A 144,179-nucleotide genomic window follows, 5' to 3' on the forward strand; every position below is an offset into this window, starting at 1 on the left:
TCGTGTAAGCACCAATATTCTTCAGTTTGTTTTTCTCGTTGTGAGGCAGTAGTAATGCCTATAATGCACAGGGGTATTTACATCACTGGCATTTAATTGATGATACTGGCAGAAATGGGTTTCTGGAAACAAATGTATAATAAGTGATTATTATACATTTCCTGACCACTATTTTCTATAGCAGAGGTACAGGGATACATCCTTGTTAACAAAAATCAGAAGGCTGGTCACAAAAAGTACACTGGGACTGATTTCTAAGGATATTGTAAGCACATAAGATAAACAGAAAATTAGCACCTGCACAATACCAATATGTATTGCAGAATTAACCTTTTTTACACTACAGAACCGGCAATTTTTGTGTTTTTGTAATGTCTTTGTTCACCCATATTTCTCCTCTTTCTCAGTTAACGTACCCACACAAATTTATTTTTTTAGCACACGTAGGGCTTTCTTTTGCAACCATATTCATAAATGTAAGATATTTTATATGAATAAAATCTTTAAAAATAATGGTACACAGCTAGAGCCAATGGGGAAAAATACAATATATTAATTTGCCTTGATTTTGAAATCACCCTATATGAGTAGGATTTTTATCTACTTTGACCCTTATAGGGCAAATACTGGTATTAGACGTTAGGCACAACTTTTTCCAAACTATTTTTTTTACGTTCAAATTTAGCATGGTGGACTTTAGGAGTACTCACAGATATCAAACCGTCACTGAAGATAAGACACCCAAGAGTATGTTACAAGGGCCGTTTTGACACTTTTCAGGCAGCCGTTTTATCTCCAGTCTCTTCCTGTCACGGGAATGGGAGCTTCCTTTTAGCAGGAGTGGAACCCGATGGCAGAGAACCAGAAAAATAAATACAATAGTCCAGAACGTGGTAATAGATGAGGATCTAAGAGATATTGTGCTCAGTCCAATCTGTGGTCAAGGCAGAGACAGCAGAGATGGAGGGTCAAAAGCCAGGGAAACCATGTACAAAGCAGCAGAATAACTCGGCTTAAAGGCAACGAACTTTAAAGCCCACAGGAGCAAGGAACATTATATTTCCAAGCTTTGTGATTTACTACTGTGTTTGTTGTGTTTTTCACGTGAACATAGCATATTGCTTTTTCTCCCTTGCTCAGAAAATAAGCGACTGTAGAAAACTCCCCCATAATTTTTGTATTAAGTAGTAAGTTAGTTTAGCTCCCCCCAATTCAAATTGTCTCTTGTTTTTCTTCCCTTAAAACTAGTCAACCAATCGTATTCTTTTTTTATATTTCTATATATATTTTTTAAGGTAACTGGGGAGTCTTGTAGGAGGGTGCAAATTAGGTTTTTTACTATTGCTTATATAGATGGATACGATTTTTTTTTTCTCTACTCCTCTGCCCCAACTGTCACAGGGCAAATCATGTCTTTGTTTCCTATATTTCCCAATAGCATCCCGAGTCTCTCCATTTTGTGTGTGTGTGCCAAAGGACCAGAATAATTGTCATGAGTTTATGTGAAGTACACCCTTAAATGCTCCCAAATTCTTAGGGGACAATATTCACTTTTTACACCAACCCTCAACGATCAACAGATGCTCACCATTATGTTTTTTAGACTGTCGGGATGCATATTCCTGATTTTTTCTTTTCTTTTCCAGGAGGGGAAAAACAATGACAAGTTTTACACTCATCCTCGTGATGCCAAAGCTCTATCTGCTTATCTGTTTGCACACAACCACTTGTTCTATTTATTGGAACTTGGCACAGGTCTTATGCTGCTACTACTGTCACTATGTGAGGCTCCTGCAGTCCCATTTCTGCGCCTGGACATTTACGTATGTATTTATTGTTTCACAATGATGTACTGCAAATCGGTAATCAACTGTAGCCAGCAATATTATATATTAATAAGTGATTAAGGTGTAATGTTTTAAAAGTGCTCTAACAACCAATTAAATGACCCAAAAGACTATTTTGCTTGCTGTGATCTTATCATCGCAGTACATGTGAATCAGACTTCTTCTCTTGTAAAAAGAACAAAGCTTGGTGGCACATAAGAACCATTCGGCCCACCTACTTTTCCTGTCTTTGGTCCTTGGCCTTGTCTTAAGCCTATCTCACACATGTTTAAATCCAATTACTTTATTAACCTCTACCACTGTTGGAGGCTGTTCCACTTATCTACCATCCTTGCTCATTTAGGAGGTCATGATGACCTAGAATGTAGTGTCTCTAAGTAAGAATATCAATTAAATACTACATTAAAAATTCTCTAAATCCTTATAGTTTTATCATATTTTCTGTGTTTGTTTATGAATGCTTGATATTTATCTTTTTCTAGTGCTATTAACAAGGCACTGATCCACATTGTATGAAATCCTAATAAAACAATCTTCTGTCCCTTTCCAATCTGACATTGTATTTGCAGGTCCATGCTACACTGGAGCTGCTAGCACTGGCACTGGTGGCGTTTGAGCTGAGCATGAAAATGAGATGGCTGGGCTGTCGGACTTTTCTGAAGCATCGAAGAACCGTGCTAAAGGTCAGGCCTTGTTTGGTGCAAGACTGGAGCAGATGGTTTGATGATAATGATAGATTCAATCTGTATATGTTTGCAGGAGTATATACCACTATGCGTGAATCTGCATTTACACTTTACTGTGTTACTTTAAAAAAAACACACAGGATATCGATGCATACGTTTTTGTGTCATACATCTATACACATGCATTTATTTATACATCAGGAACTATGATTGTATTGTGAAGTCTGCCTAATGTGTGATGAGCAACATTTATAACTGTGATCCCGCAGAGCTGTGTGCTACTGGTGCAGTTTATAGAAGCCATCGTGGTGCTCGTGAGACAGACTTCTCATATGCGTGTGACTCGAACCCTGCGTCCCATTTTCCTGGTGGACTGCAGATACTGTGGAGCTGTCCGGAGGTAAGGATATTACTGACCTGTAATCTGATTTATTGGTGCGCGGTAGTTGGTAGTTATACCATATCTCTATGTTGTGAACGTTTAATTTACATTGAAAATAAATTTTTGATATGCAAGGTTACATCCCACGTCGTCTGATCTTTCTGAAAGACTCAGAGGGTACCTCAGTAACTGCCTTAAGTGACCCTTTCGCCTAAAAATACTTGACGTTAACCAAAAACAGAATTGGTTATATATTTAGACAGGGATAACACCTAAATCAACTGCCTTTCTCAGCACATATTTCTATCTTCTGCTTGTGGTAACAGTATTCTAAATTACTCTAAATGTTTTACCCCCAGGAATCTACGTCAGATCTTTCAGTCTCTTCCGCCTTTCATAGACATTCTTCTTCTCCTCCTGTTCTTTATGGTCATATTTGCCATATTGGGTAAGTACTGGAGAAGTGCTTTGGTACACCAGTTTGGGTTATAAACTGTTTTTTTTATTTGTGGAGACTGTTTTTGCAGTGGCGGTAAATAACTTAATTTTCCCTAGTTGCTAGTAAAATATAGACTGAAGTTGCTTTCTGTTTTGTTGCTTTTAGTCTAGTTAGTTGACAAATATCGTGCTATGTCCCATTCTGGACTGAGCAGTTATGAACAAATACTATTCATCTCTCGAAGTACATAGTGTATGACGAGTAGAAACAAGCTGAGGCAGTGACATTATGTGAATGTTAAAATACATGATGGATTCTAAACTAACAGATGTGTTCCTGTTTTATATCAGAATATCTTAATTACATTTTTAGGAAAGCAGTGTTAGTATCTTCTGCTACATAATGTTGGAATGTTATATAAAAAAAAAAAAGTGGCTATATGGCTATATTATGTCATTTATTTGTTGCTTATTAGACCGCTTTGTGATCTTTTCTAGGTTTCTACTTATTTTCTCCTAATGTTTCTGATCCGGTAGGTTCTGCAAGTTTTTTTTTTTCTTCTTCTTCTTCATCACGGTGCTCACACTTGTAACTGTTTTTATACTACAATAAGCTGCATGAAGGGTTTATAGCCTGGGGTACAAAATATTTTTGGATGGTTAAATGCCTGCTGTGTGTACCTACACGTAGCATATGATCCATCTCTGTATGTGCTTTTTTGGTTGCCCCAGCTTTTTATTTGTGGTGTTTGTGCATGTCTAACCTACCCTATTTCGCTTTTCAGTATTTTAGCACTCTGGAGAATAGCCTTGTCAACCTGTTTGTGCTTCTAACAACTGCAAAGTAAGTGGCACCCCTTGCTACTGTCAATTGCCTATAAACACTGGTAATCCCTCAACGTAACACCTTTTTGTATCGCAGTTTTCCAGATGTCATGATGCCAGCATACTCTCGCAATCCATGGTCTTGCATCTTCTTCATAGTCTACCTGTCTATTGAGTTGTACTTCATCATGAACCTGGTGAGCTTTCCACAGTGCAGCTCAACCTTCGTTCATTACACATCAACAGGACACATTCCACTAATTACAATTACATGTGATGTTGGTGTGACAAACGACTGGCCAAACCTTCCGGGTCCTTCTGAAGCTTTGTACACGTGTACCAATAGTGACGGTTTAGCAGGTAGTATGGGCCAAGGACTGGTTGGGGAGATCCTCCTTTCTCCTAGGGAGCTTAAAATCAGTGAAGGTATGTTGTGGCAAAGTGACCTCCATTGTAGCTCCCACATGGCCACATCGAATGAACTGTCTGGTTGCGGGAAAAAAGGGATTCGATAGGGTAAGCCAAAAACCTGTTACTGAATTCCTTGGTCCTGTAGTAGTAGATTTAACATTGGGGGTGCTGTGCCAGCCACTACTACCTAGTTTAGGAGATGTGAAATTTGGATGGTAGTGTGGGTTGCGTAGAACTGATCTATTCATGTAGTAGTTGTATAGGAGGCTATAGGTTTAGTTGTGTGCTGTAGCCTGAAGCTTGCTGAAAGAGTAGGGTTATGCAGGACACTTTGACACTTCTGATTGGCTGCTGTCCAAAATAGTTTTAAGCTTGGAGATTCCCAGCAAACGCATCCATGTTCTGAACGCTTTTTTTTTTTTTTTCTTTTCTCCAGCTATTGGCAGTCGTCTTTGACACTTTCAACGACATTGAGAAGAAGAAGTTCAAGTCCTTGCTATTGCACAAGCGCATGGCCAGTCAGTTCAGCTACCAGCTGCTTCTCAACTCCCAGGTATCCAGAGGAAGCAGTAAGTGGTGTGGGGTATCTACCAGAGGCCTGGGGCACCTCACAGCTTGGCGCTGTTATGAGGTTATAGCATCTGGTTACCCATCTTGTGTGCGGGAGTTCCTTAAGTAGACACTTCTTGGTAAATGCCTATTTAGGGACCATCTTCCCTGAATCTGTGCATCGCTTATTTGTTTGTTTTTTTTTAAAATTGGCATAATATTGTTTACGTGTTTATTTCCTCTAGTCATTTTGTTTGTGAATGGAACATAAGTTCATATCTTGCTCTTTTACACTGGACCTTCTTTGAGTTGCCGAATTTATAAAATGTACTATGCATCATGTTAGAGAAAAAGAAGGCTTATGTAAATGAAATGAAAAAGCTAGATGGGCAGCTACAATACTTCATATTGGGTAAGCAGTAGGAAGAGCCCCTTTTAAGCCAGGAAAAGATTTGTTATACAGTGACCTCTGTAGCCAGGCATGTAAATGGATACACCTAATACCATGTGTCTGTGTTGCTGTGCCTGTGCTTTCATATATAAGTATGATGTACAAAAATTGATTTAGCAGTGTGTATTGATTTGTCCATACCTAAATATCTTCATTTGCAGGGACCCCCTGGAATCTCCTATCGTCACTTTGATGGGATGATGAGGTTCTACAAGCCTCTCATGTCCGCTCGGGACAGATATCTTACGTTCAGGGCCATGAAGCAGAATGGAGCAGATAACCTCCGGTAAATAAAGAAAGGGTCCTGGTGTCACATGGGGGGATTCAGATGACTCTAGTTGCCAGCCAGCTGTGTCATTTTATGGCAACCAGAGGCATGTTCATTAGCAGCCTATGTGTTAAAGTCACAAATGTTAATGCTTGTGAAAATAAATACAAAAAGTAAAATTCCTGTCACCCTCATTAGGTTTGTTATAAGGAATATTTAGGCATCTGAACTCACACATATACTGTAGTTGCTGGAGTCTTTTGCTTTTCATACAGTTTGTATCTTGCAGGTTAAAAGATTTCTACCAATTTTATGAAGTTGTGGACTTGAAGTGGAAGGTGAGTAGCTCTGTGTGATTGGATTAAATCCCTCCGCCAATAATCAATGTTTACTAGCTCTCTGCATTTTCAGGATCACATTGTCCATCCCATCATGGTGTATATATATAAAAAAAAAAAAAAGCCTTAGTCAGCTCTTGTTCCTCTATATGAAGTTAAATATATGATGCCAAAACCTAGACACAAAGGCTTCAGAAAACGACCACTAAAAGTAAAAAAAAACTAAGTTTATTGGATCTTAAATCTCCCATTATATTTCTCTTTCACTGAAGTAATACATACATTTAGCACACTGTAACGTGCCATGCGCCTTTGCTCTGCTGCTTTGTTACTCGTCCCTCGTCAGTGTTTTATTTACCAGGCTGGCGTGAGCCTCATGTCAAGGTTGACTGATTATTTAATTTCTGCAGGTACAGCGAATTCGGGAGCACTGGTTTGATGACCTCTCTCCTACAGCACTAATTATTTTTAAAGGTACAGGAACAAGGGGTGATTTGCTGGGCTAGAGATCTTTATCAGCATAATGACATGGATAGATCTTCCACTGCTGCTGTCTTATATCTTATTCTGTTCGTATTTGTCTTCATTGGCCCTTATGTTTTGATTTGGCTTCTCTTTCAGGTATTAATGTGTTGGCAAAATCTAAAGCCTTCCAGTATGGAGTGTGTAAGTTATCTATTTCGTCTGCATGCATGCTTCTCTGTGCAAATCTGAATATGGATGGCTTGATATTTAGTTTATCCTGCTCTTAGCACACTTTTTCTTTTTTCAGTCGGTATAATATGTTCTGTATATATTCATTTAGTGATGTTGAGTTCCCAGCGGTATATTGCCTATAGAAATCGAATGTGTTAACTAGTAATTCAGTCATGTATCTCGTACTATCTTTGCCACTCTTCAAGTTTCATGTTTTTCCGTTGCTGATCACATGTGTTTGTTCTTCTACTCTACAGATATAGTCGTTGCAATCAATGGCTTCTGGATTCTGACAGAGACGTTTATGCTGCAGGGTGAGTGTGATTATAGATTTCACATATGGTATGAAGACTCACTAATCCCTTATATCAATAATCAACACGAAACAGCAAATGCGTGTCCTCACACTTGCTTCACGTGTAATTGCCTGTTTACTGTCCTATGGCTTCACAAGGTGTGACCTCCCAGACATTTCCCTCTTTTTCAGGTGGTAATTTTTTTCCACAAGGTGTCCCTTGGAGCTATATTGTTTTTCTCACATGTAAGTCTGCAAGCCTGGTATACTTGACATTATTTTCATTGAGTCACCTCTCATTTCGATTTCAGCGCTCATTTATTTACTTGTGTTCTAGTGTATGGGGCCGAGCTCCTTCTGAAGATTACAGGCCTGGGGCCTATGGAGTACTTTACATCAGGATGGAACCTGTAAGTGTGCGATATTGTTAAAGGGGAACTTCCAGCATCTTTCTATTACTAGTTCTTACATAATATAATGTTTTCAGACAGCTTCATGTTAGCCATTTGTATGTGCCCAGGCTCTGTTATCTTGGCCCAATCTGCTAGACAAACACCCTGACCCCTTTATCATACGGCAAGTAGTAAATAAAAAGAATGCCTCTGGTCTTAATCACACAGCTGGGCACACTGACTAATAAAAGTGGTGGGTACAGACTTTTTTAGCGTTGCCATAAAGAATGAGCGCCATGTGAAGATCACATAATATATTGCATGTCTGACAACAGCCTCCGGGTGTATTGGATCAAAACAAGATTTCTCTTGAATGCAAACCTTCATTACTGTATAAAGCTTGGTATGTGTGGTCATAAGTTCCCTGGAGGTTTGGCCTGTTTAAACCATGTTTGTCATCATGCAATGCTTTGCCACCAGCATTTATTTTGTCCTGATTGTGATACATTTTACAGGGATTTGTTTCTAAATGTACAAAGTGTAAATGATCTGGGTTTATAGTCAAACGCTCTGTTTAGTTTTATCTTCTCCCCTTCACAGGTTTGACTTTTCAGTGACTTTGCTGGCTCTGCTGGGACTGCTGGCTCTTGCCTTTGATATGAAGCCTTTTTATTTTATTGTGGTGCTGCGACCTTTGCAGCTGCTCAGGTGAGTTCGCAGGATACCTGTATTGAGGATGCAGGGAGTTTAATACATTTGTGGAAGTTTCAGGTGATGGTTTTATACGCACACATTACTTACCTTAATTTTATGCATACCAGTTTGCACCTCATCTCAGTTTGTGTTGTTTATGATCCCTTCCAGGCTTTTTAAACTGAAGAAGCGTTACAGAACCGTATTAGACACCATGTTCGAGTTACTTCCTAGAATGGCCAGGTAATTTTCTGACCTTTTATTATTTGTCATCTATGTGTTTGTTTCCCCATCTGCTTTAATCAGCCTGTCTGTGATTTTGCATGAGAGTTTGAACTCAGACCTCATTATGCATTATGAATTTTCCCAAGCAAAAGTGTCATGATGACCCTACATAATGCCCAGTAAATGCAGTAAGCTTTAAAGGTTATCTCACCTACAATGCGGTATCAGCCCAGCTCTTTTTGCAGCAGGAGCTCGCTGGGGTTAGTCCTTCATAATTCATACTAACATTACTTTATTGAAACTACAATGTTAATAATTTCTTTCTCCCTTCCTCCACCTCTATGTATTTATTGATAACAAACCATACACAGAATGAGTAGAATACAGGTAAACATACATATATCTTAACTTTTTTTTTTTTAATCTCCCGCAGTCTGGGTCTGACTCTCCTCATCTTCTATTATTCTTTCTCTATTGTGGGCATGGAGTTCTTCTCTGGAGTGCTGTACCCCAATTGCTGCAAGTGAGTATTTACCATCTGTATTTTATAACCAACTGGGGCTTGTGTATCATTACCCCGAATAGAGAATACTGAGAAAAGCATGGTTGAGCATGGCAGAGATAGAGAGAGCACCGTGTAGCTTGCTGATATAGATCGAGGGAAGTTACATATGAAAGATTAACATGTAAATGGAAAATATTAAGCACAAAGAATGAAACAAATGTAAAAGCAGGTGTGGAGGCATGCTTCAGTGACAAAGTATTGGTGGAAATGTAGGTAGTGACTGACACTGATCTGTGCTTTTTTCGTTCAGTACCAGCACAGTAGCGGACTCCTATCGTTTCCTGAACCGCACTGTGGGAAATCAGACTCTGCCTGAGGAAGGATATTATTACCTGAACAACTTTGACAACATCCTTAACAGTTTTGGTAAGAGTGGACAGCGGAATCTCAAATTCTAGTTAAGTCAGTAAAATGTAAAGCAACAGTTTAATCTCCTGATGGAGTCCACGGTACTACTTCAAAGCTAGAGAAAATCAAACAAATTTACAGTATACTCTGCGTACCAACTGCTATTAAGATGCACTAGTGTAGCCAAATTTGATTTACATATACAACATATCTGTAAACATTTGTGGGCAGGGTGTGCGGGCTATGTATTCATTTGATTTTCTCTTAATTGTTAATTGAACATTGGCTTGGCTGTGGTGGTCCTTTATACTTACGGCACACAAGTTATGATTTATAAAGAATGTGAGCATCGCGTGACGCGTTTTGTATTTAGGACTCATCAGAAACTGAATATGACTGCTTTGATGAGGGTAAAGAGTGACCTGTACATCTTAGTTTTTGTCTTTTTTTTTTTTTGCAGTTACCCTGTTTGAGCTAATGGTAGTTAACAACTGGTACATCATCATGGTGAGTGCCCCTCAGCCCATGGCATAATTTAACAGTCGGAATCTCTGCGATTAATTGGTGATGGGCATTTTTCAGACAGGAATCCTGTTGCAATGAATGTATATATTTTTTTTTATATATTCAGCATGTAGTTGTTATGACATTAGTGTAGAATCTGTTTTAATCACTTAAAATAGGTGTCTGTGTTAAACCTTTTATTAGAGTGGGAATGTAAGGGAATTGTCTTCATCGCCTTCTCAAATATATATGTATATTACCGGTACTTTCCTTGAGTAATTTCTGGAACAAAAATGCATGTTACGGCACGGTATTACATTTTCACTTAACTATGTATCATCTCCCACAGCAGTAAGATGCTTGCTTACATTTTATATTTTGACGTTTCAAAATAATCCCATTGCACTGTAGTCTTTAAACGTTCTGTTTCTATTGCAGGAAGGTGTCACATCCCAAACCTCCCACTGGGCGCGATTGTTCTTTATGGTTTTTTACATTGTCACCATGGTGAGTCGTCAGTTTGATGGCCAATCCTTTAGACTCCACAAGCCCCATGTACAACCCCCCATGTCTTATTATTTCTCTCTAGGTTGTGATCACCATAATTGTGGCCTGCATCCTGGATGCATTTGTGTTCCGCATGAATTATAGCAGGAAGAACAAGGATGCAGAAGGTAGGTCCAATGTAACAAATAAGTGCTTTTTAAGCAAATCCTTAATAACCCTGAGTGTGACACAGAGAATGCAGGGCAAATCACTATTAGCATCAGGCTTAGATTGTGGGTCTTTTATTGAAGAAAGACAATGTTTTAAAATATTGGACAGATGGTGAAACACACACAATGTTTCTGCAGGGATGGCTGTGGTGGTAAATCCCATGGCATTGTCTGAACATTGTATTAGCTAGTTTCAAACTTCGTTAAAGATTGGCAGTGAATGAGCTTAGTTGACACTGAGTGGTTGCTGTGGGCAGCAGTGCATGCGCAGGAGTACACTAAGGTGTTGGCTTGTGTAAATGTGCACAGTGAGAATACATTTTTTTTTTTTTGTTGAATAAGGTCCATTCCTTGCATTTGGTGAACTGGGAATTTACGGTCTTAAGCTACTTTTTCTCCACCTCCCTTATTTTTCGCCTGGATAGATGAAAAGGGAATTACTATGGAGATAGAAGTGGGGAAAGAAGAGCTGACTTTGATTCTGAAACACGCTCAGAGCAACGATGAGCAAGCTCAACTCCGCAAACTGCTTTTACACCTGCAGTCTAATGAGGTGAGAACCATGGAGGTATCCCTTGGTCTTGTTAACTGTTTCATATGCGTCTTACATTTTCATTTTACCGGTGCTTTGCAGCATAATGTACACAGCTTCTCAGTATGGTTTGTTTTCACTTGTCTGGTCTAACATACCCTCAGTACGTTACCTTGTCTTACCTACTCTTTCCTCAGGCTTCATCTGTGCTGTTCTTGGGCCGAAGATCTAGAACCAAGAGTGACCTGAGCATGAAGATGTATGAGGAAGAGATCCAGGTGAGATGGATGTTATCTTGTATCAGATTATGAAATGTATTTGCCTCTTCTGCTGAAACTTAATATGGTCAGCATTATGATTTGCTGGTCGTTCTGTAACAAGTTTTGTAAAAAGTGCAGAAAAGAGTTTATTTAGAATGGATTTAAGGGATTTAAAAATGGCATATCCATATCCTGTTGTGAAGCAAATACCGTATTTGCTTGATTATGAGATTAGTTTTTTTCACAATAAATCATCTCATAAAACAGCATCTTCTTATTATCTAGGCTGTCTTTTAGTCAAAAGGGTGGAGCCTCAGCACACACACCCTCTCCCCCGGATTGGAGGAACAGGAGAGAGGCTGTTCCAGGGATGCGTGCAGTGGCTCCGCCTTTTTGCGGCTTTATGCAGACGGATTGGGGGAGAGGGTGTGCGCTGATGCTCCAACCTTTTGCGGAAGTACCTAGGCAATGGAGCTGATACAGGTGAAGAAGCGAAGCCGCAGAAAAGTTGACACGGACACAAGCAGTCGGCGGAAAACTTAGGGAGACGTTGACAGAGTGTGAATGAGAGTGGAAACGCTGAAAGGAAAAACGGTGGTCTTGATTTTGTTTTTCTGTAGGCATTTTATTTTTTTTGTATTAAGATCCAAAGTTTGGCATTGTCTTATAATTGAGCAAATATGGCAGTTTACAAAAAAAAGAGCATTGCTAAAAAGTGGTAACCATAGATCAGAGTTGTTAATCACAGTCCCTATTTCATGGGGTAGAGTTTGGGTATTGTAGCCTAACATAACTAGACAGAGTTCATGAAGGTTTCTTACACTCCAGCAATCCTATGTGCCTTACCTGGTGCTGAATATATTTCATCAGCCCGTGTTATTAAATAACCTCACCGAACCTGCGAATGCAAAAAGGTTTACATTTGTTTTATAAAGAACACAATAATTGCTCAGAAGAAGTTTTTTTTTTTTTTTTTCTTCTAGGATTTATTAAAAAATCACTAGATGATCTCCTTCTGATCGTTGTATAGCATGCGTAAGACGCCCTCTTGGATATGAGGCCTCCTGCTGAAATGTGCTTTTTCATGTATAAAAGCTAGTCCGCTTTTTTAATCTTCCTAAAAATAGCCTTTTTTGTATGAGAACCCAGTGTATTTCCCTCGTACAAGTGTGTAACTGTTTTAGTGCTGGGAATATTGGAAATATATATATCGTGAGGTGTACGCGACGAGGTGACAACAGCAGGAAGGAAAAATAACCAAGAGACTGGAGCTGCCGCTTATTAATAATCAGATTGTAAAACAATGGGCCGATTAGATTCCGTGCAATACATTTAGCACTGGTTGTGTGTCCCTGCAGGTTACAATGCAAGATTGTGATATAAGACCAGCAGCAGGCTTTTCAAAGCTAATGGATTCCAGTCCAGTTTGTTAATTTGTAATGTTACCAGGGGAATTCTCAAAGCCAGATGTATATATAAAGACGTAATGATGTGTGAGGTATGGATACAGAGGGGGGGCATGCATAGAAGGAAATTCTTCTTGTTCCGTTTTGTAATGTATTGTACAGAGCGGGGACCACGCATATGTTTTGTATGGTTGTGCATAGGATCTCCCTGCTTCTGAACAATGTACTTTGGGCTGTGGGGCACTTAGTGGATAAAATGTGGATGCTGCTATGGTCAATATGGAAATCCCTGCAGTAGGCATGATTGTATGGAAGGTACTTCTTGCCCCCTTGAATGCCATTAGCAAGTACATGTCCTGGCGCAGCAGGCTTAGCGCATGCATTACAGCAAATACTAAATAAAGTCATGTGGTAGCCAGCCATACATCGTGACTTATTGGGTGTAGTCCTCCATTGTGGACACAGCTTAAGGTTGTAGAAAAAAACCTAGTAGGAATGGGATCTCTGTTCTGTGTGTATATAAAAAAAATTGTTGGGAGGGAGGATCTGAGTCGTATATAGTTAATGCTTTAATAGCTTATTTTTCCCAGACTTTGATTCTGTAAAACTTTGTAAGAAAAGGCCTTGTTAGTAATAATGCCAAAGCACAAGCCTTGGCCCTAAATTGCATTATCAGTGCAAGGCTGTCACAGTCTTGAAAACAAGAGAAAATGTTGGCTTCTTAGGGGTTTAAATGGTTCCAGATGTTGGAAAGTCTGTATGCTTTATGGTTGAGTCACCTCCACCCATCTTCATGAACAGCCGTAAACCATCAGGTCCGAGATCATGTTTCATTAAATGGGGGGGGGGGGGGAAGCATTATCTGAGAGTAGAAATTTATTGGAAGACAGGAACTCCAAAAACGCATTCTGTTTACATGTAATGTCTAGAAAAATGGGTGCTGGTACTCCTATTTATTTTTAAACAATTTTATTCGGTCATATAGGATCAAGTATTACATGTCACATCGTGGTAGAAGAATGACACAAGTGCTATACCATTCATTACATTTTATCAGCTGCATTAAAGAAGCTGTACGGAAGAGGAACACATTTCTTACACCCTAATAATACTGTTTGAAGTACAAAGTAGAAACCAATACGTGGAGTGGCATCAAACACCCACATTTCTCCTGCTATTGGTTAAGTCTAGACACTTGACACCTGTGCCATAAAATAAGGGTGCTCAAAATAAGCGAAGTATGGTGACTTGCTAGGCAATATGTGGCTTCTGGATGAGACATTAGACCGTCTGCAGCCTTTGTACTTATGTGATGTTTATGTGAAGGGTTCCAGAGGGTCATAGGTAGGTGAGTATTTCTGGCAGGGTGGTTATCCCTATAAATTCAAATGGTAACAAAAGTTTTTGGCTTTTATTGTAGAAGACTCCAAAATTCCACTATAGGCATTGGGTGTAAACACAATGGTTAATGAATTAAGTAAATAAACTGAACACGCATATCTGATGGGATTAACAACATTCCTGTTAATGATAAGAAAGAGACTTGCATGTCGTTCTTTAAAAGAAGACACCGTACATCCATGCATGGAGGATCCAGCTTATTGTGTAGTTCATTATCAGACTTTTCAGGCGTCTGTTAAAAGAATTGAGCATGTGTTTTAGTCTTTTGCCAGGGTTACTAATAAAGCGCTTGCACGCAAGCATGAGCACTGTCCTATCCTTCTATGTTGCTGGTACTACATACACTATACGGGCAGTATACGAATCAACTAGAGTTACTATGGGTACTTGTATGCATCCGTTAGAAAATGAGTTGTACAATATTTATATATATATATATATATATATATATATATATATATATATATATATATATATATATGTTTGCACTACAATAGCTATTTTAAATGCATGTACCTTTTTATGCAGAGAACATCCTAACAAGTCATGTAATAAAATGGAGGGAACCAGGTTAATATAAAACATAAAATGATTTAAAACAAGCCATTTCACTCTGTAGGATTGTCTTTGCATGGAAGGTGTATTTGTTTTATTTATCTTTATTTATAGTGTTGGGCTTGGTGGTTATGGATAAATACTGTTTGAGACCTCTGATAACATAATGAACGTTTTGTGTATATCATGCAATAAATAGACCAAAGGGTTGGATATTTCAATTTGCGGGTTAATGTTCCGAGATTGGTGCAAGATAATAAAATGAAATGTTCTTGCATTTAATTTACCTTTTTTTAAAACAACGTTTTTCTTTCTGTTCCATATTTAATGTGCTGCTCTCTTTCTGCTTTCCCCAGGAATGGTACAAGGAGCACGCACAAGCACGTCGGAAGAAGTCCATAGAGCTACAGCATCCTCCAGGAAGCCTGCGTCCCCGCTCTCGCACCGTTAACTGAGCTATCACACGCTACCGCTCATCTCGCTATGCAGTTATCAGTATTAATATTTATACTTCTCAAGGGCCAGCATAGGCCTGGCAGGGATTATGGTGTTCATGTATGCGGCTATGGTGAGTTCTAAGTCAAACACAACACTCCAGCCCGCTTGTTCCAGCGTCCTGAAAGACTCTTTAGGCTACCAGTCCCAAAATAACACACATGCTAATCAAAAGAGACTGTAGAGCTTTATTAAAATTTATTGGGGTCAAATGACTATTTTCATACTGGTTTTGAAGAGGATGGCAGGGTATTGCTGTTCTTTAGTACAGAATTGTATAATATTTGCTTATAGGAGGCCAAGGCCCGAGTTTTCCTACTGTTTCCTACTACATACAATGTTTCCCAACGTTCTCTGCCCCAGTTTAATATATATCCTTAATGCAGACAATCAATGCTGGTTTTCCTAATCTCTTCTTCTGCTGGACTGGAAATGTGTTTACCCTTTCATTGTACTATCGCACTTGGCATCATAAAAGAGGATAATATGCGTGTATAATACATACATACATACACATACAGACACACACACACACACACATATATATGAAGCTATATTTGTAACATTAATAAACTTTACTTTTATAACAGTATTTCAACGTTGTGTTTTAGTTTTTCAATCTCAACATATAATTATGAATTACTTTAATATACCAGGCCTATAAACTGGAACATGTAAGTATGCTCAGAATGCTGGTATTACCCTTTTTAACCCTTGCTGGAATTTATACACCTCCTATTGAACCTATCCAGGGCAGTTGTAAGAGTCACAACTGTATGTCTCTGTGCCCATCTGAATATATATTTACCCATACCAGGGCAGCTACTATATGAAATAAGTGTAGAGTGGATATATCTGCTTTTAACCTTTGAGTTAAAGGCTAATAAATATATAATTTGAAGGGCACACATGAGTGGATGCAAAACAGGAATCGGGTGGGGGGGGGAAAAAAAAAATCTAATTGCCTTTCCGAGAAAGTGATACAATAAACGATAGCTTTTGATCATTTATTAGTGATGACAAGTGACATTATCATATTTCTCCAGCAGGTTGTGCAATGGTTATACGTGTTCCAGGTAGAATACAACATACTGGCAGTCACCTCCTGAAGCATGCTCATGTGTTCTCCATGGGCAAAATGAGCATCTGAAAATTAGTCCAAAAAAACCAAAAAACACAATACTTTATTTCAGGCTAATTTTTAAATGTATCGTTTCAAAAATTTCACATATTCTGATGCTTCCTTATGTTACGCTTCAAAAAAAATTTGGTTACAAGCAATGGATGTGCCTACCCAAGGTACACAATATTTTACCGGTCCTGATGAGACTGGCAGTGGTGTAACAATGCTGATTTCTGTGCAAGCCAGCACCTTACATAATGTGCTATGGAATCATTTCCCATCTTAGTCATTGCTGGCAAACACTGCAACATGCGTGTTTTTTTCCCCCTAACAAAAGGGATGCAACAAAGAATACAAGGGGAAGAATATTTTAGAGGAGAATTATTAGAGAGGCAGAGTCTTAAATATAATGAGAGGGTGGTAGGTAAGTGGAACAGCCTTCCGGCAGAAGTTGTAGAGCTTAATACACTGAATAGGCATAAGGCTATACCGAATAAAATAAAGGACCTTACGTTAAGAGAAATGGACAGAATAAATGGTCCTTACCTGCCATCGGATGTTTTATGTCGGATGCACTCAATCTTGGTCGCCGCTGAGGTGTGTGTGTGACCCTATAGATGTCCTACAACTGCAACCGATGCCAGATTGTCCTATGATCCAGGGTGCTATAGATAAGCACTTACCATAAGGTGATCCTATTAGCAGCAATATGAGATCACTCAATATAACTACTTTCTAGGGTTCAACATATACATCATAAATTACCTGCAGATAAATAGGGTTTATTGTAGGTCTGATTGCATGAAGTTAGGCGCTTCTGGATTACAGTGAACATTCTGTAAAATCTATATGCTTACGCAGCAGCAGGAACTGCTATCAAATGCAGTAGTTTACAGTTATTGATCAGTCTCACAAAACTGGAAGAAGTTTAGCCCGTTCCTCTGCAGAACATGCAACATCTGCGGTAATCTGAGAATGAACTGCTCATTCAGGTCCTGCTACAGTAGGTTTACAATTTGACTGTTCTTTTCCAAAACGTTAAATTCCTTGCACTTCAACCATTCCCAAACCAAGACACCGCCTCCTTCATGCTTGATTATTGGTATGAGATTCTTAAAGCAATGCAGTGCTTGCTCACAAAAACCCTCAGTGTACTGTATGGCAAACTCTAGACAAACTCTATTGTTCTTTTTTTCTGCTTTGCAACTCTGCCATGAATTCCACTTTTTACCTTCGTGAGGACAAGAGACCTGCATATCCCTAGATCTTGTTCTATAGTCATTTGTGACCTCTGAAATTATTCTATGGCTTGGTCATTGATAGAATTTCTACCTCGGATTCTTCTGTGGAACTTCTTGAGGAACATCAATGTGCTGTATGACAACCATTAATTTTCTTACAGAACAGCGGTTTCTGTTTAGCTATTCTCTTTTGGGCCATTGGGCATTGACTTTTTTTTCTGAAGATAGAGAGAGTCCTACAGAACCTTGGATGTTGTTCTAGGGTCATTTGTGACTTCTTAGATGAATTTATGACTTGATCATTGAGCCATTCTTTTGGAAACCTCCTTCATTTAGTACATATTGCTCTGCCAGTGGTTCTGTGGCACCCAGAGCCTTAGAAATAAAAATAAATTAACCCTTTAGGGAATGATAGTATCTAGGAGGTGGCCCACAGAATGTTGTACTCTTTATGAGTCATCTGTACAGTTAAAAAAAAAAAACCATACACACTGCTTACACAACAAAGGGAACAAAGTGCCATCGTGTTTCAAAGGCTGACATTCAACAAGGGAAACAATATGCAAGCAACACACCAAAATAGAATATTGCCAACATGTTGCAACCAGATGACAACCTAATACAAAAATAGATTGACATAAATCTTTATATATACTGGTATATATACATACATACACATATATATACACACACACACACAAGGGTATATATATTATATATATGGTATGATATAGATATTTATCACACAATATAAATTTAGTTTATATCAGTAAAAGACTGCACTACACAGACACATGTAACGTGTAATTCCTAGAAACAGAAAATGTACTGACTTTTTTTTATTTCACCTCCAGAAAAAAATGATAGTGCAAGGTGTCACGTCACAAGTGAAAGAAAGCACTAATATCCAAAATGAAATAAAAATCCCACGTCTGAGGGCATTGCAAATTTAGACATGAGAACCAATCTCTAAAATGACCCATGTTTAACCAGTCCTAATAAATCCACCTAAAAATGAAACCTCCATTATATAGCATTGAACTAGAAAAGGAGCCATGATTGGAATGTGCTGATCATCTCCAACGTTACAGATACAATAATGAAGGAGCAGACCTCAGCTGCCATGTCTGACTGTCTAGTAATATAAACCTTGTGGAAAAAAATGTAATTGAATATAGCAAGCATACATTAAAAATTAATGTAAAATGCAGTCTAAAGTAGGCAATATTCAGCCACACTGCAAACCAACACAGAATTGGAAAGCAGTTGTAAAAATAGCTGTCTTTCTGGCTACAGCAGCAAGAAAATCAATTGTTTAAATGCGGATAACATGAAAGGATAATTAGTAATTGTACAATGGAAATGAGCTATTGCTTTTGCTGAAAACTCCACTGCTTCTAATACAAACAAATAGATTAAATTAATTTATAGTGGAATAAAATGCTATGCTTGGATCCTAGAAAAAGAAATAAAAGGCATATTTTCAAGGTGTAAATTCCACGCATGTAATTCCACGACTTTTTTTTTTATTTCACCTCCAAAAAAATCATAGCGCAAGGTGTCATGTCACAAGTGAAAGAAAGCACTAATATCCAAAATTAAATAAAAATCCCACGTCAAAGGGCATTGCAAATTTAGACATGAGAACCAATCTCTAAAATGACCCATGTCTAGCCAGTCCTAATAAATCCACCTAAAAATGAAACCTCCATTATATAGCATTGAACTAGAAAAGGAGCCATGATTGGAATTTAGCAGTCTTTTTTTCCAACAATGCACTTTGACCTCTAACAGTACCTATATTATTGGAGTGAACCAAAAATGCCTTTCTTGAAAGAAAAAAAAAAAGGGTATTGGCATGTTAACTTCCTAAACAAATTCCCCCTTTTTTAGATCAGTATGGCTTTTATACAAATTCCATTAACACTTAAGCATGGCAGTCTCTGCTAGGCTGGCTATCATCTGTCATCAGCTGTCTCTACTTCACAGTTTATTTAAATTCCACTTCACAGTCAACACTCTGTTCTAGATGGCGTATCCAAAATCCCTTTACGGTAGGTCTCTTTAACCAAATCCCCTACAGCTTTGTCTATCCAAGACTTCTTTGGACTGTGTATCTACTTTCCATCCCAAGTCCATTTGGACTGTGTACGCAAACCCCAAGGTAGACGGTTCTGGTGCAACTCATCTAATTCACTAATAGCTAAACCAAAACCAAAACAAGAAAAGCTGTGCCTTCCTACTCTGCCAGGGTAGCACTAGAACTAAAAATGATCCCATGCTGACCCTGGCATTTTGACCACCAAAGGGCTGTGGGTGCATGTGTGCCATGATGGCCCACCAGGCCAGTGGTCTCCAGTCACATGCTCTGCTTGGATTTAAGTCATCTGCGGCCCGCTTTTCTCTCTGAAAATGTTGACCGAAACTAACAAAAATGCAACATGTCAGCGAGTGCACAGTGGGTTTTTGGAGCTGCAATAGATAATTATGTACTAAAGCAGTTCACAATCATAAGGAAACCGTAGCCAAGTGTTAATACAGAAAAAAAAACCACAAAAAGGCTAGCTCGACAGAATGGTCCTCATCAGCTGTCAAATTCTGTTGTAAGTAAAAAAAAAAATAAAAAATTATGTATTGTGCTGTGATTATTATTGTGGTTCTGTCTATGGTATATGTGTGTATGTATGTATGTATGTGTGTGTATATATATATATATATATAATATAATATGGTTAATAACAGTCTATGTAGATTCTGTACAGCAGGGATAGTTGACTTGCATAGTAACATTAATATGTGGCTCTGTGAGTGAGCGGCAAGGAGCTTTATTCTCAGGCCTCCGCTGGAGGAGACAGAGGGGTGTCAGCCTCGCAGGGCGGAACGTGGAAAGTAGGTCGGTGGATGGGAGGGGGATGAATCCTGCTGCTTTTAGTAATGAGAGTTGCAAAAGGGGTCACAAGTTCAGAAGCAGCTTGGGAACAGCGGGCTGTCAAAGCAAGCAGAGCATAGCTCGCTTACAGCCTCCGCACACACAGACACATATGCAGAGTGTAATACACACAGAGAATGCATTGCATAATAAGACATTATTATTATTACATTTCTGTTTTTAGAGTGCCAGCAGATCTGTACAAACACACACATTAAGGTGTAGATTGTAAACTCATTTGAGCAGGGCCCATCCTCACCTGTTGTTTCTGCAAGTCAGATTGTTATGTTATATACTACCTGTTACGTCCTGTCTAGCCTTTGTACAGCGCTGTGGAATCTGATGGCGCTATATAAAACTATAAATAATAATATGTAGAAGGCACTGATCACCATAGTGCAAATGGTACAGGGGAGCTTTCGGATCTCCTCAACTGGCCCACTGAGTAAGAGGTGCACTGGGGGGTCTGATTGCCCTATGGGGCACTTTGTTCCAAGTTATGGGGCAGAGGGGATTCAACTCTCAGTCCTGTTTCCCTAGGAAAGTCAATGGGGAAAAGAGAGGATAAAAGACAGAGATGGGCATTCGGGGAAGGATAGTAAAGTAAAAAGATGATAACAATATGAAAATAATTGCAATCACATTACGTTTTTTTTCAATACACAGTGTGTTTCAAACACAGGTACATTAAGTATATGAATACATAGAAAAAAACACATAAAAATCACAAACTACAACCCATATAAGGGATTAACAAACCTGAATTTACAGATTATATCATATGATCCACTCTGGAATATCCCCTTAATGACAAAGCCCATACATGTGCGGGCTCAAAATGCATTGTTTTCAATGGGTTTAGGGACCGCCATTGTCCTTAAGGGGGTTAAACACACTGTCACATGCTGGATGTAAGCAGTCATCCAAATATTCAGAACTCAGCATTTAAAACAATAAAGTTGCACTTAAACCATAATAAAATGATTGTGAAAACCCTGATGGATGTGGAATGTACCAGTCTATTGGATTACTCAACATTGCACAACATTCCTTCACTGCAAAAAGATCTCTTTTGCACTGTGTTTTGTCCTGTTTTCCCATTGTACGGCGCAATGCTCCAGATGATGGTTCAATATAAATCAATAAATAACAATAATACTAACTACAAAGCATTTCAGAGGAAAGCACCACTGATTGATGGCAAATAACACAAACAGATTACAATGAGAGGAAGTCATTTGTTGTGGTTTGTGGGTATTTTTGGGTTATAATCCACATCTGCAAAGTTGCAATATTCTTCAGTGTACAGTGCACTTTTATACAGGCTTCTCTAAATCCAAACTACTAAATCACACCTAGGAACTTTCTGAGTTAACCTGGAGTCTCTGGGTGAAAAGCTGTTTCCCTGGGTCTTTGGGTCCTTCTCCTGACTCCTGAATCCCCTCCCACTCCCAGTCCTTTTAATTTTGGGGGTAGCCCTGCCCCAATCAAGCTAACCACACCTTCATGTGGCTACCCCCTCCCATGTGCATGGATAACCCTGCCCCCCCATGGAGCCACTCCTTCAGAAGAAGGAGACCTCTGGGAAGCTCCCACCTAGTCTTAGTTCTATACTCAACGACATTAGAGGTGGTGCAACCATAAAATCAAATTAAGCAGCTCCTTAAGGACCCTATTGATCTTCAGGGCAAATCCTAGGACCAGGACATAGATTTTTTTACACTGTAACGTCTGCTTAAACATATTATAAATATCGTATTCCTTTGCTTATGCGTAATCATCCTTTTCATTACTTGTAAGACCAGACTAAATCCTCTCGCTTAGTGCTGCCCCTGAAGATTTTATAGTATCTCAACACTTTGTTCCACAACCATAAAAGCTCTCCATCAGCTCAAATCCATGGACAGCCTTGTAATAAATAATAAAATACATAGATAAATGTCATTTTGGAGAGGTATAGCAGAGATCCTTGAAACAAAAGACATGTGCAAGAAGTAAGAAACTATCTTTCCTTGCCAAATTAATATTCTACCCTCTGGACATAATACTCTTCTCTTCCACTTTAACAATATTAAAATTTACAATATACAGAACTGACAAAGATTAACACACATTAATTAAGACATACTGGCACACAAGGAGAAGAAATTGTAATATATTTATGTAAAAGTAGATGAGGGAGGAAATCACCGCTATCAAAATATGATGGCGCTATATAAAACCATAAATAATAATAATTGCATACCACAAACTAAGGCTATTCTCATACTAAGCTATTCCACTACATCTTGGGTCCAATTTGATCTCCTCCCTTTAAATATTTTCCCCAGTATGTGTAGAATCACTCGATTTAAAACATACAGTAGAAAGGTTGCTCTCTTTCCGCTATCGTCTTAGTGGTTGCTGCTGCTATAATGTCCATTGTCATCTGCCTTTGGATGCTTGCTTGGGTTGTCTCACCCTGCTTGGTCCTGTTTATCCGCTGGTGGATCATCTAAAGCCCTGGTGGGTATATGAACAATGGGTCTCAACCTCCCAAGAAATATATACGTTTATATTGAAAAGGGCCATCTGATAGACATTCCATACCTGCTGGAAGACTGGATTTTAAAGTACTTAACCATTTATTGTCACCTTCTTTCTCATCTCAACCTTTTAATGTACTGTAAGCTTGCAAGGGCAAGCTCCTTTTCCCCCTCTAACAATATGTCTTAATGTGTGTTAATGCTATTGCCCATTTCACTTCCCTTTTGCTTCAGCTCTATTAAATCAGCTGATGCCCTATAAATAAAGTGTAATGCAATTTAAGAAAGAACCATGGATAATACCAAAGATCCCCTTCTGTATCCAGAGGAACTAATTGCCAACAACTTTCTGCTGCCCATGGCAACAGTTTGTAAGAAGTCGGCATTACATGCACCATACTGTAATTAATAACGGCAAAATGAAATCCGTGTTAATATTATACCAACCATCCCCAATAAAATAAACATATATAAAAATGCTCATGGAAAACATCTACTAAATTTCAAATGCCATAAAAAAAAGACAAGACCAAGGACTGATTAAGGTCTGGGTCTCTGCATCAGGAAAAATGGGAAGATAGCATGTGCTGAATGGTTCTTATCTGCCATCAAATTCTTTGTAACTTCAATAAAAGCAGTTATAACATATGGCGTTATTATACCTACAACATACCTACACAGAATATCAAGAGGGAACAGTATTATTAGCAATCCTATGTTACGTTATTATAGCAGTGGTATAAATAATATTAAAATTCTAAAACTGACCCCAGATTTCTGATGAATATAATTTATATACATACTTGGCAGAATTTGTAAAAACTGGGAATGTGGAAGATTTGGACTTAAAGGGAGGTGTTGTAGACAAAAATCCTAGGTGATATTTGAGCAGAGATCTGTAAAGTGGCACTTCCAGGGTAGGACTAGGGATAACGAGGCTGTCCTGACACTTTAAGGCCAGCGGCCACCTAATGACATCAGCGCGGCCGACGGCTGGATATGACAGGCCACATATTACGCTTTTATGCTCACGTACTATGTGACTGGGCATATCTAGCCAGTGGCTGCACACTGCAGCAGCTGATCTTCTACTGAAACAGCCGATAGAAGTGTGTATGGAGCGGTCAGGCAGCAGCCCACCGGGCATTTGCCCGCTATGACAGATGGCCAGTCCAGGTCTGGTTACTTCCCTATAATGTTATTAATATAAAAAATGTCTAATTAGCTGTGGCATTAATGACGCTGATAACATATGTAGTAACTATTATAATCCTCCTGAAATAAATATTATCGGTATTAGTAATAATACAGGTAGAATTAGCTTGTCGGTAGAGACTCAGCTTCAGCTTAGCACTTAAGAACGTCGAGTAGGTGCACAGGAGGAAAATGATCACAGGCAAGTAAGTAAAGAGGCTCGTCCACTTAATCACTAAACAGAACAAATCTTACTTTTACTATAGGTAAGGATTGCTTACTTTTTTCTTAAACAAGTTTAATATGCCCAGCAATATTAATATGAAAAATGTCGCTAATACAGTAATTATACAGATACCAGCACTAGTGATAGTAATAACAGAAACATTACAGCTACTCATTGTACTAATTGTACTAATGATATTGATAACAGCGATAATATGTAGCAAATTGTGTTAATATTTCGAGTATCAGTGCAATGAAAAAGTACTAGTACTACATTTAGTAATTATATTGATTGATTCTGCAGAATCCCATCATATGCATTTGCCACCTTTCCCCCATGAGTTTGGGGAAGGCCCCTTTCTATTCTGCCATGACTGTACCCCAATACACAAAGCAAGGTCCATAAGGATGTGGTTGGATGAGTTTGGGGTGGAAGAACTTGACTGACCCACACAGAGCCCTGACCTCAACCCCATGAAACGCCTTTGGAGATTGCGAACCAGGGCTTCTTCTCCAACATCCGTGTCTGACCTCAAAAATGCTCGACTGGATGAACTGGCAAAACTTCTCACAGAAACACTCCAAAATCTTGTGGAAATCCTTCCCAGAAGAGTGGAAGCTGTTATAGCTGCAAAGGGGGTCCAACTACATATTAATGTCTATGTATTTAGAATGTGATGTCATAACACCATGATGTTGGTCTAATGGTCAGGTGTCCCAATACTTTTGTCCATATATTGTAGATATAGTGTACTGTATATATACTGTACTGTGCAGGTGTGAAGAAATGCTGTGAAGTAAGAATGCTTTAAAAAGCACACCAAATATTGATTAGATTTTTCTTCTGTTCACACATTTCACATTTTATTAAATGATAAAAATAAACTATTACCATGTCTATTAGAGTATTTTTTTTCACACCTGCCTAAAACTTTTGCACGGTTCTGTATAATATGCAGCTAGCCTGATTTGTAGATATCTCACCTAACGTGTTTATCCCATTATACAGCGCTGTGGAATATGATGGTGCCATGTAAAGCAATCATTAATTATATTATAATTCCCATTTATTATTATAACGCTGGTTCTAGGTTTCTCAAGAGATCATTTGTATTATTCTGTTTTAGCATAAAGATCATAAAGTGTATAAGGGGTTCATATAATGCATTTTACGCATATTAATTTCCCTGAATATTAAATGAATTTTAATTTTAGATTGTAAGCTTGTGCGCCGGGCCTTTTTTTTAATTTTTACCTAATGCATCGGTCTGTCAGTCTGTGAATGTTTGTATCGCCATATCCTTTGACTATATGTATTGTAAGTCCTGTGAAAATTGGTGCTATATAAATAAAATCTATTATTATTAGTATTAATACTATTAGCTGTAATTGTCCTGCGTTCATTGCTACTGCTTGATTTTTGCTTTTGAAGCAACGCGCCTCTCCTATGTATAACACAGCATTGGTTTACACGCCATGGCCTCTAAAAATGTGTCCTGCCTTTCCTTGCAAAATGCTGTTTGCTTTGTTAATGTAAAGAGCTAATAGATAAATTGATGCATGTGGGAATAACAATGTGTGACGTTTGGCCACTGATAATGCCATTCTCACTAGAACACGGCAGATGTGATGAGTATATAGAACAATGATAAGATTAATAATAATCATAGTGTAACAATAGCCATGCAGATAATAGCGATATTAATACCCGAGCGCTGGAGATTCCCATGCACACAGCGACCTCTGGCGGCGCTTTACGGTACACAGACGCGATAGGGCTTATGTGAGGTACAGCGAGGGCCCCCCACGCTTTCCTCCTCCCTTACACCGTCACGTGAGCACTGAAGCCCAATCACACTCCGTGTTGTCGCGACTGGACGCCATTGCTGCTGTCACAGAGGCGAAGCTCCGGTCAGTGTGTGAGGCAGAGGACGGCTGCGGTAGAGTCTCGTACCCCCCAAGCCAACAACGGAGCCACTAAGGAGACGGGACGCTCTTTGCTCCAACTCGTAGGCCTCGGTGCCATTTGCAAGGAGCGCACAGTCACCCGGCAGGCAAAGCCCTCATCCCGAGCAGGCCAGGATCCTGCGGCCTCCTCCTGTGGCACGGGGCGGTACGCTTTTCCCACATCCCCGGGAAGCTTGGAGTTCGGAAGTACTCTGCAGCTAGGACTGGATATCTGAGAAAGGACCCGGAGGCCCAGGGGCTGGCGCCGCCAGGAGCCCTCCTGTCATTTGCGGGATCTATGTGACTGGCATGCACTTGGGTGCTATTGAGTCTTGCAGCTTCGGGTGCACACACAGCCGTATACATTCAAGCTGTGGTATCAGGGCGACTGGGCAGACAGGAGGCCCCGGCACGCTAGGGGGCGAAGCCCTGCACCTGGGCTGCTGCCGACACAGCCCGTCCATCGTGATACTGTCAGCGTGATTTTTTCCTCCTGTAAAGCCACTTGTACTTGCATTGCATTCCCTGACAAGCAGGGGGAGGCCGCAGCGTTTCCTTTCCCACCTCTTCCTTTCACATCCCACGGCGTCGGTCCGCCCCTCCCCCACTCGGGTGACTCACTTCTCCGCGCCGGATTATCAGGAAAACCAGGTTTCATCCGTGGATCTTTGTTTTGGCAATTCCGTGGGTGCCCCCGCTCTGGGAGAATGGTCACGGCTGTACCCCACCTGTGATCTGCAGGACTCCTGAACAAGGACCCTGTGATCCCGATATCGCCGCCCACACCGAGCCCGCTTCCAGAGGATCAGCTTGGGCCTGCTTTACAGCCTGTCTGCCAAGCTTTCGGATCGGATAAAGGATTTTAGGTCTCAGACATGCCCAGCTCTGGTAGCCAGGCTCCCGGTGGATCATGACTGCGGCGGCGAACTGGGCAGCCAACGGGGCGAGCCTGGAGGACTGTCATTCTAACCTCTTCTCATTGGTAATAATCATCTGTGTGTCTGTCATGTGCATGAGAGACTCTTCCTGTGCCCGGTGACTCTATTACCCTGAGCAGCGTGTGCCGGCTGCATCGCTTTACTAGATGGCCTGTATGTCATGGCAAGTGCCACTCGGAGGCCATTGACATTAAGGCATCACTAGCCTCTCCTGTGCTTATCATTCGTTATTATTGAAAGGGGGAGCGATAATAGGTAGTGATGAATAACAAGTGTGCATTGATGATGCTGACAATGTTGTATACAGTTTGATGATGGGCTTTATATAGGTTTGGTTAAACGCCACATTCAGCTTGTTTGTATAACTCCATCATTTGCTAGATGTTGGTTAAGAGCTTCCCATTACACCCTGTAAGTCATTGTTGTTGTGTAAAGAAGCCATGACTGTACCGCATGTTCAGGTCCTGTAAGTAATTATTGTCTATTAAGTAGACTTCCATAGGTGGGTATATGTGAACATTGCGTAGAGGCAGCCTTTACGTTATTGTTGGGTACAGCTATGGATACATTTCTTTAGGCATACTGACTTTCATGTCATAGCTGTTAGTTTCCCATTACTTGGTACACACAACTATCTCATTGTCTGCGACATTCCTAGAGTGCTGTCAGCTAGGCTTTCCCAGACAGGGCATCACCCCTCTCATTAGTCTGTGACTGTCACTTGGTCGCCATTTCATGTTTTATCTGTGGCTCTCCACGTAGTTGGCTGTCTATGCTAGGTGCCCCGTGTAGACCAACGGCGCTGTCAGTGTACTCTCCCGCCATTGGCTGCGTCTGTTCTCCAGAAGCATGCCGTTCATCAGGCCTTGTAGTTATGACATCTACATATACCTCTGTTGATTCTTAGACAGGCACAGAAAAGACTACTCCAAAGGTGAACACATCACAACTGTGTATAGCAAGATCGCTATTTTTGCTTCCTATTATGTATGAATTAGTGGTAACATAATTCAGTCACCCTGCCCTTAGTCTTTATTACAGATGTATTCCTCTTTCTCCCATGATTGCCTCTGCTCACTTCATTGCTGTATTCTTGTGTGCACAGGGGCAAACCATTGCTGTGAACAGTGTTTGAACGACTTCACTGTCGTTATTTATTATTATTGATTCTGTTAGCTTCATATTCATTCATTTACCTATATTAAGCATCATTTATTTTCATTATTTATACCATTTCTTTTCTAACTTTTTTTAATGGGAATTGCTGCAATTTAGTTTGCACTGTAGCTCTCAAGTGATTGGTAAAAGTGTGCGGATTGTATTTGTTTTAGTCCAGTTGATTCGTGAATATTATGTCTGTCTCCTAAACACTTTTCCTGACGATATTATCAGTGGTAGGGGATGTGGAACAAACAGGGATATTCCACTGGTTTCCACGGCGATTGCGCCACATCTAGAAAGTTTCATCCCTGTAGCTAAACTCTTACGAGGTCTTTCCACGGCTCATGGCAAGGTTTGCTCAGCGCTTAAGCCCAAGTGATTGTAATGTTTTGTCCTAGAGTGAGGTTAGACGCAGTTGCATGTACACAAACCCGTCTTCTGTCATAGCCAGTAAAACATTTTCTTGGCGTGGCCAAAATGCCATCTAGTTTTGGATACAGCGTTATTTCCCCTCAATCTCAAGGTCATCTGCTTTTTATTACTTGCCTGAATTGGGAAAGTATTTTAAAAAGCTGAAATCTTGCGTAACGTTATGCATGTCAGTACATCTGCGGTGTTGGAACTAGTGTTTCCATGTGGATATGTTGTTTTTACCTTTGTAGCTTCCAATAATGCCAAGAAGAGTTGCGACTACTAATTAATAGTGTCGACAGTTCTTTTTCTGTTTAATCTGTTCTAGAATCATTCATTTTGAATAAGGAAATTTACTGGCACGTCTTTAGGCAACACGTAAAGTGACGCTCGTGCGAACCGTCGGTGGCATGTGTCATGGAGACAAAATGAGTCCATGCATTCCAGGTCCATGAAACACGTTCTAAGCCGGAGTCTGACGTTTAGAATTGCTGTGTCGCTGAATTGCAGGGTTATTGTAGCACTTCAGTCATGTTTTCACGTTAGATTCCCACTACAGGTACATTGTGTCTCCCCCTGCTTCACTATGTATTACTTTAATGCGTCCACCGAACTGTCTTTGCTACAACTATCTTCAGGACTCTCTCACGTGGACATCGATTGCTCTCTCAGGACAATTGGACGTGGGTTTCCACGTCTGTGCCGTTTATTAGAGATTGTGCGCGGAAGGCATTTAGACAGAATGCATGTGTGAGAATCTTTTGTGAAGCCGGGGCACTGATTGACGGTTGGAGCCCGGCAGATGTGTCTAGAACCTGATTTCATGATGAACATGTCTCATCCCGAGATCAGAGGCAGGGTCGCACAGATTTACGTAACTTTAGGCACCAGTTTTGCTTTTTGTGTTTTCAGTAACTATGGAAAGATAAATCTACAGTCTTACCTCGGGTCAGTCCGGCTCTGTATAACGCTTACATTAACAGCCCAAACGTACTGAGATTTCTCGGTAGAGAGACCCATTTGACTTTCTATGCTCATTAATTCCAGTTACATAAAAAAAAGAAAAAAAGAGTACTATAGAAATAAGAGCGATTTGTGTCATCAGTGAGTGATGAGAGGACGATGCTGTGGTAATGGCAGTGCTGTCTGTCACGCCGGCGGGTCTCACATGTCTGTGTTCGGTGATGATGAAGCCCTGATCGTTCTCGTCTGACACCCTCCTGTTTGTGTACCTCCTCTGCGGGTGCATCTGAGCCAAAGCACCGCGGCTGTGTAGAACCATCTAATAAAGCGTGCGCTCCCCTTAGTAGAAATGTGCCGACCTTTCCCTAGCAGTGGCGGCGGCAGCGTATTTTCCCTGCTCTTCTCTCTTTCAGGGTTTTTTTTTTTTTTGGCTTTCTTCCTGATAAATAGGATCTGCCCCTGTGTGTGTTCGGTTACCTTTTATGCCTGATCCCTGTGCATTTCCACCCTGCAGTGCTATAAATAAGAAGCACTCAGACCTTACCTCACACACCGCTACACTCGCTAGTAACCCTACGCGTGCCAGAGCCGCACAAAAGCGTCATATCGTCTTTCTCGGTGACCATCTGACCCGATCTGTGTAATGGATTCCATTAGTGCCTTACCTTTCAAGACTAAAAGATAATTGCTTGTCGTTAATATTTAAATGTCTGTTCTAACACCTTTTGAGTCTGGTACGTCGGGGTGTCTGAAAGATGCTCGGTGACGAATAGCTGGTGACAGAATTTCTATGTATTGTCCTCTGCTTTGGGATTTGCTGTTGCGAGCGGCACGGAGTGAAGGAATGAATAGCGCTTATAGAGACGGCTTATGTCCCCGACATCCCCTGTGAAGGAGAATGCATAGTAACATACTTTGTGAGTACTTTAAATATAAAGCACTTAACTGAGCTGTCCTCCTCCTCCATGGTCTGATGGTCCAATGATTGGCTGCTTGGAGTCAACCAATCGGTAGCAGAAGAGCACTCCACATTGAAATCAGCGGAAGTGTTTGCCATGCATGCGCATTCCCCAAGCCGGCACTGGAGCTAATTTAAGATTAAAAGTACAACAAGAGGCCACCGTCTAAAACTGGGGGCTCACACATCTAGATGTAATGTAAGGAAGCTTCACTTTACTGAGATGGTAGTAGATAAATGGAAGAGCCTCCCATCTGAAGTGGTAGATGTTAATTTAGTCCCCCAATGGCTTTGAGGGATGGAGACTAATTGTGCCTGAATCTCATCACATATGGATGTATAAGTTTAGACTTTTAAGTGCGTATTTTGGTATTTTAAGGTTTAAATACAGTTGTGTATCTCGCCGTTTTAACGTTTTTAGTGCCACCAACGATGAACAGACCGATTCAAGATCCTATAATGGTTTCTCGTGACAATTTCTCTAGGTGTGGAAGCTTTCTTATCACAGCGATCCCTTTAACAGTGTAGGGCAGCAGTACGGTTGCTCGGATGTCTCCTGTGGCACATTTGTAAATAAATTACTGCGCTCTCTTTAACATTTGGCTGTTTCTGTAGGTTTAGAGTAATGCCAGGAAATCCTGCTTTTTGATGGGAAAAAAAAATCAGTCCCTTACATTGGTATATGTTTAGTTAGCCGGGAAACATTTCTATATATATTGTGCCTTCTCATGATGTCACAATGTGGACGGTTTTGACATCTGCACTGGTAGGTTCATGGCATTGACTGTTGGCTTCGCTTTTTTTCATATCACACTAATGAATTTGGTTGCTTGTTCATCAATGTGCTGCTGGCCCTCGTGGTCACTAAAAGGTTAACATTACAGCGCAGACTGCAGTTATGAGAGCACCACGTCTGTCCCATGTTTTGTACTTTGTTCCTACCAGAATTCCAGGTCATTTATGAAGCTGCTGCTGGACTCCCGGCGGTGTTGTTAGACGGCAGCGTCAGAAGCTGGCTGTGTGTCCGTGATGTGCTGGCACATGATGGCATGTTACAGTGCCCGTAAAATTCACCACTTTGTAGTTTGATTGTGTTTATATGATCCTTCATTAGAGCTTTGAGTATTTTCAAGGTGGTTAATTGTTTGTGAGAGCTCTTGCATGAAAATCTTTATAGGATTTTATTTTTCTTTTAAGACTATACTGTCCTAGCTATCCAAGCCACCCTCCAAGGTAGGGCTGTCAGGAGTGTATGCAGCATCACCGCTGAGTACAAAGTCAGCCTGGAAAAAAAATACCTTTGTCTTTGACTTATTGGGACTTCTCTTCTTGTTAGACGCCATACCTTTGCTAGAATTAGGGCAAGTGTACGTGGTTCTGGTTCTCTGGCTATTATTCAACTAAAGTTCCATTACTGGTCTGCTAGCTTCAAAGATGGAAAATTAGCTGTGATGTTAAGTGAGAGTACGGGTCCACCTATTGTCCACTATCTCCTCGTTAGACCTGCTATCGAGGTAACAAGCAGGCTTTAGGCCCGACTTTACCCTTTCACTTGTTATCTTTGAAAACATAGTTCCCCTATTGTACTTTATCAGCGTGCTAAAAAGGGTCTTGCAGCCCGCAATACATTGGCGTGTGTGGTCTCCGGTTTTAGGTTTGTACGGATTAGTGATGAGTCTTTATCTGTATTGATTTGATCCTGCTCAGCTCGGCAGAAACCTATCTCCTTATCACAAGCAACACGGTGTAGACCTTTTCACTAAAACTGACCGGTCTTACTTTTCACTTCTATAGTGTTCATTGATGACTGGTGGATTTTGCTATTTTACATCTTGTGGTTTAGCACTTTTTTGTTTTTAAAGATTATATTTAAGGCTGAAACAACTAATCGATATAATCGATAATGAAAATCGTTGTCAACGATTTTCATTATCGATTAATCGAATCGATTTTTATCGATTCTAAAAATTATAATCCGACCTCAAACAGAGATCGGATTATAACACTAGAATCCTGATCCCCCGCAACGCTGCAGGGGACCTGGATTCCCCTCACTGTCGGCCGGTCTCTCACTTCCGTCTCTCTCCCCCCTCCCATACACCCCTCTGACTCCTCCCCCCTCCCATACATCACTCTGCCTCTCTACCCGGAGGCTGGCTGTGCGCATCATGCAGACCCCCACCGGCTGACAGAGAATCATCCTCTCTGTCAGCCGGTGGGGGTCTGCATCGCACAGACAGCCTCCATTACTCACCTTCACTTACGCTGAGGCTTCTATGAAGCTGCAGTGAAAGTTCCTGTCAGTAACGGAGCCGGGTAGAGAGGCAGAGCGGTGTATGGGAACCACCCTCCCATACACCACTCTGGCTCCTCCCCCTCCCATACGGCATTCTGCCTCTCTACCCGGCTCCCTGGTGTCTTGTGAACCTCCGTGGCTGACAGGAGGCAGGGTGGAGTATGGGAGGGGGGAGGAGTCAGAGGGGTGTATGGGAGCCACCCTCCCATACACCACTCTGGCTCCTCCCCCTCCCATACGGCATTCTGCCTCTCTACCCGGCTCCCTGGTGTCTTGTGAACCTCCGTGGCTGACAGGAGGCAGAGTGGAGTATGGGAGGGGGGAGGAGGCAGAGTGGAGTATGGGAGGGGGGAGGAGGCAGAGTGGAAAATGGGAGGGGGGAGGAGGCAGAGTGGAGTATGGGAGGGGGGAGGAGGCAGAGTGGAGTATGGGAGGGGGGAGGAGGCAGAGTGGAGTATGGGAGGGGGGAGGAGGCAGAGTGGAGTATGGGAGGGGGGAGGAGGCAAAGTGGTGTATGGGTGAGTTATAGTGGTGTATGGGGGGGTATTATGAATTTCAGGGCATATAGGAGGTATAAGGCATATCGATATTAGGCATATCGGGGGCATAAAACATATCTGGGGTAAAAGGTATATCAGGGGGCTCAGTGGCATATCACTGGCATATGAGGTATAAGGCATATATGGGGGCAGAGTGGCAAGCTGGGGGTCAGATGTGCATAACCGGGGGCAGTTTGGTAAATAAAAAAAAATTTAAACAAGGCTTTTTTCTCATAGTTTTTATTAAATATGAAAAATAGTTAACATATGAATTAATATTTACTAATAACTTTGTATTAAAACCTAGTTTGAGAAACAGTGTTTGGGTTCTTGTAGCTTTTATTATGTCAGTAAAATAAGAAGGTGAATAGAGAGAGAGAGGCCATTGCAATAAAGAGATGAAAGTGTAAATTGTACTTTTTTTATTACATTATTTTAAATTGAAAAAAAATTGCATTTTTTTATCCGATCGATTAATCGAAAAAATAATCGGCCAACTAATCGATTGTTAAAATAATCGTTAGTTGCAGCCCTAATTATATTCCAAATGGTTGTAGTAGCTCGTATATATGTGTGTGTGTGTGTGTGTGTGTGTATATATATATAATATATATATATATATATATATAAAAATTTTACCTTGCAACAAAATTCTTTGTTGCTAAATCTTCAGTGTCTCTCCAGTGCTAGCAGGTTTTTTGGTGCTTTACAAATTACAGTATAATTAAAGGGGAGGTGCAAGAAATGTAGTTATACAATGCGTACAGCAATCTAGGAGCTGGCTAAAAAATGTAGGAGATGTTTTTTGTTCCCAATGATAATTAACACATATATTAACATGCTAACACACACAGAGCAACATAATTTCACATCTACATCTTTAAGCACGCATACTAACACACGCTCTTTTTGGTGGTGGTGGGGGCTTTGTAGCTCGCAGTCATCACACACTGCTGAGTATCTGAGTGCCAGGAAACAATTTCAACTGAGGGGACGCGGCGACCCATGGGAAGGGTACGTGGTCAGCGGTGGTGCTAGCGAAGAACACTTTCTTGTCACCCAGGTGACTTGGCGTCTAGGGTTTGTTAAGCACTGGCCTTACAGACATTCCGGTTGGGATACAAAAGCTATGAATAGATTAGGAAAGTAGGTCCCTGTACGGTAGAGCTTATATTGTAGTAGTAAGCAGTGGACAGACATCTGCATTCAATCATAGTCAGGAGGTAAGTGCAGTTTACAGCGATTAAGAGTTCTGAATGCCGTACGAGGTCTGTAAACTACTTTAGTGCTACAATTGAAAGGCGTTCCTTTAGTTTGCTAGCTACTTAGAAGTTAAAACTTTACGAATGTCTGGTGGTAGGGATTTCCAGGTGCATGGAGCAACGAGGGAGAAGACCTGTAGATGGGATGGAGCAGCGAGGGAGGAAGACCTGTAGATGGGATGGAGCAGCGAGGGAGAAGACCTGTAGATGTGATGGAGCAGCGAGGGAGAAGACCTGTAGATGGAATGGAGCAGCGAGGGAGAAGACCTGTAGATGGGATGGGGCAGCGAAGGAGAAGACCTGTAGATGGGATGGAGCAGCGAGGGAGAAGACCTGTAGATGGGATGGGGCAGCGAAGGAGAAGACCTGTAGATGGGATGGAGCAGCGAGGGAGAAGACCTGTAGATGGGATGGAGCAGCGAGGGAGAAGACCTGTAGATGGGATGGAGCAGTGAGGGAGAAGACCTGTAGATGGAATGGAGCAGCGAGGGAGAAGACCTGTAGATCCAAGATGGACCATAGAATGATAAGTGCTGAAGAGTCTTGAAGGTTTTGCTCGACTTTAGAGGAAGAAGAGATGGTGGGGACACCGACTTTTTTCTTTTGGTTTTTGGCTTGCTGTTTTGTTATGTTACTATTTTACAGGGCCTCTTCAATTTTGTATACACTTTCACAATACTTCTTAGTAAAATTGTATAAATTGTGGTGGCCTTGGTCTACTTATTTGACAAGCCTGTGGTTTTGAGAATGAAGGCAGGTAGTACATATCCCTTCAGAACAGACAATGATGGAAACCCCAATATGCTTTACCTTTTTTTTTTTTTTTTTTTTTTTTTAAACGTGATTCTTTACGGCACATTTAAAGTCATTCACTTATCCTATATATTTATCCATTTGTGATTCTAGAATGTTCATGCCTTCTAGAAAATGTTAGAGTAGAGAACTTACAAGGTTTGTGATGCTTGAAGGGCTCCATGAGCTAGAGAGTAGAAATCAAGACACAGACACAGTTTTCTTTTACTTTTTTATAATGGCTGCAAGCAAAGCGCAGAATCAGAATACACTCTTCAGGACTAAGAGAAACCCATCAGATCCCAGAGAGCAACAATTACTTTATGGCAATTGAAGAGCATCGGAGCTTCAAGCAAAGAATTTGTTATGTATTCGAGCGTCTACTTTTAAACTTCAATGTACCATGTTTCAGACACTAAATTGTGTAATTGTAACCTGAGGCCTAAGCTTGGTTTTTTGTTTATAATTTAAAGGGACACCCCAGTGTCCCGGTGAGCCCCCTAAACAAAATGCATATGAAGGTACGTTTGTAAGCACCCTTATATGCCTTGGTCAGATTGAAAAGAGAGAGGGTACTTAAGGGATATACTGCAGCTGCCTTGCTCCTCAGTGGTCCAACCATTCTTGCCACTCAAGCAGCCAATGAACTGAATGAACCCTCTCCCAGGCACTGCTGGCGCTGACATGTTGTATGTGCATGTGTTTGGCTGGACACTCCCCCTGCGTGTAAAATATCAGTGGCAGAAGGGGCAAATGCATGTGAGAAATACTGCAGACCCCCCCTATGCGTTTACAAAATGGGCAACACTGATATTTAATGGGACCTCTCAACCATAATATGCGTTAAAGTGCGTATGATGACTGAAGTGCCCCTTGTAAACCTCTTTTCCAAATCCCTTATGCTAGGCATGTTTTGCTCATATTGATTTAGCATGTAGCATATAAATATATTTATGCTGAACATTATGACTAACATCAGGGATTGAAGTGTGAGCTTTTTAGCCTCAGGCAAGCTGGGGAGCTGCATTCTTGCAAACATCCTCTTTCCATCTTTTCTTCCCTTGGGCATTCTCAGCTTCTGCTGCTATTCTATCCCATTTCACAATGTCGGTAGTGTTTTATATATATATATAGAAAAAAAGAATATCTTGCTTTCATTTACGTCCCGCCATAAGTGATTATGTTTACTTGTGTTTTCGTTGTTGCAGAAAAGGTGGCTTAAGCTGTCATTTCAGCTACACGCCTTGACCCCTGATATTCTACCAAAAAGTATTTTATAGTCTTTCGGTATACCCTTCTTTTTATATTGATATATACATGCGCGCACACACTTATATATATTGCATTTATATATGTTGCATATATAAATATCTCCTTTCAAAGACTACTGAACCATTTTTCTGTCTATCCGCATAGGAAGTAAGTTCTCATTTTAAGGGAATTTCATCTCTTAATGATTAACCCTTAGATAATTAGCTATATATGTAGTATACAGTTGGAAACATGCTAAGACATAGCACATGAATAGTGGCGCTTTAGCATACCCCTAGTAGTATAGTGTGGCTGTTTGGCCCTGCCGTCTCTGGAGGAAGACTTGCGTATTTATGGGTACTTCCATTAAGTTGCACGCGGTTCCTCTACAGAGCAGAGAATGTTGCGGCTTGACTTTTTTTTTTTTTTTTTTTTTTGGTCTGGTTTCCGTCTGCAAACACCGAGACAACCCTCGCCAAATTACTAACTGTCTCCTCATTCCTGAAGAAAAAAAAAAAGTTTAGTTGGCCGTGCTTAGTCTCTTGGACCTCTTTCCAGCTTTCTTCTGGCTTAAGTCCTACCTCTGTGACCGTACCTTTTAACATCACCTTCTCTGGCTCTTGTGTCTCCCTCCTGCTGTCTGCTGGTGTGCCTCGGGGCTGAGTTTTGGGCATGTATCCCCTTTATTCAGTGGACATGCTAATTTACCTATTCTTGCCTTAGTTCCCCTCCTTTCTTCTATAGTTCTTCTTCTTTATTAGTTCTTTTCTTTAGTTAGTCTTCTATTAGACTGTTCCTTTAAGGCATTGTATTATATGCTGTACACTAGCTTTTAATAGCCAACACCTGTGTTTTATTCTTTGTTTCGGCCATTAGTAATAGTGAGCAGTAATGCCTGCTGCTAGAAGACTTGTTGTTTTTTAAGAGGATGTGACCGGATTCACACACACTCTAGTAGTGAATTTGCAGCATTATTTGTGTTGACGGTGTCTTCAGCTTAGTGAATCAATAAGCTATCTTTGTGTGCCAGAGATATTTAAGGACCGCGTGCAGACTTTCATGCATTCCAAATTTGAGTAATTGCTAATATTGAGTTAAGTCCTCAGATTCAGCAGCATACAGCGTACACGCGTGACAGTCTGCTCCGTTATTCTTCAACGGAAAGTCTGCATGGGCTAGTGATCTATAGTTGGGTAGGGGTCTTCTTACTTTTAATACGTTTGCACCTATTTTATTATGTCTTAGGAGCATCACATGCCTTCACTGAGCCAAGAGCATCTGATCAATCCGTGCTGACACTCGCAGTACGCTAAAAAGAATAGCTAACCATAAGATAGTTTGAATTATGGGCTTATTCACTTTAGTGACTTGCCATGTTGTCTTCAGCAAAAGCACGATCAAAGTAAAAACCACACTCTGATGTCAGAGATCGTAGCTGTTAAAATACGACGGCGTTCTCTGCGCTCATAACATGAGGTTTTTCTCTTTATATTTACATGCAGTCACATCTGATCATGTAGAACTTGTATGATTTATAGGCTAAGGGCAAGGCTGTTATTTTTTTGTGGCATTTTGTTCTTATTTATATTGATATCTATATCTCTTGCTCTCGCGTTTTTATTCGTTTGACTCTTAAACATTACTGAAACCCCAATTTGAATTCACTTAGGACCATGGAAAAGCTGGTACGGAGCACATATGGCCAGCAGGCCTCCACTTATCAGTAGTACAGCAGGGGTTCATGCTGTGCTCTCTTGTGAACATACATGGAAGTATTACAATGCACACATTAAAACAATAACTTTAAATGAAAAATAGTTAACCTCAGTAATCAAATACATCTGAGGATATTGGGTCTCCGGCTTCTACCGTAAAATGACTCCCTCCTGCGCAACCTCAAAACCTTCTGCAAACCAAGGCTGCAGGTAAAACGTAAATGCCGTTCTTATGCTCTTGGATAGAGTGCGAAAGGCTCCCGATACCTGTATTTCAGGTCCATACATGCAATAAAATATTTAATTGTATTCTATAATGTGAAGAAACACTGGCAGGCATAATTAGAGCTGCTATGACATCACTCATTCCGCAGCCAGAGACATGGAAAAATGAACAAGTCATATCGATATGAGATTTAAAAATTTTTTATTACGATAAAAAAACCAAAAAAACAATGAATCCTCTGAGAAGTCAAACAAGTGGCGTTATAGTATGCTCGCTCGCGCACACACTCGCGCACACACTCGCGCACACACTCGCGCACACACTCGCACACACGCAAGCACTGGAAAGAAACATCTGGTGGTAATCGAAAGTCAAAGTCCCCACTGTGTAAAAAGCAGGAATGCAGCTTTCCTCTGAAACCGAGGCGTTCGGATCCCTCTCCTTGGCATGCTTGTTTGCACTTATTGTTGTCTTGGTGTGGAAAACTGCTTCTCTAACTAGGCTGTCCAGCTGCCCTGTACTGCGTTCAAAGGGTAGCGAGCTTGCTTTTCTAATTCCATCACTGTGAACACGTACATCTGGATGCCTATCGGCGGTATTGTTGTTGCCTTAGTCAGCTCTGCGCTCGCTTAACCTCTTGGGAAGCTGTAAATTCCTGGGATTTTGTGTTGTATAGTGTTACAAATTGGCATCATATGCAGATGATCTGCTATTAGCGCTGAGAGATTCGATCGCCTCTCCTAACGGTGTAGTGCTGGACTTGATGAGTTACGCTGTTTAAGGAGCTTGCCTAGAACTTTATGAACATACCACGTTTTATAGCTTCTGGGAAGATGAAGTGGACTCCTCGCTGACTTTCTGCCTCTCCTAGGCTGTATATGTGTTTCAGCTACACAACATGTACTGGTCCCAAACAGTTAAAGGGCTTGTTCCACTCAGACAAATCCTCGGACCTTTTTAACAGTGGACATGTCTGGCTTTCCCCGTTGAGATGGTAGGGGGATAGTACGGATATTGGCCTTATAAAAATGCTTAATATCCATGTTGTTACTTGATTACTAGTGCCTAATCGAGCTTTCTATAATTACAGTTGTGCCATTAACAATTACAATTAATTAAATTAATACAACAATAACTACATTTAGTGACCGTATTACCAGCTATGTTTGCATAAAGAATACTTCTGCCGTCGCGACCGTTTGATCTTTTAAGGCTGCGTCATGGTATTGCTAGTTTTACTATCATTGGATACGCAGACAGTGATGTCTCCAACATTGCGTCTTTTTTTAACATTTCTCAAATGCAGCTTTTTAATTATTTAAATGGATAATATTGCAGCCCTGGTATTAGTGTTGGTCTTTTTTTATGAATTTACACGTGCTAACAGCTTAAGCAAAGGAAAAATGACAAGATATTGTCGTTTACCTCTGAAGGAACACAGAAACTCTTAAGAAACGTTTTCAGTTTCTATGGCTTTAAGCAGTCAGTACCTGCTTTTGTGTCACGTGATAAGTATTTCCGGCAAACTTTTTGCATGATTGAAAACTGTTTCTGGGAATTGTTTGGGCGCGTTTATATTGTTACACTTTAGCACAGTATAGGGATCAAAATCTTAAATCTTTCAAGGAATGTGTAGGTTCACACAGCTCAAATAATCCGTATGTCTTCTAAAAGGTCAGCTTTTCTCCAGTAAGCACCCCTGTCATCACTGGTTTGTTTCTGTAGGTGAAAGTGTTATGTACTACTTTTAGGGATGCACCGGATGATTAACAGCAATCACAATCCTATCATGTCCAGGTTCTAGCATGTACTGGTTGGCTGGGCATGATAGGTGTGTGATTACTGTTAACAATCATATATGTATTAATATTATTAAATTTTTCTGTCCAATTTTGGTGTTACTTACTTTTAATAAAAGTGTGGTTAACACACCAAACTTGGACCAAAAACCCCCCAACAATAATAAAATAAATAAATATATATATATATATATAATTGCCAACAACAATCACAATCCTATCATGCCAAGACAGCCAGTACATGCTAGAACCTGGACATGATAGGAGTGTGATTATAGGCTCCCTATCACACACTCATTCAAAAACATTAATTCACTCATTCATATACTCATTCATTCCCTTAATCACACATACTTGCTCATACACCCTCCCCCGCCCCCTTACCTGAACTGCAGGGCCCTGCTGCTTCCCTCTGCGTTGCTGTGCTAGCAACCTCTCTTGTCCCACCCCCATGTCTAATGCATTCACATGACTGGGTTCCTGCTTTTCCTGACCGGTACAAGAGACGCTGCACGCACACTGTGTTACCAACGCACAGGTAAGCAGCCTGGCCCCTGCGGACGATTATTTATTTATTTCAGCATTTTGCCGATAACGCCCTTTTTGGCCGATATATTTCGGCCACGATATATATTGGTGCATCCCTACTTTTTATGTCCTGTCTACCTGTTGTACAGACCCGCTGTAAACCTGGGCTTATCAAGTTCGAATGTATGTAGTGCCATTTTCTGTTTGAACAGCAGGTTTTTGCAAAATACAATCTTGGTAGAATGAATAACTGGTCTCGGTCTATTATATTTGCAGAAGGTGCTAGACAGGTGCACATGGATCTTTTCCTACTGCCCCATGGGAAGCTGTTTACTGTGACGTATGGAGAAAAAGTCGCCGATAAACAGGACTTCATTAGCATTGCCATAAAGCAGGGGCGTCCAACCTGCGGCCCTTCAGCTGCTGCAGGACTACATCTCCCATCCTCCTCAGCCAGCCTAAAGCCTTAGCTTAAAGAGCATTATGGGAGATGTAGTCCTGCAGCAGCTGGAGGGCTGCAGGTTGGACGCCCTTGCCATAAAGAATCGACTCGTGGTGAATTTGGAGATTAATGTCTTAGTATGGATGCATGCGTGAGTCAAAGCGATTTGAAGGAAGAGTGATTGTGGAAGGATGGTATTGCTCTGTTACAATTCTCCATTTGTTAGAGCTTTATGGGAGGGTAGGAACAAAAGCCTAGAGCTTTGCGTCCTTTCACTCGCTGTATGTCCTTGTCTTTTTGTTATTGCAGCATTATGAGATTCGTGTTTTTTCCCCCTTTAGTGTGAGTCTAATATCAAACGGGATACTAGTTGAAAGTCAAATTACACTAGTTGTGAAGTAGTAGTGTTTGTATCAGGTTAAGCTTTTGTGCGTACATTATACTAGCGATAATTGCCAACACAACTGTATGCAAGAAAAAAAAAAAAATACTTACCGGAAATTTCCAGGGATTATACTTTTTTTTTTTTTTTTGTTCCAGTGAACTTCCTGTATCCGCGGACCTGGCCGTGTGATGTTTGGGTGACTTTCCCAGCAGACTTCATAGACCTTCATTATTGGGTGGTTAAGACTAAGCCTTTCTATGGTTTACCGCAAGCAGTATGATAAGGAGTCAGGTTGTTTGCCTAGTAGATTGGGCTAAGATAACAGAGCTCATATGCAGCTACGTTTCAGCAAGCCAATGTGCCAAGTTGCAAGCTAGTTTTCCGTGTCCTTACTGAGGGCCGTGATGATGTTGGTGACTTTTTGCGGGGTTCCCCTTTAATGAGGGGCAGCTATGTATGTGGTACAGAGTGGAAAAATGGACTTTAATGGCAACAGCGTTCCATGAAAAAGGTTTCTGTAAGGTAATAGAGACCTAAAATGAAAGCCTTTAGGGAGTTGTAGTCCTCAAAAGCGCGTGCAAAAATGTTGGCATACCTGTGGGCATATGTAACTTGTAGAGTCTAACGTCTTTTGGACACCGAACCCCATGCTATATACGGGTCCTTCTTTATGCTAAAACTGTGCATTGTGCCCCTCATGAGCTACATACAGTACTTCTTTTTTTGCTTATTTGTCACATTTAACTGTTTCAGATCACTAAACTAATTTTTAATATTAGACAACCATGTAATAAAGCACAAAATGCAGCTTTTAAATGACCATTTCATTTATTGAAGGTAAAGGGTTAATCAAAACCTATATCACCCACGTGAAATTGCAATTGCCCCCCTAAACCCAATAACTGCAATCAAATGTTTTCTGCCAGCAGGATTGGTTAATGACGTGATCCAATCATATAAAGGATATCTCACTTGGCTATGTCTGCTAACATGTACCCATCTTGTCTCCCTTTTCTTAGGCTGAACTGACCGGCATTAAATGGCGTCGATACAACTTTCAGGGCCATGGCGATTGCAGCCCGATCATCTCTGCTCCAGCCCAGGACGACCCCATCCTGCTGAGCTTTATCCGCTGCCTGCAGGCCAACCTGCTCTGTGTGTGGAGACGCGAGGTCAAGCCTGACCGCAAAGAGCTCTGGGTCTTCTGGTGGGGAGAAGAGCCGAACCTCGGCGATGTCATACACCACGAGCTGTTCAGTAAGTGTCTTGTTGGCAAAGCCTTTGTAGTGATTTAGGATGTCTGGTACATAGAACGGGACGGATCAGATGGCCCCCGTGATTTCACAGCTGACAAAGTACAAGTGCAAGCCTACGTGTTCTTGCAGTGTTTCTGACAATATTTAATCTGTGCTGTGGATAGCTAGCAAGCAAAGTTTGAGCTGTTTTTTATTATTATTATTTATATGGAGATCTCTGTTCCTCTATGCTATTTTCAATCAATGAGGTGTTTTTTTCTTGTGCATTTTTGTAGCAGTTGCATTATGTACACTGCAACCGTTATGCAGGTCGATATATATATATATATATATATATATATATATATATATATATATATATATATATATATATTATAATCTATTGTAGATTTCTGCTATGCTTGAATGTATTACTGGCTGAGTGTCTACGATATCTTTATAGTTTTTTGTTTTTTAAACAGATTGTGGAGTCTAAAAGAAATCATTTTGTTTTCTGTTTAACTGCTTGCCTTCATGCGTGTGTGTTATACATTTTACTGGTATGCTGTATTAATGACTGTAGTTCTTGGTCCTTGATAGTATTGATGATTTATTGATGATTGTTTGGCAATAACGCCTGTGGCTCAAAGTGTCGGGATACAGCATCCGACCGTAATGCTTTGCACCCCCACCACCCCCTTGTAGCCGTTGTTAACTGGATTTTGTCTGTCCCTCTATAATCGGCTGAGGTTTTCAGCTATCCCGTTTGGTAATAAGCCTCATTACTTCTGTGACTGGTTCACATCTGTCCGCAGATGACAGCGGTGTATAGAGAATCATCTCTCTCTCTCTGTCTCTCTCTCTCTCTGTCTCTCTCTCTCTGTCTGTCTCTCTCTCTCTGTCTGTCTCTCTCTCTGTCTGTCTCTCTCTGTCTGTCTCTCTGTCTGTCTCTCTCTCTGTCTGTCTCTCTCTCTGTCTGTCTCTCTCTCTGTCTGTCTCTCTCTCTGTCTCTCTCTCTCTGTCTGTCTGTCTCTGTATGTCTCTCTCTCTGTCTCTCTCCGTCTCTGTCTGTCTCTCTCTCTGTGTCTCTCGCTCTCGTCTGCCAGGGGACTCCTGTCTCTTGGCACTATGCATGATGTGGAATGTCCTTGCCTTAGACTGAAGTCTTATTTCCTACAATGACAGGCCTGGCGAGGACTCTTCTCTGGAAACTCCCGGTGCAGAGCCGCGGCCCTGCCCTTACTATTGATAGGTGTTGGGAAGTCCTGTTGGCTACCTTCACTACGTCACTGAGATTTTATAAATGTGTGGTGATTGTCCGTGGTCACTGCTGCTTTTTTTGTGCAGAGAAAGAGAGGTTATGTAAAGCTATTGTGCAGCAGTCCCTCTGATTTCTTGTTCATGGATAATTGCTTAGTTTTCGAGCTTATGTTCAGGATTTTACAGAAAAAAAAAGATTTCTTTATTAAAACATGTGTAAATGATAAGTCTTTGTTAACCTGAATGCTGCTCTGCACCACCTACTGTGTTTCTAATGTAATGCTCTGAGAAATCGGAGCATTTATAAAATGTAAGCTTCAACGTACCGGAACGCCATAACCGCGACGCCTGTAGCTCTAGCCCCTGTCCTGGTTCCGGTTAAAGTCGCTATAGTTTTTCTTATGTTTCCGACAAATGGATCCCTTAAGACAGAAGGAAGGAGATAGCGAAGACCGGAGCGCAGGAACGCGTGAGTTATACTACGTGCGAGCCGGGCTTTAGCGAACAGCAGATGATGCGTCCGTATTTAGCAGAGCTGTGCGAGCGCGTGAGAGGCGGCTGTGTCTGTGTCACTGCTATGCAGCCCGTCATACATAATGGAAAAGCCCATCAAGCCATTACAGCGGCGTGAATCTTTTATAAGGCACCTGTTCTTAGTGGAGGCATTCGTGACATTCTTACTTCCCCAGCCAGCTTTTAATAATATATAGGCGTTTCCCTTTTTTTTTTTCCTTTCCTTCTTTCTTACCATTTTCTCTTATTGTGTTTATAAAATATTAATGCTGTTGGTGTCTTTGCTGTCAGGCCAGTTCGTAGACTGAGAGGATAATTGGGATTGACGTTGAGGCGTTCTGATTTATTGCTTTCAAATGTGAAATATTCTGAGGGATTCTTCGTTCCGGTTGTGCCCATGTGTATGTTACAAAGCAATGTATACATTGTAATGTGTTCTCTATATCCGGGTTGCACTCAATCAAGGTATGCTGCATTGAGCCTTTTCTTAGGAGCTAGAGAGGCAGTTTACACGATTTGTTATTTTTTTGTCATCGTTCTGTAATGCGTATATAAAAAACACTTGTGATTTGCGCATACCTCGCTTATGAGAAGCGAGAAAAAAACCCCCCACACGTTTGCGTCCCAGTTGGCTCAGAAATATTCCTTACGCAGCAGCTGGGAGGAAAACAAACAAAATAAAATAATAATATATATTAGTTTGTGTGTACATGTGTTCCTTCTGTGTCCAGACGATATTCATTTTTGATCTGATGGGAGTAAAAGATATAAAAGTAAAAGCTTGGAGGAGCTACATGAAACCTTACTGCCTTAATATAGCTAAATGTGCAAGAGAAATCCATGTCTGCGTGGCTCTAGATCACGTAGTGTTCTGTATGATGACAATCCGCGTCGAGAGCCCATTCATAGTAAGGCATAGTCTTATTCTGAGAGGGGGTTTCACCGCGGGGGATACTGCGAGCCGAATGCCAAAGCAGCTATTATGGGTATGTTGAAGAGACTTTTAGTATGCGGCACATTAGCATATTTGACTACGTGGTTTTTAAATCGTGTGCTGTATCATTTTTAAGGTGCTGTTCGACCTGATGGTAAGCGCTTTCCATCCTTTGTATGTATTCTTAGTCTGTAAATGACTCCCTGACGATCTTATCTGTGCTTTAAAGCAGATCTGCGTGCGCATTGGGCAAACTTTCTGGTTATTGATTGGTTCGAGGAGCCTTTGGAAGGGTGGGACGGCTGGCAGGAGAGGGCTTTAGCACGGGAAATCCATTCGAGATACTAGTCTGGTCTCCTTTCCTATTATAACTTGGGGGTCACTTGAATCACAGTGACGTAAAATCTAATTCAGTTTGCAGATTACACTCTGACTGCTGTTGGGGAATATGAACATAGCGTTATGATGTTATATTACTTGAAAGAAATTGTGTTACTGTGATTTATTATTTGTGAGGGTTCAGCCATACATTTCCCATAATGCTCAGCTAGTCAAGGGCATCATGGGAGTTGTAGTTTAACCCCCAGCTTAAGTGCGAATACAATTGCTGTGAATATGAACCTAAATGATCTTCTGCTCACCTGTGCTTTGGCTGGTGGGTTGTGCTGTCTAGGTGACATCATGGCTTTATTGGTGTTTAAAACACCTGTTCCACGATGTTGGACTGTAGTCTGACATGTAATGGGCATTTCATAAATGAAACTGTAATGAGTGACATGCTCATAAACCCTTACACTCCAAATAACTATTTTGATATACCACATATTGTGGTTTCACATCTACATTGGCCATCACTCTGCTAGACTGTAGCCCTTATAAACCCCAGAGCAGATTAATCAGCCATCAGTCATATGTTTTTACATTTGTGTGGTAAAAAAACCCAAACAAAACAAAAACAGAGACGTGACGTGAACGTCAACACAGTAGGCACACAATATGTATATAGGTTGAACTTGATGGACTTTGGTCTTTTTTCAACCTTATGAACTATGTTACTATGTTACTATGTGATAGAACAGGGGCCGACAAATTTGGTAAAAAATTATCGGTAACAAAATAAATAAAAGCAGCTTTTTCAAAGGTGCTAAACTCCATTACTATATACAGCACTGTATTTAATGCTCAAATAATATTATTCACCCCCTTGTATCGAGTTTTTGTTGGTGTCATAATATGCACTTGATCGTCACCTCGTATAAGTTATGCCTTGGAAAGTATTAGTTGACATATGACCTAGAATGATGCGTTATAAAGGAGACCCCTTAAAGGGTATGTTGCACAAACAAAAGGGGGGGGGTTATATCGCAGCAGCTGGGAAAACTGCATTTGGTATCTTGACAGATGCAGCTGTAAATACACAGACTTCTCTTCTCTGAGATAGTAGCCGAGACGCTCTCTGTCTAGAGTGTGAGGGAGGTAAGGAGAGAACGGCACTGAGTGACACGTACAAATGCAGTCGGCGCATTCTACTCTCCATGCCAGCCTTCCTCTTTACAAATGTGATGTCATCAAAAACAGCAGTGATGAGGTAAGATTTCTTGAGAGGTTATGCATAAACCTCTAGATTGTAAGCTTGTTTGAGCAGGGCCCTCGTCGCCTGTTGTCTCTGTAAGTCAATTTGTTATATTACATACTACTTGTTATGTCCTGTCTACCCATTGTACAGCGCTACGGAATTTGGCACTATATAAAACAATAAAAAAAAAAAATAATAAAAATACTGGTGCAAAGTGGTAAAAGTGTAGCAATCGCTGTGGCAACCAATGGAAAATTCCTGCTTTTACCAATTTCCACCAAAATTGTTCCATTTACGTAACCCCCACGTTGCCCTGTGACCTGAGATAAAGCTCACCATACTCTTTCGACTTTTGTTAATTTTAATAGAATTTAATTTTTTAAAAAGCCTCCAGTGTAGCATTAGAGCATCTGTATCTCCTATCTCAGCTTCTAATCCCGGGTCTAATAACTTATCACACCCCAAAGCATTGTGTACCTGTGATTTGAAAACAAAATAACAAGTAAACACAAAGATGATTGCAAAATATTTTATTGTGATGTCATCTTTTTTTTTTTAATTGAGCAGAAATGCATCAATACCCACAGCACAATATCTTAAATGTACATTTCACATTATGTGATCTTACTAATTAGCACTTTACAATAGAGTTCTTTATAAGGTTTAACATAGCAGCAAGTTTTTTGTGGTTGGCATCATATATTTGAGCATGTTTTAGGGTAAAACATTACTACATTATTATATACTACGTTATTACTACACATGACGAGGATTACAATATACATAGACACTGCATAATATGTTCTAGTGTGTCTAAATGTTAGTGAATAACCATTACAATACGGTCTGGAAGCTACTGGTGTTTGTTTGAGATGTTGTTGATGCCAACCATATTTTGTTTCCCTTAATTTACTCTTAATGTATACAATAAAATGTGGGCATGGCAAACTGGTTTTCCAGCCATTGCCAAAACTACAATTCCCATCCAGCCCCTGTATTTTGTTGGGCAGGATGGGGATTGTAAACATCTAGAAGAATTCCATGGTTTTACGCCCCGGTTTTATATGTTCAATGTAACAGCTGAACCCCATTTAGTACATAAGAGAACTGTTGCAAGTTGCACACCCCTCTAGCACCAAGGAGAATTTAGTGTCCTTATAGCCCTGCCTGAACATAGCAGATCCTTCAGATATATTTAACATATAAAGATATTTCAAACCTTTTACATTTGTTGTGATCCCTTTCCGTCTGTACCCCTCCTGAGTGAGAGACTGAAAACGGAGGAGTGAGAAAAAAGAAGAAGAAAAAAAAGTCCTCAACAGTGACCTTGTCATCGTGATTTTAAAGAGGTCTGTTGTTTATACCTTGGTGATGTTATAAGCCAGTTCTTTTTATGCATAATTTCTCTGTGCGTAAAGACAGACACACACAGAGGAGCCTGCAAAACGTAATCTGATGTTTAGAAGCATTTGCGGTGGACAATTGAAGGTCCAGCCTCGTCGTATTCTTGCTTGCTGATCCACATCTGCTGGAAGGTAGAAAGAGAAGCCAGGATGGAGCCGCCGATCCAGACTGAGTACTTGCGCTCAGGTGGGGCGATGATCTTGATTTTCATGGTGCTAGGTGCCAGGGCTGTGATTTCCTTCTGCATACGGTCAGCAATACCTGGGTACATGGTGGTACCGCCAGAGAGAACGTTGTTGGCGTAGAGGTCTTTGCGGATGTCAATGTCGCACTTCATGATGCTGTTATAGGTGGTCTCATGAATGCCAGCAGACTCCATGCCAATGAAGGATGGTTGGAACAGGGTCTCAGGGCAGCGGAAACGTTCGTTACCAATGGTGATGACTTGGCCGTCGGGCAGCTCGTAGCTCTTTTCCAGGGAGGAGGAAGAAGCAGCTGTGGCCATTTCATTCTCAAAGTCCAAGGCAACGTAGCACAACTTTTCCTTAATATCACGCACAATTTCTCTCTCAGCTGTTGTGACAAAGGAGTAGCCACGCTCTGTCAAGATCTTCATGAGGTAGTCAGTCAGGTCTCTGCCTGCCAGGTCGAGACGCATGATGGCATGGGGCAAAGCATAACCTTCATAAATTGGGACATTGTGAGTGACACCATCTCCTGAATCAAGTACGATACCAGTTGTACGGCCAGAGGCATAGAGAGAGAGCACAGCCTGGATGGCAACGTACATTGCAGGCACATTAAAGGTTTCAAACATGATCTGTGTCATCTTCTCCCTGTTGGCTTTTGGGTTTAGTGGAGCTTCTGTGAGCAGGGTGGGGTGCTCTTCAGGGGCAACACGCAGCTCATTGTAGAAGGTGTGGTGCCAAATCTTCTCCATGTCGTCCCAGTTGGTGATGATGCCATGCTCAATTGGATACTTGAGGGTAAGGATACCTCTCTTGCTCTGGGCTTCATCTCCTACGTATGAATCCTTCTGTCCCATACCAACCATAACACCCTGATGGCGTGGACGGCCCACGATGGAGGGGAACACAGCTCTGGGAGCATCATCACCTGCAAACCCAGCCTTCACCAGGCCAGAACCGTTGTCACAGACCAAAGCGGTAGTTTCCTCGTCATCGCACATGGTTGATTGCTGGAGGCGAGTTAGGACTTGTGGCGTGGAAGGGCAGGTGCTGTATGCTGTTGCTACAACTCTTGAGTGTGCACCGAGTCTTTTATATTCATTGTAAACCCCTCTCCTCCTTCTCTCCCCTCCTTACTCGTACTTCCTTTACCTAGTTTAGGAATGCTTTGCAATGCAAGAGGTGTTTCCCATGTGCCTATCCATATTTGGCCCTTTCAAAGCCAGCCCATGTCACCCACCCTTGGATTCTTGTCATTCATGGTTGGGGGGAGGGGGAAAGGGAGTGTCTTGTCTCTGTGCCCTGTCTGTCCTTAAAAGGCTACTTGCCAGCCCGGGTCCCCGGCAGCACACCGTCCTTAGAGCCTGGGAGGTAGTGAGTGACAGTGACATATTCCTGGAGGACAGCTGGAGGCGTATAGTCTGCAGCAAATGGGACATATGTACATTCATACGCTCTTTTTGGAAACCTGTTTGAAATGCTATGCCCATGCATGGGCAATATTTTTTTCTGTGAGATAAGGAATGGAAGCTGCCTGATCATTTTAATACATTACTAAAGCAACAGCAATTTATTTGGTGACCATCTAAGCAATGTGCCTTTCTAATGGAATGTACGGGATGTAACATTAGTGTATGTATATTTAATGTGTGGGTGTGTGTGTATATGTATTATTTATTATATTATAATACACACGCGTACCTTTAGAGATTATGGGAATGTAATCTCCTTTAGCAACAATATCATAGCAGTTTGCTGGCAGAATACATTGCATCTCAGTTTTAATCCATTTACGCTTTAATGATTGTACTCTTCTAATATTACTGTATGTAATACGGATGTTATTGGAATAAAAAGAAAGTTTGATTGTTATGCTAGGACATACGTGACATAAAGGGTTAGTTATTTTATTTATCTGATTTGACCTGGCTTGCCTGAGAGGTTACTTTACACAGGTACACAATGCTAAGCCAAAAAGCTACAGTATCTAACACTAGGCATCGGGTATTTACCTTTTTCATCACAGGAAGCTGTTTATATGGCATTAACTCATTTTGCATCATATATCGTAGCAAAAGGTTGAACAGTTTTACTGCCTAATAACAAGCCATGGGTTCGTGTAACTATTTAAATTCTTTTTTTTTTTTTTTTTTTATTCTGTTAATTAGTTACAATTTGTGGATATTGCCTTATGTATTTCCATTAGGCGTTATCAAACGTTTGTAGGTTTTAAATGCTTGATTTTTCTTCAGAGCCGAAGAAATCTATAAAAACTTCCTTTATAAAGTATACAAAAGTAAGGAGTTTGGCAATGTGCGTTTCTTACTTTGAGTGGTTTTTACCACTTAAACGCATGTCCAGATGTCATTAACTAAAATAGCAAAATTCTGTCTTGTTTTTCTTGAGTGCACAAAAAGAGACAGTATGTTACTACTATACATTGCAACCTGCCATGCCACAGTGTTTTGCAGGGATATCTGGGGTTAAGAGCGCTCCATACTCCCTATCAGGGAAGTGACAGAAATAGGATGGAATTCATGAGGAGTAGGCGGGCGCCTGGCCATCAAGCCAAGGAGGAATTCCTAAAAAAGACAATATAGGGCTTTGCTATCAGGCCGGCTGTCCGTCCGGACGCCTGTCCCAGCCCACATCCGTGAATTAATCCCATCATCTCTTTACATCCAGTAAACAGATTTTCATCATAGTGCCGAAGAACGCAATACCTGTCTGTTATTTCTAATTAGTGTGTCTTTATACTGATTTGCAGCCTTGCATTCATATACAGATGGATCAAGCTTCTGATGCACAAAGGTGGCTGGCTTGTCCGTGGTTGTATTGTCCGTATATGAGACCTTGGTATTTGTAGGTTTTCTGCAACGTTTGTGACGTTAAAAAAGCCCCATTCAACCCAATACTTATCTGATTGGGATAACTTGGCGAAAAAGAGGTATTTTGGAGTTAGTTCAAAGAGCAATTCTGTTACAAAGCGTTAAATTTGGCCTTATCACCATAGCAACCGATTAAAAAAAAAATAATCAGCATCACATCTTCCATCCAAAGTGCTCATTATAAATAACATCGCCATGTTTTACATCCAAGTAGTTGCTGTGTGTGATTTTCTTTGTTTTGCTTAGGATTTTTTTGTACCCTTCTTTAATAGTTTTATTTGCTTGATCATTCACTATGATTTAAAATGATCACCACTATTTGAGCTCGGTATTCCATGATCCCTTTCTGTTTGCTTTTGCATTCATTAGCGGCATTGTTGGATGTTTTTCTTTCCTTAAAAACGAAAGGAAAAAAATTCACTGGGCCACTCACGACTGCATTGTTTATTTCTTTCCTCATCTATTGCATTCCAGAGCGTTATAATTTGGAAGATACATCAGCGTGTGGGGACCTTTGTCGTGTAAGGGTCTGCACGATAATTACTAATGGAGATTTGATGATATCGTGAGCCTTTTACATCATATGGGAACCGCAGAATACAGTGTGCTTAATGGTACATGTGCATAATTCTCATCTACATCACTACATACTTTTATTCTTTTTATTGCAAATAAATTAGGTCTTCTATTTTCTTTAATAAGGAAGTATTTTGATAAGCAAAAACATTCAGTGATTAAAACATTCTTGCACACAATTACAGATGTGATGTAACCATGTATGATGTAATGTAACCCTTTATGATGTACAGTGGAACAAATATGTTTTGCATCATTGATCCCTCAGTCATTAGTGTCCATATTTGTCAGGCATAAAATGAATATAAATGACACGTCCCAGCTGTTTCAGTGAAAATGTGTGTGTGTGTGTATATATATATATATATATATATATTTTTTTTTTTTTTTTCCTCAAACAGCGTTGACATGAAAAAATATGTTTGCCAGGCATACATTGTTTGTAAAACTGTTTAACGGTACAACTTAGATAACTGTGTTATACTGCATATGTTTTATGCAATAAAGTTGATTAAACATTGAACATTTAGTCATTTATATGGGAATAGTGTTTCTGTCTGTGAGAAATAAGACGCACATTGCATGATTTGTCACAGTGGAAATCCACTTTTAATTATTTCCTAGTTTTCCATAGCCACCGTGCTTCTTCTCTTTTGCACAGTAGCTTCACGTGCCTCGTCCCGAAGTAAGTTTCGTTATGTTGTATTGAGCGTTGCACACAGTTCTTCGTGGAGCTGTCCTGCGGTTACGGGACGCTCAGATCTTGGTAGCCTCTCTTTACCCTATGGCCAAATTTAGTAAAAGGCAGGCGGCTATATTTGAAGGGCTATATTTGACAGCTAGCCAGGCTTCAGATTACTTGCCATTCCTGATTTTCTGCTTGATTTTCAGCTGTTTTATTGTCTCCAGCTCATGTTAGACCTTTTTGTACTTAGGGGTTTACAACACGGAATATATTTTCTTGTTACAATGCGGAAAAAAATATTTTGAAAAATATTTAACGTGCTGGAATGAAGAAGACAATGTCGATGGTCACACAGATTAAGTAAAATACAAATATATCTTCTTTCATTACCTATAGTTAACCTAGAGGCAAAAAGGTAAAACCATATTATCAGGAAATATTTGAATTAAAACAACCCCACTACCAGCTTTTATTCATTGTCACCATGATTAATCGTTCAGAGAGTATGTCCTGATGTTTGTGTGGTTTAAACATACCAGATTGGGGTAAACTGATCCCGTTAGATATATATAGATATAGATATAGATATATAGCATAACAGGGCCCAGCTATTTGGGGAATACATTTAATGAACTCGATTAGTCCATTGGTTCCAAATAAAATGTTTTGGGTTTTTTTATTGGTTCCAGTTTAGAATGCTTGCCTTCTGCTGCTACAGGGAAATGTAATTATTTTGACTCAATGAAAATCCATTTCTGAAAGACTTCCTAAATTAGTGAAAATATAAATGTAATAAGCTGGTAAACTAATAAATGATTGGTAAATAATTGAATAGTATTACATCGCTAAATTACGGTAATACATTAAATAATTGGACAACAATCAGTTCAGTGTTTTTTAAATAAAGTTGATACATTAATTAGTATATTATTAATCATAAATGAAGCAAAACACATCTAGCCAGAATGGAGCTCACTGTGCCTGCCGCTTCTGTTCTGGGTATCCTTGGTGCTAGAACGTGATGTTGGTTGACCCCGTCTGGAGCGCACCAGTCGATCGGCCACCCTCTCCATCTCCCAGGTGCCACTAACCCGAGGCCTTGCTGACCTTGTGCCCACGGTTTGTTGAGCCCTCGTGTAAACAAACCTTGTTCAACTTTTTAATCAAACGCCAAATTGATTTCTAGGTGTACAGAACATTTCCTTCCGTGTTTGCCGGACCAGCCTCGCTGACTTTGGGACCTTTACGCTAAACTCCTACGCATGACCTCCCCCTAGACCCATGGACGTGTTTGCATTTCCAGCCTTACCTATGGCACTTCTAAATTCAGTAGATTTTGGCAGCCAAAACTGAGCTTTGGCAGAACTGTGGCTCCAGCCATCTCTACCCTGTCTGTGGTTAATGAATGATGCTGGCGCTGTGGACAAAATGATGTCCCTGGTCCGTGGCTCCGATGCTGTAATTAAAGGATCTTATGTAAAATAATATATGCAACTGACAGTAGCAGTTTTCTGCGGGTTAGATGTTGGGGTAAGATATGCGTGGTGTGTCGCTCCGTGTCTGTAATCTGGTCTATTGCCAGAGACACGTTGCCGTCTGCAAAGCGATCCTGTGCTAAGCCTGGCCTGACGAATAGTCTCCGTTTAAAAGCCCTAACAATAGCATCTGTTGAAATTACACGCAGGCAGCCGAACGCTAAAACAGTAAATAGTGGAGTGAGTGTAATTTGTTTAAATACTCTGATCCATGAGCAAATGTGTGGTAGAAGAAGATCCCAACACTGTGTGGGGTGAAAAAACCTGTCCGTAGCATTTGCTTTCTGCACAAATAGAGCTATCAAGGACTTATGCTGATCTAGCTTAAAATTGCTATTTGCATTTTAGAAACAATATAGATATATATAATATATTATAGTGTGTATGTGTGTGTGCTCGAAAAACGTTTGTAGTGTTTTACTTTCATTGATCACAAAGGCTAAACCAAGTGAGTCTACCTCTGGTTTGTTCCAAGTGAAGTCCACGGTTACTGGTTTTCTCATCTGAAATGCCCTCCCTGGTAAAACATTTGTTTAGTTTGCACATAACTCATCTACCAGAGAAAACATTGCACCGATCCTTCAGATGTTTATGTAGATCCTTCAGATGTTTATGTAGCACGGTGGAACCTAGTTTTTTTTTTTAGGAAGCAAGAACTCTTGGAGACCAAGAGCTGACAGCCGTTCCCGGGCGGTTACTGTCCAAGTGAAGGCCCATAGGTCTGATTCTGGATTTTTAGTATGACCACAACCTTAGTTTAAAACCACATAGTTTCTGCCAAATAGACCTCTGACGAAATCGGCATTGTGCTGACATTTCATACATCTAATATATTTATTAGCACGATGATATGCAGCGTATTGCAATGTTTTGCTATTTTGAAGCATAAGTGCCACTGCCGTAAAAAAAACCAACCCACCAAGTACAGCAATAACCCACGTGGGTATTTAATTTCAAAGGTCCATATGTAACATGCTTTGCTTTTATTTTATCTTTCATAGGTTTATGGGGCAGTGACAAAAAAAAAAAAAAAAGCAGGGTTTTACAAACTTTTTTTAAACTTAAAAGTATTTCCATACGGTGCCATTTCAGTCGTTGCAATTTGTTGTGGAGAACTGTGTAAACTTGAAACGTAGCGGATCTGTTTGTTTTCCAGAATCCCGTTTCAGTAAATATGCTGAATAAATCCACGTGACTTTGTTTACACATAAAACAATATAACAAATCCACCTTATGTTTCTATCACGAGGAAACGCATGTCAATTTCTTTTTCTGATGCGATGCGTTATTATATCTGCCCTGTTATTAAGCTGCTGGTTGTTGATGAATAGTCCAGGCAGCCCTTGTAAGGGTGGATAAGGACACAAGAGAACTTTAGGACAGGGAATTGATTAGATAACGCCGGCCTACGTCACATATCTCGGCAGAGCTACGCTTTTAAGCTAAATATCTCCAAATAAAAAGCACCCACTGCAGTTTGTAATACATTTATTTATGCTAAAATCTTTGTCGCTTTCCCTTTAAGGACTTTTTGTCTATGAAAGGTCTTTACAGATGTCTTCTTATTACCCCTTTCCTTATGCTTGAGATCCATAGAGATCCAATATAGCACTACAAATATGTACTCATTTCTATACATATAAAAGGCTCATCTCCATGGGAAAAGTTAGTCACGCTGTGTGGCACTTTAGGCTAAGGTCTGATTAAAGAAAAGGAAGAAAGAGGGAAAAGAGTGCACATGAGTTACAGGCACATAAGTCGTTTCATGACTAATGAAATGAAGCACGTGGGACCTGGTCTGAATGGAGTAGTCTGATACAGAATAATATGATACTTTTCCCTTCTGGGAAGCTGAAATTTACACGACTTCACATAGTGTTGCAGGGTTAATCGCTTTGCTGTAGTTATACTTCAGATGTGGAGGTAACTGTACTATAAAGTGGCAGCGTCGGTAGGTAATGTCATAGCACAGAAGCTTGATTGTAGGTGGAAGCAAAGAGAAGTATGATGGGATTAGAGGTGACAGTACAGGGACATCTAATGCATTATAGGCGGCAGCGCTGTCATACACTTGGGTTATAGGCGGCAGCACAGTGCCATACACTTGGGTTATAGGCGGCAGCACAGTGCCATACACTTGGGTTATAGGCGGCAGCACAGTGGCATACACTTGGGTTATAGGCGGCAGCACAGTGGCATACACTTGGGTTATAGGCGGCAGCACAGTGGCATACACTTGGGTTATAGGCGGCAGCACAGTGGCATACACTTGGGTTATAGGCGGCAGCACAGTGGCATACACTTGGGTTATAGGCGGCAGCACAGTGCCATACACTTGGGTTATAGGCGGCAGCACAGTGGCATACACTTGGGTTATAGGCGGCAGCACAGTGCCATACACTTGGGTTATAGGCGGCAGCACAGTGCCATACACTTGGGTTATAGGCGGCAGCACAGTGGCATACACTTGGGTTATAGGCGGCAGCACAGTGCCATACACTTGGGTTATAGGCGGCAGCACAGTGGCATACACTTGGGTTATAGGCGGCAGCACAGTGGCATACACTTGGGTTATAGGCGGCAGCACAGTGCCATACACTTGGGTTATAGGCGGCAGCACAGTGGCATACACTTGGGTTATAGGCGGCAGCACAGTGCCATACACTTGGGTTATAGGCGGCAGCACAGTGGCATACACTTGGGTTATAGGCGGCAGCACAGTGCCATACACTTGGGTTATAGGCGGCAGCACAGTGCCGTACACTTGGGTTATAGGCGGCAGCACAGTGCCGTACACTTGGGTTATAGGCGGCAGCACAGTGCCGTACACTTGGGTTATAGGCGGCAGCACAGTGCCGTATGCTGGCATTGTAGGAGGGACAATGAGAATGTTGCACACTGCCAAGAAAGGCCAAGCAAAGTAATAATTTATGGATTTTATTATCGTGTTGAGACTGCCCTAGTCTCCTTTTGCACTTTTCTGTTATCTCGCGTCTCAACAGATAGTGTGCAGAATGTTCTCTTGTGTATCACAGAAGTTACACTTTAAAGTTGGGTTTTAGTTTATGAAGAAAATGCTAGCATTCTGTAGCCCTTTTTCCTTTAAGGAAGGCTAGACCTATTTACACTATGATGCAGTAGACTGTAAGCTGTCCCTGCAAGCAGTTTTATGTGTTATGTCTTCTTTGCCCCAAGGAACACATGATTATTTCAGTCTTTTGCATAGACTCGTAATTTATGTGTTTTGAAAAGAAAACCATTCTTACAATGGAAAATAAATCTTAAATTCCTTATAATTTTTCAACAATAAAACCAATAAGTTGCTGTGAATTGTGAAATAGCTTTTGGTTCCCCCCTTTGGTACAGTGTGGTATTGACAGGGACAGACTAGGCTATTTCAGTCTTGAAGGGCTGAAGAGACAAATACTTTTAACCCATTCAGTGTGAGTACTGGGAGCTCTGCATTAGGACTAGTCAGAGAGCATCCCATTTGTTTCAGGCATAGCTGAAGTTGCATTACCTAGCTTCCCGCGTTATAAACCATATACAGTAAATTATTGAGACCCCTTACCCATTACCTCGTATTTTACCTAAATTGAAAGTTTTTTTTGTGTGCGCTTTTATTTTATAACATTGAAATTCAGAATCAGTTGTTGTAACATAACAACTGTTTTAATTTGGAAACATTTATTTTGAACACCCCCCCCCCCCCCCTGCATTTGCCTCTTTCCCTGCCCCTCAGATCCTTGGTTTGAAAGAAACATATTCAGCCATAACTTGTATTCTTCCTTTGTGGTGCTTTATGGTTTGAAGGAATTTTGGGCCGTTCTTCTTGGCAGGTTGTTGAGTTTGGTTGGACGTCACTTGTGTACGGCAGGTTTCATATAGTGCCATGGATTCTGGATGAGAGTGAGGTTAGGACTTTCACTGGGCCACTTTAGGTCATTCACCTTTGTTCTCTAGCCGCTTGCTTCGATGTTGCTCGAGGCTTATGCGCAGGGGTAATTGTCCTGCTGGAAGGTGAATCACATGCTTTAGTTTTGTTTTGTGCACTGAAGCAAGTTCTTTTCCTTGTCTTCTGCTCCATATAGTTGTTGTTCAATGTAAACAAGATGCGCAGACCCTGCTGATGAGAGCCATCCCTACAGCAGGGCGCTGTCACCATTATACGTCACTGGGGCAGTGTCTATGCCGTACATAATAAGTCTCATCTGATCACAAAAACTCCGGGCTTGCTGGCAGATGGTACGTTTCGAGTGATGGCTTCTTTCTTGCCGCCGTCCCATACAGGCCAGTGTCGTTTAGAGCTTTTGATATGCTTGACTGGTGACCCAGAGTTTCGAGGGACAGCCTTTTGTTATGGCAGTGCCTGAGTTTTGTGATGCTGTTTCCGCTTCCTGATTGGATATCCCAGAAAGTACATCTGGGCTCCATAAACACTTGGCAAATATTTAGTATCATTTTCCCAATCTCTGGATTTGTATAAGTTTATCCGTAACTTCTATGGGTTGGTCTTAATTTCACTTCGGATTCAGATCCAAAATGGGGAAACATGACATTGACTTTAATTTTTAACAGGTGGAAGTCTGAAATAAGGTAACTGAGTGCTTGCTGGGTGAACTAGGAGCTTCCAGAGCATAGGCGTTATTACATGGTTGAGCATGCAACATTTTTTAATTTTATTACCAAATTGTAATTTGACTTTTCAGTATTATTTAAAAAAAAAAATGAAAAAATCATAGTAATGAATGAAATAATAACTACTGAAATTCCAGCACAGCGTTTAAGTAATATGAGAAAATTGTAAAGGGGTCTGACACCGTATGTGTGTGTTTCATAGAAGTATATCTTATTTTTGTGCTGCAAACAGTTTAATTCAGATGCCATTTTCTCCACTAATTTAAACGCTCATGTATGTAACTAATAGACTCCAGGAGGTTCTAGTTGTATATTATATAAAAATGTAACACAGTCTCATTCACCAGCAAGGGGATCCTCATTGGCCATGTTTTTCCGGACACATACAATTTTCGCACGTTCGGGGCCAATACATGTAAAATGCAGCCCTGTAGTTTGTGGGCTTTGTTTATTCGGCAATATATGTCAATATAGTCATAGAAAAGATGGCTGACGTGGGTACCCTGTTGACTACTAAGATTCAGTTTAGTTTTTAGCAAAATAAAAAGTAAAGTAAAACGGTACACTTAGAAACCAAGCTTTACTTTCTTAGTCTGGCATGGTGTCCGGTTTGACACCGCTTGGATCATCACAGAATACCCATCTGTTTTACAAAATCTTTTGTCTCTTTACAGTTTTACTACGTTTGTTTTTTGTATTGAAGCTTTTTACAATATGTGTATTTGCTGGTTACAATACTGGTTTATTTAGGGTGTACAGTTATTAGCATTTTTTTTTTTTTGAGTACTCAAATCAGATATTTGGTCCCATGTCAGAAAAGAAATAATAATAATAATAATAAAAAACCTACCAACATGTAACAGATTTTCAATTTGTGCCACACAAACTTGATATTTTTGTTTCCTTGTTCAGTTTCCTTTAGAATTAAGATATATGTGAATGTCGGCATTTGTATTATTATTATTATTATTAATTCTCTTTTCTTTATATATTTATATATTTGTATCTGCCATAACGTGAGTATTAATGCTGTGTAATTACATTTTGTTTGTGAGCAAGTTGAGTAAATCTTATGTATTCATTCAATCTATAAAATTAAAAAGGGGGATGGGAAGTATGTTTCCCTACAGCAGATGAAAGGGTGGTGTGAGCAGTCCTACTTAACATTAGAAAGAAAAGAAGGCAGGGATAGGGAAAGATCAAAGAAATATAAAGAAAAAGTGAGGGGGCGGGTGAGACCGAAAGAAATGCAGATGTCTCAGGGGAGCGGAGGGCAGGACACAGTTATAAATTATATGCAGAGTCTGCTAAATTACATCCAGACCGTTCCCAGTGAGCTGGCTCAGTACTTCCTGTGTCTGAAAGCGGGACCTGCGAGTCTGTGCCTGGGCCAGAGACCTGTCTGCGGGGGAGATTAATATACAGAGGCACATCTTTAGCCAAACCACTTGGAACATGCAGCACGTTACAGACGTGTGTTACATGCATATGAATGTGTATGCATGCGTGATATATATATATATATATATATGTGTGTGTGTGTATATATATATATATGTATATGTATAATAGAATGATATGAAATATCTGGTCGCACTCTCCATGCAGTGTGGGGGTTAAACATTCCTTACCGTGCTGTGTGCTAGATGGCAGTACATGCCGCCGGCATCTGCTCACAAGTGTAGGGCTCATGTATGTGTAGCAGTGTCCTCGCCAGCACCTGCTCAGCCTTCATCTCCATGACAACATGCCATTGTTTATATTGGGCAAGAAAAGTCTCCTTCCATCAGCCCGTGTAGTCTGCCCATTATTCCTGCTGTAGCGACTCAAACCTTAGTCAGTCTTTAGTCTTCTTGGCTTATATTCAGGATGCATAAATGACTATTAAATGCATGTTTAAATTCCCCTGGTGTATTGTCCTCTACCACTTCTTCTGAAAGGCTGTTCCATTTACCTACCGCTTTTTCACGAAAGTAAATGATCTCTGCTTTCCTGTTTAGTTGTCATTGGTTAGCTCTCGGGGGATTTTCTTGAAGGATCAATGACACAAGGAAAGAAAGATAGGCCATAGGCTGGTGGAGGGCATTCCAGAGGATGGGACAGTCCTTAAGAAATCTTACAAGCCCACATGAGAACTAGAAATCGGAGCACAGGACTGACAGAGATTATCGGATGAGCGGAGACTGGGTAGGGAGTGTATTTATTGAGTAAGGAGATCTAATAGGGGACAGGCATCCAGTTGGAGACAGAGGAAAAGCAGTTAGTCAGAGACAGAGAGAGATCAGGAGAGGATAGGTAGATCTGGATATCATCAGCATACAGGTGGCATTGGAAGTCAAAGGCTTGCAAAGTGAGAACACGAGGGGTCCTAGAAATGAGCCTTGGGGTATATTAACTAAGAGAGGAAGGGGAGGGAAAGCGTTACTGGAGAGGGAAACACTGGAGGAACGATCAGAACCGGAGAGCAGGTGTCACAGAGACCATGATTGACTTTGAAGCAGAAGAGGGTGGTCCACAGTGTGTAAAACAGCAGAAATGTCCAGTAGGATTAGTAGAGTGTTCACCCTTGGATTTCACAGCCAGTAGGTAATTAGTAACTTTAATAGGGTGATTTCAGTAGAATGTCTAAAGCAGAATCTAGATTGAAGAGGGTCATGTAAAGAGTCAAGGAACGTAGTTATTTGATTATATACAATGTGTTCCTGGAAGCTTGTAGGCAAGAGGAAGTAGAGAGATGGGACAGTGGTTGAAGAGATCAGATGGATCCAGGAAGGCCTTTTTCAAGATTGCCGTTATGGTAGCATGCTTGAAGGAGGGTGGGACAGATCTAATAGAGAGGGAGAGGTTGAAGATATGAAGGGATAGGGTCAATGGGACATGTGGTTGAACAAGAGGAATGAAGAAGAGCATGAACCTCTTCTTCAGACGAGAGACTATGTTTAATGTAGAAGAGGAAGAAGAGTTCAGTGTATGGGAGGGTGAAGAGTCTCAAGTGAGGACAAGGGCAACAGGATTATGCAGATAACTGTGATTATGGACATTTTAACTCATGTAGGTACTTGTCCCCTTGATTATCTGATCTCGGGCCTGCATACATTATAAATTGTATTTAAGTATTGTTTAAAACATTTTTTTATATTGGAACCCAAAGTTTGACTTCCCAGAAGATATTGTCATGATCAGCATTTGTGACGAGGTACAAAAAATGTTATCCACTAGAAGACCTATTGCTTACTGTATTAGCCTTGTGCAGAAGAAGTCTTTTTCCAAGTAAAACTTGCAGGTGTGAATTAGTCACTCTTGTTAATAAAGGGAATGTTATTCAGGTAGCTTGTGTTTAGCACACTGGCGAAGAAGTGCAAAACCACATGAGTGATAAGCTTTGGTTCCTTGTATATATTACCCCGTCCTTCCTGCTATTCCTACTTTTTCCCCATGTAAATCTCTGGGCTAGACTTACAGTGTGCATGATAGGTGTTGTCCACATCTGCAGCAGGGGTTAGGCTTTTACATTTTAAAAGTGATTCTGGTGGAAAGCTGCAATAGTTGTCTTATAGCATTGCTGATTGAGCCACTCTAAGGCCACTTCTCCAACCATGCAGCACTCACAAGTTTCTTCAATGAGCCGGTCTGTGGAAACTCCTTAAGTCCAGATGGTTTCTTATGATGTTCCAGTCAGAGTAAATTGTGGAGTTCTTCTTTGAGGTTCCTGTATTGCCCTTAAATCAGACTCTTCTGGAAAGAAAACACCCCTCTGGCCACATGGCCAATTATATGACACCTTGTGGGGTAAAGGTGATGGAAAACCCCTCCATTTAAGATAGGAATGAGATTCCTATAAATCAGGATCCTTATCAGTTGGGTCATGAATCACCACAGGGGTCCATTGGGAAGATGACACCTCTAGCCAGAACAGATACAGAGGACTTCCACAAGAAACTGATTTAAATCAACATCAGATTAACCCATTTAATACTTACACAAAGAAACAAACCACCTCTGCTGGATTAACCTCCCATGCATTCACTATATTATGAGTTAATCATGACACCCTCCAGTAGTTAGGTGTCCTGCTGGCAAAATGTATTTTCTTTTCTAATTGTTAAAGGGACACTCCAATGTCAGAAGCAGCCCTTTAAAAGGAACATTTTACTGCCTCACTAAAAATAATGCATAGTAAAGTACTTAATGACAGCCACACCGTCTCCTATGTGGTCTGACAGTTCTTGCAGCTCATTGGCTGCTTAAGTCAGCCAGTCAGTGGCAGGAAAGAGCTCCCATTAAAAACCAATGGGTGGGCCTTCGGCGCATAGGGATCTTAATAAAATCACCTTGGATGTGAATGAATGGTTTATGCCTTACTGAGAACAACCACTATAACTACACCCTTTAATTTCAGATCAGGCTAGCTAATTTAAATGTCATACTATAATCTACATAGTCTATTATATAATCCCTGGCGGACTATTATCACATTTGTAGTGAGTTTAGTTAAGCCTTTTTTATTTTGTTTTGTATGTTTGAATCTGAAATGCACTAATGTTCTATCTGTTTACACGTTCTTTGATAACTTAGTAGCTAACTTTTTGGAGAAGCAAGTGCCACAACCTCTGTGCTTATTCTCTCCCTTTCACTAACGTGTTTTTCTTGTAATTAAAAACGTCAGTTAAATCCCCTTGATTGGTACCATAAGAAGGTCGGAGTTTTGTACATTATGTGAATTATGTCCCTGAAGTGGACGTCTTTTTAAGAGCAGCGGTGGCTGTTTTGTCTCCATGGGTGGGTTCTTTCTCCACTATCCTCTGACAAAAACAGAGCGTTCCTGAGCACTTAGGCGTTTGCGTTCTAGCTGACATGTCGTGTGAACCGACCATCGTACTTTCTTTATTCTAGCGTTTTGGAATACATTGTCGCCATGCGTGTACTTTGTGTCTTTATCAGTGTCCTGTATGCACGTAATGCCTTACTCCTTTTGTTTTAGTTTGCTCTTCGGTTTACTTATGTGGTATGGCATAAAAGGTGGCCATTCCTAGAAAACTATTTGTGGTTTCAAGCAGTGTATTCTGCAATTCTCCGTAATTACACGTGCTTAGACACAAAAGTGCAAGCCGTTAATAGGCGATGGACAGCACACTTCGCCATGGGTATACAACATTTACAAGAGCACACTCGCTGTCATTACATGGGTGTAATATTGTGCTGCGGTGATATAGTGGCCAGAATTGGGAGATCTTGATATTTTCATTGCATAGTAGTGTCATAAACAAAGGATAAAGGAGGTGTCTCATGAGAAAGTATACCTTCTTGTGTCACTAAAAGGACCAGTAGGTGTTAAATAATTAGTAAGTGTTAAGTCTTAAACCTTTAAGTATTAAGATCTCCTGACGTAGCTTTATGCGTAACAGTGTTGGTGCTACCTGCCATCTCTTAACATTGTGCTGTCCCGTGTATTCCTTGGTCAATTTCTTGTTTAGGTTCTCATGGCACAGCTAGAGATGAACCTCTTAAATGTTTGGCTTATGAGAATCCTATAAAATCTTATTTTTAACTACATTAAAATGTCTCATTAAATGTTTAGGCTTGGCGGTAAAAAAAAAAAAAATCTCTTTAGCTTCATCCCAAAATGAGCCAGAATAGTGTGATTCTGATACCTCTATGATTCTCCAGGGGGGAAAAAAAAACTAGCTTTCATGTTTTTGACTGAAGGGCTTTTATTCACCTTTGGTGGAGTGAATGAATAATGGTTTAACTTCTAAACCCTAGAAAACATTGGTCTAATATTTTTCATTCACTCTTGCGCCCTCTGCTGGCAACTCCTGCGCTGGAATGTCTTGTTTCAGTGTTTTACACCGTGATGCGTTGCAATTATGGTTTTGCAAAATATCTTTTTACTTGGCAAAATTAATATATTAGCGGCACACATTAACAGGAGCGTCATTTTTTGCGCTTCTCGTATACCGCAGCATTGTGCAATGGGTAAACGGGGCATAGAAGTATATCACATAACAGCAAAAAGCGATACCATGCTGTTTCAGTTTTTAAAACGTTCTGTCTGTCACACCGGCGTACAAATACATGTTGTAGTGAGCATAAGGTCATTTCCATGCAAACTTAAACCTAAGGATATTTTCACAAAGTCTAATGAAACATTGTGGTAGAGAGGCAGGAGACATTAAACATTGGATTTTATCAGATAAAATGATCGTTTATTTACAGCAGAATAAGCATCTATACGGTCGCTGAAGAGAGAAAGCATGTGGCCTGTGCACTTGTTCAAATTGGCATGGAGTTGGGAAGCTGCAGATCCCAGCTCTGTGCCTTACCTCGATTTTTTTTTTTTTCCTTTTCCTTTTTTCCTCTAATCCCTTTCCCCTTGACCGCATCACCTATTTTCCTCCACTTCAATCTGTATGGCAGAGCCCTCTGTTTTATTTCCTCGCTCTTGCCTTCTCCTTCACCTCCCCTTCTCCCTGAAATTTGCAAGTGATAAGACTAGGCACGGATCCAAATCCCCCATTAGCAGCTCCCCTCTCTGTTGTACATGTAAAATGCGCTGCTGCAGCTTCTTGCCAATTGGTTGGAAAGCCACCGAGAGCATAGCAATGCCCAGGAATGGAGCACTGCCGCTTAACCCCTGCTTTTCCAAGAAGAGATCAAATTGGTGATACTCTAGCAGACGGGATATATATATATATATATATATATATATATATATATATATATATATAATTATATCATTATATTATTTAATATTTTTATTTTATTATTATTTTATTTAAAAAAAGAGAAATGTCTCTTACATTATGTTTTCTGTGATTTTATTTTCCAAATATCAATATAATGAGCTATAAGATATTTAGTATATATGGGCCTTGCATCAGACCACCTGTCTTATTCCAGCTCAAGCTGCTAGTGGAGTGTCGGCTCACATGAACAAGGCCCGCTCTCCTCTGTCTATTCACCCAGACAATGATGCTCTGACCAGTGGAAGAACTATTAATTGATCAAGCATGGCTTCATTTGCATTGCCATAAACTGTTATCACAATGTGGTAAATGAGAAAGGGAAGGCCACTCAAAATATCCCATTACTGCTTATAATGACAGCCTCCAGATCTGAAGTTTATTCAAACGAAACTATTAAATGCTAAACTGTTACTGTGTCCAGAACAGTTTTTTAACGCTCACTGGTATCATTATACATTGAATTTCATGTGTTCAAACCAATAGTAAAAAAGTTTTACAATAAACTAAAAAGCTCACTAAAAATTAATTTTCATAAAACCCCCTGCAAGGTGTCCCTACAGCAGCAAACACCATCCTGTTAACACAAATTCTTTGTGTTTAATGCAGTCAGTTAGATACTTTGAAAGAGAAAGTGTTGAATATGTCTCTGTCTTTCCTCAATAAACCACAATATAATTTTTATGTACATTTACCTCTTTCTGGCTTTTCTTTTTCCAAAATTTGCCACATGAGTAAGCCGTGCATCACAAGGAGCTTTGGAGGTCTTGGTGCCTCTGCTTTGGTGAGCCAACACCGGGCAGAAGACATCAGATGTCATAGCGTTGTGTAATGTGTGTTACCTTGTCAGTACATCTCTACAGTTCCTCTGTGGTGCTGTCTGTGTAACAAAAGGTTAGGAAGACCTCCGGCAGCAGGGCTGTGTGTAAAGAGCACTTCTGGTACAAAGTGATAGACGTGGCCCAATCGACAAGGCAACCCATACAGTTTTACTGCTATTGCCCCGCTTTTGCCAATCTCTCTTAGAATTATTTACATGTAGTTTCCAATGTCGTCTGTGTGATGTAAGAACATTAGACAGAAAAGTGGAGGGTATAAAGAGTAGCCAGTAGACGCCACACAAAATAATTTTTTCATGATTTTTTTTTTTATTTAACACCTTCGTATACTGGTCCAGAAAATTGCTTTGACATAGAAATAGTACCTTGCAGAATACGAGCTTCAAATGAAGTCTTACCAGTAGATATGTTGCCTGCTTTGCTTGGGTGTTATGCTTCGAGGAGAGGTCAGATCGAAACACTCTGGTTCATTCATTTGAAAAGGAAAAATACTGATGCCATAAATAGCTGTTCGATGCCTGCCTGGTGTGCGGAGGCAGAGCCTTGCCAAGGAGAGGAGACGTGCTGCATAACCCGGCCTTGGGGATACGTACTTCCAAGACTGCTCCCTCTCCTGCTGCCAGCATGGACATTAAGTACCCTGGTCACCGCATTGTTGATTTATCTGCGTTTTTCAGTTTGTTGTTGTTCAGCGCCAGGATATTTTTGGTACCAGGCTGGTTGTAACAAACCTCAGGAGCCAGTGCTTTGTCTTCTTCTTAAAGTATCACTTCACGGGCCAACTTCTTGAGAAGCTGAGTTAGATGAAGTAGACTATGTGTCTTCGACTGGTTGGTGAATATCTTCGCCTGCTTCTAAATCCTACAACAGTCCCCAAAATCGTCTGTGTTCCCTGCAGATTTCTTTCTATCAAGACGTGTTATATTTGACCCGTTACATTTTTTTTTTATCCAGTGGCTGAAGAGGGGCTGTGGGAGAATGGACTGTCATACGAGTGCCGAACATTGCTCTTCAAGGCCATCCACAATCTGCTTGAAAGGTAACCTAATAATTGCAATGCTACTTTGGTCAGCGTTCTTAAACAGAGCTGGCATTGATACAGAACTTTTTTCCCCCAACTAATCAAAACTTCAAAGTCAAATGCATTTTTTCCAATATGTTGAGCTTTGTGCATTAAAAAGTCCTAATAATAATAAAAAAATGCCGTTCACAAGCATTCCAAGTGGCTGTTGAGGGCCCCACCATGTTCCTAGATATTAGATTCATTTTAAAGTAGTTGCACCTATCTTGTGGAAAAAATATGAAACATAATTACAAAAACAACCCAACATTTAAAAAAAAATAAAAAAAAATGCCCCCCCCCCCCTTATATACGGTATGTTATTCCTGATAAATATGGTGTTATACATAAAAGTATGAGCTACAAAAAGTCCTGTTTGCCCTGACAAAAATCCATGAATTACCGTATTTTTCGCTCTATAAGACGCACCTGCTGATAAGACGCACCTAGATTTTAGAGGAGAAAAAAAAGGAAAAAATATTTTGAGCTAAAAAATGGGCTAAAATATTTATTACAATAACTGAATAAGCTATGAACACAGTAAGACACACACAGACACAGTGAGACACACACAGACACAGTGAGACACACACAGACACAGTGAGACACACACACACACAGTAAGACACACACACACACACAGTAAGACACACACACAAACACAGTAAGACACACACAGTAAGACCTAACTCCCTAACCCCCCTTCTCAGTATCTCCCCTCTAACTCCCTAACCCCCCCTTCTCAGGATCTCCCCTCTAACTCCCTAACCCCCCCTTCTCAGGATCTCCCCCCCCCGCCCCGGTCACTTACCTTAAACTCCTGTGTTGGAAGCGTGAGGCGTTTGTCTCGGGTGCCGGCGCTTCACTGCTGAGCGCCGGCGTCTGACGTCATATGCCGGCGCCCAGCGTAAAGCGCCGGCACCCGAGACAAACGCTTCCAACACAGGAGTTGAAGCGCTGAGGCAGGTGGCGGCGGTCAGCAAAGGATTCCTGTATATCTGTCAGGCAGGGGGGCCCGAGAGTTGCCGAGCGGTTGTCTTCAGCAACCGCTCGGCACCCCTTGGGCCCCCCCTAACTGGCAGAAATCCAGGACTCCTCTGCTGGCGGCCGCCGCCGCCGCCTGCCTCAGTTGCGACCCCGGATTTATCGGCGTATAACACGCAGGTAGGGTTTAAGCTCCGGATTTTAGTTAAAAAAGTGCGTGTTATACGCCGATAAATACGGTATATCGTTGCCCCCCCCCCCTCCCTGCCTGCATCTTCGCTCCATAAGACGCGGCTGATTTTTTCATCCTACTTTGGGAGGAAAAAAACTGCGTCTTATGGAGCGAAAAATACGGTACTGCTCTGGTTGTAAGACATGATCGTGTAGATTCTGGTTCTCACCCGTATAAAATCATGTGGCAGTGACTCTTTTTTGTTTCTGAACCTGATTTAGGTGTCTGCTGGATAAGAGTTTTGTACGAATTGGGAAGTGGTTCGTGAAGCCCTGTGAAAAGGAAGAGAAGTCCGTAGCCAAGAGGTAAAAAAGAAAAAGAAATGTCGCCAGACTGTCATTGCTTTTATATGATCTCATCATCTTATGCGCGCATCGCCTGCTTCGTATATATAATTTACCTACAAGCAGTAGTATTTATAGCATCCTTATCTTCAGCACGGTTCACATCGGTTATGTTGTCCTCTATTTCCCCTCCTTATTGATCGGAGTTACAATCTTATACTCTCTCATTGATGAGCAAAGAACGTTTGCTTGTAATCAGCAGTTCTGCGATGTGTTTTGCTGGCATGGTAGAAAGCAGCACGGGCGAGTCTAGCTGCCTGAGCAAAACGTCTTTGCAACTCCCATCTTTTACACATATAATAAAAGAATAATTCTGAATCACAGATTTGTTTTAAAGAAAAGTATGGTATAACAGGGCATGTGCCTTTTTATCCCCACAATGCCCCATGTTACGGTGGCCAGATGGCTCCTTTTACTGAGATCACTAATAGAAAATGTGTAGTGCGCTCCTGCTTTAAAATTGGTGCTACTTAAATGCTAGAGCCACCCCTGTGAAGCAGTGATCTTTGGCTCGGGGGCCCATATGCATACTGTTGGGATAACTTACAACAGAAGCCCTTGAGCCAAAGATCACTGCTTCTTATATAGGGCTATCGCATGCGCCATATCAGACTTGCTGGGCTTTGTGTTATAACCCCCCTAGCCAGAACGTATGTAGCTGTGCACAGGCGGTGGGTGCTGGGATTCAAGGTGTGGTCGGTCTGCCAGCCTGTGCTCTGGAATGTATGCCTATCGCACACCTATTATGTCTGATTTAATATCGGGGATGTCCGCTGGTGTCGCGTTAGACGCCGTAGTTACAGTGAGTGACCTGTGTATAATGAAGCACGCTTTGTCCCTAACGCTGCCTCCGATTATCAGTCTTGAAATAGAATCATGTTCTCGTTTTGCAGACTGCTACTTTTGTATTGTTTTTTGCTCCTCCCCGTTACCCAAGCCCCCCCTACTCCCCCGATCAGCCTGGTAATTATGCACAGGCTGACATGAAGACATTAGCAGTGTTGCCATAGCAACATGGTTTAAGTAGACAAGTTCCTGGCATGATGTCACTAGGACAGAATTACCCCTCCCGTCTTATATCCCCGCATGCAGAGAGAGAGAGTCTGATTAATCCAGTCAGTCACCGCTCCTCCTTGGAAGCCCACATCATGTTCTTCTGCATGTCCTTGCTGAAAGAAAAAACAACGCTTGTTCGCGCGAGCTGTACTACATGCTGATGAGCAGGGGCTATCGCAAAACAAACCTGCATTTCCTTTTGTACACAAGAAAGACCTGCTAAATACATTTCAGATAACTCTGCTTATTATCGTTTCAATCTTTGTTAATTCCACGGCAGCCGTAGACGCCATTAGTCTTGATTCTGTTTTAATGTAGACATGCCAAATTCAAACAGACGTAACAAACAGTGTTATGTGTTTGGGGATTACACGAGAAATTCTACCGAAAAAAAATCTTCAGAAGCTCAGTTGGGTTTATTCACTTGAGGGAAAGTTGTGGTTTGAACTCCTTCACTATATGTTATGAAGACCAGCCCGATGAGCTTCTGCTGCAGAAAAAACTTGGCTGGCCTTGTTTAATCATAGTTCAGTTATTGAGATTTTTTCAAAGTTACCCGTTGAATTAAGTGTTACACAGAGCCACTTAGGCCTTCTTCCTGGAGAAACTTGCCATTGTTGGCCCTTCATAATATATAGTGAATTGAAGAAGTTAGAGTTCGCAGAGTTGTGATTCCATCAACATTTCTCTGTTAGTGAATAAAAAAAAAGGTCGGACCTTCTGCTTTGCCAATATCAATCTGAAGAAGTTTGCGATAACTTTTAGATAACATCTTTTCTAGAATAACATGTATAGTTACCCATATTCTCAAACCCTCAAAGGTCTGATGCACATCTGAAGTCTGAGGTTTTTGACCGCTTGTATTACCCTACATTTTGCTCGATGAATGTTGATCAACTAAATGCATCACAAATGTTGTTGGACCCTCTTCTCTGATACCCTTACAGCAATATATATTTCTGGTATACTAAAGATAACATGTAATGGACATTGTTCTCGATCTTAACTATGAATCGTTAACATGTATGTGGTTTATGGGGAAAATAACTTGGTCACATGCCAGCTTATCAAACCTTCATGTACATCTCAGCTAGTGTGTAAAATGTTGGTGCATCACTTGCATTAGACTGAAACCTCTTTGGTGTTCTCTTGGGAAGTATTCCACCCTCACTGGATATGTTTATTGAAGCTTCCTATTGCACAACTGGACAAGATGTGCCATTCCAAGAGGTATTTGATGCAACTAAGCATTGCTTTCTGCACAATGAACTTCATTAGTGGGTTAAAACAGAACTTGTCTCTTTTACCGTCCTGAAATATGTTGGCAAGATTTAAGAAGTAATAGTGAGAGGAAGAATCATGCATGTCTGGGAAAGTCTATAAATCAGTTTTTCTTATACCCACAGTGAAAACCTCTCGTGCTCCTTCACCTTTTTCTTGCACGGGGAAAGCAATGTTTGCACAAGTGTGGAGATTGCTCAGCATCAGCCAGTGTATCTTGTCAACCAACAGCATCTCCAGATGGCCCAGACCTCATCCACGCCTTGCCAAGGTGAGACCTACCTCAAGTGCAAGTTCTTGAGTCATCAAATTGTCATGAATTGGACTAAGTAAACCCTCTATTCAAGATGCTTCTCTTGGATTGACATTACCAATCTCTCTTCCATACTGGAAGGATGTGAAAATTAATTCACTCATTATTACCTGACTACCACCTCTGGTGTCCTGTCTCTTACAGTACTTAGTAAATAAACCTCATTTGCAACCTTCAGTAAACTGCTTGTTTTATTTCTCAGTGATCCTGAGTCCATATGGGTTGAGCGGTACACTGACTGGTCATGCCTACAAAAGCTCTGACCCCAGTACCCGTAAGCTGTTGGAGGAATGGCGCCCTTTCTATCCCACCGTACTATGTGCCAGGAAGGAGCAGCTAGGAAGTGAAGATCTTCTGTATGATGATGATTCCCCTGCAGCTGTGGAAGTCATCGTGGGTAAGGTTTATGGCTTATGACAAAGACCTAATAACCATATGTAAAATTATCCAGAAACATTGTCATTCAGTGTATCTTCTGAAACAAGACACCAGTGGGCTCCAGAAGAACCTTTAACTGCTACTGGTGTGATTTGCAGAAAATGCTGTCTACTGCTTGTCAACTTTGTATATTGTGGATCTGATGCGGTTTAAACATGTAACAGATTTACACTATGTTGTTGTAATGTGAAACATTTCCATGTTAATTGTCATATACTCTGCCAATATGTGCACGCTGACCTCTCCTTTCCCTAGGCAGGCTCTGAGAGCTATCCCAGGGCCAGCATTTCCTTACAAAATCTTATCTCAAAAGCTGTCACTTAAAAATTGCTTAATCCCTGTAGTGTTGAAAGAGACAAGACATTCACGTGAGCAGCGTGTATGCAGCACATAGATGTTATAATACACGAAAAGGATACAATAGATAAAATGGGAGAACAAGTAAGGTTCAAAAATAATAAGAAAGAAGGGGTGTGCAGAGTAGTCGGTAGGTTGGAGGAAATTATTTCAGTATATTTAAATGTAAGCAGTTTGGCTTAAATGTAAGCAATTGGCTGTTTATTCTACCGATTGCTGCTGGGCCTCTCGTTAGCTTGGAGATGTGGGATCTCAGAAAGCTTGGAGAGAAGTTTGTCAGCCCAGGGCTGGAAATTAAACTGGCAATAAAAAAAATATACTTTGGAATATGCATAAGATGCATTAGCTGCTGCAGTTATGAATTGCTTGTTAAAATTGACATTTCATTTGATACACAGTTAATATGGATAATAATTACCTTAACACAGCTGTGGATGGATGAGATTTCTAATTGTAGGACATCCGAAGTATCTCGGTGCGTTCTATACAGTATGATTCCGGGTTGGTGCAAGTTAGGGCTGGGTGAACCAGTGAGGTGCCTTGGGTTCACTCCTCTTTTGGCAGGAACATAAGGATCAGTGTCTGCAGAGAACAAGGCGGCTTTGCTTAAGAATTGAATCCGCAGGTCTGAGTTGGCTTGTGCCACACCAAGGACTTTTCTCCCACTTGTTGGGTGGATGCGTTAAATCAGTAAGTTCCTCCAGAGGCTTCCTTTTAGTGTGGAGTTCCAGCTGCCTAAGTAAGCCTTACATCAAAGGTGGATTTTGTATCTAGTAGAAAAGAATGCTTGCAATCGTTTGCTTTAGTCTTATTTTATGTGTATCCATATTGGTGGAACTGGCATGATGTCTTGTATACCTTTTTGGTTAGAAACCTGTTCCTAAGTAATGTTCTCTGTTATCCTCACAGGTGGTGTTCGGATGGTGTACCCCTCATCGTTTGTTCTCATTGCCCACAGCGATCTGCCCATTCCTCCTACTGTAGGCAGCACAGGGCAAAGTAACCCTGGTTGTCATCAAAACACCTCTGTTGCTAAAGATCCCAGTCCATGTAGGATGCCCCTCACGCCACCCACCTCTCCAGATCACACAACTCCAGGTAAACAATGTGTTTAACTTAAGTGTTGCATCTGAATAAATATGTAAATAATTTGTAAACAATACCGCATTGAATTGTTAAGACTTGTCTTCAAGACAGGAGCACATACCATCCCCTTATAAATAAGCATGCATCTTTTCTTTTATTAAATATCCTTGGTTTATACTACTTCATTAGATTTTGGAGGTACTGGTATGCGAGTACACGGAGGTTTGTAAGTAACGGCGTGTTGGTAAATATGCGGCCAACTGATGGAGCATAGAAGAATTACTTTAATATAATGGTAGCAATATTAAATAAACCTTTATTTGGTGTGGCTAGTCTGTATGTTTTGGATAGCTCTTTACTTTTAAATGGAAAATTGGTACGTATTGAGTGTGAAATTTAGGAGCAGGACGTAGAGATTGGGCTCCATCTAGTGTTGATTTCTGGAAATTGCATTTAACCTATTAGAGTCTGACATTGTTGGCATTCCAACTAATCTTTTAGAATTTTTCATTGTGGGAAGTGATCCGTGTGCCTCTTTCGTTCATGATTTTGGGCCACCATTAAAAACTTATTTTTTTAGTCTTTGTGGACTTTAATTTATGTTTTATCACATATTTCTGAGGGGCTTTATTTCTGAGGACTTTAAGGTAATGCAATAACATGCCAGGAGATGCTTTCAGCCCAACAAATCTCTTGCACTGCATATAGCTGGGGGGCAGAGAAAGGGCAAATGCCTATGGGGGTATTGTTAATTTCAAATGATGTCTCATTATTCATTAGTCCATATGATGGCTGGAGTGTCCCTTTAATGTAAGAAATCATTTTACTGCCTGCAAGTCTTCTCTACCTTCCTTTGCCCTGGCACTATATTTTCCCTTTGCCACACACTGCTTACATGTAAAACTTTTCTGTTCACAGGTGATGGGAAGGGAACGTCCACAGGCTTTACCAACCAGGCAACAGGGGAAAACCCTTCCGATCCAATGCATAGCCCCAAACGCGCAGGAAGGAGCTATCAGAAACTACACAGTAATATGGCGCAGAGAGCCTGGAGAGAGTGCGTCATGAGCAAAAGCCAGTCCAAGTAAGGCATCCTTCCACAGGATTATTTTGTACATGTGCTCTATTTTCACTCTTCAGTCAATACTTGGTGATTGATAAAGCAAAATATTTGTGATAAGGGGACAGTATAAGGAGAATTATCCCACAGCTGGTCCAATTAAAAAAAAAAATGTTTTCTTCTAATTTAGGTTGACTGCTGCCAACCAGCAAGAGGAGGAGATGCCTGTCATCAGAACCCCCTGGGACTTTGTAGTTCCTGCTCAGAAAGTGAACTGCTCCTGCTCTAGGTAGGAACTATGCACCTTATTACATGATGGATGGGCACAGAAAGCCTCACAATGACAATTAGTTTGTCTTCATTTTCATAAATTATATTTTTTAATTATTTAGAAAGAACCACTAAGAACCCAATAAGGGTGTTCTGAACTATTCTCTATAACTTATTTAACATGTTTCTGTTTTATACTATCCAGACACAAGCAGTCCAAGCAGCGTGCTGCACTTGGTGCTGGCCGCCTGCCCTCTGTTTCCCAGCCGAGTGTTGGAGGGGCAACTTCCTCTAACAACACTTCCCTTCCGCCACTGGCATCTTCCAAGCACAAGCCTAGTGATCGTCAGGAGAAGGCAGAGAAACTTCAAAAGAAGACCACCACGCCATTCCATCATCGTCCATCACCTACGCAGATCGAGCAATACCTGGCACAAGAACAAACGGATCTAAACCAGCAAGGTACAGAGTCTGGGACTGGAACAGCAACCAACAGGCAGTACCCAAGTGCTCCCTCTGCTGGTGAATTGGATCCACTGATACCAGTACAACCCACGGACTCTCCACATTCTCCTTCTTCTCCAATGCCCCCCACACTTAGCCCACAGCCTCCACACCATGAAATTGAAGTCCATGATCCGGATTTGGCAGCATGCAACTCTTCTCTGTACCCAAATGGACTGGAAATGCAGCCGCTAGATGACAGGACGATGATGGTGGCAGGCATGAGCTTGCCCATGATGACAGAGATAAGTGAAACCAGCCTCTACTGCTCAGGGCTGCCTCAAAGCCAACAAACTGGGGATACTTGGCATGGCTACAGGCTGCCATCCACAGATGGCCAAGACTTTGTTCCACCAGAGATACAAGCAGAATGGTATGAAAGCAAGCAGGACCTGGGACCAGAAAGCACTGCACTGAAGAGGTCAGCTATTTTACTTAGTTTTATGAATATGGCAGTCTGGGGAGTTATGGCACACAGCCAATTGAGCGTGGATAAATTGTCACCGGTCGCTTTTAGTATTACACTATGTCGACAGTCTTTACTTTTTAAGAATGGGGTGGCAATGGTTGCAGTTGGAGAACAACATCTCTGTTTGTGCAGTACCTTATGTTTGTTCAAGTGCAGGCAATGGTGTATTTTGACATTTGTTAGATACAAATAAAACATAAGTAAAACAGTAATTAGCTTCAGTAGGCATTATGAAGTATCATGCCTTTCAGGTTTCTGCTTCACGAAGGGCTGAGTTGACGCTGAATATTTCATAGATAACGATGGCAGATTTCATTGAGTCACCTTACCAACTTGGCTGTGCATTACTGCTGACTCGTCTTCAGGAGACGCTTGTCAGGCCTGGCACTTCAGATTTCATGATGAAGTTCCCGCTTTAGTGAATACACCATTGAGTGACGAACTGCTGCATTTTGTTGTAACTATTGTTACTCGTGTCAGAGACAATAGAGATCCCCCTATATGCTAAAAAGTGTAAATTGTATTCTTCAGTGTATTTACAGTATGAGCCAGCAGCAAAATATCAGTAGTAGTTGCCTTGCCTCAAACTTTTAACTGCTGTCTCTAGGCTCCTCTCTCAGCCAAACAAACGTTTCAAAGTGTTGGATGAGAAACGTCCATTTCCGCCAGACTCTCTTACGTGTATGGATCAGCTCCGCATGCTTTCATGTGATGGCTTTGGGGATTCCATAGACCCTTACACTTTTGAGGATGGAGACATCAAGTACAGTTTCACCACCACAAAGAAGTGCAAGATGGGAGCCGAAAGCGATCGGAAGCTAAAGGTACGTTACTGATCTGATGTATTTCAGCCTGACATGCGTCTTACATTGTTAAAGGAGGAGGATTCAAAGTGTTTTTAAGCAACTCCACATTACTCGCTTATCCGTATAGACTGTGAGGATAGTCCGTTCTGTCCAGATTTTTTTTTCAAGCACGGCTGGTTTGGGAGCATTTGATTTTACGTTGGTATTTTAGGTTTGCTGTTGCTTGTAAAATTTCCATTTTATTTGAATGAATTTGTGTTAACTGTCTGAAATATGTCACTTATGCTTGTTAAATAAAAATAAAAAATAACTTTATTTTAGACTGATGAGGGATTTGAGAAAGTTTCATCACCGACAGAACACCCTGCCCCAGTGCCTGATGGGAAAGATGCCATGTCCATATTTAGTCCCTCAACCAAATCAGGTTTGTAAAAGTCTTTGTTAACATTAATTACTCTAAGATAAAAGCACATTCGTGAAAAGGGTATACTTAATAGCAGTACATGCCAATATGAATGAAAACAAATACTAAGAAATATTTTGTCATGTGTACAGTTTCTTATTATCTCTTTATGTACCTGTAGTCTTAATGGTATTGTTAAGTTGATGCTAATGTAATGTTAATGGGGCACTCCAATCGTCATGCACTTCAATACATATTATAGCGGAGTAGTCCTTTTTTATTTTTGTGATGGCCCCCCCCTTGCTTGAAGCAGCCAATCAGTGCTGTTAAATGTCAGGCCACAGAGTATACATATTGCTGAAGGTAATTGCATATTTAAGAATGCAGAGAAATCCCTTGTAGCCAAGTATTAACCCCTTTAGGATGTTCAACTATATTGATATTCCTCTAAAGGGCAAATATTAAAAGCTGACTTCACTATTAAGACCGACTGGTTGCATTCTAAGATTTACATAGTCCTTGTTAGTCCCAAGCTGTTATTTTTACAACTTAACTCTTGTTTTGCAGACCCGCGGCAGGACCGAGGGGTGGCGGCCAGCCTTACGCAGGTAACAGACCTGGCTCCTTCTTTAAATGACCTGGACAACATCTTTGACAATTCGGAGGATGAGGACTTGGTAGGTTTAAGCTTTTCAGGAGGAGCAGATGTGTCTAACAATGATAATGTTGGTTTCAGAGTCATTTTCTTTCATTCATGAGCAAGCTTCAACTTGATTCATGTGATTTATTCTTAATCACTAAGTGTAAATGCTATTTTAGGCTGGTTCTCCAGGATCTCGTGCAATAAAAGTACCCCCAGGAGGGGCAGATGATCGTGCGCATGGCAAAGATGGAAGGGCAACTGTTCCGTACCTACCGAGTGAGTGTTTACAAGTTTTGCACCGGAAAACTATTATGGTGTATTGTATCTATAGTATGATATCACTTGTAGACAAGATAGATTATAAAACCTTCTACTCACGAGTCCACGCACTTTTGACTACTGTATATACAAACCTTTAATTTCTTACTATTTTCAAATTCTCTACTATGTATGCATATAGCAAGTAAGAATACATTATTTCTTATTAACCTATATTCCATTCATTATTTTACACACAATTATTGACTCATGGTATCATTCCTTAGACAAATGTACTGCGAGTTTGCAAACCTGATAGTGTTGCACATCTCTTGATGAGAAATGATGCTGTTATAGCTATACATACAATGTAATACAGTACAGTTTATGTAGATATTGAAACTTAGTATATTTAAAGGGGCACTCTTATGTATGGAAGGATTCTGCCCATTTAGGATTATACAATTAGCCCTTTCCTCGCTCTGAGCTTAAATGCTGTGCAGAACATGTGTCTGGCTGAACACATCTCCCTGCATGTGATATACTACCTCTTGAGTTGGCTCGGGGAACACTGCAGATGGGGTATGTTCATACATGTCTAGAAAGCGCTTCCATTGATCTCTATGGGAGTGCTATACCGCATCTGATTGGCTGCTTCAAGCAGCCAGTCAGTATCAAGAAAGGTCGTACCATGGAGAAGGGAAGGCAGCAACTGCACCAGGCAGCTTCCGTGTCAGGTGGAGTACTTTAGCATGCACTCTTCTAGTGTCAGGAACACTAACTCGTGCCTTTAATTGACATCGTGTGTGTATATCCCTCCGTCTGTGAGCGTTATTCGCAAACTTTCTTTGTGTGTCTTGTGTTTGTTTGTTCTCAAATCCTTTTCCGTGTTTCTGTGCATGCGTTCTAGGCTTTATGTATAAACAGCATGGGTTTTGCATAGTTTGCACAGCTGCTGCTTTGTTAGAGACTTAGACGTCTGTGGAGAGATACAGTATTCCTGTCTGTCCTGCAGCAGTGGCCGACTTGCAGAGGATGTTTCCCACTCCGCCTTCCCTGGAGCAGCACCCTGCCTTCTCCCCCATTATGATGTACAAAGATGGGGTGGGCTCAGAAACGGCAGCAGTTCTGGGCATGATGGAGAGTCCCATGGTGAGCTTGGCCTCCATACAGCACGTAGAGTTCAAGATGGAGGTGGAGGAAGGCCTGTGCAGTCCAAAACCGGAGGAGATTAAGGTAAATTCATACATATGTTTTTATTCATGCTTGCAGGGTTATGATTCATTAAGTGATTGAATTTGCATATTTTCTTGGTCATTTAAGCTAAGTTGTGTTTATAATTGGAAAGACACATTTTCCTTTACAGTGTTATATATAGCTATTTTCCTTAGCACATTAAATACAGTGCTATGTTTAGCATTCAATGTTTGAAGACCTGGAGGCTGCCATTGTCGTCAGTCTTGATATTTTGGGTGACTTTCTCTACCCAAATGCTACACCGAGCTGACGATTTTAACGAAGGCCTGTTTCTCCGATTAAATACATTTCCCTGATTCCTGCTGCAGTCGAACTGCCTCTGTACAAACAACTTACTCAGCTTAGGTCAGAATGCGTCACTGCGTTTGTGATCTCCATTTCTTTTTGCCCAGATTGCTTATTTTTTAAATTTCTCTTTTGCTTCCCAGGATTTCTCTTATGTGCACAGACTTCCTACCTGTCAACCCTTCTTGGGTTCGTCCATGTTTGCACCACTCAAGTCTTTGCCTAGCCAGTGCCTGCTGTCCTTGAAGATACCAGACGCCTGTGTATATCGACCTTCTTGGGCAGCTCCCCCAAAGATTCAGCACCTTCCCCTACCTGCTACATCGTCTTTCAGTAGAGATGGTTACATGTAAGTCTCTGAAGCACCTGAACATGTGCGGTGATACACCAACGTTTTTTACTCCGAGTTTAGAGAGTTAGTTTTGTACTATTTTGTAGGATGTACTTCTCCCCTAGTGCTTAAAACTAATGTTGTCTACAAATATTTGCAGACCCTTGTCATTGGAAAGAAGACATTTATTTGACAGGGAAATTTGATTTCAATGTGCTAGTATGTTCTGCATAAGCCCTTAGCAGAGTAACTATGTAACCTAACTTTGTGAAATATCCTTTCCAGTAATGTACGGTTTAGTTTGATTATCTTTAAGCAACACTGACATGGCCTTTTTTTAATCACCCTTTTAACACATTCTCCTTAGGAATGTGCCAAGTGTGGGTAGCTTGACGGATCCTGACTATCTTCAGTTAAACACTCCACAAACCAACACACCGGTTGCACCATGTAGCACGGCTCCAGCCAGCAACAGTGGAACTGGTGGTGTCCTGCCTTCCCCAGCCACTCCTCGCTTTTCTGTTCCTACTCCGCGAACACCAAGAACCCCTAGAACTCCACGGGGGGGTGGAGGAGCCAGCGGCCAAGGTTCTGCAAAGTATGACGGCACAGACATCTGTTCACCTGCCTCTACTCCGTCAACCACCAGGCCCCTGAGCTCAGTTGAACCAGCCAGCAGTCACCCAGCTCCCGAAGCCCACAGCTTATATGTCACTTTACTCCTTTCTGACTCTGTCCTCAACATATTCAAAGACCGGAACTTTGATAGCTGTTGCATTTGTGCCTGCAATCTCAACATCAAGGGATCTGATGTAGGCATCTATATCCCAGACTCATCTAATGAAGACCAGTATCGCTGTACCTGTGGATTCAGTGCCATTATCAACCGGCGCCTAGGTTACCACTCTGGACTCTTTATAGAGGATGAGATGGACATCTTTGGCAGGTCATCTGATGTTGGGCAGGCTATAGAAAAAAGATTAAACATGCTTGAGGCAACAAGAAAAGACGTAGAAACTCCGCAGCCTGGCCTTCTACTGCTTCTGCAGAGTCAATGTACTCGTCCTTTTACCAGCAACGGAGGCCTATGGGACCTGCCTCACTGTCGGAGGGATTCTCTTCTGGAGGGTCCCGTCTGGAATTATGACAAGGTGCAAGTTGAGAGCTTGGATGCATGGCCGGAATGCCTGAATGCATTAGAGCAAGGGAGACAGTATGTGGACAACCCTACCGGAGGACGAGTGGATGAGGCTCTGGTTAAGAGCGCAACCTTTCATATCTGGCCACACAGAAATGGTGAGGAAATTTCTTACGAAATTTGATATAATGCAACTTGTCAATATGTACTTTCGCTTGGTCTTTTACAAGAAATTGGATGACATGCAAAACAATTCTATACCTTTTTTTGTTTTTTAATAAACTTATTGTATAGGTTCACTAGCTGCTCTACTTGTCACATCATCAACAAGTTGGAATAACTTTGCTGATATACATCACTCATATATACACATGCCACTTTATTAGTTGTCTTCCAAACATTTGCACTGTGCAGTTCTTGCTGTAGCATTCTGTTACTTTCCTTCTCATTCATGGCTACATTTGAACCCTCCTCTGTAGTGATGGATGTGAGCATGCTGCCATCTCAGGATGTGGTGCGAATGCTGCTTTCCCTGCAGCCATTTCTTCAAGATGCCATCCAGAAGAAGAGGACAGGGCGAACGTGGGAAAACATCCAACATGTTCAGGGCCCCCTAACGTGGCAGCAGTTTCACAAGATGGCAGGACGTGGATCCTACGGTAAGAAAATCGGATCCGTGCAAGAGATTGCAAAACAGAAATTAATTGATAGTACTGGAAAGATATTTCTACCCCTATGAGAGATTGAATGGATGTGTGTATGTGTGTGTGTGTGTATGTGTGTGTATATATATATATATATATATATATATACACACACACTAATGAAGGAGAAACAATAGTTTATGAATATAGGGGTTCATTAGTAATATATATTGTCTCCTTTCTTCGACAGGCTCTGAAGAATCTCCAGAACCTCTCCCCATTCCTAACCTTCTGGTCGGTTATGACAAGGACTTCCTGACAGTCGCCCCCTTCTCTCTTCCCTTTTGGGAGCGTCTTCTGCTTGAGCCTTATGGAGGACAGAGAGATGTGGGATATCTGGTGCTGTGTCCTGAAAACCCAGCTCTACTAGATGGAGCAAAATCATTTTTTAGGGACCTAAGTGCTGTATATGAGGTGAGGCTTATTTAATATTATGTCATAGGGAATTGTTTTCTTCAAGCGTAGCATCTATAAATGTGCTTTTATCAGTCGGGATGTGGACTTTTTAATGTTTATGGTGGGATTCATTTGGTTTTAAACTGTTGGTCTTCCTGGGCTGTTATTTTCAGACCCTTGTTCACTCTTAATATTTCTCTAGAATCAATTATGTGTTGGATCATTATCTCCATACCTTTTTGGCACACAAATCATAACTTTGCATGTATACCTGCTCCTTAGATGTGCCGTCTGGGCCAGCATCGGCCAATCAGTAAGGTGCTTAGTGATGGGATCATGAAAGTTGGCCTATCAGAAGTGGAGGCGTCTGCAGACGAGAGCACCAAGGAGGAAATGGATAATCATGCACGTTTGCGTCTCTACATGCAGACCTGTCGCCAGCATCTTGGTGAGTAACAAGCGTTGTGGTTTTCATTGGGTCCGTTATGAATAACAAAACAGTTATTAACCCATAATAGAGACGTAATAAAAACAACTTTAAATGTATTTCTAACATGCATGGACCAACCTTACCGTTTGTTTCCTCTGTCCTATAAATACAACGCCCTTCTTGCCAAAACAAATTGTGTGGTGTGTGTGTGCATATGTATTCATATACATTTTCCTGCATTTTGCTGTCACTGAAAGCACGTAAACTTATTCTAATATTGACAAATAACCTTTTTGTTTTTAGCTCCTTACATTTCCTCACTACAGTTGGATAGCAGCCTGTTGTTACCGCCCAAAAGCCAGTCGCATTCTCAGCAAAACACCCCAAGCCCTCCTGTGCCCCCCTCTGTGCCCAGCCTTCCCTTCAGCGCCACTGTTAATGGCACGGGGACTACATCCCTAGCACCACCCGCAGCCTCGTCCATATCTGTTGGGAACAGCACTGGCCCAGCTGGACATGGCAACAATTCAGCGCAGAGCTCTTCAAACCCCACTGAAAGGCCATCAGCAACCCAGCCTAGCGGAGAAGGAGGACCCATCCCGCAAGCCACACAGCAGGAAACACCCGAGAGGCAAGTACTGAGACTGCTTCTCTAAGCCATAATATATACCGATTGCTTGAACCCGTTGCAGAGTCATATTATGGGCACCATTCCGTTTCATGGTCAGTGACAATAGATGTAGAAATATGCAGACGTTACAATATGATTATGAGAAAGCCAGGAACTCTTGTGTAAAAGTACCAGAAGACTAGATGGCAAGCTCCTTAACACAACCAGTCTAGGGGATTCAGAGGAGAGGAGTGTCGTACTTCTACTGCTATAGAAAAGAGACACTAAAGGCTAACCATAGCATTATTAGATTAATCTCCATTTACAGTATTGTACTGTATGACCTTGGTGTACAATAATTTCCTTTTCATTTTTACATTCACAGTACAACAGAAAGAGAGAAAATTGGCGTCCCCACAGAGCCAGATGCAGCTGGGGGTCTCACTCCATTCCCTGCAATAGTCATATACATGGTGGACCCCTTTCTGTACCCAGATGATGAGTCCCACACAGAGAACTTCTGGCTTCTTGGCTTGATCCGATCCTTCACGGACATCCTGGAGAGTTTACCGGAGCAACACCGTGCGTCATGTATCCTGCAGGTAACCAGGGCTCTGTCTGGGAGTTGGAGCATGGGTTTGGTGTGATGGCGGCTTTATTGAAGCAATTAAAGGAACCCTCACCTCCACAATTCAGAAAAATGTACATTTAAGTCCCTTTTGAATGCACCCCAGTGCTTTTTAGTGCATGCACATTGGTGCAGTCATTCTTTAATTAGTGGCAGAAAATGATTACTCACACTGCACATGCACAGTAAAGCAAACATAAACCTTAGCAAGGGCATTTAACCCACTCAATGCTGACACGGTAACAGTTTCAAGTTCTGTGAGTGGTAGATCTTATTCATCATTACTCAGAAGAGACATGTTTCTAATAGTGAGTTGGCTGATACCCCAGAGTACTGTGGGGAGCCCACCCACATTATTCTTGGATCTCAGCCAACTCACTCCTGTTGAAGCAGTTTATCTGTTTTTAATATTGATTTAATATACCTTTGAACGATTTGTCCTGCAGATTTATTCGGGCCAATGTTAAATATTGCCCTTTTTCCCCTGACTCCCAATTAGCTGTAATCAGCTGTAGGGGCATACTACAACAAGTTTGGGTATCTTTCCTTTGATTTAATTGGTGGTTAATTGGTTTGGCTATTCTCACAGTGCATGCTGTGGTGTGATATGGTATGCTTACCTGCATTTTGACTGAGAATGTTGGTTTGTGAGCATAGAATTGCTCCGTACATACTGTGTACAGGGCTACCATTCTGTATTTTCTAACTACTGTTAAATCTAGTTGGGTCCATTGAACCAAGCCCTTTGAGGTTCATGCAAAATGGACCAGTAATGATCATTAAAAATACAATTAATTTATTCTAGTGAGACCTTTATTTTTGTTTTACCTTTTTTCTGCGTCGTTTTATGTTTCACTTTGTTCAGCAATGTCTTTTTGCCTTAGATGGCCCCATAAATTTAGTAATAGCATGATTGTAGAAAATATATATTTAGTAACATTGAGCCATATAGACACCAACCTTAGTCCCTGTCTGATGGATAGCAAGGGTAGACTAGATAATTCTCTGAATGCTGTAGACCTACATGAAGCTGCAAGTGGTTAAGCCTTATGGGAGTTCTACTTCCCCTACAGCCTTATAATTACCTCTCGTTGTGTCTCGTTGTAATGGGTTATGTTCATGTTTATAAGAGTGAGAAAATCAGTAATCATCCGAAAGTGAAATCAGTAAAGCTTTTCATCCGGTTGCATTAAAGGAGTATTACTATTAGATTTACACAGCTTAGAATATTGATGAGGCTGTTGTTACATTGAGCAGAATAGATAGTGGCTTCATACTACAACATTGTTGGTTTGAAAACCAGACAGTATCTTTTGTAGTCCTTTAATCAGTTATCTAAACATTCTGTGCCTAGTTAACTACCAGTAACACGTTTTTATCTCCCTGTTTCAGGTGGTGCCCTGCAGATATCTCCTACAGGCTCTGAACAACGAGCCGGTTACCTACATCCAGCATCTGAAGACTCTGGCTTTCTCTGTGTACTGCCAGTGCCGGCGGCCTATAGCTTCACAGATTCCCATTAAATCCCTCACTGGCTTTGGTCCCGCTGCTGCCCTTAATGCAATACTCAGGAACCCAGAGGTGAGTAGAAGACAATGGGAGTAGCCAATATACCAAAAACCTGGTTAGACTTCACCTAGAGAATCCAGTAGAGTTTTGCTCACTGATCCCTAAAAATAAAGAAGGTTACTAAGTTAAAGGAAAAATTGAATCATGATGAGTGCTTGGCCAGACTGACTGGGCTTATGTCGCCAGTTAAAAAAGGCGCTCAAAGGCAGTCTCCTAACTTTGTTGAAATATATGAGAGGTCAGTACGTGTTTTTTCCAGGGGAATTAATTGTCCTACAGGCTGAGCAGATCACAGGGGGTCACCATCTAGGATTAGAAAAACAGTGGTTCCATCTTAAATGGAGGAAGGTATTATATACAGTGAGGGCAGTAAATCTCTGGGAATCTTTTGGCTGGTTGGGGTGAGCTTTCATGACATGATGGATGTATGTCCCCCCATTTCATTAACTACATATCAACTCAAACAATCATTGTGTTTGAATCCGTTGTAATTTAACACTTAATTTCAAGCAATGAAAAGATACACACATACCCACTGAAAACTAGCAAAAAGCATTGCTTGGGTAGTTAATGCAATGCACACGCTACAGAATAAATATCCTGATGGCTCAGTGGATCATAATGTAACAACCACGATGTTCCATTAGCCTAGTCAGTTCTATGTTAATATTAGTGGAGTGACACAGTATTGCTTTCTTATTTCTGCTTTATTTCGAATTCTAGTTTAGTGGAAGGTAGGCACCAGCAATTTGGGCAAGCCCCCTGTGAAGGCTTGGAAGGTTTATTCCTTGAAAGAAGCCGTTTATGCTGTGATTTGTGTAATGCACCTTTTGGCCGATAATAGGAATCCTACTTTTGTAAGTTGTCACTGAATACAGTTTTTCTTTTTCAGCACCCTAGCCCTGGTCAGTTGTACTCCCCACCTTTCCTGCTAGCCCCCACCAAAGACAAACAGACAGAGTTGGGTGAAACATTTGGCGAGGCAGGCCAGAAATACAACGTGCTCTTCGTGGGATATTGCCTGTCCCATGACCAGCGCTGGCTGTTGGCCTCCTGCACCGATCTCAACGGAGAGCTGCTAGACACGTGTGTGGTGAATATCCATGTGCCTAACAGGTGAGTTATAACATGTATGAATGTGTATCGCTGCGTTTGCATTCAAATGGGAATCCAGGGTTTATTTATTATGTATAGATGTCAATCAGGGATGTCCAGAAGGCAAATTAAGCTTTTCCTATGTGGTGAGTTAGGTAAAGAGGTTTGTTATTAGTATATCCAGGTAAAGCTTACCTGTTGTTTCTGTTAGTCAGATTGTTATGTTATATGCTACTTTTTATGTCCTGTTTACCCATTGTACAGTGCTGCAGAATATGATGGCGCTATATAAAACAATAAAAAATAATAAAGCGCTACGGAGATACACTCTGCATAAACTCTGGTTTTCAAATGTAATCCCTTAGGTTTCGGAGGAAAAAAGTATCGCCAAGGAAGATGGGGTTGCAGAAACTGTGGGAGTGGTGTGTGGGGATCATGCAGATGACATCATTACCATGGAGAGTGGTGATTGGACGGCTAGGGCGACTGGGTCATGGCGAGTTGAAAGGTAAGATGATTTTTGAAAACAACACGTGTAACCGAGCACCATAAGTTGTCAAAGTCTAAGCATCTACTTATATTTCAGACTGGAGTATCTTGCTTGGAGAATGTTCTCTACAGACCATCAGCCGTCAGCTTAAAGAGACATGCAGAATGTGTGGCATATCGGCTGCCGACTCACCCTCTATCCTTAGTGCCTGCCTCGTAGCTATGGAGCCCCAAGGATCTTTCACTGTCATGCCTGGTAAGTTTTAAGTCCCATTCTTCCTCCTTGTTAATATGTGAACTCTCCATGCCTGTGCAGAAGCTCATTCGCGAATTCTAGTGCGTAGATTCACGCAATATGTTTAAATAAGAAGCCACAAACTTGTTTTTAAAGGGGTACCCAATCAAATGCAAATATAGTACATCGAAAGATAAAATCTAAAGAAAGTATTATCCAAAAAAACCTTACTATCTGTAAACCTGTAGTTATAGGGGAAAAAAAAAATTTGACTTGCCACATCAAAGTGCCATCTAGTGTTAGCCTCTGTGTACTGCGTATATATACAATTGTACAAGGGGTTTGATAAAAATATATATATATATATATATATATATATATATATATATATATATATATATATATATATATATATATATAAAAAATGGTTTTTTCCACATTGCACAGTTACGATTTAATAGAATGTTGGTTAAGTGAAGCACAAAGTGATCTTCACATGGACAGTCTAGTGTCCCTGCCACCCTTACTCCATTAACAGCCCCAAACCATTTTCCCTAGTCCACCACTATGGCACTATACAGTCCAGTAAGTAGCATCTTCCGTTCCAGATTTATATCTTTAGTGCGACCCATTCTACTGCCAATATTGTTAACAAAGGGTGTGACTGAAACACACTAAACTCGATAATTAGGATGCTGTCCGCATACATTTGGTTATGTAATATACCGTATGGATTAAAGTGCATGTAAAAAGGACTCCATGGCACTGTGTGATTGCTCTCCAGAGCAATTCACCTTATTAAATAAACAGCATGCCTTTACCAAGGTAGCCACACCCTGAAAGCAATAAAACGAGTTCCAAGAGGATCTGTCCAGTTATGTAAAGTAAAAAATGTTTACAATACATTATGTAATTAGATCAAAATAATGGTATCAAAAGAAAGCCCCTCTTGTCCTGAAAAAAACCCCATTATATCATTTGTGTAGGTACAGTAAATGAGAAAAAAGAACATTACGGCTAAACGCCTCCAACATGCTAAAACAGCCATTGTCACAAAGGGTACAAGATTTTAAAAGAAAAAAAGGGTCATGTAGGGGTCAGCGTTGATTTGTTTTACTGTTACGCAACAAAACTTGGCCCGCAATAATCACTCCGATGTGTACTTAAATTATTTAGCAAACAAGCAAAGTCATTACAGAATAGGATAAACCGTACCCAAATGCAAAATCAGAGAGAACAGTATTCTTTACACGGGGTTAGTGGCTGAGCTCTCACGGATGTGTATATGTTAAAGAAAGAGAACCATATACACATCCGTGAGAGTGCAGTCCAAGCCAAGAAGAGGAAACCTTGGCAAGTGGTTCTGCTGCTACATCTACAATAATCTTGTTTTAAAAAGGACTTTTCAAAAAAAAAAAATATATATTTAATTGTTTTTAGCGCTTTTATCCTTCCCCTTTTGAGTTTACCAGTATTCTTTACACACCCGTGTATATTTATTTTTATAGGTACAATATATGTATTTTGTTCATGAGATGTTATTCATAGTGCTGTCTCAGGTGTAGATTTTCATGATGGATGTAACCTAGCTAAAGTATTTTCTTCTCAGCATTGTGAATGTACGTTGTGTTAGTAAATTTGATATTCTGTCTTTCTGCAGATGCGGTGACAATGGGCTCCGTGTTTGGCCGCAGCACTGCTTTGAATCTTCAAACCTCCCAGCTCAGCACCCCACAAGATGCCTCCTGCACCCACATTCTGGTGTTTCCTACTTCAGCCACCATCCAGGTTGCTCCTGCTAATTATCCCAACGAGGATGGATTTAGCCCCAATAATGGTGAGTACATGCCAGAGATGTTGACTTGATATGAATTTTTGCGTTGATCAGATAATCAGAAAAGTTGGCACTTTCTTTCTTAGGTGTTACTATTTGTGAATGAAAAAAGTTAGAATAAAATATTACTGAGCATGGGCTGTTTATAAAAAAAAAAAAAAAAAAAAAAACGGGAGGAAGTCGCTGAAAGCTTTTTTTCCCACTTTTTCTGGAGTTTAACTTGTAAAGTGTGTAAAAGGTATTCTAGTTACCATTTTTATTGTAATGCTTGAATGCATGTTGGAATCCACTTGCAGACATTCTTTTGGAGTTAGAAAAACTTTCTACACTCCTTGCACTGACTACTACTGAATGCATGAAGCATACTTAAGTAAGCTTACGCCACATACTCAGTAGCGCTCCTATTTGAAGTGGAATCATACTGTTCAGCTAGCTTAGGGTTCCTAAAATGGGCAACTCTCGGTTCATTGTTAAGCCTTCGGCTAAAGGGAGATGCATTGGGAACGCATGAACACGTGCAGATACCCAGTCAGGAAACAGCTGCCAGTGCAATATCTCTGTGTCTACATATATAATATGTATATACAATATACCGTATTGGCTCGAATATAGGCCGCACTTTTTTCCCCCACTTTAAGTCTTTAAAGTGGGGGTGCGGCCTATATTGGGGGTCACAGCGGTGCATCTCTGATACGCTCACAGCCTCCCCTGCCAGCACTTTCCACGGGGGGGAGTTTGCCGGCACGGGAGGTTGTCTAAGCGCATCGCCGGTGCGCCGGTGACTGTCCGCACGATGCGTTTTACCTCTGCCCCCAAGACTTACCAGAGCAAACTTTTTCTTTAAAAAAAGCACCAAACTTTTAGGGTGCGGCCTATATACAGGCCAATATATCCGAGCCAATACGGTATATTAATTAGAGTAGCTATGCAATCTTTCTCAGCAGCCAGCCTTACAGTAAAACACTTATTTTCTTTCTATTGTCCTCTATACAGAGGACTTGCAGGACCTTTCAGGTAAATTAACAATTAAACACTTCTAACTACTCCGTGTCCTGTGTATACATAACTGTTACTGTGCCCCCTGCCCTCAGCCATTTCTGCACACATTATCACGGCTGACTATTAACTCTCCTCTCAGGCGATTAATGCATTGGTTGGATCTGAATGGGCCAACACTGAAGGGAAAGCCTTGTGTGAATTCATGCTTTACGGCTAGCATCTAGCTGTGAGGTTAGCCATCTCTTCAACTAATTGAATGTATCTCATAAGCACAAATACACAAGAAAATGTAGTTTGCTACCATAAATGTCCTTCATGCAAGAGAAAAATACATCACTGCTGAACGTTCTGTGCAGGACGTAGTATCTAGCAAGGGGTGAAGCCGCTTATTAGAATGGCCTGAGATCCATCTGTCTCTCTCTCTACGTTCAACAGATATGTTTGATCTGCCATTCCCGGATGACATGGACAACGACATTGGAATATTAATTACAGGGAATCTGCACTCTCCTCCAAACTCTTCTCCGGGATCCCCCACGGGCATTGGGGTGGGATCCCACTTCCAGCACAGCAGGGTGAGTATAGTGATCAAGGGCAGGGTATTCTGCTTCCCTGTGAACATGTGCTTCTTTCTACCAAAAAAAACCCAAAACACTGTACTTTCTTCACCAGCAATACTAAGGCAATGGCTGGAGGAGAAATCCCATATTTACATGAGGTTTACCCGTTTTCAGCATATAGAAAAAGTACCGGTTGAACGTGTTAAGTGTGTTACTTTTTTGTGTTTTATGGCCGTTTTGTACAGCTTTTGGTGGTCCCTTTTACCCGAGTGGCTTTATTCAGTCTGTCCATTAACACATAGCCTGGTAATTGAAGCGTAATGTTTGTGCTGTGCTAGAGGGTACATGTTCCAGATTTGTTATGAGGTCAGGGCAAGTCATGGAGCTACTACTGAATGGTGTAATTAATTGCACTGATGTGTAGGCCTCTGTTTTACGAGCTCCAATCTGGTCAGTCTTACCTGTAGACTTTTACAGCGGCATTAAACCAGAAGTGCCAGAGGGTAATATTATGCATAAGCAGTGCTGTCAGGCTTCAACAGGACTCGACAATTCCTGGGCACAAGGTCGCCATAGCAACTAAAAATCACTTCCTGGTGCATGGGACATATGCCTGGTACATTGGAGGATCCAGGGGTAGCAATAGGGCGGTGGTACGGGACCAAGTATCTCCTTAATTTTAGAGTAACATAGTTTTATTTTGTGACCCTGGGGTATAGTGTGACAGCCTGCCAGACTTTACAGGCTAAGTGTGTCCGTATATTAGTGTGCGCATGTGTGTGCATGAATATGTATCCAGATATGTTAGTATGTGTGTGTGTGCATGTCTTTGCTTATGTGTGTGTGTGTGTGTGTGTGGGGGGGGGGTATTTTAGTGCGTGAACATGTGTCTTTGGTTGTGTTAGTGTGTGTCTGGTTATTTTGTTGAACATGTGTGTTTGTAAATATGTATCTGGGTATGTGTTGAGTGTATGTTTGCATGCATGTATGACTGCTAGTGTCAGTGCGAGTGTCTGAACCTGTATGTATAGTGCTAGTCAGTGGGCATGTGAATTGTACTGTAGTTACTGTATGAGTGTATGTATAGTGTCAGTCAGATTGTGTAGTGTTAGAGTGTGTACATTTTAGAAATCTATAGCACCAAAGAGTGTGTGTGCACGCGCATGCATGTGGGTGTTATGTTCTTGGATCCTGTGTGCATGTGTAGTAGTGTGTGGTATTAATGTCTGTGGCTCCTACAGTTTTTGCCTGGCTTCTTAAACCAAATTTGCCGCCTCCTGGGCTGCAGTATACTTTAATCAGTCTTTTGTAAAGCAAGATGTAGTTTATTGCAGGCCTTATGGGTTAGCTGTAATAAGATGCCCTGGTAGTATATGTAAAGAAACTAAACATATGTCCTTAAAGCTACGCTGGTGGTTTAAGTGCCATTACATATGCAGTCGCTTATTTGTTAGTCTATCTCTCACTCCCCTATTCATTCCTTGGACAAAGGAACGTGTGACAACCTTCAAGTTGTTTAAATATTCATTGTGCTAATGTGTTAAAAGTGTTTGTCTGATTTATGCAAACCACATGCTGACATATGGGCTTCTCTTCATCACAGTGTCAAGGTGAACGGCTCCTTTCCCGAGAGACACCAGAAGAACTCAAGCAGCAGCCCCTGGCATTGGGATACTATGTGTCTACGGCAAAAGCAGACAACCTGCCGGATTGGTTTTGGTCATCGTGTCCTCAGGCTCAAAAGCAATGTCCCCTCTTTCTAAAGGTACCTCTAGTAATTCTTGTGATGAATGTGACTTGCTGTTATACATTGGTTAAAGCTGTGTTTAAACTAGAGTTTAAGCTTTATGGGGAAAAAGTCAAAATAAAGTTATATAGTTTTTATTAACACTATGAGCACACTTTTTAATTTATAAATATAAGTTTTTTTTATGACCGTGAAAATCAGTGGTGTAGGAGATAAAAATAAAAAACTCGGCACTGAAGGTTACGAAATATTTTGTGTCCCACAGGTGTTGGTGTGAAATTGTATGTATTTTTAAAATACTTTATGATGAATAGGTTAAACAGGAACACCTGTTATACTAGTTGTTGCTATGTGCACCAGAGCACAAAAAAAAACCTATTAGAAATATCCAGTATGTTTTACAGGCCCTGTAAAAATGTTACACTTACAGTTAACCTATTACACTTAATTAAACCTATTCCAACATCTTTAAATTATGTTTTCACCGTCTTTCCTTATTTCTTGTTTAATACTTCTCTGCTCTCTCACAGGCCTCTCTGCACCATCACATCTCAGTTTCTCACAGCGATGACCTCATTCCTGTACGGACCTCTCAGCGTGTTCCTCATCCCCTGGACTCCAAGACTACATCGGATGTTCTAAGGTACAACTTTAGTGGCAGAATTTGGAATCCCTGGTGTGTTGGTCAGTTGCTGGGGCTGGAAATGCAGGATACGCTTTATATTTACTGCATACGTTTCTTTTCAGGTTTGTGCTGGAGCAGTATAACGCCCTTTCATGGTTGACTTGTAATCCAGCCACTCAGGACCGAACATCCTGTCTACCTGTTCACTTCACGGTGCTCACACAGATGTACAACATGGTGATGGACACACTCTGAATATTCTGATATGTGACATCTAAAAATCTCCAGCTAAATTCTGAAACCCAAAACATTTTGCAGCATCTCCTCCTGAACTTCAGAATGAACGCACAGCTTCTAAGGATCCCCATTTTCTGAGCAACATAACAGGTTCGCTAAGGAATAAGAGAATAGGCAAATGACAGATGCTGACATGACAGCCTGCAGGTAACCCTGTAGACCTAAAGCAAACAAGTATCCATAATTGAATTCAGCAGTGTGTCAGGCTACTGCACTTTGATGAGGAGAAGACCACAGAGGCATTGTATAGGCAAGAGATGCTTTTCTGGCACAAGCTAAATCACATACAGCACAGAAAACAAAATCTATTCTGCTGAAGATGCTCTTCTGAAATATAACTTGTACCTGTACTGTATTAGCTTCTCAGTTCCCCTTGCTGTTGGAAGGAACTACATGCACCCAAAGTCTACTCTATTAGAGAAAAAAATGCCACTGTGGCATAGTTCTGTATTTTTATGACAGAGCAAAATCAGTATTTGTGTGGAAGGGCAGCAGTGATTTTTTTTTTTTTCTTTTAGCTCATGGGTGACGTTCAGCAGTCCTGGCAATCGTTACACGTCATGTAGCAGGGTGACCAATCAAAACGTCAATGCTGTTATATGTATCGCTCTGCCACCCCTTCATATGACCAGAACAGGGTTTGTTTGATATATAAAACCAGAAGTCAGATATTCATAGTGACTGTACATCCAAGTTTGCATTTCCTATCAGTACTGACTTTTGTCTCTTGTGATGTTTTTATTGAACATCCTCCTTAAAGTTTGTTTGGAATGTTAGTAGTAGTTTATCTTACTTTGAAATTTAGATGGCAGGCGTATGTTCTATTATACCACAAGGAAATCGAGTGGTAGACACCCAAGTTATATAGGTAAACTATAGAAATATATTCCTGATTAAACATTCCAATTAGGACAGAGGACCTAAATCAGGAAGAAGACAATCACATATTGCAGGCAGACACATAGAGGTCATATGAAAATAGCCAACATCATCATAAAGGTGTTTCTGAAAAAAGCCTTGGATTATGTTAATAATTTCTTACCTTTTATCAACTTTGCCTATGAGACAATAATATGTTACTGCCCAACACAACATCCTCTACCTTCTCCCATTTTCAAGAGTGCAGTTGGTTACAGTGTATGATGGATGGGAATTGAATTTCTTGTCTGTGTTCCACACTATACAGAGGCAGTTTTATTTCCATAGGTTGTCTTAAGGAGGAGAGTGACAAAATTTAAATACATTGAACTGATCTAATAGGACTTTAATCCTGGGATGTCGATCGCATATCATCTTGTGTCCACTATTGTTTCTTGTTTCATCTTTAATTTTTAATGTCAGAAGGATGTGCTGTTCATCTCTCTGGTACTAAGGGGGTTAATATCAATACATCAGGTTTTACATAAAAGTTCCTTCCAGTTTTGGGAGTAAAAAAAAAAAGAAACCAATGTCTGTCACAGGGCAAAGATTAATGTATTTGTATATAGAAATATCTATCAGTCTTTTAAAATATGTAAAAGTTGTACATTTCTCAAGGAATCTAAACTTTTCTTTACTTTTTTTTTTAAACATTTACAGGCCGTGTTTTTGTTTTTCATTTTATATATAAAATATATATAAATATATATATGTACACACACATTTAAAATATCTTTAAATATTCGTAAAATTTAAGAGATGGGTAAATAATTCCTTGCAGAAATATGAAAGAAAAAACATTTTTGGAGTTATAAAAAATTTTATTCCCACCTCTGGTACCTCACATGCTTAAAAGACTTTGTAAAAAAAAATAAAAAAAAAATAAAACAAGTCGAGTTAAAGAACTAGTTCTTCGATATAAATGTGCTTCATATATACCTTGTGAACAAAAAGGTCTATACTTTTACACACTTTTTTAGATGAATAAATTATTGATTTATTGATACCAGACTCCAAAGCTTGCTTGTTTTTGTATCAGTTTGGTCTCCTATTTTATGCTTTCGTCGTTATAACTTGGCAATCAAGAAAAATAAAAAGGAATTCCACCCTTGTGATTTCTGAGATGTTTAGTTCTGAAGCGTGAAGATAAAGCATGGATCACATTTAAATACCGGTACTCCTATGTTGCAGCAAAGAAAACTTGTATACGGCTTTCAGAATATACCATTATATAGTACAAAGGTGTCTTACTAAAGATAAACTGCTCTTTGGCATATCTCAGGTCATTTATTAAAATCCATTACTGTACTTGTTTTGGAGATAATTAATTTAATGTTCATCTACTGGATCTCAAAATGAGGCAAGTGGGTTATACTGTTATCTACTCCTCTGTACCCTATCAATATAACCTCCACTTGTTTGCAGAAAGCTCAGTTTTTCTTTTTGTGATCCTGTCTGAAGGGAGAATGGGTCCTTGGTGCTCATTTGCCATTTTTAGTTAATTTCTGACTTTGTCTAGTAATAGTATTTTGGGGGGGGTTTCAAAAGTGCTTGGCAACCTATCTTTAGGAAGCTGAAGTGGGGGACTTCCCCCTACATGACAGCTTGCCTGGAAAGCGTTAAGCAGCCCCTCCATAGTGCACTGCGCTGAATGGAAGTCATCTCCATAGAACACAAGACAAAACCATGCACCCACACAGTGCTGAACCCCTCTTTCCTGGAACCAATAATCGGACAGGAAGCTGCTACGACCAAAGAGGTTAGTTAACGTACATCACAATGCATCAAAGATTTCCAGGGGATACTTTCCAGCCTGTCCTTGCAAGCAAATAAGAGATTTAGACAAAGCACCAGCTTGATCTGATATTCCCAGCAGAACTCCAGCTGATACCATGGAGGTAACAACTGTAACAATCCAACCCTTTCTGTAATAGCTATTTTAGTGTTTCTCTTGGCAGTCTGTCCTTTATTATACCCTTGTGTTGTCCCAGAGCTTATTCAGTCTACACTTTCAGTTCAGATGAAATCCCCCAGCCCAAAGATAAATAACATTTGTGGTTTATATGGAGTCCACCCTGGAAGTGTTTTTCTTGGCCAGAATTAACATCTGAATTTTTGGGGGATATTGGAAAAGGGATCATCCCACTGACCGCAGGATCTTCTCACTTACCCACCCCGTGAGCGGTAGTGTCAGCAGATACCAACTTGTAAGGCTAGGGAGCTTTTCTCCCCACTCCACTACTCCCAGAGTGTGTGGTCCACAAGGAAAACTACACTACTATTAACATCCTGGAACTACAGGTGAACTTTCTGTCCCAGACAAGGTAAAATTACAATGGCGCAGTAGCATACATTAACTACCAGAGAAGCACAAAAAACTGCAGGAGCTCTTTTGGTGGGAGGTTTTAGCGGTTCTCAATCACCATGTCCTTTTTGTTTGGCATACATGTTACACTGTGTATTGGCCATAACAAAGGTGACCGCATGGCTGCTCAGTTGACCATGTCTTTCTCTTCAAGAAGACTTATCTCAAGCAGTTCTTTTCCATACCTATCTGAAGAGGCTAACTTTGATGGCCTGATAGACATTGCTTCTCAGGCTCCCTCATCCACACTTTACTAAGTACCAGGAAACAGGCCATGGCAGGAGCTGAAATGTTATCTGGTATGTGTGTCTCAGCTCATGTCTTCCTCCAGAGTGCATTTGACCAAGGCATTGAGTGTCCTATGTCATTATTAGCTGATTTTTTCTTCCCAGTTCCTTCAAGGATTGATCCATCTCCATGGGATCTCAAGAATCATCATGAAAAATTTGCAATTCTATTGCTGACATGGAATTCCAGCCAATGTTTTGCACATGGTCTTACTGGCATTTAAGAAGGTCTGTGCTCATAGGGCCGTTTGTTCCATTTTACCATTTAATTTTTTTATTGACACAATTTTAATATTTCCTTATTTTGTTAAGTGGCTCAATAAGTGTTTAGAACAAGCTGTACAGTAGTACGTGCTTTATAAGACTGAGGTAGCACTTAGTTTATAAGGACCCTGAACAAATAGATTGAGAGCCAGTCCCTTAATCTGCTTATATTTTTCTAGACTTTAAACCACCTTCAATTCAATACCTGTTCTTGTGGGTTATTTAAAGTTGCTGAAGTGGACAGTCCACTTTTTCGGCATTCTGGTGGTACGTACATACAACCACAGGCCTTTGGCCGTGTACATATCATTAAAAGCCATCCATCAAGCCTTGTGCCTACTGTCACTTTCCACTAGAGGTCAATGCCCCACCACAAACTCAGATTTCAGATCTCTTCTTCCACATGTCACCATCATAGATATTCTTATTATTCTCTAATACAGTCCATTTGTTAATACTATCAGTTTATGACCAGACAAATAAGTTCAGGAGAATGAAATAGCTGTCTGTTTCATTGACTGTATCAACTTGCCCCAGGTTGTGTTATTACCTGACATGAACCTTACCTTATCATATATGAAGCTTTGACTGTTGTGTTTTTAAACATGTTTAAAACTGTATTTTTGTCTGGTAGAAGAACACTAAACCATGTAATTTAAGATGGAACTACTAGAGTTGGTAAAATATATCTTTGGGGCAGCAATAACTTGGTGAGACCAATAGAATTGACGGTACTTTTTTATGTTGGGAAGGCAGCATTCCTGGTAGATTCTCAATTATAGTAATGTAAAATCAAACATGTATTATTTTATTCAGGATTTTGTAATCAACTCACACAAGCAGTATGATGTGAAACTGTTAAGGGTGATAACCAAACAGCAACATGGGCACTTACACTAATACATGGAATGGCTGTGGGTGGAAATGCTTCTTGGTGTTTTTTTTCCTCCATATGGTTTATGTGATGATGTCTGGAAAAGTTTGTTACTGGACCCAGCTGAACTTACTTTTTGCCTGCAAATGGCCTGCCCTATTAAACATGAAAAGCTTACAAAGGCCCGCTGGCAAATAGAGATGTTTGCAGATGAGTCTACCTCCTTCCATGACGATAGGAGTCCTTGGAACTGCTTAGAATTTTAGTCCTTGGTGGGTTAATGCCAGCCATGAGCAGGTGCAATTTCTCACCCCCCTTTCCCCCACACAGCTTACATCTACAAAGTGTTCGCCCTCTGTGTAATGAAATGTGTTATTGGTTGATGCTTCAGGCTACTTAGCAAGGCTGAGGGACTTGGAGAACGTGTTTGAAAAAGTTGTTAGCAATGAAATGGGTCATTAACCCACCCGCCTCAATAACAGGAGCACTGACTGCTTATTGCCCCAGTTTGTAATAGTCCTGGAATTACTTTCATGTAAACAAGTGTGCTCCTTCACCCCTGGGGCATTAAGGTGCTTACAGAGAAGGTAGCGGGTCCTGTTAACTCTTGCTAATGTCATCAAGCTTATTTTGTAATTAAAAGGATGTGTATATTGTCAGTACTCTGAAAGTGCTTGCAATATCCTGCACCTTTTTCTTAGTTAATTTTTACAAACATAAGTGCAATTTTGCTTAATTGATGTGAACAGTTGTAAAACTGGGTAATGAGTACCCAAGGATTTTTTTTTTGTATATCTGCTGTAAAATCTAGACTGGATTATAATGCTAATATACCCTTGCATAATACATGTATCTTTATTGAGTTTTTATCAATATTAGTATCTTTTGATATATATATATATATATGTTCTAAGTGTATATTCAGAGTATGTGGCCAAAATGGGCATTTTAGATCTAAAAATCTCATTCAATAATACATATGTATTTTTCTGAAGTTTCCAGGTATCCAATACTTAAAAGGGGCAACATAAAATATTCATGCCTGATGATGCTAAATGCGAAATAGCTCCAGGTTCCAGTGATCAGTGAAACTGTAATGAAAATCTGGAGAGCTCTCTACCAGTTGGAGCCACTGTTCCATCGCAGATTTAATAGATAGTTTCTTGGAAACGTTTCCTTGGAAAAGTAGGTGGCAGGATGGAGATGTAATAATTCTCCCTGTATTTGGTATAGGACAGCACCCAAATCTCTCTCTCTGAGGCATTCACCCCAATGAAGTATGGGAGGAAGGAATGAGGCAAAACATGTTTGCTCTTAAAAGAATTAAAAGCTAGTTCCAAAAGGAAGGGATACCCATGTAGTAATACTGACTTTAAGTGAGATTTGAGTCCAGCAGCCGGGTCAGCAAAGTCTTCTGCCAGAAGAAGTCACTTGTTACCCAGATCATTGAGCCCCTTTGTTTAGAGCGGCTGTCTGGTTTTAGGTATGAGCTGAGTGGCTGGAACAGAAAGGTAGGAAGCGTAGTAGGGGTCAGTTACAACCTATTTCATAAGGGAACAAAAAAAATCAGAAAGGGATCCAGGTAGATAACAACAACACTGTCTAAAATGTCTCTGAAGATATTAAGAAAGTGATGGAGGCGTTACAAAGGCCAAAAGTCATTTTAATGTAAATGCCCATCAATCTGATATTGACCAAGTTGTAAGGAGGTGTAGGTGTCATGGATACCTGTATGTCACCATTATTTTATTCAATTAGTGATAAAAAAACAGGGCTTGAGACTCCCATCCTCGTTTTCAACAAAAGATCCTAGCTGCAGCTGTTGAGGTTGAAAGAGGAAAATTCCATATACAGAATGGGTGTCCACAAACTTTTGGCTTTGTGGTGTATAAACTGTCACTGTACTAGTTTGGGAACCCAGAGGCTCATGTAGTCTTCCAGCACATATCTTTTCAAGGTCATATTATGAGAAATTGCTCCATACAACATTAAGAGAACCGAAAAGGTGATATCCGAACGTGCCACATTGCTTCCAGGCTGTCGGTGGTACTGCAGAGAATGTGAACTAGATGTATTAAAACTGAAATCTCTTGTTGCTGAGTTTCTTATGTACAATTGTAGAGGACTGACACATATGGTCTCTGTTTGCATAAAGAGCATTAGGTCAGGATGGGAATATTGCATAGGTGAAGCACGTCTTTCACATGTTAATGGCTTTTAAAGTCCTTCTTTAGGATTTGTTGTGTCCTTGTGACTAAGCTAATTGTGTTCTAAGTGTGTAAGAGGAGCAGGTGTGCCATTTGGCCATTTCAGCGCCTCTACCTCTTCAGCTTTTAGCAAAGTCTGCCATATATGGCTCAGGTGCCTAAATGCAAAAAGCTCTAGTGATGCAATTCTTCTTCTTTGTTCCAAACATCAAATCATTTTCTACTAAATGTCTTCCATCAATTTCAGTCATTCTAATAAATTTAAAAAACAAAACAGAAAAACCTGAACCATTCAAAGTAATGGAGTCCGGAAGAAAACTGAGAAATTCAAGTTCACCGGAAAGTCCACAGGGCCACACATGCCTCAGGTTTTCCTTTGTTTAAACATGGACTGTGTGTCTTGGACCATGTCTGACATCTTTTAGATAGGTACCTTGCAATATTTCAATAGAATTATATTTTGGCAAATCAAGTGGTTTTTAGGGATGACTGGATGATGATGTTTTTAAAACCTCATAATAATACATTAGGAATGGTTGCAAGATCCCCGTGGAACAAAAATTGTTTACAATGGGAAACAGGGGCAAAATTGATACTAAAAACCTTAAATTCCATCTGTTAGGAAAGAGAGCTGGATTTTTTAGGGGAGCTTTAAGTCCTTTTACATTGTTCATTTTACTTACATAGATTAACAAAAATACCTACCCACGATCCTCTGGCAATCTCCCAACTCAACATCATCGTAGCTTGCACCATCATTACATAAGTACAGAGGCTCAAAATTTTGCCCAACCTCCTACAAAAGCTTAACGCGAGAGTCACTTGTCATCAGGAAATGTAAGTGTCGCCTTTGTTCTGTAGTGAAGCTGGGAGAGGTGACGCTGGATCACTATGAAGATACTACTCTTGAGCACACAGAGGGAAAAAAGAAGCAAAGACAGCCATGGAAATCTTATGGTAAGTTTCACCTGCTACACAACACTAGGCACCCTACTGACAGCACAATCACCAAAATTCAGTTTTAGGCAGCTTAGAGGGCAATATTTTTTTCTTTATTGCGCTCCCTCATGTTGCACCTTACTATATTATTTTATTATAGGTATGTTGAAAGGGTTTTATGCACCTGAGGGTTTGTTTGCTGCAAGTAATAGATAACATTATATCGCCAACAAATTCACATATTATTAAGCAGCTTAGAGGTTGCTTTCCATCAAATGAACTGGTAAATTTTTTTTCCTAACTTGAAACCCATCCAGCCATCCACACATTGTCAATAATAATCTAATATATATATATATATATATATATATATATATATATATATATATATATATATATATAATTTATAAAAGTCTTGTGACCATGAGTGCAGCTTAAAATAAGGTCCATGTCCTGGCTAGCATTTATATTTCCGCAAAGACAAGTATCTTCTGTTGTCCTACCTGTCGCTCTGATGCCCACTGCTTCCTGCAGACTCTCCTTGGCCCCTCCAGCTACCTTCTTATCCTCCCAGCCCTTTCCTGCCCTATTGTAGTTTTACTGTCCCTCTGCTGCAACCTGCCACCTCCCATTAACCATTAAAATGCTCAAAGAGGGAGCTCCTTCATGCAGCAGGGACTTGCAGGGTCTATAGAGAACCTAATTGGATCTACTGCCATAATACCTTACCGACTGATCGCACAATGTAAAAATAGAAGATTCTACTTGGGAACCCCTGGAGAACCCTACTGGTGTTGTCATCTGTGACATCCCAGGGGTGTCCATGTGCCAACTAAGATCCCAAAAGTGATCTTTTAAAAAAGTGCTGCCAGGTAATGTGTGCAAGGGGTGGTGTGTGTGTGTGTGGGGGGGCAATAATGTAATGAGAAGAAAAAATGGAGAGATAGAACAAATATATAAATCCAAAATAAAGAAGCAGAGGCTCAGCACTCAAATGATAAGTTGAGTTTATTTCACGCAGTCAACGTTTCGACACACGGGTCTTTCTCAAGGCAGAAGAGTGAGAAAGGGTGCCGAAAGGGTGCCCCAACCAGTTTCATCTACAGCCTGAAAGTTTTCACGTGTAAAGTGTAAAAAGTAATATAAATGAATAAATAAATAAAAGAATAAATGAATACTCCCCAAGATAGCAGCCTCCAAAAAACACTCTTCCTCAAGATGCTCAACGATACAATATGGCGACCAAGGAGCGCATATACATGGGGAGAAAAAAACAAAAACAACACCAATAGTGTAATATGTATACAAAATTAAAAATAAAAAAGAGGTGTAAGATCCACTCACAAACTTGCTGAATAAATCTGGCTCATCAAGGTTCAGTAATAGCAGAATTTAATATCTTCTAAAATCTATAAAAATAGAAAAAGACCACAAATGGTGCAGTATCTTGACTAATCTGAGGAGGGGGAGATCTGGATACACTCCATTCAAAGTCAGATACTTATAGACAAGTTTAGAGAAAGAAAATATCCGGATAAGCTACTATATGATAGCTTTAAAGCTGTAAAGGATAAGAAAAGGGATTCTTTCTTGCAAGACAAAAAAAAGAAAAAACGGCGAGAAAGTTAGACTTCGCCTTTTTGACCAAGTATAATGACAAGGCTTATGATATCAAAAAGGCTATAGCGAAATGCTGGCCTATTTTAAAGCAAGATAATATCTTAAAAGATCATTTACCTCTAAAGCCTAGTGTCATATATAAAAATTCTGAAAATCTGAAATCAATACTGGCTCCCAGTGTCTTGCCAGAAATAAAAGAGATAAAAGAGGATGAAAATTTTCTCTTCAAGAAAAACCCTGGTTTTTTTCGCTGTGGAAAGTGTAAACTTTGCACAACATGTCACCAACAAAGCAAAAAACCCACTAATTTTAGGTGTACAAACACCAAGAAAGAATACACCATAAAACATTTTATCCACTGAAGGTCCAAAAATGTGATATATATGCTGGATGTGGTACTCAGTATATTGGGAGAACGACAAGGGAACTAAAAGTGAGAGGTTTAGAACATCTGGGCGGTATACGCAATCAAAATCTTAAACATAGTATCCGGAAACATTGTAACCAGTGTAGAGCCTTCTCTTTACCACATTTTAAAATCATAGGTATCGATGTCATCTCGCCTCATTGGAGAGGAGGAGACCTTCAACAAAAATTAGCATGCAAGGAGACAGAGTGGATTTTTAAATTTCAAACTCATAAGAAAGGGGGATTAAATACAGACTTAGACATCCTAGCCTTTATGATATAAAAAAAAACCAAACATATATATACTTACCCACATTTTGCACATTTTCCTACAAGGAGATGTATCTCTTTTTCAATTTGCACTCTTTTAGCACTTTACATATCAACTCTTGTACTTTAAACATAATGAATTATGTATAAAAGCATATTGCTTAAGCACTTTTTTATATATATGATTATTGCATTTACATAATCCCTATATATATTTTGCACATTATACCCAATAATCTAAGGGTAATGAAATATGGTAGAAATTACAGCACTTTAAATTGGCACTTTATTAATATTTGTATTCTATTTAAATAGTGATATTTGTATTGTTTCCCCTTTTTTAATGGAATTCCTAATAATGTATTTTTTTATTTTATCCTTTAAATATTCTTCTCTATAAAATCATGGCTGTAGATTTAATATATCTAAAAACAATCTCTTTGATAAAATTGATTTAAAAAACAATCCTTTGTAAAAATTGATTACATTTTTTATATACAACCTTATATACAATTTATATATATAATTTTTTATACACAACCTCATATACAATTTATATATATGTCGTAATGCTAGTTCCTTATTTTTATCCAAAATTACCGTATTTGCTCGATTATAAGACGACCCTGATTATAAGACGACCCCCCAAAATCTGAATATTAACTTAGGAAAAAAAGAAAAAGCCTGAATATAAGACGACCCTAAAGGAAAAAAGTTTTACCAGTAAATGTTAATTCATGTAAACTATTTTTTTTAATAAAAGCTATGATTGAGAAAAATATTTTTTTTGTTTTTATTTCTTGTATTTTCCAACCTGTCCCCCAGTTACGCACATCTGCCCCCAGGCTTGCCACTCCAATATGGCACTGTGGCCCATGATATGCCTTTTAACCCTCTATATGCCACTGTGCCCCATGGTATGCCTTTTGACCCCCTATGTGCCACTCTGCCTCCAGAAATGCCTTATACCCCTATATGCCACTCTGCCTCCAGAAATGCCTTATACCCCTATATCCCATTCTGGCATTTAGGGGGTTAAAATGCATATTATGGGGCAGAGTGGCATATAGGGAGGTATAAGGCATTTCAGGAGGCAGAGTGGCATTAAGGGAGTTAAAAGGCATTGTATAGAGCACTCTGCCTCCAGAAATGCCTTATACCCCTATATGCCACTCTGGCATTTAGGGGGTTAAAATGCATATTATGGGGCAGAGTGGCATATAGGTGTATAAGGCATTTCAGGAGGCAGAGTGCTCTATTAAATGCCCCCTTAACGCCACTCCAGAAATGCCCTATGCCCCCATTTAACACACACACACACACACACACACACACCCTATACCCCCATTTAACTAACACACACACACACACACACTCTCCCCTCCCCTCTCAGCCCTCTCTTACCGGTGCTTCCAGCCGGGGCAGCGGGTTGACGTCGCCTTCTGCTGCAGCCGGAAGGAGGTGGAGTTGGCAGCGGGGGTTTGTATCCGTCCGTCGCGTATACTTTCCCCGGCTGTCAGAGATCAGAGTTCCCCGCATCGGTGCGGGGAACTCTGATCTCTGACAGTCGGGGAAGGTTTGCGCGACGGACGCAGACAACCCCCGCTGCTAGCCACACCTCCTTCCGGCTGCAGCGGACGTTGTCTACGCGGATCGCGTAGACGTCAACCCGCTGCCCCGGCAATACAGCAGGAAGCACCGGTAAGTGTGTGTATGATGGGGGGGGGTGAGACAGGAGGATCCAGGTCCCCTGCAGCGGTGCGGGGGATCTGGATCTTAGTCTCCTAATCAGACTCTATTTGAGGTCTGATTAGAAGACGACCCCGATTAGAAGACGAGGGGTATTTTTCAGAGCATTTGCTCTGAAAAAAACCTCGTCTTATAATCGAGCAAATACGGTATATAATAAAAATTAATGTTTCATATATAATTATAGAAAAAGACAGATGACTTTCTGTTCCAATGATTTTATTGAAGAATATTTGTAAACGGTATATAGAGTGTTAATAAGACATTGTTCCATTCTTGTACTTTATATATTTTTCGCCGTGACCAACTCCGCGATCTGAATCCGATTTCGCAAGTGCAAGCGTGTTAGCCCACATCCGACAGGGGCAGGGAGCGGACGAACCAGGAGCCGGAGAACGTTGTACGCGACTATGTAATCGCGTACACGACGCCAATGACGCGAAGGCAGAGAAACAGCCGGATTGGATGCGTGATGACGCAAGACGCCCGCAACCCGGAAATAAATGGATTTAATCTAGACACGGATTTGAAGCACTTTACTTTTTATTTGTTTGATTACAAATCCATGCGAAAATCGAATTTTCTCCTGAGGAAGCCAGTATAGCACTGGCGAAACGCGTTGAGAGAGCTGAAATTATTCTGAGAGAGCATCCCATACAATGGATCCGGGACTTTGGTTCACCTGCGCTTTTGCACACTATGATCTAGTTGTGCCTGTAATAACTGTAAGTGTATCCAGATCTCCCCCTCCTCAGATTAGTCAAGAGACTACACCATTTGTGGTCTTTTTCTATTTTATAGATTTTAGAAGATATTAAATTCTGCTATTACTGAACCTTGATGAGCCAGATTTATTCAGCAAGTTTGTGAGTGGATCTTACACCTCTTTTTTATTTTTAATTTTGTATACATATTACACTATTGGTGTTGTTTTTGTTTTTTTCTCCCCATGTATATGCGCTACTTGAATGTGACAATCAGATATCTTAAAGTATGGGTGTCCTGTGTGTGTCAAGCTCATAACATATCCCCCATCAGGTGTCCTCCTATTAAGATCTTTTCTAGATAGTTTTCCAAGGGCCTGCACCCTTTCATGATCTAAGTTCAGATTGCAGCCATCAATGCCTTCCAGAATGTGGTACTGGCACAGTAGAATGGCTAGCTATTGGCAGGATCCACCCTAGAACATCTTCTAATGTTCAAGACACAGTACTTAATCTACTCTACATAGATCCATTCAAACCATTAGAAGAATCTGCCATCCATTTGTGTTTCAGAAGACAGCATTGATAATTGCCTTTACCACCAGAGTTTTTTTCTGGCAAGATCTCTCATACTTTAGATATGAAGAGATGTATCTCTACTTTTCTAAAATCAGTATGCCATTTGTTTTCTTACCCTCCCTTTCTTGTCTTGCTACCAGGGATGATAGGGAAACATTGAATTCCAGCTTCCACTGTATATCCCTTTGTTGCACATGCTGTTCTTCCAATAAACCTCTTTTTTGCTTGCTTTCCTGCCTGATTTTTTTTATTGCTTGCTTTCGGTGTGGTCTTTGGTAAAAGACTGAGTACTAGAGAGAAGAGCAGTCCTTTTAAGTGCTTCTCCACTAAGCCAATCACTCCATTGGCCCCCCATACCCTTCAGAATCAAATTCAAACATCTAACCCTGACCTACAGACCCCTTAACAACTCTGTACCCCCCACTATATATCTGCCCTCTTATCCAAATATACCCATAACTTCCTTCTTAGTTCCTCTTATGACTTGCATCTGCCTTCTACTGTCATTACCTTTTCTCACTCCGGTATTCATGATTTCACCTGTGCTGTACCCCTTCTGTGGAATTCCCTACCCTGTTCCATCAGACTTTCTCTCTCGTACGCAACTTTCAACAGATCACCTGGACCCTATGAACTCGCCCCCATCCAAGAAGTAATCTCCTATTGTTTCACCTCCCCCTCAACCACCAACTAGATTGTAAGCTTGCAAGAGCAGGGCCCTGTCTTCCTTTTGCACCAGTTTGTTATTGTGTGTGACTTTAAATTATTCCATTGAGTATCTATGTCGCACATGTAGGCTGTTGCTTTCTCAGTTTATTTCGGTGTTGCTAATTTGTCTCCTTAGTTAACACCATGTGTAAAAATAACATCACCATTATGTATGGTGTTAACAAAGGAAATAGATTCTAAACACTTCATTTGCTGATGTTATCCAGTTCCTTGCAGAAATATTCACACATTGCTTTTAATCATTCCACTTTTTTAATGTGAAAGTAAAATGGATTTAATTGGATTTTTGTGTTTCTTAGCTCCTCAAAATAATGTTAAAGTGCCAAAATATATTTCAAAGCATAAAGCTTACATGAATCTAAGATGAGACCAAGGACTAATTAACATCTGAGTATATCAGGAAAAATGCAGATGGGCCGACTATAGATGGTCTAAGTAGTTCTTATCTGCCATCAAATTCTATGTTTCATGTTCCTGTTATCCACACAGAAAGGGGACTTAACAAATGACTGGAGGTATATCTAGGCACAGATGGGTTTAGAGAAGAAAGAAGGTCCATATGGCACAGATGCTCCATAAACACTACTTCTGGCATGTGAAATATTAAGATACATATTATCTGGTAGCTTACTACATATTGGTTAAAATGTTAATAAATTGTACATCAAGTAATTTACCATATGGAATATAAAATCTATATGGAGGGCTTATATCCAATAACAGCTTGGATAGTCCCGTCAGTTAGGTACTTTATTTAAAAGTGATGCATTATATATTAATGCTGTATAGGTTGATTCAGGAGGTTATACGTGACTTTTAGTTATATACTAAATGGCATCCCAGACAAAATTGCTCTCTGGACACAAAGAACATGTAACTGCAACTGAAAAGGTATAAAAGTAAACATTATAAACTATGCAACCAGCTATGTAATATACTATATGAACAAAAGTACGTGGCCGTGTTTTGTTACGGGGTAGGCCATGTCCCCAGCCTCTAGTTGGTCGTGTGTCGTGACCCATACACCCCCCCCCGTGCTGGGGACAGCAGGGGACGCGTGTCCTGGCCTCCGTGGACCATAGGCCATTGGCAGAGATAGGGGAGGCGGAGAGAAAGGTTGGCAATCACTTAGGGGAATAGCATAGCCCTACAGGTGGGGACACAGGTGACACAGGAACACCTGGGAGCCAGAAAGAGGGGCTCTACCTGTGGACCAATATAAAAACCCTGCACACCCTTCCATCAGTGCTTAGTTATTGAGCCTTCTTGTAAGCTTTGTCTGCTCAGACCCAGTCCCTTCCGTGTTTGGCTTATGCTACTTGATTGACTTCCCAGCACCCGACTTTGGAATAGTTTTCTGGACTTTGTGTTTGTCTCCTATCCTGACCCGGCTCGTTACCCGTTGTTGCACCATTGCCGCCTGCCCTGATCCTGGTTTGCCTCTCGGACTTCGCTTCAGAGTCTGAAGCATCCAGTTTGACCACCCTGCTCTACGCTCCCAACCAGTCCTGACAGGGTCATACTGAAGAGCTCAACAACTTTGAACGTGGTGCTGTCATAGGATGCCACCTTTCACGAACTTTATGAAATTTTTGCCCTGCTTGATGTGCCCTGATTCACTGTAGGTGCTATTATTGTAAAATAGAAGCATCAAGGAGTAACAACAGCTTGGCCACAAAGCAGTAGACCACACCACACTCACACAGCGGGGCTGCTATGTGCATTTGCCTCAAGTCACAAATGCTCTATTGGGTGAATGTGCTAGAATTCCCCCATACACTCCATATACTTGTGGAAAGCCTCCCCATAAGAAGGAAGGTAGTTATAGCAGCAGAAGAAGCGAGCAATTCCATAATAAAGCCCATGGTTTCGGTATGGGATGTCCAACAAGCACATTTAGGTCTGGTGATCAGGTGTTCATGTACTTTTGGTCTTATAGTGTATTTTTGTATCAAATGATACATAGCATCATATATCACAATATCAATGAGCGAAAGGCTATAGTGTACATTTTAACAATAAACTGTATTAGTCACATGTTAAAAAATACACACAAGGTGGTACACATTAACTCTGTGGTTAAATATTTAAACACACAGTTATGTTCATGGCAAGTTACACACGTTAAAATGTAACATTATGAAACCTTTCCATTGCAGTTACTCTAACAGGAGGAATGCACGTGTGATATGCTGTGACGTTACATAGAGGTTGGAGCAGTCACTGTCTATATGCATCATAATGTAACAATGTGGCACTCTGTTTGTATCCAGTGTATACCTGTCATGATTTAACACTGCTATAGTAAGCCTGGCATTGCCATGGTGCAGTAATATGATAGGCGGAGGTAAAAAGGTATGTGAGAATGTTTCTATAATCTTGGAGAGAGTGGGTATATGGCACATGTAATGAGCAGTCAAGTGAAAATGGGAGTGGGTCGTGGGCATGTAACCACAAATACAAGTTATAGCCTAAAACCTGCAGTAGGAGATACATTTATAACAGTTGAGCTTCCATCTCATATGAACCTGGCATAACACACCTCACATACCTAACAGTTATAAAAATACAACAATAGAAGATCCCACATTCTAAAAAGCATAAAAGGCACAAGAATTCAAAATCCCTGGTGTTGCTGCTAGAATAATAATGACCAATAAGTACACAAAACAAAGCAGCGTTTGCCTAGGCAATACCGTTCAAAAAGCACCTATCTAAGGCAAAATATTGGGGATTCCGTCTACCTGAGGTACTTCGACGTGGTGGATAACAGTTCTTAGGACACGCTTTTTGGGAGTATCAGCCTCCATTTATCAAGTCCAGACTAATACAAAACATAAAAAAGATACCTAGTCAGACATTTGTGGCTGTTTACGTGTAAGGAAAAACAAAGGTTATAGATCACAGTAATGTAAGGTGGCCATAAATAAATGAAATAAAATTAATTTGGCCATTGGTAGAAGAATGTGGAGAGCATAGGAGAAGGGGAGAGATCAATTTCTTAGTTAAAGAGAGGAATTTGCACATGAGCATTTAAAAATAAATAAATATATAAATACAGACAAACTTGCGAAATCATATGTAAAGTAATGCAACTATGTCCATATTTAGTAATGGTTCTTTGGTATTAAAATCATCTTGATTTTTAATTGATGTAAGTTCCCTTTGAGTACTTTGATTTTAAAGTTCTATATGGGGTGATTTCTCTTTGCGAAGTGATGAGCATTATGTTTTTTTGTGTTTGGCAATTTCATAAGTGGTATAGTTTTGCCCTGATAAGTTTATTGATTTCTTCAAGCTTTAGTTTTAAAGTAAAATTGTTATTGATGTTGAAGCACAGCAAATAAAGTTTTTTGTGTGTCTTTCTACTAGAATCCTGTTTTATTTATGTGTCAAAATATATTTCCAGAAAAATTTTGCACTGATAAAAACTATATTTATCCAAAAACTAAAAGTATCTTGTTAGGAACAAATTGAAAGATTATGGGGGCCTATCAGCTGGAGTCAGTTAACCAACCATTAAAGGATAGAAATCAATCAATATTGATTTATAAATTCATCCTCATGACTATATTCATAGTGGCCAAGAAGTATAAATCACAAAGACCGTCATTTCTTCTAGAATCTCAGTTGCGCAAATGCTAATTATAATAGTGATTCAAACCACTATTTTTCCCAGAACATAAATTCACATAAAAACTGTAATTGGACAATAATGAAAAAAGAAAGCACTTCTCGTACCTGCTTGATTTAATTCTACGGTTAAATACTGGAGAGTGACATTTCTGTTGATTTCTCATTGAATACAGTTCATTGATCATCTTGAAAATGTGCTGTATTAAAGTAAGATTGTGGGAGAGTGTGTGCCCCGACTTTCCTCTATTTTGCCGAACTTCACCAGGAGGCCAGAATATGAAGACAGATTTGCTGAGAATGAGAAGTGTTTCTGTACCTCTCTTCCCCTGCAAATCTATATCTGTATTATTATGCTGGCCTCTTTGTGGACTTCCTCAATAAAGCAGAAGCACGTAGACAGCCTTTTCCACCATGACATTGCATGGTAGACTAGGTGTCTCTCCATCATAAGTGTCGCTCCATCATAAGTGTTCTCTGAAAAGGACTTATCACCGTACCTGGGAACTCTCCGGGTGACTATGGGGAAATAATGGTTTGCCGCACACCCACTCCCCGCCCGCTTCCACATTAAAAATAGCATGTGTCCAGCGATGTTAGCAGAACTGCCCAGGAGTTGCAGCCCATCTCTACTATGGAGCCTGTAGCCGACTGCAAAGTCTGCCTGGCTCTCTAAGAAACCAAATCCCTGCTTACTCCACCACGTTCACAGCCACGCATCAATCTCCCTAAGCTCCCCTGCCTTCTCTTAGTTTGTCACCTAGTACCTTGAAATTGTTTTTTAAAGGACCCCCACCTGCCATTGATTGTCAGTACTAATGTGGACTATGACCACTGGATCATCACCAGCCCCTTCCAACAATCTGTTCATCCGGTCCACAACATGCCAAACCTGAGCAGCTGGGAGACAGCAAAGGATAGATAGGGAGAGAAATGTGTTTAAAAAAAAGCTCTTAAAAAATACCATAAAATAGCTTAATTGTCAGTGACCAATGATGTCTGAATGCTGCAGACATTGACCCTACATATGACACCTCTAGTGTCACTTCCAGTGAAGGCATCAGTCCGCCATAACATGATAAAACCTCTGGCATAAGTATCCACGTTCTCACAAATCCAGTTTGTAAGCCACTTTTTAAAGCTGACAGCTTGTTGAATCTTATAGCTCACCAAACCAATCTGTATCGCAGTCACTATTTAGCAGGACACATTTTATTCTAAGCACTATTCCTGGGAACTCATTGACCTGGTGGAAATGAAAGCATTTATAGCCCTAAACTTGCTCATGTGCATAGTAAAAAAATCAATTTCCTCCTTTTGGAGAAAAATCCCTGCCCTATCTACCCCTATTTTTCCAGCAGTGATGACACGTGATGAACTGACCCATTGTATGACAGGCTTTACAAAATAAAACCGCTTTTAACCACCTGTCTGATGTATTTATGGGGGTCTACACCCCACAGCAGAATATCTGCATCAATGATTCCTTGATTCAGTACAAAAGAAGGCTGATATTTAAACAATATATACTTTCCAGGGGGGGGAAAGGCATGGGGTAAAGCTGTAAAAGGGAGACAGTGTACACCTTCTCCTTTCGGATCGATGAGGGGAAGAACTAGTGCTTAAATCCGCCAGGGTGGCCTGGGTGCTGTAGGGACAAGTGGTAAAATTGTCTGGGACCTTATCTCCTTCTTAATTATGGGTATCCTATGTGCGTGAACAACTATTACACATCTTCCTTTATTTTTTTATTTGAGATCATGGCCTATGAGTCTGTACAGGTAAAGGTCTCCTAAAGCAGCTGGTACAGACCAGACATAGTTGGGGTTCTGTTATGGTTTTGCCCCTAAATGAGTTATTGGCATTCATGTACACAGATTGCAAGGATGTGTGTATGTTGTCCATGATACACAATGAGTCCATTGTGACAACATGTGGTAGATGGAAAAATACCCCTAACCAAAGTGCATAGGAGATTAGAATAAGCACATGGAGGGTGTTGACTGGGCCTTATTTAGTTAACCGCAAAATTATAATTTGGTATAAGAAAGTTGCCATTTATTTGAAACAAATGGCAATGTTCAAAACCTATGTGTGTAGGCAATTTCTGTAAAGCTGTTGCTGAAAAAATACTGGTGTATTTCCGTGCAAAAAGTAGCAGAGGCGTTTGTAACAAAAAAACAACACACCCACACTTAACATTAGAACTAATTTTGCTGGTGTCCGATTGCCCCTACTAAAGTACCATGGGTTGTCTGCTCTCCAGTGTTTTCAAGCTGGTGGGCTGTTACACAACCCCAAATGAGACACAGGCTTCACAAAATAGAATTTAAAAATATAAGGTTTGGAAAAAGGAATGGGCATTTGTTCCACTTTGTGCTCACAAAACCCATAAAAACCTATGGGCTATTTCCATAATCTGGAGATGCATCTGAATAAATTTTGGTCAACGTCCCTGCAGTTTCATGTAAGCTACGCAAATAGCATTGGTCATTATCATTCTAACAGCTACCAGGGAATCTGAATGTGTATGCCTTTTATGCTTTTTAGGTTGTGTGTTCCACTTTCTGTATATTTTTTTGCTGTGCATATTTGCAGGCTCTGACCAAACTTTAGGATTGAGCAGCCCTATCTGCCACACAGGTGCCTCATTGATGGTGTCCAGAGAAGGCTTTAAATTGCTTGAGAGTCTTTTTTGTGTTGAAATGCTAAGGATTCCCACTGATTCGGCTCATTGGTAAGCAATATATCCATGAAAAAAATAGATAGGACTCGTCAAACTTGGGGTGCTTCAACATAATTTCAGGCTAAGCAATATAAGGCTATATAGAGTGATTTTGCCTTAGAAAGTGTTTTGTAAATGGTATTTACTGGGTATGGAGTAGCACTAGGGCCAGAGATATTAGTCTAAAGCTAGATGGCCAAGGGTTTTTGATGTGCCATAAGAAAGTCTCTCTTCAATGGTTGATCAGTGGTATTGCCCTATGGCAGATATGATACAGGTTAATACAATTATGAATGCAAATGTGGGGTAGACAAAAGTCTACATAATGCAAAGGATCAAGTAAGGTCTGAGACTTTATATTAATTGTTTTACAGAGTAGATCTGTATGTGGCGAGGAAAGGTAAGAAAGCAGGGGCCTGAGTGTACATGACAGATTATAGAGTAGGATGTTGGATATGGGAATTAGAGAGCCTCCAGCACTGAGATTCACCTGACAGAGGTCATGTAACAGGCACGAACGCGGTGCTGCAGTGATATTCCCGACTTTTATAGGACAGGATGGAGGTGTAATGACAAAGTGTAGGTTTTCAGCTTAGACTGGGGATTCCCAGCTCATAAAACAAGTTGCTTGTCAGCTAATAACAAAACAGCCGAGAGGGCCCTTGAATCTTTGCAGTAACGCCCACTCTTATCACATTCCTGTCGGGAGCTTCAGGGGCACGAATTGACAAGCCCCCCCTAGTCCCACATTACCACAGCTCATAGGGAAAATGGCTTAACCCATTCACTGGTAAGCATCCTAGTTCACCCCATTGCATGTCTATACAATAAAGAGTGAGATGTTTTTACCTCACAGGGTTACAGCTTGAGACTCAAGGTTTTACTGATGGTCTAATATTTAGTGCTACACACTTCAGATAAATCAATGACTAGATGGTACCAAATTTACACATTAGCTGTTTTCTTTTTAGCATAATTTTAATCACTGGTCGGGCTTGGTGCCGCATGTGGTTAATCACTATATGAATTTTGTATTATAGATTGTTATAGGATTAAAAACTAAAGGGTCTCAGACTCAGCTTTTTTTTTTTTAGAAATCTCCTATGTATTGAAATGTACCGGTATTTTTAGTCTTGGTATTCTCAATATTGCAGGGAACAATAACTAAAGCTATCACTTGGGTTGAGGCAAACTGTCATGTATTGTTACGGTTACCGCATAGAAAAAAGGAAGGGTGACTAACAGAGAGAGAGATAGAGAGAGAGAGACAAGGGAGTTGTGCTTAAGCTAAGTGAAACATAGATTTTAAGTAAGCTACACGAGGGAATACTGCACTGAGCCGGCACTCTACGGGCACCCTGCTGCCACAGTAACAGTGATAAATAGAGTTGCTCTTAGGCCGATGCAGGATGAGCCCCTTGACTGAAATATGGCTAATGGGGTTAAAACATACAACTTTTACAAGGAATCATGCTTACTTAGAGGGCATTTCAATTTGACTGCCAGATACAGCTTGTGTAAAGTATTAGGACACCGGACCATTACACCAACAGGGACTTTTATGGCATTGCATTCTAGATACATAGACATTAATATGTAGTTGGTCCCTTCTTTGCAGCTTTAACAGCTTCCACTCTTCTGGTAAGGCTTTCCACAAGATTTTGGAGTGTTTCTGTAGGAATTATCGCCCATTCGTCCAGTAGAACATTTGTGAGGTCAGGCACTGATGTTGGCTGAGAAGGCCTGGCTCTCAATCTTAATTCCAGTTCATCCCAAGAGTGTTTAATAGGGTAGAGATCATGGCTCTGTGTGGCCAGTCAAGTTCTTCCACCCCAAACTCATCCAACCATGTGTTTATGGACCTTGCTTTGAGCACTGGGGCACATGCTGGAATAGAAAAGGGCCTTCCCCAAACTGTACCTGCAAAGTTGGAAGCATAGCATTGTCCAAAATGTCTTAGTATGTCCTCATTAGCATACCAAGACATTTTGGACAATGGTTTTCAACACTCCAAAATTTTGTGAAAAGGCTTCCTAGAAGAGTGGAAGCTGTTATAGCTGCAAAGGGGGGACCAACTACATATTAATGTCTATGTATTTAGAATGCATAAAAGTCCCTGTTGGTGTAATGGTCTCAATACTTTTATCCATATAGTGTATTTAGCATGTGCATGGGGAGCAGCATATTGCAGCTTGCTATGGGCTGAAACCGGAGTTCCTACGTGAGAGTAGATAACGTCTATACCTCTCTGTCCTCTTGTTCTTAGACATCTTTGTGGTGCTTATTTTCAATGAAGTGGGATGCATAGCACCTCCGAAACAAGTAGAGACATGCTTCTGAAACAATGGTGACACGTTCAGAGTTAGGGAGCATTCTTGCAATCCTTTTAAAGCTTGTGATCAAAGACAAAATCTAGCTAAAAGTACAACAATAACAAGTTTGCATTACACACACCTGCTATGATCATCTGGATGATAGCCAATAAACGTCATCCAATTATTAAATAAGTACATTTTTAAACCTTTTACTCTTTTGATGCTATGCCTAAGCAACAATAGTATACACACAGAAACACATTATTGTTGTCCCATTACTTTCCTGATGTGATACTGTTATGAATAGCCAAATTTTGCCTAAAATATTTTTTTGTCTTGTTTTGAATAAGCTGTGAAGGGTGTTTAGTATAGTGCTTAGACTCTATAGAATGTTTGGCCTTTATGATAGGAAGTTTTAATAAAACAACAAACATACAAAAGTGCAGGACAATTTTAGAAACCTACAATTTCTTTACACCCCGGTTCACATAAATTAAGTACGAGATAAATTAAGGTTCAGAGAACTGTCCTAAACAACTGTTTTATTCAAGATCTGAAAAAAATGTCAGCAGTACTGAGGAGGGTATTGTCCTGATAGGTTCTCTTTTTTGAGACATTTAATGAACAAACTTACATATATACATCCATTCTCACACACAAACATTTACACACCCATGCTCATACACACTAACACAGACACATCCATGCTCACATACAAAAACATGCACTTCCAAGCTCACACACACATACATACACATCTATGCTCCCACACACTTATAAACTCACTCTAAAGTACATACAGGCATATATCCATACTTCCTTACCCAATCCCTCCTTAGCTCTGCCGCAGCTTTCCCTCTGGCTGTGAGCAGCCTCGAAGAGGGTGATGCATAAATGGAACATCCTTCCATCAGATGTAGTAGAGGCTAACACAATGAGGGAATTTAAGCATGTATGGGATAGGCATACAGCTATCCTGAATCTAAGACAAGATCAAGGACTGATTAAGGTTTGAGTCTTGACATCTAGGAACAGACTAGATGACCAAATGGTTCTTATCTGTATTCAAATTCTATGTTTCGATCTGGAAAATAACAAACGTGCTTAATAGTGAACCGGGCATTAGTTGAGTGTGCCTAGCTAAATATATATTTATACACACCTTTGCAAGACTAGATCTTTCAACCAGAATGTCTAAGGAACAAAAGCAGGACCTTAAGTACATATTTTCCGTAAACAGTCCTAGTTAAACCATCATGCCCCTGCAATATACATTCACATCGCTAAATTCATCCAATTTCAGTTGCAATTAATATTGCCTCGTGTATTTTTATAACATAGTATCCACCCAAAAGTTCTTGCTTAAAAGTGTTTCATACACTTTGCAAAATTGTGCACAAATGTTTAATAGGAACAGTGTTCTTTAAATTAAAACACCTAAACAAAATATATAAAATACATGTCTGTGCAATATATATGCATTCCACAGGGCCAGCTCAGCCTTTCCTAATGCATTGATAAAGAGACACTACACCTATTATATGTACCTTGATAGCTGAGTGATCCCACTTGAAAATGCATGTTTGAATTCTGCATATGCATTTTTCAGTTTACTTACTATTTACTGTGCAATAGATGTGACTTCTTGCTTGACAATAATCAGTAGATCACGCACATGTCTGGCAATATGTTTTCTTAACAATATTCACACATTTTACGGCAGTTTTGTTTTGTTATATATGACATGTATTCCACTATATACTCACATACACACATCAATCACATACATGATAACATTGTTGCTGCTAACTAAAAACTTGTGGCTCTCTAGTGCATTGGTGACTATGGTCATGCAATGACAATTGACTACAAGGCCTCTTGATATGTCTGTTTGTGTGACTGTATGTGTGTAATGTGTAATAGAGGGGTTAATCCTCTGAATTTTTCGTCTGATAATAGAGGAGTTAATTCCCTGAAATGGCTCATGTCTGCTAATAGAGGCATTAATTCTTTGAAACTGCTCATGTCTAGTAATAGAGGGGTTAACTGTCTGCAAATGTTCATTTTTGGTAATAGAGGGGTTAATCATCTGAAACTGCCCATGCCTAGTAATGACTGTATTCATTAATATACCGTATTTGCTTGATTATAAGACGAGTTTTTTTCCCGTCTTATAATCGGGGTCGTCTTATAATCAGACCTCAACTAGGTCCGACTATGAGACTAAGATCCAGATCCCCCGCAGCGATGCAGGGGACCTGGATCCTCCAGCCCCCCCCCCTACACCCCACTTACCGGTACTTCTGAGTCCCTGGTGCTTAGTCCGGGCAGCGTGTAGAGCTCTACGCGATTCGCGTAGACAACTTCCGCTGCAGCCGGGAGGAGGTGCGGTTAGCAGCAGGGGTTGTCTGCGTCCATCACACAGACCTTCCCCAGCTGTCAGGGATCAGAGTTCCCCGTGATCTCTGACAGCCGGGGAAGGTCTGCGCGATGGACGCACCTCCTCCCGGCAAGTTGTCTACGCGAATCGCGTGGAGCTCTACACCGGGGACTCAGAAGCTCCGGTAAGTTTGGAGGAGGGAGGGGGAGGGAGTGTTAAATGGGGGGCATAAGGCATTTCTGGAGGCAGAATGCTCTGTGAAATGCCTTTTAACCCCCTTAATGCCACTTTGCCTCCTGAAATGCCTTATACCTCCCTATATGCCACTCTGCCCCATAACATGCCTTTTAACCCCCTAAATGCTAGAATGGCATATAGGTGGTATAAGGCAATTCTGGAGGCAGAGTGGCACATAGGGGGTCAAAAGGCATATCATGGGGCACAGTGGCATTTAGAGGGTTAAAAGGCATATTATGGGGCACAGTGGCATATAGGGGGTATAAGGCATTTCTGGGGCAGAGTGGCAAGCCAGGGAGCAGATGTGCATAACTGGGGGGGGGCAGGTTGAAAAAAAAAGGAAATAAAAACAAAGTATTTTTCTCAATCATAGCTTTTATTAAAAAAAAATAGTTCACATAGTGTACATGAATTAACATTTACTGGTAAAACTTTTTTCCTATAGGGACGTCTTATATTCAGGCTTTTTCTTTTTTTCATAAATTAATATTCGGATTTTGGGGGGTCGTCTTATAATCGAGCAAATATGGTAAATACTGCAAAATAATGGTGTAAAAAAGTAACTGTACACTGGCAAGTAGCAAATTCAAGCTTGCAATGTGGCAAAGAGCCACATTCATTAAAACTCACACATTGCAAAGGGTTTTGCATTATGGCACATTATAATATCAGCTAGCTGGCGTTTCAGCTAGGTTTGACTAAAACCTGCCTTTTAAACAGCAAGAATAAAAAAAAGAGCAGAACAGTAAAGTAAAGATACAGTCTCCACTCAAAAAACCATAGCAGTTAACATGTTAATGGAACAGACGATGAGCCTTAACTCATAGTAGCTTTTTCAATGAACCACTGTAGTTTAAGTGCCTTGACATCACTGTACAAACCAGTATATGATGCAGTCTCGTAATCTATGGGCTTCTATATTAGAAAACACTTGTGGTGGAATTAGATTTCCATGTTCAAAGGGGGCAGTAGAGCATATCCCACCAATTTACAGAGGTTGGGAAAACACCTAATTTATACCTTGCTAGAGGCACAAAATCACAAATTTAGTAAAGGTTATACATTTTCATTTCAGAGGAATCAATTTTTTTTTATTTTCGCTTTCTAACCACACTTCAATTACCTTCCCATTTTTCTGAGGAGACAGTTTTTATGAGTTTGCATTCTGCAAGCTCTTTAGAGTAAGCCTATCATCACTTACATACACATTGTCACATAACGCATGTAGTCAGTTTACAGATCAAAACCATACTTGAATAGATGGGGATTAGGTCCATCTACAAAGAGCTTGAACTTTATATCAAAGCTGCATTTTATTTATCTTTTTTCACCCAAAGTTATTTTATAGTATCTCAAATGAGACTGACATTACAGCATTGGACGGTTAATAAAATGGTTGCTCTGAATATAAAGTACTTGTAAAATATGTCTAAATCATAAAATATAAATATATAAGGCCCTCCAGCTTTATTTCCATATGGGTCCTGTTAAGGCAAATATTAAAAACTAGCAGAGTCTATTATGTGCAGGCTTATTAGGGAACATTTGCCTGATTTATAAACTGTATGTACTTAATCGGCTGGAATAACAAGGGGTGAGGGGAGACAGAAGAGCGCGAGAGAGGAAGGGTGGAGAAAGCAGAACGAAGGAAGGAGAGTCTGAAGAAAGGGGAGAGTGGGAGGAAGAGGGTGAGTAACGAAGAGAATATTAGGTGAAAGGAACAATAGAAATTGAGGGAACGAAAACAGGAAACAAGCAAAATTGTGTATGTTATAGGCAGAATATCTGGAGTATATTACAAAGCGATCTGAAGTAATTTTGTGCCAATGGAAAAATAATAGGGGGACACTCTGCAACTTGTATGTTTCCTGAGAATATACAGTTCAAGTTAACTGTGTTGTCTTTAGAAAGAAAAGGTTACATCAAATATGATTTTAATGTGTTTATCATTATACCTCCTAGGCTCATATACTGTGTAATACTGAGAGGTTGCAAAGACCAGCTTATGTCACTTGAAACTTTTGAGTAATTTTTAAACATCACACGTGCCGCTCTTCCTGGTTATTTTGTACTTGCTCCCATTTAGGCAGCAAGCTCTTCGGGACAAGGAACCTACAGTCCTATTGCATTTACACCTTTTGCTTCTTCTCGTATTTGAATGTTTATGCCCTTTTTCTTGACAGAATTATAAATAATTAAAAAAATTATTCATCTGTCACATGACAAAAGCTGATGTACCTTGCTGTGTTATGCAGCTTAATCATCACTGATTAAGGTCCAAGGCGGCTCACATGGCTTTTAGCATGTCCCCAAATCTGCCTCACAGATGTTGTATATCTGTAATAGTATACTGCTAGCAACATACATATTCAAGATCTGTTGCTCTCCTGTTGAAAATTATGGACAATGCTCCCTCATGCCTGCTGCCATCCATCAAAAGTCTTATAGGAGAAGAATTTCCGTGCAAGCACACGAGGATGAAAAACATAGATTTATTGACCAAGAATGTATGATGACAATGTGGTCTCTTTAAATCTCCATGGTGTCTTTTGCAAATGCAAGAATCCTCCATATGCATTTGTCCCTTTCCTTACCTACCCCCCCCCCCCCCCCAGCTATTTCCATGCAGGAGATGGGTTCCGGCCGACATGTATCCTTGCATATAATATATTAAGTCCAGTCAGCTCCAGCACTGGCTCAGCAAACACTGCAGTCGGGGGCCTGTTCACAGCCCTGTGCACATGCATGGAAAGCACCCCACTGAGTTCAGTTGAGTGCATTCTTTTTTCCTTTGCGGGGTGTCAGGAGCAGCAAACTCTTCCTTCAAATACAGGATGGAAAGGTGGTTTGCACAATACTTTAAAAATACCCCTCTACGATCTCATAGGAGTTTTTGTCTCCAGTTTGGAAATACATTTTTAGAGAGGGAGTTCTAAACAAAATTCAAGAAAAGTCTACTAAATAATGCATAGCTTAGTAAGGATCCATAACAGCAAATGTCTGAAATGTTAATATATACACCACAGAAGAAAAAGAAGAAAGGAGGCGCAATCAAACTCCTTGGTCTGGATCACAGGTCTCCAACCTTTCCTTTAATGAGAGCTGCTTATGAATTCATGAAAAGACATATCATGTTTTCCTTTTTACATGAATGTTCCTACAGTAGGAATTAGTAATTATTATTATTCATTATCTTTATGATAATGGGTTGAGTTACAACAATATATGCAGTCCTATTTCCATCTGGCATCTAGTATGCTTATGTCTCTGGGGTGGGGAATAGTTGGGACAGTATCGTGGGTTACCTTTAGCTTCTGTGCTTAGGTTCATGACTAATGTGTCACTAACATGCACTTCCAGGATCCTGAAACCATTCCAAGATGCTGCTCAAGTGAAGTACTTACATTGAACTATATTTCTCAGAATTTAAATTATAACATTGGATTTTTTATCCTAGTCTCCCACTCCCCATCATTATTATTTAGGAATCAGTTTAGTGTTTATGTTTGAGGACTGACTACCATCTATAGACCTCAGCAGATCTAACATTCAGAATAAAGTCCTAAACCCGCGTCCTTGCACAGCAAGTTCTATCATTGTTTATTTCTCTGTGGTTTGAACCCTAGTAGTAAGACCCTGCTGAGTATGACATAGTGTTTGATAAATCATCTTTCTGATTTTAAGGACAAAATTGACTTACCTCTGATGTCCAGCAGATGGTGCACAAATATCATATACAATTCATATACAATTCATGCCACAAGGACCATTATTCTTCCACAACGTTTTTTGATTACAGCAAATTTCATATTTTATCATAATTATTTACATAGCACCAATAATTAATACAGCACACAATATGAGCTATAACCTACCACTTAACATTCCCAATGGTGGGACTTTGATCTATTGTTATTTTTTTAATTAAAGCCCCGAGGTCAGTGGTTCATGTAAAAAAAGAAAGAAAGGTGAATAAGGTGCACAAAATGTATCCAAAAATTGCCACAATGGACACCAGACCATCAAGTTTTCTTTCTTTGGGGGTCGCACTTCCCCAAGGAATATGCAACCCCTTCCTCCCCTCCTTGGCCTGAAGGCCTGTAAGAGTACCAGATCCTCTTGGTCCGCCCCCAAGGAAAAAGACCACTGGAAACACTGGAAGAGGGAAGGGGGCACCTTCAAGGGCTACCACACCTCACTCATCAGAAAAAAAAAATTTTTCAGGGAAACCTTGATCTATTGCAAGGGTTTTTAAAATAATGTCATCTTCTGGTGTTTACATAAACATTATTGTGACTTATGGGCTTGTAGAACACTGTGATACCCATACCAGCAAACATTTGGAGCTCCTAGAATTGAGGTACATCAGGGTGATGGCCAGAGAGATTTAGGCCTCAGAAAGAGAGTGTCCTTATAAAGGGGACACTTGTGAGCAAATGCTCTGAAAAATACCCCTCGTCTTATAATCGGGGTCGTCTTATAATCAGACCTCAAATAGGGGACCTGGATCCTCCTGTCGAACCCCCCCCCACTTACCGGTGCTTCTGAGTCCCCGGTGTGTAGCCGGGGCAGTGTGTAGATGTCTACGCGATTCGCGTAGACAACTTACGCTGCAGCCGGAAGGAGGTGTGGCTAGCAGAGGGGGTTGTCTGCGTCCATCGCGCAGACCTTCCCTGGCACCAGTGCAGGGAATTCTCTCTGACAGTCGGGGAAGGTCTGCGCGATTGACGCAGACAACCCCGCTGCTAGCCACACCTCCTTCCGGCTGCAGCGTAAGTTGTCTACACGAATCGTGTAGACATCTACACGCTGCCCTGGCTGCATGACAGGGGAGTCAGAAGCACCGGTAAGTTTGGGGGGGGGAGTGTTAAATGGGGGGCGTAAGGCATTTCTGGAGGAAGAGTGTTATATGAACTGCCTTTTAACCCCCTTAATGCCACTCTGCCTCCAGAAATGCCTTTTTAACTCTCTATACGCCACTCTGCCTCCTGAAACGCCTTAAACCTCCCTATATGCCACTCTGCCCCATAATATGCCTTTTAACCCCCTTAATGCCAGAGTGACATATAGGGGTATAAGGCATTTCTGGAGGCAGAGTGGCACAGTTTACATGAATTAACATTTACTGGTAAAACATTTTTCCTATAGGGTCGTCTTATATTCAGGCTTTTTCTTTTTTCCTAAATTAATATTCAGATTTGGGGGGTCGTCTTATAATCAGTATAATGTATATACAGTATCGCACAAAAGTGAGTACACCCCTCACATTTTTGTAAATATTTTATTATATCTTTTCTCGTGACAACACTGAAGAAATGACACTCTGCTACAATGTAAAGTAGTGAGTGTTCAGCCTGTATAACAGTGTATTTTTGCTGTTCCCTCAAAATAACTAAACACACAGCCACTAATGTCTAAACCTTGGAAACAAAAGTGAGTACACCCCTAAGTGAAAATGTCCAAATTGGGCCCAATGAGCCATTTTCCCTTCCCCGTGTCATGTGACTTGTTAGTGTTACAAGCTCTCAGATGTGAATGGGGACAGGGCCGGCCCGACAATGGAGCCGAGTGGGGCAACCGCTCCAGGCAGCACTTCTGAAGGGGCGGCACTTTGCCCCTTTTTTTTTTTTTTAAAGCGAAAGAGAGAGAAAGGGGCGCCGAGTGGTTTTCGCTTACCAAGATGTCAGTACCCACTCGGCGCCCCTCTCTCTCTCCTCTGCGGCGAGTCTTCCTGTTCGGTCTCGGTGCCGGCTTGTAATGAAGGTTTCCGGCGCTCAGCATTACAAGCCGGCACCGAGACCGAATAGGGAGACTCGCCGCAGGACTGCTGAAAGGTAAGTACAAGGGGGGGGCGACAGGGACGGAGGGAGAGGAAGGGTAGATAAGGGGGGGGGGCATTTTAAAATTCGCCCCAGGCGGCATTTTGCCTTGGGCCGGCCCTGAATGGGGAGCAGGTGTGTTAAATTTGGTGTTATCGCTCTCACACTCTCTCATACTGGTCACTGGAAGTTCAACATGGCACCTCATGGCAAAGAACTCTCTGAGGATCTGAAAAAAAGAATTGTTGCTCTACATAAAGATGGCCTAGGCTATAAGAAGATTGCCAAGACCCTGAAACTGAGCTGCAGCACGGTGGGCAAGACCATAGAGCGGTTTCACAGGAAAGGTTCCATTAAGAACAGGCCTCTCCATGGTCGACCAAAGAAGTTGAGTGCACGTGCTCAGCGTCATATGCAGAGGTTGTCTTTGGGAAATAGACGTATGAGTGCTGCCAGCGTTGCTGCAGAGGTTGAAGGGGTGGGGGGTCTGCATGGCTGTCGTCCCAGAAGGAAGCATTTTCTAAAGATGATGCACAAGAAAGCCCACAGTTTGCTGAAGACAAGCAGACTAAGGACATGGATTACTGGAACCATGTCCTGTGGTCCAAGATAAACTTATTTGGCTCAGATGGTGTCAAGCGTGTGTGGCGGCAACCAGGTGAGGAGTACAAAGGCAAGTGTGTCTTGCCTACAGTCAAGCATGGTGGTGGGAGTGTCATGGTCTGGGTCTGCATGAGTGCTGCCAGCACTGGGGAGCTACAGTTCATTGAGGAAACCATGAATACCGAGATGTACTGTGACATACTGAAGCAGAGCATGATCCCCTCCCTTCGGAGACTGGGCCACAGGGCAGTATTCCAACATGATAATGACCCCAAAGACACCTCCAAGACGACCACTGCCCGAGGGTAAAGGTGATGGACTGGCCAAGCGTGTCTCCAGACCTAAACCCTATTGAGCATCTGTGGGGGAGCGCAAGGTCTCTAACATCTGCCGGGATGTCCTCATGGAGGAGTGGAAGAGGACTCCAGTGGCAACCTGTGAAGCCCTGGTGAACTCCATGCCCAAGAGGGTTAAGGCAGTGCTGGAAAATAATGGTGGCCACACAAAATATTGACACTTTGGGCCCAATTTGGACATTTCCACTTAGTGGTGTACTCACTTTTGTTGCCAAGGTTTAGACATTAATGGCTGTGTGTTGAGTTATTTTGAGGGGACAGCTAATTTACACTATTACACAGGCTGTACACTCACTCTCTGTAGCAGAGTGTCATTTCTTCAGTGTTGTCACATGCAAAGATTTAATAAAATATTTACAAAAATGGTAGGGGTGTACTCACTTTTGTGAGATACTGTAGATTACCTTGGGAATCAAATGGTCAGATACCTTTTATAATTACAGGGCAAGCTTACTGATAGGGTTGATCTGGGCCATGTATGGTCACTTACAGGGTGGATCAGAGCTGCACATGATGTGTCATCGAGTGAGGTAAGAGACACGGCAGTACAATTTGTGAACTTGCCAATCTGAACAGGTTTCCAGAGATAAACACAGTGTGTATACCGAGGGTCATAAATCTAATTGCATCAAGAAAATGCTTTTTTGCGCATATGATGAAATTCATTGCAGCAATGATATAATTATCCACATCTCTACAAATATTGAGTGTTTTGGGTGGTGGTGGCCAAGGGCAGGGATGGTGAGGCTGATGCAGCTTGTTCAAACGCAGATAAAACTGACGTCACAAAGGACGAGAGATTAACATGATATGTATTTCTATAGTGCCAGCAGATTCCGTACCACTGCAGAATAGGAGCAATACACAATTGCTATTGGCTAAGAAAGAGGATACATCATTCGTGTGGGGTACTGCCTTTTAGGATTTATATTCTAAAGATCCATAAGGAGTTTGTTTTTGTGTCATGTCATGTGCGATGTCTGTATGTTTGTGATAAATACAATAAAAAGACACTCACAAACATTAACTGTATGCATTGATAAGATGTTGGTGCCTAATTCCAAATTCACGTAAATACAAACTATAAATGAGGCCCTCCCCAGTCCATATTCTGCAAAGCGGTCATTTCACCTTGAGATACATAATCCTTTATACAGTGAGGTAACAACTGGACTCGCATTGCGCGGCAGAAACAGATATGAACCAGAGGTGGTGTTGAGGCAGAGTAAGGAGACAAAGACACAGGGTCTTTGAAAAAAAACAAAGATGTATGTGTGTGTAATATATTTAGGTGGGTTATCCATTGTGTTTATGGTATGTATGAAATCTGTGAGTGTGGTAATAGTTATTAAAGTTCTGCTGACCCACAAATGTACTACAGTTCCACATCTTCTATGAGCCGAGCAACAACAATGTTTAGGACACATTTTGCTGGCTATTGGGCCACAATTCTGGCTGACTTTTATGGACTTTTTTTAACCGAACACTTGCCTGCAAATCCAACAGTGCACAGCAGATGGACTAACAATCCATCAAAATAAAATGCTAATAAATTATTCAAATTTTACACCAACTAACACAATCCTTTTTTTGATAGCACAAGCAAATATTCAATTGCCCCACTGACTCTTGTGCTCCCTGATGGACCTAGGTAGAATGAAATAAAATGTTATTCTGTTTACAGTCTTCAATAACCTTAACTATGGTAAAATATTTTTGTTCTTGACATTACTTGGGTAATATTGTAGCTGTTGATGTCTTCACAATCTGCTTGTGAATGATTAAGAAACAACAACAAATATTCACAATCAGAATCTTCAATCAGAATATGTACTATCCTCAAGACAGCATGTATACAGGTAGTAATAACATAATAGGTTGGAATAATCAATTAAATCCTGTCTCATGGCTCATGGTATAGACATAAGGTGGGTTACATATATGTATATACACATTTAATACATTTTATTGAGGCCTTACATCAAGGCAACATGAGGATTATCATAATCAGCTAAAGCAAACATGGAAGGAGATGGTGAGTACATGTCTTTAAAAGTGTAACATAAACACACATTTTTCTGTATGCACAACTTTCATGTACTTTCTTGACAAGTTCACATGAATCATTAAGTGTTCACCTACTAGCAAACACCTCTGCATACGGAGGTAATCAGAGGCAGGCAGAGGCTCCTCTGGTTCTATATCACACCTTTTCCAGCTCCACCCTGGTGGACCTGTGTCTTTTATCTCATTTACAAGTTAACACATTCTTCTTTTCACTATGAAATTTCAAACCTCTCAAATGCTTGTTTAGTTCATAAAAAGAGAAATGGAGGGTTTTGTAAGGAAAACAAAAATAGGCATTTATCAGCCACGAGAACATGTGACACATACAGGAACTAAGACTGGACTGGGCAGGTGCTTGAAGGGTATCACAGTTTTTTGCTGCAAGTAAATTAATCTGTCCAAACTACTGATGGCTAGCTTATTTTTCCATTATATTTTGTTTCAAAATTAGAGACTATTTTATCTAACAATTTATTTTCACATGAGTTGGTTCTGTAAATTCCATAGCCGCAGCCCTTGCACCATCTACGACTTCTTCTCACGCATGTGTCATCACATGGACAGGACCACCGACCCAACCCCAGATTGATTTGGCTCTTGATCACTAATGTCACAATGCGCACTGGCTAGCCCTTGTTACACTAGAAGCCCCACTGGCTCTATGAGGAATTACAAGTAAAACAAACAGACACTTCAAGCAGTGGCCTAAAATCTTCAAACAAGAGAAGCCCAGGGGTTTATTCCCCCTGTTGCCAGCCTTTGCCTACTGGTAAATGTGTGAATAATTGCACATACCCTAAGGACAGGAAGTTAAGTACATTGCACCCATGGTATAGACTGGTGTTTTATTACATATATTTTAATCTTTAAACAACATTATGAGGGATAAAATTGTAAAATGGGACATTTGAGAAAAAGTGTCGGATCAGCAGAAATTACATGATGTAAAAATGGAGCATTACAAATCCATACCACCCTTGCCTAGGGACCTATACGACCTCCTTTGATTTGAATATACTGTATGTATCCATGGGGTTCCTAAGCAGTTCCTTAATTTGGTATACAGGTTATTAATCTCATATAAAGAAAGCAGTTAAAGCAGTGCAACAGTGTTGGAGCCAACAAAACCTGGGCGCATGTATTATAAGGTGCAGAGTGCTGTAGTCTTCAACATTATATAAATAGATGGACATTAACCCTGTGACATATGCACAGTGTCATTAAAATATCATCTTACCCAAAGACAGCACAGCCCTGATTTATTTCTATAAAGAACAGCGGAGGACAGATTTAGCCGTCCTAGCTGGACACCCTCACAACATTTCTAATGGACATATGAAGAACATTGATATGATCAGAGGTTTTTTTAACCGATTGGTTCTGGAGACACAGGACTGTGTCTAACCACTGTCTCTGCCCCCAGCCCCTTTCTTTTTATTTGTCTCAGTGCCTAAGAATGCTGTGTGTGAATATTTCATGCTTGTGATTGACAGCTTTGTACGATCTGTCTATGGGATGGCGCCCAGCGATAGAGAAACATGTTTCATAGGTCCCAGAGAGGAGGTGACTCATCTCCCTTATAGAGTACCATACAATAGCAATTTAAAGACACAGTGCTATTTATAATAGGAGGTCAAATGTGACATCCTATTGTTCACAGACCACTAAAAATATATATTCTCCTTCCCTGCCATAGACTTGTGACTATAAGCAGGCTATAGAAAACTGACATTAGATACAAAATAGTCAATTAATGGTAATGAATGTAACAATTCAGATGAACATATTACAGACTTTGCTGGAAGTTTTTATAAACCAAGGCACTCTGTAACAGTTTATTCTACATATGCTGGAAGAAGGACCAATTTTGAGATTAAAAAGAAACTATATGCCCTTTATAGTTAAACACATATGCAATATCAATATGGTCATAAAATTATATAAAAAAATACACAGATTCATGAAGAAAAAAGGCCAGTGTTATGGAACACTGTGACAATTTATTTTTAGGCAAACTAATAAAATATATGAAGCAGCTGATCAGATAGCTCAAACTTACTGACACGATCTTGATGACTGTTTGGGGTCTCTGACACTACAGACATAGGTGTAACATTCCCTGCATGGTGGACACACTGCTTGCCAATTACCTGGGATCCATCCCACGGTGAGTCCTGCCCTTAGCTACTTGTGCTAGTGCCACCCGAATTCACCCTATGTCTGACAGCTAAGCGCCAGACCTGATCTTGACAAACAAATCCTTGTTGCATAATTATCAAAAGAGGTCTGAATTCATTGCAGCTCTCCCTTTTATAACATTCCATGCTTCCTGCTCATAAACCCATACCCTCAGATGGCACAAGGGGTGTGGACTTCGGAAGTGGAAACCCAGGAGCGTTCTTCAGGGTCATAGCTCTTCCAGTGGACCAGATATTGACGATGCCTGCCCTCTATGGAGATGTAAATCCAGAACCGTTTGGTTCTCGAATTCTTTTCCATTAGCGCTAATGACTTGACCTATGGTAGACAAATAATGGTAAAACGATTATACACTGGTGGTTCTAATAGTGATGCATGAAATCCTGGGGATGCAAAGAATTCTGGGTAAACAAAGTTCATATGTGGCTGGGTTTATAGGTTGAGAGACCAGGTATGGACTGATAAATTTGGGGGCGAGTTTCATGAACGGTAACTGTAGCTGAAGATAGCAGATAGACAACCAAACCTTGTCACCCGGTTAGGTTCATTTTTGGAGAGAATTGTTCTTGGCATATTCAGCAAACGGAAATAGGTGTGATGAATTATGAGGTGTGTCTGATTAGCTCTCTCCACAGCTCCATTGGTCTGCTGGTGGTAAGCGGTAAAAAATGACATCTTGATACCTATTGTAGGGAAAAGGCTCTCCAAAATCAGGAAATGAATTAAGAACCGCCAGTTGGAGACCAGTTTTGTAGGTAGTCCGTAGAGTCATACCACTTATCTCATGGGTGGACTGTAACTTCCTAAATGGCACCAGATGGACCATTTAGAGAAGCAGTCTATGTGAGTACATATGGTGGTATGTTGATTCCCAGGTGGGAGGTAGACAATGATTTCTATAGCCAGGTGTGTCCATGGACATTCAGGTGTCAGAAATGGCTGTAACAGGCCGTAAGGTAACATCCTAGGAGTTTTTGTAAAGGCACAAACCTGGCAGGCTGAAACAAAGTTTGAAACATCCTTTCTCCAAATAGGTCACAAGAATTGTCTAGCGATTAATGACAGGGTTTGCAAAATTCTAGTGTAACTAGCAATTTTACTGTAGTGGCATAGTGAGAGAGTCTCTTTCCTATAAACGTGGGGAACGAATAGTCTCCCAAACTGGGTTTTAGCTGGAGCAGAGTTCTGAGCAGTTTGAATGCGATCTAAAGAGTGGATGATATGGTTCACGTTTTCCGTCATTTGGCTACAGAAATGTTTTTGGAGAAGTATCCACAGGGGTGTAACGGCCCATCATACCTCTTACAGCTCCAGCCCCTATTTCAAGGTGTCTACTTCCAGAAGGAAGGGCTGATAAATATTGGAGTGAACAAGCACAGATGTAAGCGCATGTAAACAGTTCTTTCAATTTGAGAATGGTGGTTGTTGCCTCCAACTATCTGCTTCCTTCTTAAAGGGGGCAACTACTTTGGAAAAGTCCCAAATAAATCTTCAGTAGTAGTAGTAGTAGCAGCAGATCCCAAAACATTTTCAGTCCATTTCAGGGGTTCAGTCCCCTGGGTTGAGGCCACTGAAGAATTGCTTTTAGCTTTCATTTCGAAGCCGGTGGCGGTTATAACATGCACTAGGAAAGCAACCTTCGCATGCAACCTTGGTGTACAGTCTGTTCTCTCTTAGACTTTGCAGGACCCCTTTGATGTGTTTACGGTGGGTCAAAAGATCGGGGGAGTTAATCAGAATTGTGGTGCTGGAGCCAAGTGTATCCCAACACAACTGAGGACGAAGAAGAAATTATATTTAATGATAGTAATTCTGAATGAAGAACCCCCACGTGGGTATGTAATGGCAAGATGCAGTGGACTTCCACTGATGGCATCCATACACAGGGGATGGATCTTGGCAGACAACGGTACATTATGAAGGCAACAAATAATATCAATATAGTGTCCGGCTGCTCTGGAAACAAAAAAATGTCTTTAGTACTGAGGAAATGATCTTAAATGACCGGTACTGACAGAGTAAACTTTGTTGCTGCAATATAGACAAAGTTCTTCTTTGCGCCTAAATGCCTTCTTCTCCTCGCTCAGATGTGTAGAGCCTATTTGCATAGGTTTTTCTTGAGATGGGGGAGAAGCTTTGGGGTCTGGGCCGTCTTTAATATTGATTGGACCCTGGGAAAGCATTTGCTTGGGCCCCCCACGGCATACAATCACGCCCTCCACTCCAACAAACCCCCCTCCCCCCAAAAAAGTACTTGCTGTGCTGTCAGAGCCAGTGCAGTCTTCCCTGCCCCCTCAAGAGCAGGACAGGGGAGGAGCACAATACTATGCTGATCGTATAGCAAATGAATGGTGCAGGTCTGGCGAGTGACCTGAAATGGAGTGCGGGTCGTGATCAGGGGCGCATTTAGGTGTTCAGGCACACTGTATGGGCCATCCCTCTAGTGTCCCATCCCCGTCATCACCCCTAGAGTACCTTTGTCCCCTCATTCACTGTACCACATTCTCTTTTCCTCCCTCATGTAGTTTAGGCATAGAAATAAACAACACATGGAAACACAGCTTTGCAGGTACAGATCAACTGAGCAAGACATAGGTCGCCACCTCCAAACTCCAGCCCTGGCACACATAGGACTTGTCCCAGTATCGGATTGCATCTACTGGACCTGCCCACCACCCACATTTGACACATAGGACCATCTTTTCCATGTGCCATATTTGTCCCCAAACAGCCTCCTTGTGCCATATTAGCCCCCAATTAGTCATGTGACCCTTCTGCATTTTAGATGTTATGGGACACCGACAAGCTGGAGCAAAGATGGCACAGGCAGGCTGTTAGAGGTCACTGATAAGCTCTTTGGCGACAGGTGGCACTCACAAGCCGTTTAGGGGCAAAGGAGGTACTCACACGCTGGTTGGGGCAAAGGTGTTCACTGTGGGGCATGTTGCTTGTTGAAGTTAGGGCCCCCGGGGCAATTTTTGCAACGGGGCCCTGTGGTTTCTAGCTACGCCCCTGCTTTGATGCCATTCTCTTATACTTCCTCAACTGGAAAAATATTCAAGTTATCTTTAAAAACACCCTTTAAACTTGTACTTTTGCATTCTAGCGCTGCAGTTTTTTGTTTTTTTACCAATAATGGTTTACTTCTGCATTACTAATTTTTATCAATAACAAATGCATTTGAATGCATTTGTGGGCCACTTTACATGTCTAAAAGCTTATCTGAAACATTTTCTTTAAAGCTTTCTCATAACACTTACACGATTTGCCTTGCGATACCAATTATTTTTCTACATTGCAATACTTACGAAAATAATAATTCCAAACAAAAAAGGCAACAAAGACTGATGGTAATGTTCCTCATTGTATTCCCCTGCACATCCATGCTTGGTATCTCACTCTCCTCTATAACGGTTTCTGTATCTCTCAATTCCCCTCCTCACGCTGCTGCCTCTAGCCTTGACCTCATGCCTCTGATGCACAGAAATCAGGTTAGCGCTAAGGCTGACACTGATTAATTGGGGACTTGTGTATCCAAAGGCCGGGTCTGCAGCCACATTCGCAGGGTCAGCTGCCAGGCAGTAGGGTCACATTACTCCCCTATGTGTGCAGCCTCTGAGGGATCCTGTCAGGATGGTTTAGTAAACTCACAAGGGAAGCTGCCAGCCTCTAGGAGACAACATTATCCTCTAAGCACAGGAAACGCAGGGCTGTGAGAGGCAGACAGAGTGGCAGAGAAAACTGCATGCAGTCAGTGCACTTAAATCAACTGTGAACAAATGTGCAAGCTGTGTGCTACCTGGTATCTACTGGGTCTAGTAAATATGTCATTAGGCAGCAGAAGTGAAGCACGTTGGCCAGCTTTATGATTTCTATTATCCGCAATTGTCTTAACCATTTAGGCACCAGTGGTTAAGCAGTTGATTGCTTTCCCCTGTTTCATGTCTCAGTGACAGTGCCTGAATTATTTAATCATAGATCATTTAGAAACAAGATGTTCCTAGACATATTTCACAACATATGTGTCGATTATAACACTTAATGTAAGAACCATTAGCAACACAGTTTGGAAGTATTCCATGAATCCATCACCCTTTCAAACAGACTGCATCTCCAATGACTTGGAGTCTGATCTGCATGAAGGAGCAAAAAGTACATTTTAAGGATGTTTGTACCATATTACATAGGTGTCAATGCATGCCATAACCTGCAGTCTTCATTAACTTTTTATTTCATCTCACTGCATTTATAATGCATTAGGTAGGTTCAAGTTGACCCTTCTTGCAACAGACGTTTGGCCTCCCTCCATCATGCTTACTTAAGTCTAACTAATTTAAAATGTTTTACCAACCCATGGGCGTGCTGACCTGGGGCAATTGTCTCCTGGGCCAGTTCCAATTCCTCAAACAGGGCCAGTCCATCTTCGCCCATTGTGCCCTCAAAAGCAGGAGCGCAGTGGGGTCATATTAATGCAACAAACCTCTAATTTTACCGCTCCCTTGGCTTGGTCAGGGAAGATAGAGGCTTTTGATCCCTGGGCAGCACCACATTGCCTGAAAATCTAGACTGTCACAAAAAAAAAAAAAACAGGACTGTTGGGAGGTATGTGAGATATACAGTATCTCACAAAAGTGAGTACACCAGTAGCGTACCTAGCGGGGGGCGGCGGTCCGCCCTGTGTGCCGCTCATCAGGGGGGTGCCAACTTGCCGGCACCCCTCCAGAGACGGACAGTAATGTCCGCCGCTGGAGGAGCAGGCTCGCAAGGGAGCGGTATCGGAGGTCTTTAACAGACCTCCGGCTCCCTTGAGTGATTTTAAGCCGGTTCCCTGTAACAACAGTCACACTCCTATCATGCCCAGGCAACCAGTACATGCTAGAACCTGAGTATGCATGGGCATGATAGCTGTTAACAATTATATATATATATATATATATATATTGCTATTTAATTTTTTTGTCCAATTTTGATGTGTTACTTACTTTTAATAAAAGTGTGAGATTTTTTTTATGGGGTGGGGGGGGGTCTTTTTTGGTTTTGGCCAAGTAAATGCTGAATTTTTGGTTTCGGTCCAGAATTTTCATTTTGGTGCATCCCTACTAAGCCAGACACTGAAGTGGTAGGCCTATACCACATCAATGTTTGGCTTAGTATATAGTGATATGGGTTATGCTGCACTATTGTCAATGTCTGGCTCAGTGTATAGTGATAGGGATTACGCTGTACCACTGTCAATGTCTGCCTCAGTATATAGTGATAGGTGATATGCTGTACCACTGTCATTGTCTGCCTCAGTATATAGAGATAGGTGTTATGCTCTACCCCGTGAATGTCTGACTCATTATATAGTAATAGGTGTAATGCTGTACCCATCAATGTCTGCCTCAGTATATAGTGATAGGGGTTATGCTGTACCCTCGTCAATGTCTGCCTCGGTATATAATGATAGGTGTAATGCTGTACCCCCGTCAATGTCTGCCTCAGTATATAGTGATAGGTGTTATGCTGTACCACCTTCAATGTCTGTGCCAGTATATAACGATAGCAGCTATGCCGTTTTAAAGTGTGTGTGTGTGTGGGGGGTGCCACATACAGGATCCGCCCCAGGTGCCAAATACTCTAGGTACGCCCCTGGAGTACACCCCTTTTCATGTGACAACACTGAAGAAATGTGTACAACCTGTATAAGAGTGTAAATTTGCTGTCCCATCAAAATAACTCAACACACAGCCATTAATGTCTAAACCTTGGCAACAAAAGTGAGTACACTTGGAAATGTCCAAATTGGGCCCAAAGTGTCAACATTTTGTGTGGCCACCACTGTCTTAACCCTCTTGGGCATGGAGTTCACCAGAGCTTCACAGGTTGCCACTGGATTCCTCTTCCACTTCTACATGACCAGATCACAAAGCTGGTGGATGTTAGAGACCTTGCGCTCCCCCACCTTCTGTTTGAGGATGCCCCTCAGATTCTGAATAGGGTTTAGGTCTGGAGACACGCTAGGCCAGTCCGTCACCTTTACCCTCGGGCAGTGGTCATCTTGGAGATGTGTTTGGGGTCGTTATCATGTTGGAATACTGCCCTGCGGCCCAGTCTCCGAAGGGAGGCGATCATGCTCTGATTCAGTATGTCACAGTACCTGTTGGCATTCATGCAGGCCCAGACCATGACACTCCAACCACCATGCTTGACTGTAGGCAAGACACACTTGTCTTTGTACTTCTCACCTGGTTGCCGCCACACATGCTTGACACCATCTGAACCAATGAACCGTCTGCTTGTCTTCAGCAAACTGTTTGCAGGCTTTCTTGTGCATTATCTCTAGAAGAGGCTTCCTTCTGGGATGACAGCAGACCAATTTGATCCAGTGTGCGGCATACGGTCTGAGCACTAACAGAATGACCCCCACAACTTCAACCTCTGCAGCAATGCTGGCAGCACTCATACATCTATTTCCCAAAGACAACCTCTGGATATGACGCTGAGCACGTGCACTCAACTTCTTTGGCGAGGCCTGTTCTAAGTGGAACCTGTCCTGTGAAACCGCTTTATGGTCTTGCCCAGCATGCTGCAGCTCAGTTTCAAGGTCTTGGCAATATACTTATAGCCTAGGCCATCTTTATGTAGAGCAACAATTCTTTTTTTCAGATCCTCAGAGAGTTCTTTGCCATGAGGTGCCATGTTGAACGTCCAGTGACCAGTATGAGAGAGTGTGAGAGCAATAACACCAAATTTATACCTGAAACCTTGTAACATGAATGAGTCACATGACACCAGGGAGGGGAAATGGCTAATTGGGCCCAATTTGGACATTTCCACTTAGGGGTGTACCCACTTTTGTTTAGACATCAATGGCTGTGTGTTAAGTTATTTTGTGGGCACAGCAAATTTACACTGTTATATAGGGTGTACACTCACTACTTTACATTGTAGCAGAGTGTCATTTCTTCAGTGTTGTCACATGAAAAGATATAATAAAATATTTACAAAAATGTGAGGGGTGTACTCACTTTTGTGAGATGCTGTACATCATTTTCTGTAGTTGTCCGACTGACAACTGATGCACTGCAGACACATCTGAAATCAGTCTCTGATGGAGCGGTATTCTCTCCCGGCTCATAGATTTAGCTTGCAAACAATCTAGCAACAATTAAAAGTGAGTGGCTGGGTCACAGTCTGCCAGAAAGACTGTTGTTGGTCACCCTGAGAAAACAGCTTATATCTTCTAAATAGGTAAAGCAAAATTTTTACAAAAAAAACAGAGAAGAAGCAATGTAGACAAGGAGTTCCTTATTTATTTTAGAAATCTCTTATGGCATTGGCACCTCCTGCACTCAGAGGGTACATTGCCAAAATGCAGAGCAAAATGGTGGTGTGCTCTGTAGAACGGCCAGGAAGCAGTATTAGTGCAGCAGATACAGTTTAACCCCTTTCAGAGTCAGAGCATCAGATCTCCTAGTGACAAGAGTAATGATCTCAGCAGAGGATGAATAGCAGTAAGGCTAGGCTCTCAGGGAATTCTGGGTTACTTGCTCTAATTGCGACAAACGTATAACAAAACCGCAACAAAGATCCCCCACTTAATCTAATTGAGTGTGAAGGTTTCCCAGGGACACAGGCCTCTTCCATAATATATACACTATTGACCCACAATTGGCGCCACAGGGATGCTAATTGTCCTCCTGCCGTCGGCCTGGCTGTGGCTCACATGTGTGTGTGTTGAAGGATGGTATTGTCAGTGTTAGGTATAAGGATGGAGACACGCGTCTGTCATGAATGTAGGACTGCAGCCCTTAATTCTCTCTCATGTCCTCTACTTACAGTTGGCTTCTGTATGTCACAGGGGATTCACATGAGGAGACAGCTTGTCGTGGGTCTGTTAGATCACTGTGGTATCCCACAAAAGCCTCAGAGGATTGATCGGTGTTACTTAACCACTTCAGTGCTAGATGGCACTGTAATAAATGGTACTGGAAAACATACTGCAATATAAACATGAACCCCACAGTTAGTATTGAGTAAAAACTTTTAGCTAGTTGTTGTCAAGCATAGTTCACATGAGTGCAGTAAAAAATAAGGACACATTTAAAAAACAAAGTGTTTTGGCAATTGTATGATACATAATAGAACAGAGTAAAAAATGACTCAGAAAATGGATGAAATTATTTACAACTGATGGAGTATCATGTATATCGTCGAGTTCAGCCTGGCTTACGTAACAATGTGCATAACTATAATTTTGATATATAAGAAGTGGAACTACAGTGAGATGTAAAATCAAGCATTAAGAAGAGTTATGGAAACAGGTAAATCACAACAGCGTTAAAAACCAAGAACCAATTAGACACAGCCTGGCAAGAAAGGCATCTTTTGCAAATATTAAGGTGAAAAGATGGACTCTTTTTACCAGGGGCACTTATACAAATTTATATTAAGGGTCTGCATTAAAATTATTCCTGATCTCACTGATTTATATGGCCATTTCCTCACCCTACCCTACAGAACCCAGGTACAGAGTCACATGCGGCCGGCACAATACATCAGACCTTACTCGAACTGCAGAGATCAAGAAAATTTTCCAGGGACAGATTACCTTTTAGCATTTTTTTAAAAAAAATCTATCTCTTTGAAGCATAAGGAAGGAGAGCAACAGTTGTGTTGTGGCACTTTTAGCTATCCCAAATTTGTACAGGAATCCTGGCTCAAATGTTGATCTAACATATATCTGACTGGCACAAGAGCCACATGGAATGTTTTGATAAAACTATAGGAAGGGTTATGTGTATGGCTTGATTATAATTTTGCCACCCCATCACTGTGTAATTTAGAAAAATCAGTTTAACTCTGGGCAGAACATTGAAGCCCTCCAGCGATCAGCTAAAACAGATGTTTTGGAATAATTTCCCAATTACCTTCACCATTCTAACTCAAACAACAATGGGGGAAAGGTCAGAGCACGTTGTGGATATGTGTATCTAGTCTGGATGACGCACACACCGGCTTCTGCCACGGTTTGAACGTCCCAGTGGGGGAATTCCTTGAGCCCATGCACACCTCTCTAACAATAGCCTGCTCTGTGGTCATTTTCCTCCTCTCACGAAGTGCAAAATGTAGTCACATACAATATAAAAGTAAACTTTGATTTGAATACATAGACCACATTACTATTTATCGAGAAATCAGATTTGTTTGCTACCGTAATCACGTAATCAGAGGGAACACAGATCCAATATTGAATTGAACAGGGAAAAGAGACATGCATACTGCTTTTTAATATATAACCTTTGTTTCTTTGAAAATAACATATTTTTTAGGGCTTTAGGCTAAGAATTCTCTTTTATTTTGATATCTAGACCCTCAAAAAGAATGCTGTAAAAAAATGTAGTCTTAACAATATACTTATTCTACCAGATAACAAAAAAATAGGAATATGTGCTTGCTAATTTTAGAGCTTTCCAGATAATGCTGAAGCGGTTCCTCATTCTTTAGCAGAATTGGGGTTAATGCTCAAAAGTGGAAACAAGCTGTATTTTTTTTCCAATAATTGACAGGCGCTTCAGGAAATTTCGACATGCTAAACGCCGGCAATATCACATCCTTTCTACACAAATAAAACACGGGCTGGCCAAAGGCCACTTTAGTTGTCTTCCGCCACTCTCCACAGGCCAGGCGCTGACTCCAACGCTCTCGGCCTGTCTCCACACAGGAAGGGACACTTTAGGACCAGTTTCCTGGTATTATGCCTTCTTAATAGACTCTAGGTGTTACAGGCTTGGGCGCGGCTGCTAAAAATATTCTCCGACACTTGAAAGAGTCCTTTATTGTTCTCTGAATTTGTGAAGGATCGCTTTCCTTATTGTTCTATGGGTCTTTGGGGGGTTGCAGCGGAGACGTTCACATTGTGGATAAATTTAGGCCAGTGACTATATTGGTTTGCTGGCTGGATGCCCTAGTGCTTTCACTAATCAGAACAGGAAGAGCAGAGGCTCTGGATTAGAGGGGGAGCAGGGCAGGCAGCTTGCAAACACTTCTTGTTACAAATATGTTTCACGTATTTAACTTGTTCACTGCACTAGACCAGAGGATAACAGACAGTTTTAAATGAAATACAGAAAGACTCTTTAAGAAGATATATACAAAGATTTATTTTGTCATTTTCTCTTACATTGAGTATCTACTTAAGAAAAATTATTGGATTGATTTTTTTATTATGACATTTACTTTACTTTGAAGCAAAATACCTTTGAAATATACTTTCATCATTAGTCCTAATAGGGGACCCATCATTTTAGGGACAGAAGCCTCAGTTAGCAAACAGGGATACTTGTAACCCTAACCTTAGTTTGTGCCATAACATAGTCTATTGCTATTACTAAAATACTCTGCCCTCATAGACTATTTTAGAAAGTATACCATATAACACATTATGGTCAGGTCAGTATTTTAATATGCTTTCCTTTTGCATCACTTATCAGAACAGCAGGCAAATTAAAATGGTGCGAAGAAGATGAAGCTGCAGTATAACAATCTCTGTGTCCTACAAACTAGGGGAAAGGATGACAGGAATCCCGCACTAAGGAATGTATGCATACACATATGTACATGTCCTTTTCTTTTTGTATAATTTGCTCCTGGCCTGATGTATAAATCTGTTTTTAACAATACCTTTTTGCAATAAATGTTATTTTGCATTACAATGAGTGTGCATTGACATTTTGTTGGCAGTTAGAACATATCTATGAGCAAATGACCAAGCAAAAGTTGCAATGCAGAGGATGAGTTCACCTCATTATGTTGACTCATCTGAAGAATACCATTTATGTGATTGGAATGCCTAAATATATTGCTAGATTATTAGAATTATTAGATTCTGCTGCTGTTCTTGGAATGTTCTGTGAGGTTGTACAAAAGGGTAATAAGATGGGCAACTAGGGTTTGGTAATGTGTTGAGTGACACTTTTATTGCACCAAAAGGAGTATATACTGTGTTCATTAAAACACATATAGAGAAACATTTAAATAACTTCCTTTTAAAAAAGCTGGTCTTGGAGACCTTTTTTGCCACTCTATAGTCTCACATTTTGTGCTCCGAAAGACTATGAGGGAGCCTTCTATAAACAAATGTTTAGAATGCTGATGTGATAATTTATCACACTTGGGCTTTGTAGAAGTCCAAAGTAGGCTGTGGTGGGGGACTTTACTCTACATTCCTATTTACGTTTCTCTTTCTGGGTCAGCGTTTTCTGTTGCATAATTGGGGTACGTTATTTGTACTGATATACCATGAAGCCATACTGCCTGCCATATGGGTAAGAGCATAACCTCATACCTTGACCCCAGGGCATCTATCAGTTAAATTCAGATTATAGAGATGAATGATCCAAACTCAACAACCAATTCCCTGCTAGAATGAATGTTTAGAAGTAGGTCAGGCTCCTGCGAGTGGGTATGTGTCTGAGGGCACAAAATCCTAAAAATTTTCCTGTAGCTGCATACTTAAATAAATTATTCAGGCATTTACTTGTGTATGTGCACATGTTCACAAGCATTGGGAAGCAAAGTACAATAGTTGTTGGGTTAAAGAATGAACCTACATGTGATCTATCATGCTACCTGACACACTCATCCACTAAATAGGCTTAAGTGTCAAAGAAGTAGCCACATCTTGTTTTTCAAGAATTAATAAAGCAGACTGTGTTTGCTTCACTGTCACAGTTATCCTAGATGCTTCAAGAAGAACCAAGGAGCATGAGGACTCAGTGTTTTAAGTGTAATCTTTGAAGATATGATAAAAAAGTAATTGGGAACTCATCATGTACAACCTTAGAAACATGACAACCATATGGGGTAAATTGAAGATTTTATAGGTGCTCATTGTGGATCAGAATATTCTGTTGACAGGAGATACCTGTTCCCACTATGGTAGCCTAAGGTCAACAAGGACAATGGAAATTATGTCAGGTAAGAGGAGGTGTGTGAGAGATGATGATGGGGGGCACAAAGGGATGGAGAGAGGCTGAGAAGAGAACGGATGAAGAGATGAGGGAATGAAAGGAGAATTAAAGGAAGGCAGAGAGTGAAAGAGATAGAAGAAGGAGGGAGAGAGGCAAAAAGAGGACATGGGAGTGAGAGTGAATCAAAGTGGAAGAAGGATGGATAAAAGGGAGGAGTGAGAGAAGGAGGTAAGGGAGAGAGAGAGAGAGAGAAGAGGAGAGAGGAGTAGGGAAAAGATAGAATGGTAAAAAAGGAAAAAGGTGAGGGGAAACAGGAAGAGGGAGAGAGAGAGAAGGATGGGTGAACAGATGAATGGAAGAAAAAAGGGGAAACAGAAGAGGGAAAGAAAAAAGGGAATTGTGAAAGAACATGGCAAAAACATTTTGGCCACATCATTTCAATGACAGGTACATACAATAGTTTTCAATAATTCATAGTTTTCTGCATGAGTGAATGCTCCCTTTACCCCAATCAATTATTTCAAATCAATTCTAAAGCACCTTCCTACCTTTATGAATAGTGTACATGCCTCTGTCTGCTTAATTCCTGCACCTTGGCCCTTACACAAATCAATGCAGGTATAGTACCACTAATCTCTATTCCAACTATTCTACTGAAATGAAATAAAATGGTCAGGAACCATATTTGAGATTCATGTATAGACATGGACAAGGGGTAAGATGCTGATACATAACAGAAACAAATATGTATAAAATATTTGTAGTAAATGTAAGAATATTACATTTAATTAACTTAATAATACTGCTCTGTAGATTTTAGTATCAGACAAGGTATTATAGTAAACAGGGGGAAGGGACTTTTAGCACAGATGGACAGTGTTTGCATAATGTCATATTCATTGTCTAATATATAGAATTTTTCACATATTGTGGTGAGGTCTGCAAAACAATGAAGGTCAAAAAGTACATGTGAAGGAAAGACGGAGATAGGACAGAGACGTGAGAATATCCGAGTGAAGAAGGCCATCGTGAGAGACAAGCAGAAAATGGCACAAATATAGCAGCCTGCATACAGGATATCCTCCTCATATCGCTTTTCCTTGTGGGATAACACATTACCCTTTTCCCCTGGGCATATGGATCTGCAGCACATCTCTCCACATTAGCCTAAGCTTACTCGCATCCTTAGCCTCCTTTTCTACTGAGGGCTGTTGTATTGCCTCATCTAACTCCTGAGTGACTTGTGTGCTTCAGATAGTCTGCTGATCAATGCATTGATCTCCTGGAATAATCATTTTTGATGGAGAGCATCACAGTTAACCATTTCTGTATTCTGTGTGCATTACTTAACATAGTGTTTTGCAACCGTGGTTATATGTGTGTGTGGGGACCTAAGTCTTTCAGCTCGGAACACAGTTACTCCCTATAGATGATCAAGAGTCTTCATTCAGGTGCTATAAGATGGCCACAGAACGAGTCACCTCGAGCCTATTCAGACAGACCATCATTAACTGTGATCAAATTTGGTGCTGGCTAGGGAACACCTCTGCAGCTGTGACTAGCAAAGAACATTTATAAGCAAAACAAACACAAAACTGGGTACATGCTTAGTGAGCCAGTGGCTAATAGGGCTACATACTTACTGATACTGGGTAGTCTACCCAGACCCCTAAACCTTCTGGGGGTGGCTTTATGAAGGTTTTCTGGACTAGCTCCAAACAGCCTCCAAACAGACCAGTTCGATTAAAGTGGCTGAAGAAAGAAGAAACTGCCCTGGAGACTATATGGAAGCAGAGTTTCACCTAGTGCAGGGGCATCCAACATGAGGCCCACTGGACAATGAGGTGCAGCCCGCCAGAGCACCATGCGGACCTATATATATACAGCCTGTGTTAAAATATAGGGGGCACATTGATACTTGCCGGAGCAAGTTGCTTCAATACCGTGATCACAGCATTTTAGGTGTTAATGTTTGTGTCTTCACTCCCCACAAGCTTGTGGGAACCAAATCATAATCCATGCTATCTTCAGCAACAATGGCCT

At 40.9% G+C, this 144,179-nt stretch overlaps 3 protein-coding genes across 7 annotated transcripts in view; 2 read left to right on the plus strand and 1 right to left on the minus strand.

Annotated features, from left to right (window-relative positions):
* The window catches only part of TPCN1 (two pore segment channel 1), a 15,856-nt gene extending 618 nt beyond the window's left edge, over positions 1–15,238 (plus strand). The window contains exons 3-27 of the mRNA XM_089489424.1: positions 1,647–1,823; positions 2,417–2,530; positions 2,803–2,933; positions 3,275–3,363; positions 3,852–3,886; positions 4,139–4,197; positions 4,276–4,375; positions 5,026–5,142; positions 5,751–5,875; positions 6,147–6,195; positions 6,606–6,669; positions 6,817–6,861; positions 7,149–7,205; positions 7,379–7,432; positions 7,524–7,596; positions 8,179–8,286; positions 8,443–8,514; positions 8,930–9,019; positions 9,312–9,427; positions 9,870–9,916; positions 10,352–10,420; positions 10,503–10,587; positions 11,055–11,182; positions 11,359–11,439; positions 15,140–15,238. Coding sequence (XP_089345550.1) covers positions 1,647–1,823; positions 2,417–2,530; positions 2,803–2,933; positions 3,275–3,363; positions 3,852–3,886; positions 4,139–4,197; positions 4,276–4,375; positions 5,026–5,142; positions 5,751–5,875; positions 6,147–6,195; positions 6,606–6,669; positions 6,817–6,861; positions 7,149–7,205; positions 7,379–7,432; positions 7,524–7,596; positions 8,179–8,286; positions 8,443–8,514; positions 8,930–9,019; positions 9,312–9,427; positions 9,870–9,916; positions 10,352–10,420; positions 10,503–10,587; positions 11,055–11,182; positions 11,359–11,439; positions 15,140–15,238 — 2,184 coding nt within the window. The remainder of the gene's footprint in view (positions 1–1,646; positions 1,824–2,416; positions 2,531–2,802; positions 2,934–3,274; positions 3,364–3,851; positions 3,887–4,138; positions 4,198–4,275; positions 4,376–5,025; positions 5,143–5,750; positions 5,876–6,146; positions 6,196–6,605; positions 6,670–6,816; positions 6,862–7,148; positions 7,206–7,378; positions 7,433–7,523; positions 7,597–8,178; positions 8,287–8,442; positions 8,515–8,929; positions 9,020–9,311; positions 9,428–9,869; positions 9,917–10,351; positions 10,421–10,502; positions 10,588–11,054; positions 11,183–11,358; positions 11,440–15,139) is intronic.
* Positions 15,239–27,372: 12,134 nt separating this feature from the next.
* Positions 27,373–93,893, plus strand: MED13L (mediator complex subunit 13L). The gene is given in 31 exon segments (XM_089489425.1): positions 27,373–27,444; positions 43,148–43,385; positions 68,097–68,181; positions 69,640–69,723; positions 72,225–72,370; positions 72,615–72,809; positions 74,117–74,305; positions 75,212–75,405; positions 75,569–75,642; positions 75,829–76,548; positions 77,204–77,420; positions 77,724–77,826; positions 78,373–78,482; positions 78,625–78,724; positions 79,722–79,942; positions 80,392–80,597; positions 80,947–81,875; positions 82,197–82,376; positions 82,612–82,835; positions 83,100–83,265; positions 83,551–83,878; positions 84,243–84,459; positions 85,878–86,066; positions 86,947–87,170; positions 87,515–87,657; positions 87,736–87,894; positions 89,534–89,710; positions 91,142–91,281; positions 92,870–93,031; positions 93,544–93,656; positions 93,761–93,893. Coding segments are annotated over 31 exon segments (6,438 nt in total).
* On the minus strand, positions 49,106–59,294 carry LOC149290167 (actin, alpha cardiac muscle 1). Of its 5 annotated transcripts, none has more exons than XM_089489618.1 (2): positions 59,284–59,294; positions 49,106–50,216 (listed from the first exon to the last, which is right to left on the minus strand). In XM_089489618.1, exon 2 carries the CDS (start codon positions 50,102–50,104, stop codon positions 49,106–49,108), a length of 999 nt encoding a protein of 332 aa, XP_089345744.1. In that variant the 5' UTR covers positions 50,105–50,216; positions 59,284–59,294. The 5 variants fall into 5 exon arrangements, with proteins under 5 accessions (XP_089345744.1, XP_089345742.1, XP_089345741.1 ...); XM_089489616.1 differs by lacking the exon at positions 59,284–59,294 and having other exon boundaries at positions 49,106–49,981; positions 50,108–50,239; XM_089489615.1 differs by lacking the exon at positions 59,284–59,294 and having other exon boundaries at positions 49,106–49,872; positions 49,984–50,239.
* Positions 93,894–144,179: the final 50,286 nt, after the last annotated feature.

This window comes from Sceloporus occidentalis, unplaced genomic scaffold (assembly GCF_023333645.1).
Source record: "Sceloporus occidentalis isolate IW3139 unplaced genomic scaffold, rSceOcc1.0.p SCAF_40, whole genome shotgun sequence".
Taxonomy (NCBI): domain Eukaryota; kingdom Metazoa; phylum Chordata; class Lepidosauria; order Squamata; family Phrynosomatidae; genus Sceloporus; species Sceloporus occidentalis.

What these genes read in the sequence shown, in the direction of transcription:
- LOC149290167 (XM_089489614.1), bottom strand. Translation starts at nt 50,239, where the DNA reads ATGTGCGATGACGAGGAAACTACCGCTTTGGTCTGTGACAACGGTTCT.